This window comes from Genypterus blacodes, unplaced genomic scaffold, assembly GCF_046128005.1.
Source record: "Genypterus blacodes isolate CSIRO-AG114 ecotype Tasmania unplaced genomic scaffold, CSIRO-AGI_Gbla_v1 ptg000158l_1, whole genome shotgun sequence".
NCBI lineage: Eukaryota > Metazoa > Chordata > Actinopteri > Ophidiiformes > Ophidiidae > Genypterus > Genypterus blacodes.
The window spans coordinates 923,024-1,052,500 of NW_027466959.1; the positions used below are offsets into that span (position 1 = coordinate 923,024).

At 45.8% G+C, this 129,477-nt stretch overlaps 13 protein-coding genes and 4 long non-coding RNA genes across 17 annotated transcripts in view; 10 read left to right on the forward strand and 7 right to left on the reverse strand.

Moving 5' to 3' along the window:
- Positions 1–2,435: 2,435 nt before the first annotated feature.
- On the reverse strand, positions 2,436–3,219 carry LOC143013800 (uncharacterized). Its single transcript, XR_012965221.1, has 2 exons — positions 3,096–3,219; positions 2,436–2,534 (listed from the first exon to the last, which is right to left on the reverse strand). It is a non-coding gene; the product is annotated as an uncharacterized LOC143013800 (long non-coding RNA).
- Positions 3,220–4,210: 991 nt separating this feature from the next.
- LOC143013793 (E3 ubiquitin-protein ligase TRIM21-like) lies at positions 4,211–7,027 on the forward strand. The gene is made up of 2 exons (XM_076167471.1): positions 4,211–4,411; positions 5,029–7,027. The coding sequence occupies exon 2, from the start codon at positions 5,632–5,634 to the stop codon at positions 6,670–6,672; it is 1,041 nt and encodes a 346-aa protein (XP_076023586.1). The 5' UTR covers positions 4,211–4,411; positions 5,029–5,631; the 3' UTR covers positions 6,673–7,027.
- Positions 7,028–11,348: 4,321 nt separating this feature from the next.
- LOC143013781 (E3 ubiquitin-protein ligase TRIM21-like) lies at positions 11,349–14,177 on the forward strand. The gene is made up of 2 exons (XM_076167457.1): positions 11,349–11,549; positions 12,167–14,177. The coding sequence occupies exon 2, from the start codon at positions 12,176–12,178 to the stop codon at positions 13,817–13,819; it is 1,644 nt and encodes a 547-aa protein (XP_076023572.1). The 5' UTR covers positions 11,349–11,549; positions 12,167–12,175; the 3' UTR covers positions 13,820–14,177.
- A 2,048-nt stretch (positions 14,178–16,225) lies between these two features.
- LOC143013815 (E3 ubiquitin-protein ligase TRIM39-like) lies at positions 16,226–19,835 on the forward strand. The gene is made up of 2 exons (XM_076167504.1): positions 16,226–16,551; positions 17,168–19,835. Exon 2 carries the CDS (start codon positions 17,177–17,179, stop codon positions 18,797–18,799), a length of 1,623 nt encoding a protein of 540 aa, XP_076023619.1. The 5' UTR covers positions 16,226–16,551; positions 17,168–17,176; the 3' UTR covers positions 18,800–19,835.
- A 14,342-nt stretch (positions 19,836–34,177) lies between these two features.
- LOC143013743 (uncharacterized) lies at positions 34,178–34,394 on the reverse strand. The gene is made up of 2 exons (XR_012965212.1): positions 34,263–34,394; positions 34,178–34,209 (listed from the first exon to the last, which is right to left on the reverse strand). It is a non-coding gene; the product is annotated as an uncharacterized LOC143013743 (long non-coding RNA).
- Positions 34,395–40,618: 6,224 nt separating this feature from the next.
- On the forward strand, positions 40,619–42,582 carry LOC143013777 (E3 ubiquitin-protein ligase TRIM39-like). The gene has a single exon (XM_076167454.1). It carries the CDS (start codon positions 40,791–40,793, stop codon positions 42,243–42,245), a length of 1,455 nt encoding a protein of 484 aa, XP_076023569.1. The 5' UTR covers positions 40,619–40,790; the 3' UTR covers positions 42,246–42,582.
- A 1,367-nt stretch (positions 42,583–43,949) lies between these two features.
- On the reverse strand, positions 43,950–45,506 carry LOC143013789 (uncharacterized). The gene is made up of 2 exons (XR_012965218.1): positions 45,381–45,506; positions 43,950–44,819 (listed from the first exon to the last, which is right to left on the reverse strand). It is a non-coding gene; the product is annotated as an uncharacterized LOC143013789 (long non-coding RNA).
- Positions 45,507–46,554: 1,048 nt separating this feature from the next.
- On the forward strand, positions 46,555–49,318 carry LOC143013784 (E3 ubiquitin-protein ligase TRIM39-like). The gene is made up of 2 exons (XM_076167461.1): positions 46,555–46,695; positions 47,306–49,318. Exon 2 carries the CDS (start codon positions 47,315–47,317, stop codon positions 48,956–48,958), a length of 1,644 nt encoding a protein of 547 aa, XP_076023576.1. The 5' UTR covers positions 46,555–46,695; positions 47,306–47,314; the 3' UTR covers positions 48,959–49,318.
- Positions 49,319–50,257: 939 nt separating this feature from the next.
- Positions 50,258–53,073, forward strand: LOC143013794 (E3 ubiquitin-protein ligase TRIM39-like). Its single transcript, XM_076167472.1, has 2 exons — positions 50,258–50,347; positions 50,947–53,073. Exon 2 carries the CDS (start codon positions 50,956–50,958, stop codon positions 52,576–52,578), a length of 1,623 nt encoding a protein of 540 aa, XP_076023587.1. The 5' UTR covers positions 50,258–50,347; positions 50,947–50,955; the 3' UTR covers positions 52,579–53,073.
- A 649-nt stretch (positions 53,074–53,722) lies between these two features.
- Positions 53,723–60,745, reverse strand: LOC143013786 (mitochondrial 10-formyltetrahydrofolate dehydrogenase-like). The gene is made up of 16 exons (XM_076167463.1): positions 60,625–60,745; positions 60,436–60,527; positions 59,778–59,925; positions 59,543–59,662; positions 59,295–59,422; positions 58,752–58,902; positions 58,578–58,648; positions 58,358–58,463; positions 58,029–58,116; positions 57,788–57,881; positions 57,571–57,670; positions 57,334–57,432; positions 56,470–56,635; positions 55,878–55,983; positions 55,566–55,765; positions 53,723–55,136 (listed from the first exon to the last, which is right to left on the reverse strand). Exons 1-16 carry the CDS (start codon positions 60,712–60,714, stop codon positions 55,081–55,083), a joined length of 1,815 nt encoding a protein of 604 aa, XP_076023578.1. The 5' UTR covers positions 60,715–60,745; the 3' UTR covers positions 53,723–55,080.
- Positions 60,746–64,098: 3,353 nt separating this feature from the next.
- LOC143013791 (E3 ubiquitin-protein ligase TRIM21-like) lies at positions 64,099–66,923 on the forward strand. Its single transcript, XM_076167468.1, has 2 exons — positions 64,099–64,299; positions 64,917–66,923. The coding sequence occupies exon 2, from the start codon at positions 65,528–65,530 to the stop codon at positions 66,566–66,568; it is 1,041 nt and encodes a 346-aa protein (XP_076023583.1). The 5' UTR covers positions 64,099–64,299; positions 64,917–65,527; the 3' UTR covers positions 66,569–66,923.
- A 1,584-nt stretch (positions 66,924–68,507) lies between these two features.
- Positions 68,508–72,061, forward strand: LOC143013814 (E3 ubiquitin-protein ligase TRIM39-like). Its single transcript, XM_076167503.1, has 2 exons — positions 68,508–69,318; positions 69,935–72,061. Exon 2 carries the CDS (start codon positions 69,944–69,946, stop codon positions 71,564–71,566), a length of 1,623 nt encoding a protein of 540 aa, XP_076023618.1. The 5' UTR covers positions 68,508–69,318; positions 69,935–69,943; the 3' UTR covers positions 71,567–72,061.
- Positions 72,062–86,951: 14,890 nt separating this feature from the next.
- LOC143013712 (uncharacterized) lies at positions 86,952–87,168 on the reverse strand. The gene is made up of 2 exons (XR_012965210.1): positions 87,037–87,168; positions 86,952–86,983 (listed from the first exon to the last, which is right to left on the reverse strand). It is a non-coding gene; the product is annotated as an uncharacterized LOC143013712 (long non-coding RNA).
- Positions 87,169–97,958: 10,790 nt separating this feature from the next.
- Positions 97,959–100,715, forward strand: LOC143013787 (E3 ubiquitin-protein ligase TRIM21-like). Its single transcript, XM_076167464.1, has one exon. The coding sequence runs from the start codon at positions 97,959–97,961 to the stop codon at positions 99,525–99,527; it is 1,569 nt and encodes a 522-aa protein (XP_076023579.1). The 3' UTR covers positions 99,528–100,715.
- Positions 100,716–100,730: 15 nt separating this feature from the next.
- LOC143013785 (mitochondrial 10-formyltetrahydrofolate dehydrogenase-like) lies at positions 100,731–114,083 on the reverse strand. Its single transcript, XM_076167462.1, has 23 exons — positions 113,864–114,083; positions 112,424–112,568; positions 110,697–110,931; positions 109,861–110,026; positions 109,670–109,771; positions 108,639–108,728; positions 108,137–108,271; positions 107,918–108,043; positions 107,729–107,820; positions 106,628–106,775; positions 106,393–106,512; positions 106,145–106,272; positions 105,654–105,804; positions 105,480–105,550; positions 105,260–105,365; positions 104,977–105,064; positions 104,736–104,829; positions 104,519–104,618; positions 104,282–104,380; positions 103,426–103,591; positions 102,833–102,938; positions 102,533–102,732; positions 100,731–102,103 (listed from the first exon to the last, which is right to left on the reverse strand). Exons 1-23 carry the CDS (start codon positions 113,909–113,911, stop codon positions 102,048–102,050), a joined length of 2,772 nt encoding a protein of 923 aa, XP_076023577.1. The 5' UTR covers positions 113,912–114,083; the 3' UTR covers positions 100,731–102,047.
- A 1,926-nt stretch (positions 114,084–116,009) lies between these two features.
- On the reverse strand, positions 116,010–120,911 carry samm50l (sorting and assembly machinery component 50 homolog, like). Its single transcript, XM_076167465.1, has 15 exons — positions 120,751–120,911; positions 119,683–119,796; positions 119,476–119,577; positions 119,286–119,373; positions 119,083–119,189; positions 118,780–118,910; positions 118,552–118,639; positions 118,326–118,454; positions 118,167–118,238; positions 117,989–118,075; positions 117,736–117,806; positions 117,519–117,586; positions 117,241–117,387; positions 116,878–117,019; positions 116,010–116,783 (listed from the first exon to the last, which is right to left on the reverse strand). The coding sequence occupies exons 1-15, from the start codon at positions 120,769–120,771 to the stop codon at positions 116,738–116,740; spliced, it is 1,413 nt and encodes a 470-aa protein (XP_076023580.1). The 5' UTR covers positions 120,772–120,911; the 3' UTR covers positions 116,010–116,737.
- Positions 120,912–122,838: 1,927 nt separating this feature from the next.
- The window catches only part of scube1 (signal peptide, CUB domain, EGF-like 1), a 72,910-nt gene continuing 66,271 nt past the window's right edge, over positions 122,839–129,477 (forward strand). Inside the window, exons 1-2 of the mRNA XM_076167391.1 lie at positions 122,839–123,058; positions 125,331–125,453. Of these exons, the coding sequence (XP_076023506.1) occupies positions 122,971–123,058; positions 125,331–125,453 (211 nt within the window). The 5' untranslated portion in view covers positions 122,839–122,970. The remainder of the gene's footprint in view (positions 123,059–125,330; positions 125,454–129,477) is intronic.

Below are 129,477 nucleotides of genomic sequence, written 5' to 3' on the forward strand. Positions count from 1 at the left end.
TCCCGAAAGGTAAAACGAGGAAATATATCAAAGCATATGTAGCGCTTGGCTTCACTGTGACTACGGTGGGAGACGAGGAAACACCGGTGTGTTCTAGTGATGGGTCATGCGCACAAGCATCGGCTCTCTCTTTGTAGTGAATCAGAAGAGCCGGCTCGCAATCGAGTGAGAGCCGGCTCCCAGTTTTTTTCCATTCACTGCTTAGGTTTCACTTTCAGTGCTCAGTCCCAGCTCTGGTTACGACAGAGCTTTGTTATTATTGGCCAGCATGGCGACCAGCATGCGGCATTCACGTGAGAATTAATAAAAATAATAATAATAATAATAATAATAATGATAATAACTTAAGGATGTGTAAACAGAGAGGGGGGCGGGGCAGACACACCACTTGACTCTAGAGATGGGCGATACCGGGTATTTAGTATCGATCCGATACCAAGTAAATACAGGGCCAGTAGAAGTGTGAAGTGTGAAGTGTGTGTGTGTGTGTGTGTATGTGTGTGCGGGCCAGGCTGGGCGTACCTGCAAGTGACAGGGCAACATCAAAAGATGAGGAGGAAGGGGGAGCAAGGTGTGATGCTCCGCAAAGTGTGTGTGTGTGTGTGTCGAGGGGAGCGCGCTGAGTGGGCGGGCCAGGCTGAGCGTACCTGCATGCTTGAGCCAAGTGACAGGGCAACATCAAAAGATGAGGACTAATGCTGTTTGCTGGAGTTTGGTTCTGGTTTTGGTTCTGTTCTGTGGATTTGTTAGAAATCTTTTGTTCATTTGTCCAATACAAAAGTTTAATTGAGGACATTATTAATGTTAGCTTGAGTTTGGTTCTGTTCTGTGGATTTGTTTGAAGTTTATTGTTAATTTGTGCAATAAAAAAGTTTAATTGAAATAAACAAATGTAAGAGTGATTTTGTCACAGAATAAATGCACAGAATTAGGCAATTATAAGGTCTCTCATAAAAACACTGAAAGCAAAAGGCTTTTCAACACATAAACATTGATCTTTTTGCAAAGTTAAGGTAAGCTATAGGCTACAAAAGATCCTAAATAAAGAGCCGATCGGGAGTCGAAAGAGCCGGCTCTTCTTTGAGAGCCGAGTCAAAAGAGCCGGCTCTCGGAAAAGAGCCGAACTTCCCATCACTAGTGTGTTTACTGTGTCTGAAAATGTTGGCAGCGGACAGCATGAAGCCAAGTAAATGAAGGCGTCACTTAAACACATCACAGCCCAACCACGCTGATAAGCCGAGCCGAGTTTTTTCAGTGAAAAAGTGCCGGTGAAAGATAAACCCCTCACTCAAGTCACAGACAGGATCAGCTCTTTCACTCTAAAGCAGTATCCTCTCTTAGGGCAGAGGGCTGTGGGCGTTCTTCAAAGTACAGATCCCAGCTAAACATTGAGCAGGAGCTGAGAGTTGCAGTCTCATGCTTCAAACCCCGCTTCGAAAAGTTGTGCAGTGCAAAACATGTCTGGCTCATAGCTATTAATCCTGACTTGATCATATTGTTTAAAAAAAAATCAGCAGAATTTGTTTGATTCATTTTTGTTTTGTAAGTTAGAGTGTTTAATATGTTGAGCTCCTGAGGTCATGGTGCTGATCAATTTCATTTATTATTATTTATTTATTTTATTTAAGTTTATTTTTCACTATCAAATGGCTCAATTAGTTGGTTGAAAGATGTTTGGTATAGTTTAGTAAAATACTTTACACAAGGATTTGATTTTGTTGAAATTAAGGCAAATTGATGCACGTTAAATCTTTTCTGGTTCAAACTAAAAAAAAGAGGTTAGTAAAGTTATTCTTTGGTGTAAGTGGATTTATCTATTTCTTTTTTTAGTTTTCCTTAATGTTATAAGGATACAATGTTATGCAGAGGTGTACTTGTAACAATTTTATAGACAAATTATACTATTTATCGTCGTGACGGAGGGTGGGGGGTGCAAAATGTTTTCTTCTTCCTAGGGGGGCTCGACAGAAAACAATTGAGAAGCACTGCTTTAATCCATGCTGTTTCAATCACACATATAAGCACAGAGGGGAGTATCAAAGTGAAAAAGGCGGCACTGAGTTTTATTTGATGAAGGTACCATTAAGAGTGAATGAGAAAGGAGCAGGTTTCAGATGCTGGTCAGAATCAGATGGTAGAAAGGAAGCGTTGTGTCAAACGAGGCAGGAAGAAGCAGCGTTCACCTCAGGGTTGTGTGTTTGTAGCTGAGGCGGAAAGATACGCACACATCCCATCATGCATTTCCACACAGAACGCAGAGAGACTGCAGGCACGTTGTCCAGACTGTGGTCAAGGAGAGCACCAAAGCTTTCCTCTCACCTCCACACACATACACACATACACACACATACAGAGACACAAACACACAGAAAATTGGCTCTAAGCATTGCTGGAGTTGGATGTGTGAGCAAAGCAGGGAGACATGTCTCTTCCCACTGAGTTGTAGTCAGTCAGTTTGTTGGGAGGACCTCATGTGTCTCAGTACTCCACAGTCACTGCTTTGGTCTTGAGGTATTCCATGAGAGCGTCTTCTCCTGTGGACCACAACAGAACAGAACAACACAGATCAGTCAACTCATATAACCTGAGCAAAGTTACAGAGACAGAGAGGACAGAGAGGCAAATCAAAGACAGCTAGAGACCCAGTCAACCTTATTGTGAGTGTTTAATTCACTCCCACTGCAATATTAACTTCCATAATCACATACAGAGACGCTTGGTTAGAGAAACTGTCATTCTTAAAGCAGGTAGCTCCTCTGCTCACTTTCACTAGGACATACATATAGATATACAGTAATGTTGATTATGATGTTCAAATGATGTAGATGTAGACAACTCTAACTGTTGTAAGAATGAGAGTTCACAACTTAACCCTAACCAAAGAAATGGGCTACAAAAGGTTGGAAAGTGCCTCAAAATGCCTAAGATGGCACAAAAATCAGACTTTTCATTAATATGAGGAGGTTTTAAGTTTAAACAAGATTCAAGCTCCTAACATCCTTTAGCTCAGTTACGTTTTTGCTTTTCTAAGAAGCATCGTATTCATTATTTCATCCTCTTCCCCATCATTCATCCATTTTCACACCACTGCTCACTGAGATCGTTGCCGAAGCCCGACTGTTCAAAGCTCTCAAAAGGTGAAGCCAGGTCTGTATTGTTGTAGGTGTTGGTCCTCCACACCAGTGAACACTGTGGGCTCCATGAAGAAGCCTGCAGAGAGATGGGACCACTGTAGTTATCCCGATGTTAAACATGATTGTGTTAAAGCTTTAAGAATAAGGAGGAGAAAGACCAAACACATCATAATCCATCATACAACACAAATAATTTGATTGTATTTGGAATGCAAACTGTAAAAAAAATGAAATCTGATTCTGCAAACAAACTACATGTCAATAGAATATGTACCTAATAACACATATGTTTCATGATGATCAGAATGAGAGAGATAATACATTACCATCATTTTGGCAGATGCTTTTATCCAAAGCGACTTACATTACATTAGCAACCATTAGAGAGGGGGGAGCAATTGAGGATTTGGTGCCTTGCTCAGGGGCACCTCAGCAGGGACTCGAACCAGCCAACCTCCGGTTTCCAAGCAGAAGCTCTACCCACTGAGCTACTGCCTCCCCTACATAGTAAGACAAAACCTTGGGATATTACAGTAAATATCAAACATCCTCTGTTCCTCTCTCATTACCTCCAGTGATGTCTCTCTCTCTCTCTCTCTCTCTCTCTCTCTCTCTCTCTCTGTGTTCTCTGTGGTGGAATCGTCCTCCATCTGGACTTTAGATGCAATTAAGCTCTGTAGGAAAATGGCACGTGGCTTTGATCTCCATCTTTGTCACATATCTGATTTACTCATGTTCCCCTTCTCTCCATGTACCGATGCTTTGTGGTCAAAGTGTGATAGGAAGAAGAAGTCTGGTGTGAGAAGCAGCAGCCTAGAAACCTAGCTGGGGAGTTGAGACCAAGCCTAGAGATCTGAGCGTTCTTCATGTCTGACTGTTGTGTTATGTTTCCACCATATTGCTCTTCTCTTAACCCCCAGGTTGCTCTGTAAAGTCTCAGTTTATCATTTATGGCAAACTGTAGATAATCTAGTGAGAACGATCATTTCACAGACAAACAATCCAGAAACTTTGCATTGTGTGTAAGTCTGTAAAAAGGAAGAACCTTCCTCCAAACATGCTGGAGGAAGAGAAGCAGCAACAACAGCTACAGGAGGAGGAGGAGGAGGAGCAACAAAAGAGGAGGAAGCAGAAGCTGCAACGTCATATTCCTGAAACGAAAGTCAGTCAGTCAGAGTCCAGCAGTGCCTCGACTGAAGCAGAAGAGAAGCCAGAGGATCAGAAGTTTGTCCAAGTTTGTCTCTGCAGCGTCTCGGCAGCGTCTCAGCCAAACTCTGGTGAGTGCAGACAGAATCTTGTCAGTTTCAGCAGCAGCATGATGTCCAGGCTGAGCTGCTCTCACACGTCTCACTTCACTGCTTCAGTCTTAAAGGCTTGGCTCTGGTTCACACACGTTGGTGTTTGTAAACACACGGCAGTTTTTACCGTAAGAGCAAGAAAAGAGCGTCAGGAAGTGTGTGTTTAGCTGCGTCAGTGAGTCTCAGCACTGAGCCGCACCGACGGCAACAGGAAGTGAAGTGAGTGCAGCCTGTAGTCATGGTGACCTCATTAAAAGGGCAAAGTTCAGCTCCAGAGTGAAAAGGGAAACTTTAAAGTCCAACAGTCTGAATAGAACTAAAGGGAAAAAAGCTTCATGTCCTGATCAATACACAATCAATCCTCATGAAGCTGAGCCTGAAGCTGAGCCTGAAGTCTTTTCATGAGGTTTCCTTGAGCGGCCCCTCAGGACAAACCCCAGTCTGCTCATAATATTCATCAAGAACAAAGTCGTCTCTCCTGTTTCACTCTGACATGAACTTCAGGAGCTTTAAGACTTCCAGACTCTTCATCCTGCTCAACAATCAGTGTTTGTGTCTCCAGAGATGTTTTCACTCATGTTCTCGTCTGTTCTCAGTTTGTAGACATGTCTGCTGCCAGCTGTCTGCTGTCTGAAGATCAGTTCCTGTGCTCCATCTGTCTGGAGGTCTTCACTGATCCAGTCTCCACACCATGTGGACACAACTTCTGCAAAAGCTGCATCACTCAACACTGGGACAGTAACGTCCAGTGTGTATGTCCTCTGTGTAAAGAGATGTTCTGCACAAGACCTGAGCTGAAGGTCAACACGTTCATATCTCAGATGGCTGCTGAGTTCAGACAGTCAACTTAAAAGGAGAAGATCAGAGGAACCAGCTGCCAAACCAGGAGAAGTTCAGTGTGACTTCTGCACTGGAACCAAACTAAAGGCCATCAAGTCCTGCCTGAAGTGTGAGGCCTCCTACTGTGAGACTCATCTGGAGCCTCATCTGACAGTAGCACGCCTGAGATCACACCAGCTCATCCATCCTGTGGACAACCTGGAGGACAGGATGTGTAAGAAGCACAAGAAACCTCTGGAGCTCTTCTGCATGACCGACCGTCCTGTGTGTGCTCACTCTGTCCTGTTTTAGACCACAAGAACCATGAGTTTGTTCCTCTGGAAGAAGAATATGAAGGAAAGAAGTCTGAGCTGGAGAAGATGGTGGCTGAACTTCAGCAGAAGACCCAGCTGACACTACTGAAGATCCAGGAGATGAAACAGTCAGCAAAGCTCAGCAGGGAAGCTGCAGACAGAGAGAGAGCAGATGGAGATCAGGTCTTCATTGCTCTGAAGCAGCTTGTGGAGAAAATCCAGGCCGACTTCAAGAAGACCATGGAGGAGAAGCAGAGGAGCACAGAGAAACAGACTGAAGTCCTCATCAAGGAGCTGCAGCAGGAAGTCTCTGGGCAGAGAGAGAGAACTGCTGAGGTGAAAAAGCTCCTACTCTCTGAAGATCACCTACACCTCCTCCAGAGCTTCTCATCCATCAGCTCTACTCCTCCCACCAAGGACTGGACACAGGTCAGAGTCCATCAAAGGCCAGATGAGGGGAGTGTGGTGAAAGCTGTGGCTCAGCTGGAGGAGACCATCAGTAAGGAGGTGAAGAAGCTGCAGGAGAAGGTGGAGCTGTGGAGGATCCAGCAGTTTGCAGTGGACGTGACTCTGGATCCTGATACAGCTCATCCTAAGCTCATCCTGTCTGATGATGAGAAACAAGTTTACTGTGGTGATGTGAGGAAGAATCTCCTAGACAACCCAAGGAGATTTGAAAGATGGTGGACTGTTTTAGCAAAGCAGAGTTTCTCCTCTGGAAGATTTTACTTTGAGGTTCAGGTCAAAGGAAAGACAGCGTGGACTTTAGGAGTGACCAGAGAGACGAGCAAGAGGAAGGGAACCATCACACTGAGCCCTCAGGAAGGTTACTGGACTGTAGGGTTGTGGAATGTAGATGAGTACAATGCCTATGATTCCTCTCCTGTCCCTCTGAGTCTAAATTCAAAGCCAGAGAAGGTGGGCGTGTTTGTGGACTATGAGGAGGGTCTGGTCTCCTTCTATGATGTGGATGCTGCAGCTCTGATATTCTCCTTCACTGGCTGCTCCTTCACTCATAAGCTCCTCCTATTCTTCAATCCTGGGCGTAATCATGATGGTAGAAACTCCGCCCCTCTGATCATCTCAGCTGTCAGTCACTCTGCCTAACCTGCAGGAGTTTACATGAAACGTTTCTGTGGTTTAAGGGAACTAAAGTACAAAGGATCAGCTGATCTTCCCTCTTTACTTTGTCTTTTCTTCACATTCTGATGACATCATATTTGTTTCTGGTTGCTTCTTACTGCTGTAACACAACAATTTACTCACACTGATCTAAGAACTGTGATTACTGTTCATCAATAAATCAATCAGAAGCTTTTAGTAAAGTCTTTGCATGTAAGTGTGATCAATCAAAAGGTTTGATTGATCTCTGTAAATATCACAAATGTTGGGTTGTGGTTTATGAATGGTCTGAATTCTGTCTTTGATCTTTGGAACAAAAACAATAATAAAGTTGGGATGAGGTCATGTCAGCTGTTTTCATGTTTGGTATCAAATCTGAAAACATGTTAGACTTTCAGGTTTGAGTGCAGAGCTCTGTTCATGTAAGACTGTATCTGTAATCTAATAAACAAAACCAGAGCTTTCCAATCATGTTTAACCCTTTAATCCAGTGCTTCTCAAATAGGGGGGCGCGGTGAAATGCCAGGGGGTCGCCTGTGACCCCGGGGAACATGCACGGCGAAACTACCGTTTTGCTTTTTCATTGCCGTACCAGAATGAAGTGTAATTGCACAGCCGTTACCGTTAGGTGGAGCTTTCACACCTACATGTAGTTTGAGATTTACTCTCATTATTAGAGCATGCACAGGGAGTATTAGCTCTTCTGCTGTGGTTTGGGTTTTTTTGCACCGAGCATGCACACACACACACACCACGGAGCCGGAGCCAGCACAGGAGACACAATGGAAAAATACTAAACAGGGATGAAAAGAAAGGCAGAGAGAGACGGAGATAATGAGACAGACAAAAGTCTCCCGAAAGGTAAAACGAGGAAATATATCAAAGCATATGTAGCGCTTGGCTTCACTGTGACTACGGTGGGAGACGAGGAAACACCGGTGTGTTCTAGTGATGGGTCATGCGCACAAGCATCGGCTCTGGGAGCCGGCTCTTTGTAGTGAATCAGAAGAGCCGGCTCGCAATCGAGTGAGAGCCGGCTCCCAGTTTTTTTCCACTCGCTGCTTAGGTTTCACTTTCAGTGCTCAGTCCCAGCTCTGGTTACGACAGAGCTTTGTTATTATTGGCCAGCATGGCGACCAGCATGCGGCATTCACGTGAGAATTAATAAAAATAATAATAATAATAATAATGATAATAACTTAAGGATGTGTAAACAGAGAGGGGGGCGGGGCAGACACACCACTTGACTCTAGAGATGGGCGATACCGGGTATTTGGTATCGATCCGATACCAAGTAAATACAGGGCCAGTAGAAGTGTGAAGTGTGAAGTGTGTGTGTGTGTGTGTGTGTGTGTGTGTGTGTGTGCGGGCCAGGCTGGGCGTACCTGCAAGTGACAGGGCAACATCAAAAGATGAGGAGGAAGGGGGAGCAAGGTGTGATGCTCTGCAAAGTGTGTGTGTGTGTGTCGAGGGGAGCGCGCTGAGTGGGCGGGCCAGGCTGAGCGTACCTGCATGCTTGAGCCAAGTGACAGGGCAACATCAAAAGATGAGGACTAATGCTGTTTCCTGGAGTTTGGTTCTGGTTTTGGTTCTGTTCTGTGGATTTGTTAGAAATCTTTTGTTCATTTGTCCAATACAAAAGTTTAATTAAGGACATTATTAATGTTAGCGTGAGTTTGGTTCTGTTCTGTGGATTTGTTTGAAGTTTATTGTTAATTTGTGCAATAAAAAAGTTTAATTGAAATAAACAAATGTAAGAGTGATTTTGTCACAGAATAAATGCACAGAATTAGGCAATTATAAGGTCTCTCATAAAAACACTGAAAGCAAAAGGCTTCTCAACACATAAACATTGATCTTTTTGCAAAGTTAAGGTAAGCTATAGGCTACAAAAGATCCTAAATAAAGAGCCGATCGGGAGTCGAAAGAGCCGGCTCTTCTTTGGGAGCCGAGTCAAAAGAGCCGGCTCTCGGAAAAGAGCCGAACTTCCCATCACTAGTGTGTTCACTGTGTCTGAAAATGTTGGCAGCGGACAGCATGAAGCCAAGTAAATGAAGGCGTCACTTAAACACATCACAGCCCAACTACGCTGATAAGCCGAGCCGAGTTTTTTCAGTGAAAACGTGCCGGTGAAAGATAAACCCCTCCCTCAAGTCACAGACAGGATCAGCTCTTTCACTCTAAAGCAGTATCCACTCTTAGAGGGCTGTGGGCGTTCTTCAAAGTACAGATCCCAGCTAAACATTGAGCAGGAGCTGAGAGTTGCAGTCTCATGCTTCAAACCCCGCTTCGAAAAGTTGTGCAGTGCAAAACATGTCTGGCAGAGTTGTGTTATGTTTCCACCATATTGCTCTTCTCTTAACCCCCAGGTTGCTCTGTAAATTCTCAGTTTATTATTTAAACTGAGAATTTACAGCCAAACTCTGGTGAGTGCAGACAGAATCTTGTCAGTTTCAGCAGCAGCATGAGGTCCAGGCTGAGCTGCTCTCACACGTCTCACTTCACTGCTTCAGTCTTAAAGGCTTGGCTCTGGTTCACACACGTTGGTGTTTGTAAACACACGGCAGTTTTTACCGTCAGAGAAAGAAAAGAGCGTCAGGAAGTGTGTGTTTAGCTGCGTCAGTGAGTCTCAGCACTGAGCCGCACCCACGGCAACAGGAAGTGAAGTGAGTGCAGTCTGTAGTCATGGTGACCTCATTAAAAGGCAAAGTTCAGCTCCAGAGTGAAAAGGTTAACTTTAAAGTCAAACAGTCTGAATAGAACTAAAGGGACAAAAGCTTCATGTCCTGATCAATACACAATCAATCCTCATGAAGCTGAGCCTGAAGCTGAGCCTGAAGTCTTTTCATGACGTTTCCTTGAGCGCCCCCTCAGGAAAAACCCCAGTCTGCTCATAATATCCATCAAGAACAAAGTCGTCTCTCCTGTTTCACTCTGACATGAACTTCAGGAGCTTTAAGACTTCCAGACTCTTCATCCTGCTCAACAATCAGTGTTTGTGTCTCCAGAGATGTTTTCACTCATGTTCTCTTCTGTTCTCAGTTTGTAGACATGTCTGCTGCCTGCTGTCTGCTGTCTGAAGATCAGTTCCTGTGCTCCATCTGTCTGGAGGTCTTCACTGATCCAGTCTCCACACCATGTGGACACAACTTCTGCAAAAGCTGCATCACTCAACACTGGGACAGTAACGTCCTGTGTGTGTGTCCTCTGTGTAAGAAGCTTTATGACAGAAGACCTGAGCTAGAGGTGAACACGTTCATATCTCAGATGGCCGCTGAGTTCAGACAGTCGACTCCAAAGGAAGCCAGCAGAAGATCAGAGGAACCAGCTGCCAAACCAGGAGAAGTTCAGTGTGACTTCTGCACTGGAACCAGACCGACCAGATAATGAGACAGACAAAAGTCTCCCGAAAGGTAAAACGAGGAAATATATCAAAGCATATGTAGCGCTTGGCTTCACTGTGACTACGGTGGGAGACGAGGAAACACCGGTGTGTTCTAGTGATGGGTCATGCGCATCTTCCCCATCATTCATCCATTTTCACACCACTGCTCACTGAGATCGTTGCCGAAGCCCGACTGCTCAAAGCTCTCAAAAGGTGAAGCCAGGTCTGTATTGTTGTAGGTGTTGGTCCTCCACACCAGTGAACACTGTGGGCTCCATGAAGAAGCCTGCAGAGAGATGGGACCACTGTAGTTATCCTGATGTTAAACATGATTGTGTTAAAGCTTTAAGAATAAGGAGGAGAAAGACCAAACACATCATAATCCATCATACAACACAAATAATTTGATTGTATTTGGAATGCAAACTGTAAAAAAAATGAAATCTGATTCTGCAAACAAACTACATGTCAATAGAATATGTACCTAATAACACATATGTTTCATGATGATCAGAATGAGAGAGATAATACATTACCATCATTTTGGCAGATGCTTTTATCCAAAGCGACTTACATTACATTAGCAACCATTAGAGAGGGGGGAGCAATTGAGGATTTGGTGCCTTGCTCAGGGGCACCTCAGCAGGGACTCGAACCAGCCAACCTCCGGTTTCCAAGCAGAAGCTCTACCCACTGAGCTACTGCCTCCCCTACATAGTAAGACAAAACCTTGGGATATTACAGTAAATATCAAACATCCTCTGTTCCTCTCTCATTACCTCCAGTGATGTCTCTCTCTCTCTCTCTCTCTCTCTCTCTCTGTGTTCTCTGTGGTGGAATCGTCCTCCATCTGGACTTTAGATGCAATTAAGCTCTGTAGGAAAATGGCACGTGGCTTTGATCTCCATCTTTGTCACATATCTGATTTACTCATGTTCTCCTTCTCTCCATGTACCGATGCTTTGTGGTCAAAGTGTGATAGGAAGAAGAAGTCTGGTGTGAGAAGCAGCAGCCTAGAAACCTAGCTGGGGAGTTGAGACCAAGCCTAGAGATCTGAGCGTTCTTCATGTCTGACTGTTGTGTTATGTTTCCACCATATTGCTCTTCTCTTAACCCCCAGGTTGCTCTGTAAAGTCTCAGTTTATCATTTATGGCAAACTGTAGATAATCTAGTGAGAACGATCATTTCACAGACAAACAATCCAGAAACTTTGCATTGTGTGTAAGTCTGTAAAAAGGAAGAACCTTCCTCCAAACATGCTGGAGGAAGAGAAGCAGCAACAACAGCTACAGGAGGAGGAGGAGGAGGAGCAACAAAAGAGGAGGAAGCAGAAGCTGCAACGTCATATTCCTGAAACGAAAGTCAGTCAGTCAGAGTCCAGCAGTGCCTCGACTGAAGCAGAAGAGAAGCCAGAGGATCAGAAGTTTGTCCAAGTTTGTCTCTGCAGCGTCTCGGCAGCGTCTCAGCCAAACTCTGGTGAGTGCAGACAGAATCTTGTCAGTTTCAGCAGCAGCATGAGGTCCAGGCTGAGCTGCTCTCACACGTCTCACTTCACTGCTTCAGTCTTAAAGGCTTGGCTCTGGTTCACACACGTTGGTGTTTGTAAACACACGGCAGTTTTTACCGTAAGAGCAAGAAAAGAGCGTCAGGAAGTGTGTGTTTAGCTGCGTCAGTGAGTCTCAGCACTGAGCCGCACCGACGGCAACAGGAAGTGAAGTGAGTGCAGCCTGTAGTCATGGTGACCTCATTAAAAGGGCAAAGTTCAGCTCCAGAGTGAAAAGGGAAACTTTAAAGTCCAACAGTCTGAATAGAACTAAAGGGAAAAAAGCTTCATGTCCTGATCAATACACAATCAATCCTCATGAAGCTGAGCCTGAAGCTGAGCCTGAAGTCTTTTCATGAGGTTTCCTTGAGCGGCCCCTCAGGACAAACCCCAGTCTGCTCATAATATTCATCAAGAACAAAGTCGTCTCTCCTGTTTCACTCTGACATGAACTTCAGGAGCTTTAAGACTTCCAGACTCTTCATCCTGCTCAACAATCAGTGTTTGTGTCTCCAGAGATGTTTTCACTCATGTTCTCGTCTGTTCTCAGTTTGTAGACATGTCTGCTGCCAGCTGTCTGCTGTCTGAAGATCAGTTCCTGTGCTCCATCTGTCTGGAGGTCTTCACTGATCCAGTCTCCACACCATGTGGACACAACTTCTGCAAAAGCTGCATCACTCAACACTGGGACAGTAACGTCCAGTGTGTATGTCCTCTGTGTAAAGAGATGTTCTGCACAAGACCTGAGCTGAAGGTCAACACGTTCATATCTCAGATGGCTGCTGAGTTCAGACAGTCAACTCAAAAGGAAGCCCGCAGAAGATCAGAGGAACCAGCTGCCAAACCAGGAGAAGTTCAGTGTGACTTCTGCACTGGAACCAAACTAAAGGCCATCAAGTCCTGCCTGAAGTGTGAGGCCTCCTACTGTGAGACTCATCTGGAGCCTCATCTGACAGTAGCACGCCTGAGATCACACCAGCTCATCCATCCTGTGGACAACCTGGAGGACAGGATGTGTAAGAAGCACAAGAAACCTCTGGAGCTCTTCTGCATGACCGACCAGACCTGTGTGTGCTCACTCTGTCCTGTTTTAGACCACAAGAACCATGAGTTTGTTCCTCTGGAAGAAGAATATGAAGGAAAGAAGTCTGAGCTGGAGAAGATGGTGGCTGAACTTCAGCAGAAGACCCAGCTGACACTACTGAAGATCCAGGAGATGAAACAGTCAGCAAAGCTCAGCAGGGAAGCTGCAGACAGAGAGAGAGCAGATGGAGATCAGGTCTTCATTGCTCTGAAGCAGCTTGTGGAGAAAATCCAGGCCGACTTCAAGAAGACCATGGAGGAGAAGCAGAGGAGCACAGAGAAACAGACTGAAGTCCTCATCAAGGAGCTGCAGCAGGAAGTCTCTGGGCAGAGAGAGAGAACTGCTGAGGTGAAAAAGCTCCTACTCTCTGAAGATCACCTACACCTCCTCCAGAGCTTCTCATCCATCAGCTCTGCTACTCCCACAAAGGACTGGACACAGGTCATAGTCCATCAAAGGTCACATGAGGGGAGCCTGGTGAAAGCTGTGGCTCAGCTGGAGGAGACCATCAGTAAGGAGGTGAAGAAGCTGCTGAAGAAGGTGGAGCTGAGGAGGATCCAGCAGTTTGCAGTGGACGTGACTCTGGATCCTGATACAGCTTATCCTAAGCTCATCCTGTCTGATGATGAGAAACAAGTTTACTGTGGTGATGTGAGGAAGAATCTCCCGAACAAACCACAGAGATTTTATTCACGTGTTGGTGTTTTAGCAAAGCAGAGTTTCTCCTCTGGAAGATTTTACTTTGAGGTTCAGGTCAAAGGAAAGACAGCGTGGACTTTAGGAGTGACCAGAGAGACGAGCAAGAGGAAGGGATTCTTCACACGCAGCCCTCAGGAAGGTTACTGGGCTGTAGGGTTGTGGAATGTAGATGAGTACAATGCCTATGATTCCTCTCCTGTCCCTCTGAGTCTAAAGTCAAAGCCAGAGAAGGTGGGCGTGTTTGTGGACTATGAGGAGGGTCTGGTCTCCTTCTATGATGTGGATGCTGCAGCTCTGATCTTCTCCTTCACTGGCTGCTCCTTCACTCATAAGCTCCTCCTATTCTTCAATCCTGGGCGTAATCATGATGGTATAAACTCCGCCCCTCTGATCATCTCAGCTGTCAGTCACTCTGCCTAACCTGCAGGAGTTTACATGAAACGTTTCTGTGGTTTAAGGGAACTAAAGTACAAAGGATCAGCTGATCTTCCCTCTTTACTTTGTCTTTTCTTCACATTCTGATGACATCATATTTGTTTCTGGTTGCTTCTTACTGCTGTAACACAACAATTTACTCACACTGATCTAAGAACTGTGATTACTGTTCATCAATAAATCAATCAGAAGCTTTTAGTAAAGTCTTTGCATGTAAGTGTGATCAATCAAAAGGTTTGATTGATCTCTGTAAATATCACAAATGTTGGGTTGTGGTTTATGAATGGTCTGAATTCTGTCTTTGATCTTTGGAACAAAAACAATAATAAAGTTGGGATGAGGTCATGTCAGCTGTTTTCATGTTTGGTATCAAATCTGAAAACATGTTAGACTTTCAGGTTTGAGTGCAGAGCTCTGTTCATGTAAGACTGTATCTGTAATCTAATAAACAAAACCAGAGCTTTCCAATCATGTTTAACCCTTTAATCCAGTGCTTCTCAAATAGGGGGGCGCGGTGAAATGCCAGGGGGTCGCCTGTGACCCCGGGGAACATGCACGGCGAAACTACCGTTTTGCTTTTTCATTGCCGTACCAGAATGAAGTGTAATTGCACAGCCGTTACCGTTAGGTGGAGCTTTCACACCTACATGTAGTTTGAGATTTACTCTCATTATTAGAGCATGCACAGGGAGTATTAGCTCTTCTGCTGTGGTTTGGGTTTTTTTGCACCGAGCATGCACACACACACACACCACGGAGCCGGAGCCAGCACAGGAGACACAATGGAAAAATACTAAACAGGGATGAAAAGAAAGGCAGAGAGAGACGGAGATAATGAGACAGACAAAAGTCTCCCGAAAGGTAAAACGAGGAAATATATCAAAGCATATGTAGCGCTTGGCTTCACTGTGACTACGGTGGGAGACGAGGAAACACCGGTGTGTTCTAGTGATGGGTCATGCGCACAAGCATCGGCTCTGGGAGCCGGCTCTTTGTAGTGAATCAGAAGAGCCGGCTCGCAATCGAGTGAGAGCCGGCTCCCAGTTTTTTTCCACTCGCTGCTTAGGTTTCACTTTCAGTGCTCAGTCCCAGCTCTGGTTACGACAGAGCTTTGTTATTATTGGCCAGCATGGCGACCAGCATGCGGCATTCACGTGAGAATTAATAAAAATAATAATAATAATAATAATGATAATAACTTAAGGATGTGTAAACAGAGAGGGGGGCGGGGCAGACACACCACTTGACTCTAGAGATGGGCGATACCGGGTATTTGGTATCGATCCGATACCAAGTAAATACAGGGCCAGTAGAAGTGTGAAGTGTGAAGTGTGTGTGTGTGTGTGTGTGTGCGGGCCAGGCTGGGCGTACCTGCAAGTGACAGGGCAACATCAAAAGATGAGGAGGAAGGGGGAGCAAGGTGTGATGCTCTGCAAAGTGTGTGTGTGTGTGTCGAGGGGAGCGCGCTGAGTGGGCGGGCCAGGCTGAGCGTACCTGCATGCTTGAGCCAAGTGACAGGGCAACATCAAAAGATGAGGACTAATGCTGTTTCCTGGAGTTTGGTTCTGGTTTTGGTTCTGTTCTGTGGATTTGTTAGAAATCTTTTGTTCATTTGTCCAATACAAAAGTTTAATTAAGGACATTATTAATGTTAGCGTGAGTTTGGTTCTGTTCTGTGGATTTGTTTGAAGTTTATTGTTAATTTGTGCAATAAAAAAGTTTAATTGAAATAAACAAATGTAAGAGTGATTTTGTCACAGAATAAATGCACAGAATTAGGCAATTATAAGGTCTCTCATAAAAACACTGAAAGCAAAAGGCTTCTCAACACATAAACATTGATCTTTTTGCAAAGTTAAGGTAAGCTATAGGCTACAAAAGATCCTAAATAAAGAGCCGATCGGGAGTCGAAAGAGCCGGCTCTTCTTTGGGAGCCGAGTCAAAAGAGCCGGCTCTCGGAAAAGAGCCGAACTTCCCATCACTAGTGTGTTCACTGTGTCTGAAAAAGTTGGCAGCGGACAGCATGAAGCCAAGTAAATGAAGGCGTCACTTAAACACATCACAGCCCAACTACGCTGATAAGCCGAGCCGAGCTTTTTCAGTGAAAACGTGCCGGTGAAAGATAAACCCCTCCCTCAAGTCACAGACAGGATCAGCTCTTTCACTCTAAAGCAGTATCCACTCTTAGGGCAGAGGGCTGTGGGCGTTCTTCAAAGTACAGATCCCAGCTAAACATTGAGCAGGAGCTGAGAGTTGCAGTCTCATGCTTCAAACCCCGCTTCGAAAAGTTGTGCAGTGCAAAACATGTCTGGCAGAGTTGTGTTATGTTTCCACCATATTGCTCTTCTCTTAACCCCCAGGTTGCTCTGTAAATTCTCAGTTTATTATTTATGACAAACTGTAGATAATCTAGTTAGAACGATCATTTCACAGACAAACAATCCAGAAACTTTGCATCGTGTGTAAGTCTGTAAAAAGGAAGAACCTTCCTCCAAACCTGCTGGAGGAAGAGAAGCAGCAACAACAGCTGGAGGAGGAGGAGGAGGAGGAGCAACAAAAGAGGAGGAAGCAGAAGCTGCAACGTCATATTCCTGGAACGAAAGTCAGTCAGTCAGAGTCCAGCAGAGCCTCCACTGAAGCAGAAGAGAAGCCAGAGGATCAGAAGTTTGTCCAAGTTTGTCTCTGCAGCGTCTCTGCAGCGTCTCAGCCAAACTCTGGTGAGTGCAGACAGAATCTTGTCAGTTTCAGCAGCAGCATGAGGTCCAGGCTGAGCTGCTCTCACACGTCTCACTTCACTGCTTCAGTCTTAAAGGCTTGGCTCTGGTTCACACACGTTGGTGTTTGTAAACACACGGCAGTTTTTACCGTCAGAGAAAGAAAAGAGCGTCAGGAAGTGTGTGTTTAGCTGCGTCATTGATTCTCAGCACTGAGCCGCACCCACGGCAACAGGAAGTGAAGTGAGTGCAGCCTGTAGTCATGGTGACCTCATTAAAAGGCAAAGTTCAGCTCCAGAGTGAAAAGGTTAACTTTAAAGTCAAACAGTCTGAATAGAACTAAAGGGACAAAAGCTTCATGTCCTGATCAATACACAATCAATCCTCATGAAGCTGAGCCTGAAGCTGAGCCTGAAGTCTTTTCATGAGGTTTCCTTGAGCGCCCCCTCAGGACAAACCCCAGTCTGCTCATAATATCCATCAAGAACAAAGTCGTCTCTCCTGTTTCACTCTGACATGAACTTCAGGAGCTTTAAGACTTCCAGACTCTTCATCCTGCTCAACAATCAGTGTTTGTGTCTCCAGAGATGTTTTCACTCATGTTCTCTTCTGTTCTCAGTTTGTAGACATGTCTGCTGCCTGCTGTCTGCTGTCTGAAGATCAGTTCCTGTGCTCCATCTGTCTGGAGGTCTTCACTGATCCAGTCTCCACACCATGTGGACACAACTTCTGCAAAAGCTGCATCACTCAACACTGGGACAGTAACGTCCTGTGTGTGTGTCCTCTGTGTAAGAAGCTTTATGACGGAAGACCTGAGCTAGAGGTGAACACGTTCATATCTCAGATGGCCGCTGAGTTCAGACAGTCGACTCCAAAGGAAGCCAGCAGAAGATCAGAGGAACCAGCTGCCAAACCAGGAGAAGTTCAGTGTGACTTCTGCACTGGAACCAAACTAAAGGCCATCAAGTCCTGCCTGAAGTGTGAGGCCTCCTACTGTGAGACTCATCTGGAGCCTCATCTGACAGCAGCACGCCTGAGATCACACCAGCTGATCCTTCCTGTGGACAACCTGGAAGACAGGATGTGTAAGAAGCACAGGAAACCTCTGGAGCTCTTCTGCAAGACCGACCAGACCTGTGTGTGCCTCATCTGTCCTGTTTTAGACCACAAGAACCATGAGTTTGTTCCTCTGGAAGAAGAATATGAAGGAACGAAGTCTGAGCTGGAGAAGATGGTGGCTGAACTTCAGCAGAAGATCCAGCTGACACTACTGAAGATCCAGGAGATGAAACAGTCAGCAAAGCTCAGCAGGGAAGCTGCAGACAGAGAGAGAGCAGATGGAGATCAGGTCTTCACCAATCTGAAGCAGCTTGTGGAGAAAATCCAGGCCGACTTCAGGAAGACCATGGAGGAGAAGCAGAGGAGCACAGAGAAACAGACTGAAGACCTCATCAAGGAGCTGCAGCAGGAACTCTCTGAGCAGAGAGAGAGAGCTGCTGATGTGGAGAAGCTCCTACTCTCTGAAGATCACCTCCACCTCCTCCAGAGCTTCTTATCCATCAGCTCTACTCCTCCCACCAAGGACTGGACACAGGTCAGAGTCCATCAAAGGCCAGATGAGGGGAGTGTGGTGAAAGCTGTGGCTCAGCTGGAGGAGACCATCAGTAAGGAGGTGAAGAAGCTGCAGGAGAAGGTGGAGCTGTGGAGGATCCAGCAGTTTGCAGTGGACGTGACACTGGATCCTGATACAGCTCATCCTAAGCTCATCCTGTCTGATGATGAGAAACAAGTTTACTGTGGTGATGTGAGGAAGAATCTCCTAGACAACCCACAGAGATTTGAAAGATGGTGGACTGTTTTAGCAAAGCAGAGTTTCTCCTCTGGAAGATTTTACTTTGAGGTTCAGGTCAAAGGAAAGACAGCGTGGACTTTAGGAGTGACCAGAGAGACGAGCAAGAGGAAGGGAACCATCACACTGAGCCCTCAGGAAGGTTACTGGACTGTAAGGTTGTGGAATGTAGATAAGTACAAAGCTTATGTTGTCCCTCCTGTCCCTCTGAGTCTGGAGTCAAAGCCAGAGAAGGTGGGCGTGTTTGTGGACTATGAGGAGGGTCTGGTCTCCTTCTATGACGTGGATGCTGCAGCTCTGATCTTCTCCTTCACTGGCTGCTCCTTCACTAATAAGCTCCTCCCATTGTTCGGTCCGGAGCTGAATCATGATGGTACAAACTCCGCCCCTCTGATCATCTAAGCTGTCAGTCACTCTGCCTAACCTGCAGGAGTTTACATGAAACGTTTCTGTGGTTTAAGGGAACTAAAGTACAAAGGATCAGCTGATCTTCCCTCTTTACTTTGTCTTTTCTTCACATTCTGATGACATCATATTTGTTTCTGGTTGCTTCTTACTGCTGTAACACAACAATTTACTCACACTGATCTAAGAACTGTGATTACTGTTCATCAATAAATCAATCAGAAGCTTTGAGTAACGTCTTTGCATGTAAGTGTGATCAATCAAAAGGTTTGATTGTCCACAAACAATGTTTGGTTGTGGTTTATGAATGGACTGAATTCTGTCTTTGATCTTTGGAACAAAAACAATAATAAAGTTGGGATGAGGTCATGTCAGCTGTTTTCATGTTTGGTATCAAATCTGAAAACATGTTAGACTTTCAGGTTTGAGTGCAGAGCTCTGTTCATGTAAGACTGTATCTGTAATCTAATAAACAAAACCAGAGCTTTCCAATCATGTTTAACCCTTTAATCCATGCTGTTTCAATCACACATATAAGCACAGAGGGGAGTTTAAAAGTGTAAAATGCTGCACTGAGTTTTAGTTGTAGATGATTCTCAAGCCCTTTGCTGCTGACTACATAACAAAAGTGAAATAGTGGAAATGGTACAAGTAGGCGGGGCTAAAGAAGGCTACAGTAAATATCAAACATCCTCTGTTCCTCTCTCATTACCTCCAGTGATGTCTCTCTCTCTCTCTCTCTCTCTCTCTCTCTCTCTCTCTCTCTGTGTTCTCTGTGGTGGAATCGTCCTCCATCTGGACTTTAGATGCATTTAAGCTCTGTAGGAAAGCGGCACGTGGCTTTGATCTCCATCTCTGTCACATATCTGATTTACTCATGTTCTCCTTCTCTCCATGTACCGATGCTTTGTGGTCAAAGTGTGATAGGAATAAGAAGTCTGGTGTGAGAAGCAGCAGCCTAGAAACCTAGCTGGGGAGTTGAGACCAAGCCTAGAGATCTGAGCGTTCTTCATGTCTGACTGTTGTGTTATGTTTCCACCATATTGCTCTTCTCTTAACCCCCAGGTTGCTCTGTAAAGTCTCAGTTTATCATTTATGGCAAACTGTAGATAATCTAGTGAGAAGGATCATGTTGTGTGATTAAACAGCAGCATCATACAGTGAAAGTGAAATCAAAGTTTATTCAGCATTTAAAGACATTTATGGCTGACTGGTTGATCATTGAAGGGGCCGTTCACACTTTGTGCTCAGCGTGAGACAGAAAACACTTTGTGATGACACTTTTCACCATGGCACAATGAGTAGTGTGTGTGTGTGTGTGTGTGTGTGTGTGTTAGCCCTTACTGTGGTCAAATAGAAAACTCATTTCCTGTTTGTCCCTCTGCAATTTTACAATTTTTTTAAACAATTAAATAGATTGAATGTAAAAACAGCTACAGTCAAGCTGCTGCGTCTTCAACACACACACATATATTATAGTTTTATAACCTAGTGTTCCTCTGGCTGACAAGGACAAGAATATATCAAATAATATCTTCCTCTTTCATTTAAAAATATTTACAAATCAAGTAAAATTGCACAAAAGGGATGAGTCGGTTTATAAAGATGCAATGTAGGAACAGACAGAGACAGAAGGTAAACAATGAGCGTGCATGTGAGGGAGATACAAGAAGAGAACACACATCTGAACGCATTAAGACTTGTGTGTGTGTGTGTGTGACTCTCACTGCCAGTTTAGACGTCTCCAGTTTCAGATCCCTGTTCTAAGAGTCTACAGAGTTTGGTGGGTTCTTCGTTTCTTTAAAAGAGAATAGAGCAGAGAGAACTCCTTGATGGTGCATTCAAGGAAGCTCAGGCACCAGAGGAAAGAGGAAAGTACCCACATCACACTTGTAAGAGCAGGAATGGGGATTTGTTTTTGTTTGTTTCTTTTTCCTGAACCCCATCTCCCCATCATGATGACCAGTTCCTCTTAAACGGCCTCATGTCTCTATAAACTATCATCAAACAGCCAGATGTCTTTATAACAATACCATACTCGTGTTAACATTTCATTTTCTGTCCATGAAGCTGCAGCTTTCTCTAGTTTCTGATGAAGGTACCATTAAGAGTGAATGAGAAAGGAGCATGTTTCAGATGCTGGTCAGAATCAGATGGTAGAAAGGAAGCGTTGTGTCAAACGAGGCAGGAAGAAGCAGCGTTCACCTCAGGGTTGTGTGTTTGTAGCTGAGGCGGAAAGATACGCACACATCCCATCAAGCATTTCCACACAGAACGCAGAGAGACGGCAGGCACGTTGTCCAGACTGTGGTCAAGGAGAGCACCAAAGCTTTCCTCTCACCTCCACACACACACACATACAGAGACACAAACACACAGAAAATTGTCTCTAAGCATTGCTGGAGTTGGATGTGTGAGCAAAGCAGGGAGACATGTCTCTTCCCACTGAGTTGTAGTCAGTCAGTTTGTTGGGAGGACCTCATGTGTCTCAGTACTCTACAGTCACTGCTTTGGTCTTGAGGTATTCCATGAGAGCGTCTTCTCCTGTGGACCACAACAGAACAGAACAACACAGATCAGTCAACTCATATTACCTGAGCAAAGTTACAGAGACAGAGAGGACAGAGAGGCAAATCAAAGACAGCTAGAGACCCAGTCAACCTTATTGTGAGTGTTTAATTCACTCCCACTGCAATATTAATTTCCATAATCACATACAGAGAAGCTTTGTTAGAGAAACTGTCTTTCTTAAAGCAGGTAGCTCCTCTGCTCACTTTCACTAGGACATACATATAGATATACAGTAATGTTGATTATGATGTTCAAATGATGTAGATGTAGACAACTCTAACTGTTTTAAGAATGAGAGTCCACAACTTAACCCTAACCAAAGAAATGGGTTACAAAAGGTTGGAAAGTACCTAAAAATGCCAAAGATGGCACAAAAATCTGACTTTTCATGAATATAAGGAGGTTTTAAGTTTAAACAAGGTTCACGCTCCTAACATCCTTTAGCTCAGTTACGTTTTTTGCTTCTCTAAGAAGCATCGTATTCATTATTTCATCCTCTTCCCCATCATTCATCCATTTTCACACCACTGCTTGACGTGGCAATAGTACGTCAATAGTTTACTTCTAATCAGTCTTCAAGGTTCTGGCTAGTAAAAAACTTGACTTCAGCTATAGTCTAAGAGAAGTTGAGGAAACCAGTCTTCAGATCCAAGTAAAATGTTTATTCGCAGCAAGGTACAAATGAAACAAGTGAGAGGAAAACCCCGGGGTTGCTCTGAATTGTGTCTCTTCGTCTTCTCCTTATATACTATTCTGGACCTGGGTTTTCCATGCCCCAGGTCCTTCCCCTTTATCCTAAACTCTTAGGCATTTGCCACTATTATGATTACTCGTTTGATCTTAATCGTGTAAAGCAGTCTTGCAGACCCTAAAAACAGTAATGGCATCGCCTCCCTACCCCTTGGCCTTGATTCGCCTCTCTTGGGACTCTTCCTATTGGTTGGTCTGGGGCTGAATTTGTTAGTAATCTTCCCATTGCAGTGTTATGTGTGCCCACTGTGCTACACAACCTTGAGCTAGTCTCAGTGTTATGTGTGCCCACTGTGCTACACAACCTTGAGCTATCCGTCAGCACCCATTCATTTTCACACAACAGGTGCAGAGGGCATCTATGAGACATTCAGGCCGGGTATTCCCAACACATGTAGTTACAACTTCACCCTCTCAGTGCTACCCCACCTGTAGGTACATGCACTGTGCTCAGAGCAATCATTCTCAACATTCCCCCCTTTGGTCCTGAAAGGACCACCCAATGAATGATAAATGGGAAGTACCATCTGTAAACATACAAAGTGATAGTGATTAGTCTAAAATACATGCAATGTGACAGTAACTAGTCTAAAATACATACACAAAAGTGCGAATAATAAAGAAATCAAACACCCTCCGATTCTTCTAATTCCTGACAATGAGGTTCACTGCAGCAGATGACAACTCAGCTGCAAAACACAACCGACTGTCATCCCTTATCCTCCTGGACTAAATCCATGTGAGACTACGCAGTGATCGTCCTTGTCTGGCCTTCCAGCTGAATCTAGCGACATGGAGAGGGAAACATCCTTCCATTACATCTGGCCAAGGTAAAACCCTCTCCAGGTGGCCAGCCAGCATTCATTGTACACATTTCTCATAACAAAAATAAACCAGAAATATCATGAAAAAATAAACAGAAATAACATAAGTAACCGCAATGATATATTTGGGCAACATATAACAAAATGACACAACGATATATCTGGGTAACATAAATGCTCAATCGCTCTATGATTAGTGACCTACTGCTAACGATATATATATATATGCAGATATATACGGAGCTTTACCCATTCCAAAAAGCATCATCCCATATCTACTGTTGACCAGTTGACTCTGTGGGGTGTTCGGAAAGGAGTAATCCTTTCAGCGCGACTTGTGAGGAACACTTCCTCTTAGGATTTGTTTATAGAAGGATTTTCTCTTTGTTTTAACATAGTACAAAATTCTGGATCTGCCTTGGGGCAGCTATAATATGGGGTTCCTCCCAGCCTGTCCCTACTCCCTTCTCACCACAGGTCAACCTCCTATGACTTTCACGCCTGGGTTGTAGCTTAAACACATCCTGTAAGAAGATAATGCCCTTGATAAACAAGGCAAAACAACCCTGGCGACTATCAGTAGGACTGAGTCCTTTTAAAGTCTTATTATTATAACAATCTCGATCATACATTCATCTCTATCTCCGCCGTTGACTGTAAGTTTTTTATCTACTCCGTTGCCTTTTCTGCCTCTACGGCAACACAGAACTCCACCGCTCTCTGGATAAACTCCTCATTGTGCGGCATTAGCCCTTCTCCTTTTGCACATAGATGACGCATGGGGCCATGTGACCTAATGACCTCTGTCACCCTTTCACCTTTGAGGGATATTAAATGCAGCCACTGACGCATTTTGCGTGTCGTGTCAGACCAAATGATTCTGTGACCTCCGTCCAGAATGTTTGTCACAACTTTCTTGCTGTAGGCAGCCAGCAGATATCTGGTGTCGTTAGACCCTGGGTACACCGTAAAAGGGCTTCTGCTCTGATCTGGATACAGGTATTTCCACAAAAACAAGTAATATATCACAAATACATGGTACGTTAACTTCTGTACAAACAATTGTGGATGAACCGCTGTGATAGGCTGCCTCCGCTCATATCCGTTTAACACTCCAAACCCTTCATCCCAATATTGCATGTCACCCTGCTCCAATATCTGTTAAAACAGTTCGTGCTGGTACATTGCCCTGACATCTTTTTGTTTTTGCTCGATGCTGGGTAATGTTTCCCAGGATAGATGTGGTGTGACGGGATCTGATGCTGTTATCCATGGCGCATGCCATTCAGTCTTTGCATCAGTAAGGGTTGACACTGTTCCTACCAGGGTGTTAATTACCTTGGGTCCAGGGGCCAGGGATTCAATGTCTGTATGCTCGTTTATGAACTGGATTTTGGGAGTCAAAAAATCACCATAGTCCCATCCTCCTACAGTCCTTCCAGCTAAAACATTTTGGTCACGTAGCATTTTCCATTGCTCCCATCTGTTTATGTACATTACTTCGTGGGGTATATTATCGTCTTCTATTACCATGTCTTCCTCTTCTAATTGGTCATTGCCGAAAACGGCCTGCACAGCTTCATTCAGTATGTCTCGATCTGCCATTGGCTTTATGTTTGTCCATGTCTCCAATCTTGGCCCTGCTCCCGTGCCGGTGGTGGAACACCTCCCATCGTGCTTCCCCTCATTTGGACTTCCAGTCCACTGATAGCTGCTGCCTGACCTCGCAGCCGCCCTTGACAGAAGTGGATCAGTAAAGCATTGGCACGGCGCAGTTGTGATACTGTATACTGCATTAGGTCATTCTCGTCTTGCAGATGGTTCGCTTGTTCTTGTAATACATGACTCTGCGGTTCTATCTGCCTCAGACGCAGATTATCAGCTTCTAGTTGTCTAACTCTCTGACCTCGTCGGCGGTTGTACAAAGCTTTCCTGGTCACGTGCATCAATCTCCGCGCTCTTCCAGACAGGCCTGCTTGTAGCTGGGTGAAAACATCTTTACTCATACTCAAAATGTCCTCCCGGAGGTCACCTGGAGTGGTAAGCAGGCTAAGCGGGCGTGGCACAAACCTAGTTATGTGCCTGAGATCGTCAATCATGAAATCCGGTAGTTGAGGCGTGAAGTTGGGAAGTTGAGGCGTGAAGTCGGGAGGTTGAGGTGTGGCAGGCTGTTGTCGGACCTCGGGTGTTACCCTTGCGGTGCGTAGATTCTGGGTGGGTATCAGCGGGATGCCTCTGTTCGGTTGTCCTGGACTTGGTAGGGGGCCTCGATCGTCTGGGTCCTCAGGGCTCTCTGGGCTGAAGCGTTGTTCCGGTTCCATGATGGGCGATGACCATGGATTCGGAGGAAGTCCCATCGATGGTGATGGTGTCACTGGTGGGGACATCAGGAACTGGACTCTCCTGGGGTTCTCCAGCACCTGGATGGGAAAATCATGTCGCTCCTCCTGCCACGGACTCACTCCGTCTTGGCCTGGTTGCCTAAGTGAACTATATATATCTATCTCTGGGTGTGGTGTTCCTGTATATATTGGTGTGTTGTTTGGTCCAGTTGGGCTGTGGCTCTGCCCTGGGTCCATATCTGGAGGTGCCTGCTGGCTGGCAAAGAATGCCTCCGCCATTTTTGGGGCACCGTCTGTGATGAAAATATTTACAATTACTATGTACACCTTATATGATTATACACTGCTATATTTCTAAAACTACTTTATCTACTTTTCTACATACCGTTTGGGAGAGTGGATTGTGATTCACTTTAAGCGTAGCTTTTTTCATCGGGCACACCCCTTGTCATCAGTTCAGTGGGCTCATACCCTGTCATCAGATCAGTGGGCTCATACCCTGTCATGTGTATGTGTTCTACCTGATCGGCGTCTACCTGTATCTGGATTACTGGAAATTGTCCCGTTACTCCTTTAATCATGCGGAGGATTAGGACGCGCAGCATGGTATAACACACCCAATTATAACTAGTACTACCAGCACTATTCCTCCTAGTGCTATTCCAATTGTCTTTAGCCATTTCAGCCATCCCAATTTTCCCAGCCAATCCCAGAGGCCTTTCAACTGTGTATTCCAATTAGAATTTTGAACGTGTTCATGTCGCATGCGTTTCATTTCGGACAGGACCCGCGTCAAATTGCCTTTTGGTCCTGTATGTAACGGGATCAGGGTACAACATTCTTCTCCGATAATATCACAAACGCCTTGGTCTGCAGCCATTCTTGCTTCCAGGATAAATCTGTTCTGTAGGGTCATAATGGATGTAGCATGCAGTTGTTCTCTTATCAGACCTATCCCTACTATAGTGAAGTTGATAAATCTCTGTTGATTATACCATAGGTAATTCACCCATCGGCTATTCCGTGCTATGTACTGGGCATTGCTGATGGTTCCTACAAATGGAACTGACCCTACCGCTCGTCCACTTTTTACCCATTCTGATCCTGTAGCAGTGTGTTCTTCAGGGATCCCGTATGGGACTTGGTCCCAACTAATGTACACTTCATCTGTATTTTTCCAGTCCCAGCCATGCTCCTGACTGTTGTCCATATAGGTTTTGCCATTGGAGTTCTCGGTATTTCTCCTATTTCTGGGATGGTCCTGAGTGTCTTGTTGCGTTATTAAAGATAGCTGACCTGTTAACATTAATGGTGCACACATACCTGTCCAATTGGGTGGTAATTTAGACAATAGTGTAGCATTGTGCTCACATATCCAAAAGATATCTCCTAGTGGCTCTGTACCCTGTCCAAAATCTACCAGGCAGTACTGAGCTATGTAGGAGGAGTTCTGTTCGTAAGTTACACGACCTCCATTGGGTATCACCTGCTTACATTGAATGCGGGCTTTTGGCCTGGTGGTACATGACTTGGTGGTAGTTGTGGTGTTCCCTGTCTTTATTATCGGATACCATGTTTCCATGCCGCATTGTACCAGTCCTGCTGCATCTGTCATTGCCTCTGTTCTTGTATCAGCGACGTATTCTAGTTCTCTCCCTCTTACTATGCAGAAAGGAAAAATCAATCCATCTGGTTTGTGAACTACTGGGGGAATCACCGAGGTAACATCATATCCTGTATATTGGAGTCGGTGTGGGCAAATTTCATCATCTTTGCTCCATCCCCTCTTTTTCCCTGCCATATGCATTGCACACTGAGCGAAACACCTGCCCTCGTTAAAATATGGGCAGCTTCCTATTGTGCTTCCTGGCAGTATTTTGAACTGTGGAATTCTTTTTGCATTATAGCAGGCAATGCATTCCCGTTTCTCTTTCTTGGCTGCAGCCATTTCTTCCGCTGAGAATCTAAGCCATCTCTGAAACATGTTACTACTCCATTGTGTAGATCGTAGTTTTTCCAGATCCCTCTTGTGTCGTTTGTTTGCTAATTGTATTTTATCTCTTGCTTCCCCTATTGTCATTTCCTGTCCTGTTCCCTGATGTTGGCATGCGATGTTTGTGCATTTTACCTGAATGATCACCATCCCTTCTCCCCGGCATTCTGCGTTGAGCGGATAACCCAGCCATTCCTTCCCTACTGGTTCGGCTGTGGCATAGGCTATTGCTAACACATGTTCGTAGATGTCCGCTTTTATATACACTGTTGGTGTGACTACCCCTTTATCCACTATGCCCTTGTTAGTTGCTAACGTAATCATGGCCATGGCACATCCATCTAGTGGGTGCTGAGTGTTTGATTGGTGTGTGTTGGTTAATATAACTTCCCCCCTTGCTAACCCTCCCAAGGTTAGCACTATAAGGGCAAACCAACTAGTCTGAATCAGACCAATCGTGGCCCGGCGTTGACGGGTAGTCAGGAGTCTGTGGGCCCACCTCCCCTGTGGGTGAGGCGGGTAGCGGCGACCCGGCAGACGTCTGAATTCCTGATGGCCCTGCGCCCACATCAGGAGTGTCATCAGTACGTGACACAGCATGGTCCTCAACTGCTCTTTCACCGCTGCCTGTAGGCACTTCCCCTGCTGCAGGATCAGGCGACAACTGTCCATCAGTCGAGCCAGAACTACTAGTAGAACCGCTCGAACTACTTTGTTCACGGTGAGCCCGTAGTCTGGCCGACCGTCGCTGTGCGTGAGAGGAGCTTGAGTCACTTGAGCTACTATGGGCAGGGCTAGTGTTAGCGGGCGTGGTCTGGGGGCCGCGTTGCGCGTCCCCTTCAGCATGCTGCCGTGAGTCAGTGGTGCCTAATAGGCCAGGAAAGTGACCAGGCGGGTCAGGCGGTCGATGGCGGGTGCAGTGGTTGCGATGGAACCAAAACGGCTTACCTTCAACTTTCAAAGCAGTTGGCGTAGTGAGCACCACTTTAAAAGGCCCGTCTCTACGAGGCTCGTTCCACTGACGTCTAAAAACCCGTATATACACTTGGTCTCCCACCTGGATGTCACGGACATCAACTGGGATGTGTGTGTCGTCTTTGCTGTTGGCCTCTTTCACCTGTTGAAACACAAGCCTGTGAATTTGAGACAAAGCTCTTAGATAATCGCCCAGCTCTCGTTCCAGCTGCTGCAATGGGGGCCCCTCCGTCGGCCCTCTGTGTTGTGGAAGGGGCATCGGGCGACCTGTAAGCATTTCATGGGGTGTTAGATGTGTTAGTCGGTTAGTTTGGGAGCGCATGGCCATTAAAGCAATTGGTAAAGCATCCACCCACGTGAGCTTATGGTTGCTATCGGCAGCAATCTTAGCGATTTTAGTTTTCAAAACCCCATTTGCTCGTTCCACCGAGCCTTGTGATTGCGGATGGTAGACACAGCCAAATTTCTGTTTGATGCCCAATCTACTGAACATCTCTTTGATTACCCGCGAGATAAAATGTGGTCCACTATCTGATGAGATAGTGTCTGGTATTCCAAACCTGGGGAAAACCTCCATACACAAAAACTTAGCTACTACTCTATGGTCATTTCTAGCTGTCGCACAAGCTTCAACCCACCTACTAAACCGACACACAACCACCAATAGGTATCTTTTTCCCTGTACCCTGTCAATCATGTCCACAAAATCCATCATCAGGTGCTTAAACGGACCTTCAGGCACTGGAATATGTGCCAATGGATGAGTAAACATTTTTCTAACATTATACTTTGGACAATGTTGGCACATGGATAGTTCTCTGTCAATCATCGCAGCCATGTATGGTGACCACCATACAGCCTGCAACTTTCTCAACACTTGAACTCTGGAACAGTGGTCAGGTTCATGTACTGTTTTGATTGCAATTACCAATAACGATAAAGGCAACACAAAATGCCCATGGCTACTCCTCCATAACCCATTGTGTGGAGTGGCCGTTCGTATGGCCCCCCTTTGGATCCATAACCTTTGTTCTGCTTCAGAAACCCTGTTCTGCGCCTGTATCAATGAAGCCATGTTGGTTATGGGGGCACAATCCTGTTCAAACAGTATGGGCCCCTGAGTGGCCTGTCCCGTTGCCGCTTTTGCTGCAGCATCTGCATGATTATTGCCTCTAGCCACCGGTGAATCATTCAGCTGATGTGCTGCACATTTGACTATAGCCAATTGGGTAGGAAGCTGCATGGCCTGTATCAATTCTATCACTGCTTGCCCATGCGCCACCGGCGTGCCATCTGCACGAATAAATCCTCGTTGTTTCCAAATGCTGGCATTAATATGGCATACGCCATATCCATAGGCACTGTCTGTATAAATGGTGGCACGTTTGCCCGAAGCCAGTTTGCATGCTGCTGTTAAAGCTTTAATCTCTGCCAATTGTGCCGAACACGGTTGGTCGAGGTTCACTGATTGTATTTGGGTAAATGTGTCATCAAAATTGAGCTGAACTATGCCATAGCCAGCTTTTGTTCCTGTGTCTCCTCGTACACAAGATCCATCTACAAACAAAACTATGTCCGACGGAATCGGCTGGTTGTACAGGTTGTCGCGTACTTGCATAAAACTATCTGTTTCTTTAAGGCAGTCATGAGGCACCCCTTCAGTAGGCAAAACCATTCGTGTTGCTGGATTTACCGTGGTGCATCGCTGTATTGTTAGCTCTGACCCTGACAACAGGACCTCATAGCCTGTTCGTCTGGCCTGGGTTATTACAAAACGTGGGCCGGTAAGCATTGCATGCAGTTGGTGAGACGTATATAGTATTACAGGATGTCCCATGGTTAACACTGACGCCTTTTTGTAGGCAAATGCAGCCGCCGCTAATCCCTGGTAGCAGGGTGGCAGCCCTTCCTCTACCCTATCTAATTTGGTGCTATAGTACGCTATTGGTTGCTTACCGGTAGGAGACACCTGCATCAATACAGCACATGCATGTCCCTGTCTTTCAGCTACATACAGGTGAAACGGCTTGCGATAGTCGAGATTGGCTAAAACTGGGGCAGTCTGCATATCTTTCTTAAGGAGTTGAAACGCTCCTTCTGCTTCCTCAGTCCATTGGAGTTGCGCTGACTGTGGGGTTTGTCCAGCTGCTCGTATCAAAGCTCTTAATGGAGCTGTTTTAATGGCATAGTCACATATCCATGGTCTGCTATATCCTGTCATTCCCAGGAAAGATAACATCTGGCCTACTGTTTGAGGCTTAGGGGCTTGACTTATGGCCATCAGCTGGGAGGGGGCAATATGCCTTCCTTCTCCACTCAACTGTCTGCCCAAATATTCTACAGATGTTTGACAAAACTGTAGTTTACTTTTGCTCACTTTGTGTCCTCCTTCAGCTAAAACTGCTAGGACTGTGAGTGAATCTTTTTCACACTGTTCTTTGCTGCTAGAGCATATCAAAATGTCATCCACATACATTAAGGTGGTAGACTGTATGTCCAGATGGCTGAGATCATTCGCTAAAACTCGGTTAAATATTGACGGGGAGTGAACAAAACCCTGAGGGAGACGTGTATAAGTATACTGTTCCCCCTCATAGGTAAACGCAAATAGGAACTGCGACTGCGGATGAACTGGAACACTGAAGAAGGCGGAGCACAAATCAATCACTGTGTACCACTTTGTTCCTGGAGGTATGTTAGACAGTAAAGTATGTGGGTCTGGAACAACAGGTATTTCTTCTGCAACAACAGCATTAACTGCCCTTAAATCATGCACCAATCTATAGTCATTTCCATTTGGCTTTCGTATTGGAAAAATAGGTGTGTTGCATGCACTGTTAGTTTTCACTAAAACTCCTGCTTCTACCAGTCCTGAGATGATTACATTACATTACGATCATTTGGCAGACGCTTTTATCCAAAGCGACTTACATTACATTACCACCCTTCGCAGAGGGGGGAGCAATTGAGGGTTCGGGGCCTTGCTCAGGGGCACCTCGGCAGGGGCTTGAACCGGCAACCCTCCGGTTCCCAAGCGGAAGCACTACCCACTGAGCCACTGCCTCACTATGATGGGCCTTATTCCTGCAACAGCTTCTTGTTTTAAAGGATACTGTTTTTGCCTCGGTAACCTAACTTCTGGTTTTATGTGAACATATAGGGGCTCTGCTGATTTTACGAGACCTACATCTGTCTTGTGTGCTGACCATACTTGTGGCGGAACTTGCTCCAACAAAGCTTCATGCTCTTTTGCAACCATCATCTGTTTCCTATCATGTCTGGGTAACTGCACCTCTTCTGCTATGGCCTCGTCTGCTTTTGTTATGCTGATCTTGAGGAACTGCCCGTCAGAGGAAATGCAAATGGCTTTACAGTCTGTAGGTGTCCATTCCTGTACCAGTTGTGCCCTCTTCATCATTGGTCCTAAATCATGTGACTCAAAGTTTTCTGCTATCAGCAAGGTGATGTGTGGCGATGATCCCGGTACTTGGAACCATTCTTTTACCTCCTCCGTACCTATCACCTCAGCAGCTGCTCCTTGGGGTCCCACAATGATGGCATCATACTGGAGGACTGTCGTATGGTTATTCATTGCTTCAACCCAGCACGTCTCATAGTCATCGTGGTCTTGATCTCCGTCATATAGCATCGTACAATGTAGAGGAAGACTTGGCTCTCGTGCCTTCTCAAACTGATGGATTATCAACGGCTTCCATGTTTCCCATGCATGTGACAGAAACGCATCTGGTGAGGTTAGCCTGATCCAAAACACTCGTGCTTCTCTCCTTTGGCCTGTATTTTGTGGAGAGTCTTTCGTTGCCATTTGGGACATCATGGGGCTTGTGTGAGGGCTGACCTTATTCGGGACATCAAAGTATATGCCATCAGGTGAACACATTATTGTGGCATTTAAATGGCACAGTATATCACGCCCTAGTAAATTGATTGGTGTGTCTGCTGAATACAGCATAGGTGCACATATTACTTTATCTCCTATTTTCATTGGAACCGGTTCAGTCAGGGGTATTATTTGTGTTTTCCCAGAGAAACCAACTGTTCGTATTTTCGATGCCGAAAGGGGAAGTCCGGCTCCATCTCTGCCTATGCATGAGTATGTGGCACCTGTATCTACCATAAATTTATGCTGCCGATTTTGTATTATAACGTCTATGGTAGGTTCACTTTGTGGCTGTTGCGTGAGTACTGGTGTCATTACTTCCCCCTCATGTTTCTCTGGGCTCCCCTATTGCCACTGGGCTGCAGGTCCCATCCACAGGCCCTGATTTGATGCTCCAGGCCATGGGTTGGTAGGACAGTCTCTCTGTACGTGTCCTGTCACTCCACATCCCCAGCACTGCAGCTGTTGTCGACCTACCGGTGTTGGTGGACCATTTTGGGAGTATTGTGGCTGTTGCTGGTCGTGCAACGTCTGGTCAGGTCCTCGTTGATATCGTGCTGGCGGAGGTCCTCTCCATCTTCCACGCTGGGGTGGTCCTACATTCTGCATTGGCCTCCCTCTTCCGGGCGGCGGATAGTTGCCTTCTCCCCCCGGATTGAGGTGCACATGAATTGGAGGGGCCTGCTGCGTGGGTGCGTGGACAGGCTGTTGTCCTGTAGGATAACCTGCTGGGTTAGTGGGGAACACTTGCTGTCCTTGGGCAGGGGCCACTGCTGCTGTATACACCGGAGCTTGTGTCACCTGTACTTCCGTTTGTTTTTCTGTGGTCCCCTCAGGCTTGAATCCAGGAGCAGCCACCGTCACTGGCGCCTGGTTTTTCGCCTTTTCACGGTCCTTCTTTTGTTTCGTCAGTTCTCCTATCTGCAGCTGGGTTAGTTTACCAGCCAGCATTCTGTTCTGCTCCTCAGTAGCCCGTTTCTCATTTCTGTAGACATCCACGTAGTGTACGAGGTGTTCAGTGAACACAGGCCAGTCCAACTTCATCAGCCCAACAACTCCGTTCAGCTTATGTTGTATCTCCTTTGGCATGGCATTCTTTACATACAACTTAAACAGAGCTTTTGATGATTCATTTACATTCCATTCACTGCCTGTCTCTGTCTTCCATTTCCGTTGGAACTGATGCAGGAACTGTAGAGGGCTGTCTTCATCCTTCAAGCTTTCCCTTTCTAATTTTGAAGGATCCATTTTAGAAGGATATTTGTCTCTCAAGGTTTTCCTGTCCCCGAATAGCGTTAAAAGGGGTGTGGTCATAATTATGGCTCTTTGTCAGTCCTGCCACCCCTGCTTCTTCAAAGATCTCTCCAGACACATGTTGACCCGTGACCTTCATCAATAATGCTTTGATGTCTCCAGCAGCCAGTTTTATCCCACCCGTGTTGTCTTCAAATGCTGCTATCCATCTATCAGCTCCTTCTGTTAGTGCAGGAAGACGGTTTATTAATCCTGTGATGTCCATAAATCCCCATGGCACATATCTCTCTATGTTACCTGGTCCCTTTACCAGCAGTGGACCCATGACACGTTCGTGGTTCCCGTCATCATCTCTTGTTTCATCCTCTGATTGGCATTCTGCTGCAGGTGCTTTCCTGTTTGCCCTACTACGTGGACAGAGTGTTGTTCTCTTGGACCTTTTGCATGTATAGGGTCTTTTTCTTGTGGTCTGATTGCGCGTATAGGGTATTTTTCCGCTCCTCAGGTCCATTTCCCCTGTTCCAGTTGCTTCTTCCGATAACTCTATATCCACTGTAAACTGTTGTTCAGTTATTTCGCTTTCCTCTCTGTCATTATAATCATCAAAACAGTCTATGCGACGTGCTTCGTTGAGCTCACGTTCCTTGTCGAGCTCTTCCCGCAGAAATGATTCGTTTAACTCACGTGTCCTGTTCATCTCATTCACTACTTTTCGCTCCACCTCGTCCAGCAATTTCTGTAATCTTTCCGTCTCTTGTGCCGTAGCCCCTGCACATTTCATGTCTGGTGACCCCCAGGCTCTGTAGGGTGACTGTTCCCTTTGTGCCTGGCGCTTGTCTTGTTCTACCTCCACTTGTCCTGCCCTGCGTCTTTCCGCCTTCTTCGTCAGGCTTTTAGCCTCTCTGGCCACCTGCTGTTCCATACGGCTCCATTCTATTAACATGTCCCGATTGCTCCTGTCTAATTGTGGTTGTGGCCTGTCTCCTGCTTCCTGGATTTGCCTATAGGCTATCTCCTCTGGCAGACTACTCCTTCTAGTGGTCCTATGGTGTATCTCTTGGGGTGTCAGGTATGTTCCTGACTCTCTGTTCCTGGCTCCTCTTGAGGGTGCTCCTCCTATTGAGCTATCTCTTCCGAGTGGCAACTGCATCTCAGATGCAGCATGACTCATGCCACGCGGTATTGGCTCTGGATCTGGCTCTTTACTGGAGTTTATGCCTGCCCTCAGGTTGCTTGATCTCAACTCCTCACTGGACCCGGAGTCACTAGATTCTGAGTTCAGTGACATGTTGTCTTGCTCTTCTGTTTCTTCATTATACCTTAGTTCCCTTCCTTCCCTGGGGACCTTTCTTTTTCCGCCTAATTGTTTTCCTGATTTCATTGTTACCACTAATGTCCCTGTTACTTTACCATCTACTCCGCCAGTCATTAGTGGGTACTGTCCTGTGTGTTCTTTTCCATACGGGGGAGGAGGGGCTGATGCTTCCTGCATTAACATCTGTCTTTGTGTACCCTCCATTTTAAAGTACTGCAGAATGTCCTTCTGTTCCGCGTTCTTCAGTCTCTCCTTCTGATGTTTTTGGTCGTTTCTTTTATCTTTACGTCTTAGCTCCTCTTCCACATTGTCACAATTTTTTAGATCAAAGGTTCCCTGTACGGGCCACTTACTATGGCCTGCTGTGATCCTGTTCCATCTGCTCATACACTTTTGAATTTTCCTTTTCTGTGTAGGATGACGCAGCATGATAAGCTCAGCGGGTGTCAATTCTTCAGATTGTTTACTCAGCTTGACCCCCATGACCTTGCCCTCGGTCTGTTTACTTTATCTTAACTGCACTCCCTTCTTGTGCCAACTATCCTCCAGCTCTAGCCAATTCTGACTTCACTTTGCTCACCGATTTACCTCTGGGTATTTGTATGTATCCCTACATCACCTTCTATGATGATCTGCCCACTCTACTCTCTCTACTCTGAGTCCGGGGTATTTTGGTCGGTTATCATACAAAATGTCCTGTCCCAATATTATCTTTTGCCATTCAACAAATCCCCTATACTCTGGAAATGGGGAATCTCCTCTGTGTGTTGCGTCCACTGATATACAATCAATCCCACTTACACATGTTACAGTTCCCACGTTTTCTGTGTGTGACTCACTGTTTAGCAGTTGGGTGGGATCTACTCCTCCTTCCCACCACTCTCCGTCTCTCCACCTCTCTCTGTGGTGCTCGTTGCTGCCTACACACACAACTTCAGTGTCCCACAGAGCACTCAAATACTGTAAAGCGGGGTGAGGGGGTGTCTTCGTGAGACGATTACTCTTCCTCAGGTGTTGACATAAATCTTCATATGTTAAAACAAATGCCCACCACGGAGACAGGCTCGCAGCCCTTATTTTAAACCTATACGCGGAGTAACTTTTGCTAAATGGATCAATTTCTAGATTATTACTCATACACTCTTCTAAATATTAAACTACTTGCACACCGTATGCAAGATTGCTATCTAAGCTGACCTTCTAAGATCAGAACACAGCGACATTATTCACAATTCCAAACATGGCAACTTATTCAAACTTCATTTCCACTTCTATTTACATTAAAAATAACATTCATGCATAAATGTAGCGTATACTATTTATAGTTCTATCCACTTTTTCTTTCTCCACTACTCCTTCTTTCCTGTTTTCTATACATATATATATACAAGGCCTTTTAAAACAAAATGCTCTGGCTTCCTGCCAGTTACTACCCCTGGCTCTCTGCCAGTTATTTCCCTGGGCTCCCTGCCCGGTACTTCTTCTGGCTACCTGCCCGTTATTTCCCTGGGCTCCCTGCCCGGTACTCTTCTACATCTGAGTCGCCCCTGAGAGGGCACGGCGACGTTCTTCAGATTTTCTTTTTTCCCTGCTTGTGTCGCCCCAGAGAGGGCACGGCGACAGACGTCTTCCAAGCGGTACTTTTACCTTAAATAACTTATTCTCTTATCTGAGTCGCCCCTGAGAGGGCACGGCGACGTTCTTCAGATTTTCTTGCTTAGGTCGCCCCTGAGAGGGCACGGCGACATTGCTTATTTTCCCTTCTTGAGTCGCCCCTGAGAGGGCACGGCGACAGACGTCTTCAAGCGGTACTTTTACTCTTATCTCATACCATCCCTGTGGTATAGATTTTTTGCCTTAAATAACTTCACAACAATAAATGCTCTTCTACTTAAATTCCATTCACACTCATATTCATGCTCCTTCTTACTGATTCTTTTGAGAGTTTCTCTGCATATTTCACGAACGCATAGATCATTCCAGCCCCACAGACCAATGACAAACAAAGCCACATACAGATCAAACAATTAAATATCACTCTTTGACATTTATCCATCATCCCATCGAGGTTCTGTTTCGAAGCCACGTAGGCTCACCACTGGGGTTCCGCAAGGTTCGGTCTTGGGCCCTCTTCTTTTCTCCCTCTACACAACATCTCTTGGTTCGGTTATCCACTCCCATAACTTCTCCTACCACTGCTATGCTGATGACACCCAGCTGATTCTGTCGTTTCCTCCTTCTGACGCCCAAGTGGAGACGCGCATCGCTGCTTGCCTGGCAGACATCTCGGGGTGGATGTCGAAGCACCACCTGAAGCTCAACCTGGACAAGACTGAGATGGTGTTTCTCCCAGGGAAGGGCTGCCCGCACCGAGACCTGGCCATCACCATAGATGACTCCGTGGTGACGTCTACTCGGACCGCGAGGAATCTGGGTGTGACCCTGGACGACCAACTGTCGTTCGCGGCAAACATCGCTTCGGTGACGCGTTCCTGCAGATTCCTCCTCTACAACATCCGGAGGATCCGTCCCTTCCTCACCGACAAGGCAGCGCAGGTGCTGATCCAGGCTCTTGTCATCTCCCGCCTGGACTACTGCAACTCCCTCCTTGCTGGCGCCCCGGCTTCCGCCATCAGACCTCTGGAGCTCGTCCAGAAAGCTGCTGCTCGTCTGGTGTTCAACCTTCCCAAGTTCTCCCACACAACTTGCCTTCTCCGTTCTCTACACTGGCTCCCCGTAGCTGCTCGCATCCAGTTTAAAACTCTGGTGCTAGCCTACAGGGCAGTGAAAGGAACAGCTCCTTCATACCTCCAGGCTATGGTCAAGCCCTACACCCCCGGCCGACCACTTCGCTCTGCTGCCTCCAGGCGACTGGCTGCCCCGGCGCTCAGCGGCCCCTGCTTGCGATCGATGCGGTCACGGCTTTTCTCTGTTCTGGCACCTCAGTGGTGGAATGCTCTCCCGACTGATGTCAGGACAGCGGAGTCGCTACCCATCTTTCGCCGCAGGCTGAAGACCCATCTCTTCAAGAAACACTACCCGGATCCTCCCTCTTAGGACATCACCTACTCTGTCCTAGCTCTTCTGATGCTCTTGTTTTCTAATCTTTCATTTCTAATCTGTCCTTTTGTTCTTTGTTTTTTCTCATTCATCATAGTACCTAACTTATTGCACTTCTACTCTAGCTCTAGTTATGCTCTTAGCTGTTGGTTTAGGAAGGAAATGCGCTTACGATTTCTTGTGACCTGAAGTTCTTTTATCTACCTTTGTTGAACACACTTATTGTAAGTCGCTTTGGATAAAAGCGTCTGCTAAATGACCGTAATGTAATGTAATGTAATGTGTCAGAATCATTCATTCTTAATCTTGGATCTGACGACAGTTGTCAACTCTTATTTGTTAGTCAATACTTATCTTATTAATTCTAAATCTAGGTCTTTTTGGGAGAGGTGACAATACCTTGTGACCGTGGGATCAGACAAAGGCCAGGGACGCCACCCAATAAATTTGGAAAAAGAAAAAAGGAATTGTTTCTCACCTTTCTGGTGGATTTTGGGCCCTTGGGTTGGTCCCACCTCCTCTGACGACCCCACTGGTCCCTTGGCCACACCGTCCCTCCTGGCTAGCTCGCCAAATGACGTGGCAATAGTACGTCAATAGTTTACTTCTAATCAGTCTTCAAGGTTCTGGCTAGTAAAAAACTTGACTTCAGCTATAGTCTAAGAGAAGTTGAGGAAACCAGTCTTCAGATCCAAGTAAAATGTTTATTCGCAGCAAGGTACAAATGAAACAAGTGAGAGGAAAACCCCGGGGTTGCTCTGAATTGTGTCTCTTCGTCTTCTCCTTATATACTATTCTGGACCTGGGTTTTCCACGCCCCAGGTCCTTCCCCTTTATCCTAAACTCTTAGGCATTTGCCACTATTATGATTACTCGTTTGATCTTAATCGTGTAAAGCAGTCTTGCAGACCCTAAAAACAGTAATGGCATCGCCTCCCTACCCCTTGGCCTTGATTCGCCTCTCTTGGGACTCTTCCTATTGGTTGGTCTGGGGCTGAATTTGTTAGTAATCTTCCCATTGCAGTGTTATGTGTGCCCACTGTGCTACACAACCTTGAGCTAGTCTCAGTGTTATGTGTGCCCACTGTGCTACACAACCTTGAGCTATCCGTCAGCACCCATTCATTTTCACACAACAGGTGCAGAGGGCATCTATGAGACATTCAGGCCGGGTATTCCCAACACATGTAGTTACAACTTCACCCTCTCAGTGCTACCCCACCTGTAGGTACATGCACTGTGCTCAGAGCAATCATTCTCAACATGCTCACCGAGACCGTTGCCAAAGCCCGACTGCTCAAAGCTCTCAAAAGGTGAAGCCAGGTCTGTATTGTTGTAGGTGTTGGTCCTCCACACCAGTGAACACTGTGGGCTCCATGAAGAAGCCTGCAGAGAGATGGGACCACTGTAGTTATCCTGATGTTAAACATGATTGTGTTAAAGCTTTAAGAATGAGGAGGAGAAAGACCAAACACATCATAATCCATCATACAACACAAATAATTTGATTGTATTTGGAATGCAAACTGTAAAGAAAAATGAAATCTGATTCTGCAAATGAACTACATGTCGATAGAATATGTACCTAATAACACATATGTTTCATGATGATCAGAATGAGAGAGGTAATACATTACGATCATTTTGGCAGATGCTTTTATCCAAAGCGACTTACATTACATTAGCAACCATTTGAGAGGGGGGAGCAATTGGGATATCCTTGGGATATTACAGTAAATATCAAACATCCTCTGTTCCTCTCTCATTACCTCCAGTGATGTCTCTCTCTCTCTCTCTCTCTCTGTGTGTTCTCTGTGGTGGAATCGTCCTCCATCTGGACTTTAGATGCATTTAAGCTCTGTAGGAAAGCGGCACGTGGCTTTGATCTCCATCTCTGTCACATATCTGATTTACTCATGTTCTCATTCTCTCCATGTACCGATGCTTTGTGGTCAAAGTGTGATAGGAATAAGAAGTCTGGTGTGAGAAGCAGCAACAACAGCTACAGGAGGAGGAGGAGCAACAACAGCTACAGGAGGAGGAGGAGGAGGAGGAGCAACACGAGAGTAGGAAGCAGAAGCTGCAATGTCATATTCCTGAAACGAAAAGTCAGTCAGTCAGAGTCCAGCAGAGCCTCGACTGAAGCAGAAGAGAAGCCAGAGGATCAGAAGTTTGTCCAAGTTTGTCTCTGCAGCGTCTCTGCAGCGTCTCAGCCAAACTCAGGTGAGTGCAGACAGAATCTTGTCAGTTTCAGCAGCAGCATGAGGTCCAGGCTGAGCTGCTCTCACACGTCTCACTTCACTGCTTCAGTCTTAAAGGCTTGGCTCTGGTTCACACACGTTGGTGTTTGTAAACACACGGCAGTTTTTACCGTCAGAGCAAGAAAAGAGCGTCAGGAAGTGTGTGTTTAGCTGCGTCAGTGAGTCTCAGCACTGAGCTGCACCCACGGCAACAGGAAGTGAAGTGAGTGCAGTCTGTAGTCATGGTGACCTCATTAAGAGGCAAAGTTCAGCTCCAGAGTGAAAAGGGAAACTTTAAAGTCAAACAGTCTGAATAGAACTAAAGAGACAAAAGCTTCATGTCCTAATCAATACACAATCAATCCTCATGAAGCTGAGCCTGAAGTCTTTTCATGACGTTTCCTTGAGCGGCCCCTCAGGACAAACCCCAGTCTGCTCATAATATCCATCAAGAACAAAGTCGTCTCTCCTGTTTCACTCTGACATGAACTTCAGGAGCTTTAAGACATCCAGACTCTTCATCCTGCTCAACAATCAGTGTTTGTGTCTCCAGAGATGTTTTCACTCATGTTCTTGTCTGTTCTCATCTTGTAGACATGTCTGCTGCCAGCTGTCTGCTGTCTGAAGATCAGTTCCTGTGCTCCATCTGTCTGGAGGTCTTCACTGATCCAGTCTCCACACCATGTGGACACAACTTCTGCAAATGCTGCATCACTCAACACTGGGACAGTAACGTCCTGAGTGTGTGTGTCCTCTGTGTAACAAGATGTTCTGCAAAAGACCTGAGCTGAAGGTCAACACTTTCATATCTCAGATGGCCGCTGAGTTCAGACAGTCGACTCAAAAGGAAGCCAGCAGAAGATCAGAGGAACCAGCTGCTAAACCAGGAGAAGTTCAGTGTGACGTCTGCACTGGAACCAAACTAAAGGCCATCAAGTCCTGCCTGAAGTGTGAGGCCTCCTACTGTGAGACTCATCTGGAGCCTCATCTGACAGCAGCACGCCTGAGGTCACACCAGCTGATCCATCCTGTGGACAACCTGGAGGACAGGATGTGTAAGAAGCACAATGAAACTCTGAAGCTCTTCTGCAGGACCGACCAGACCTGTGTGTGCTCACTCTGTCCTGTTTTAGACCACAAGAACCATGAGTTTGTTCCTCTGGAAGAAGAATATGAAGGAAAGAAGACGGAGCTGGAGAAGATGGTGGCTGAACTTCAGCAGAAGATCCAGCTGACACTACTGAAGATCCAGGAGATGAAACAGTCAGCAAAGCTCAGCAGGGAAGCTGCAGACAGAGAGAGAGCAGATGGAGATCAGGTCTTCATCGCTCTGAAGCAGCTTGTGAAGAAAATCCAGGCCGACTTTAGGAAGACCATGGCGGAGAAGCAGAGGAGCACAGAGACACAGACTGAAGACCTCATCAAGGAGCTGCAGCAGGAAGTCTCTGGGCAGAGAGAGAGAACTGCTGATGTGGAGAAGCTCCTACTCTCTGAAGATCACCTCCACCTCCTCCAGAGCTTCTCATCCATCAGCTCTGCTCCTCCCACCAAGGACTGGACACAGGTCAGAGTCCAGCAAAGGTCACATGAGGGGAGTGTGGTGAAAGCTGTGGCTCAGCTGGAGGAGACCATCAGTAAGGAGGTGAAGAAGCTGCAGGAGAAGGTGGAGCTGAGGAGGATCCAGCAGTTTGCAGTGGACGTGACACTGGATCCTGATACAGCTAATCCTATACTCATCCTGTCTGATGATGAGAAACAAGTTCACCGTGGTGATGTGAGGAAGAATCTCCCAGACAACCCACAGAGATTTGATCCATGTATTGGTGTTTTAGCAAAGCAGAGTTTCTCCTCTGGAAGATTTTACTTTGAGGTTCAGGTCAAAGGAAAGACAGCATGGACTTTAGGAGTGACCAGAGAGACGAGCAACAGGAAGGGAGTCTTCACACTGAGCCCTCAGGAAGGTTACTGGACTGTAGGGTTGAGGAAAGTAGATAAGTACAAAGCTTATGATGACTCTCTTGTCCCTCTGAGTCTGGAGTCAAAGCCAGAGAAGGTGGCCGTGTTTGTGGACTATGAGGAGGGTCTGGTCTCCTTCTGTGATGTGGATGCTGCAGCTCTGATCTTCTCCTTCACTGGCTGCTCCTTCACTCATAAGCTCCTCCCATACTTTAATCCGGGGTATCATCATGATGGTATGAACTCCTCCCCTCTGATCATCTGAGCTGTCAGTCACTCTGCCTAACCTGCAGAAGTTTACATGAAACGTTTCTGTGGTTTAAGGGAACTAAAGTACAAAGGATCAGCTGATCTTCCCTCTTTACTTTGTCTTTTCTTCACATTCTGATGACATCATATTTGTTTCTGGTTGCTTCTTACTGCTGTAACACAACAATTTACTCACACTGATCTAAGAATTGTGATTACTGTTCATCAATAAATCAATCAGAAGCTTTTAGTAAAGTCTTGTCATGTAAGTGTGATCAATGAAAAGGTTTGTTTGATCCTGTAAATATCACAAATGTTGGGTTGTGGTTTATGAATGGACTGAATTCTGTCTTTGATCTTTGTACCAAAAACAATAATAAAGTTGGGATGAGGTCATGTCAGCTGTTTTCATGTTTGGTATCAAATCTGAAAACATGTTTGACTTTCAGGTTTTAGTGCAGAGCTCTGTTCATGTAAGACTGTATCTGTAATCTAATAAACAAAACCAGAGCTTTCCAATCATGTTTAACCCTTTAATCCATGCTGTTTCAATCACACATATAAGCACAGAGGGGAGTTTAAAAGTGTCAAATGCTGCACTGAGTTTTAGTTGTAGATGATTCTCAAGCCCTTTGCTGCTGACTACATAACAAAAGTGAAATAGTGGAAATGGTACAAGTAGGCGGGGCTAAAGAAGGCTACAATAAATATCAAACATCCTCTGTTCCTCTCTCATTACCTCCAGTGATCTCTCTCTCTCTCTCCCTCTCTCTCTCTCTCTCTGTGTTCTCTGTGGTGGAGTCGTCCTCCATCTGGACTTTAGATGCATTTAAGCTCTGTAGGAAAGCGGCATGTGGCTTTGATCTCCATCTCTGTCACATATCTGATTTACTCATGTTCTCCTTCTCTCCATGTACCGATGCTTTGTGGTCAAAGTGTGATAGGAATAAGAAGTCTGGTGTGAGAAGCAGCAGCCTAGAAACCTAGCTGGGGAGTTGAGACCAAGCCTAGAGATCTGAGCGTTCTTCATGTCTGACTGTTGTGTTATGTTTCCACCTTATTGCTCTTCTCCTAACCCCCTGGTTGCTCTGTAAAGTCTCAGTTTATTATTTATGGCAAACTGTAGATAATCTAGTGAGAAGGATCATGTTGTGTGATTAAACAGCAGCATCATACAGTGAAAGGGAAATCAAAGTTTATTCAGCATTTAAAGACATTTATGGCTGACTGGTTGATCATTGAAGGGGCCGTTCACACTTTGTGCGTTAGACAAAAAACACTTTGTGATGATACCTTTCACCATGGCACAATGAGTAGTGTGTGTGTGTGTGTGTGTGTGTGTGTGTGGGGGGGGGGGGGGGGGGGGGGGGGGGGGTGTTAGCCCTTACTGTGGTCAAATAGAAAACTCATTTCCTGTTTGTCCCTCTGCAATTTTACCATACCTTTTTAAAAAATTTAGTAGATTGAATGTAAAAACAGCTACAGTCAAGCTGCTCAGCTTCAACACACACACATATATTACAGTGTTATAACCTACTGTTCCTCTGGCTGACAAGGACAAGAATATATCAAATAATATCTTCCTCTTTCATTTAAAAATATTTACAAATCAAGTAAAATTGCACAAAAGGGATGAGTCGGTTTATAAAGATGCAATGTAGGAACAGACAGAGACAGAAGGTAAACAATCAGCGTGCATGTGAGGGAGACACAAGAAGAGAACACACATCTGAACGCATTAAGACTTGTGTGTGTGTGTGTGTGACTCTCACTGCCAGTTTAGACGTCTCCAGTTTCAGATCCCAGTTCTAAGAGTCTACAGAGTTTGGTGGGTTCATCGTTTCTTTAAAAGAGAATAGAGCACAGAGAAAACTCCTTGATGGTGCATTCAAGGAAGCTCAGGCACCAGAGGAAAGTACGCACATCACACTTGTAAGAGCAGGAATGGGGATTTGTTTTTGTTTGTTTCTTTTTCCTGAACCCCATCTCCCCATCATGATGACCAGTTCCTCTTAAACGGCCTCATGTCTCTATAAACTATCATCAAACAGCCAGATGTCTTTATAACAATACCATACTCGTGTTTACATTTCATTTTCTGTCCATGAAGCTGCAGCTTTCTCTAGTTTCTGATGAAGGTACCATTAAGAGTGAATGAGAAAGGAGCATGTTTCAGATGCTGGTCAGAATCAGATGGTAGAAAGGAAACGTTGTGTCAAACGAGGCAGGAAGAAGCAGCGTTCACCTCAGGGTTGTGTGTTTGTAGCTGAGGCGGAAAGATACGCACACATCCCATCATGCATTTCCACACAGAATGCAGAGAGACGGCAGGCACGTTGTCCAGACTGTGGTCAAGGAGAGCACCAAAGCTTTCCTCTCACCTCCACACACACACACACACACATACAGAGACACAAACACACAGAAAATTGGCTCTAAGCATTGCTGGAGTTGGATGTGTGAGCAAAGCAGGGAGACATGTCTCTTCCCACTGAGTTGTAGTCAGTCACTTTGTTGTGAGGACCTCATGTGTCTCAGTACTCCACAGTCACTGCTTTGGTCTTGAGGTATTCCATGAGAGCGTCTTCTCCTGTGGACCACAACAGAACAGAACAACACAGATCAGTCAACTCCTACAAACTGCGCAAAGTTACAGAGACAGAGAGGACAGAGAGGCAAATCAAAGACAGCTAGAGACCCAGTCAACCTTATAGTGAGTGTTTAATTCACTCCCACTGCAATATTAACTTCCATAATCACATACAGAGACCCTTGGTTAGAGAAACTGTCATTCTTAAAGCAGGTAGCTCCTCTGCTCACTTTCACTAGGACATACATATAGATATACAGTAATGTTGATTATGATGTTCAAATGATGTAGATGTAGACAACTCTAACTGTTGTAAGAATGAGAGTTCACAACTTAACCCTAACCAAAGAAATGGGCTACAAAAGGTTGGAAAGTGCCTCAAAATGCCAAAGATGGCACACAAATCAGACTTTTCATTAATATGAGGAGGTTTTAAGTTTAAACAAGATTCAAACTCCTAACATCCTTTAGCTCAGTTACGTTTTTGCTTTTCTAAGAAGCATCGTATTCATTATTTCATCCTCTTCCCCATCATTCATCCATTTTCACACCACTGCTCACTGAGATTGTTGCCGAAGCCCGACTGCTCAAAGCTCTCAAAAGGTGAAGCCAGGTCTGTATTGTTGTAGGTGTTGGTCCTCCACACCAGTGAACACTGTGGGCTCCATGAAGAAGCCTGCAGAGAGATGGGACCACTGTAGTTATCCTGATGTTAAAAATGATTGTGTTAAAGCTTTAAGAATAAGGAGGAGAAAGACCAAACACATCATAATCCATCATACAACACAAATAATTTGATTGTATTTGGAATGCAAACTGTAAAAAAAATGAAATCTGATTCTGCAAATGAACTACATGTCAATAGAATATGTATCTAATAACACATATGTTTCATGATGATCAGAATGAGAGAGATAATACATTACCATCATTTTGGCAGATGCTTTTATCCAAAGCGACTTACATTACATTACTAACCATTAGAGAGGGGGGAGCAATTGAGGATTCAGCGCCTTGCTCAGGGGCACCTCTGCAGGGACTCGAACCAGCCAACCTCCGGTTTCCAAGCCCAAGCTCTACCCACTGAGCTGCTGCTTCCCTTACATATTAAGACAAAACCTTGGGATATTACAGTAAATATCAAACATCCTCTGTTCCTCTCTCATTACCTCCAGTGATGTCTCTCTCTCTCGCTCTCTCTGTGTTCTCTGTGGTGGAATCGTCCTCCATCTGGACTTTAGATGCATTTAAGCTCTGTAGGAAAGCGGCACGTGTCTTTGATCTCCATCTCTGTCACATATCTGATTTACTCATGTTCTCCTTCTCTCCATGTACCGATGCTTTGTGGTCAAAATGTGATAGGAATAAGAAGTCTGGTGTGAGAAGCAGCAGCCTAGAAACCTAGCTGGAGAGTTGAGACCAAGCCTAGAGATCTGAGCGTTCTTCATGTCTGACTGTTGTGTTATGTTTCCACCTTATTGCTCTTCTCTTAACCCCAGGTTGCTCTGTAAAGTCTCAGTTTATCATTTATGGATAATCTAGTGAGAACGATCATTTCACAGACAAACAATCCAAAAACTTTGCATCATGTGTAAGTCTGTAAAAAGGAAGAACCTTCCTCCAAACCTGCTGGAGGAAGAGAAGCAGCAACAACAGCTACAGGAGGAGGAGGAGCAACAACAGCTACAGGAGGAGGAGGAGGAGGAGGAGCAACAAAAGAGGAGGAAGCAGAAGCTGCAACGTCATATTCCTGAAACGAAAGTCAGTCAGTCAGAGTCCAGCAGTGCCTCCACTGAAGCACAAGAGAAGCCAGAGGATCAGAAGTTTGTCCAAGTTTGTCTCTGCAGCGTCTCTGCAGCGTCTCAGCCAAACTCTGGTGAGTGCAGACAGAATCTTGTCAGTTTCAGCAGCAGCATGAGGTCCAGGCTGAGCTGCTCTCACACGTCTCACTTCACTGCTTCAGTCTTAAAGGCTTGGCTCTGGTTCACACACGTTGGTGTTTGTAAACACACGGCAGTTTTTACCGTCAGAGCAAGAAAACAGCGTCAGGAAGTGTGTGTTTAGCTGCGTCAGTGAGTCTCAGCACTGAGCCGCACAGACGGCAACAGGAAGTGAAGTGAGTGCAGTCTGTATTTATGGTGACCTCATTAAAAGTTCAGCTCCAGAGTGAAAAGGGAAACTTTAAAGTCAAACAGTCTGAATAGAACTAAAGAGACAATAGCTTCATGTCCAGATCAATACACAATCAATCCTCATGAAACTGAGCCTGAAGCTGAGCCTGAAGTCTTTTCATGACGTTTCCTTGAGCGCCCCCTCAGGACAAACCCCAGTCTGCTCATAATATCCATCAAGAACAAAGTCGTCTCTCCTGTTTCACTCTGACATGAACTTCAGGAGCTTTAAGACTTCCAGACTCTTCATCCTGCTCAACAATCAGTGTTTGTGTCTCCAGAGATGTTTTCACTCATGTTCTCTTCTGTTCTCAGTTTGTAGACATGTCTGCTGCCAGCTGTCTGCTGTCTGAAGATCAGTTCATGTGCTCCATCTGTCTGGAGGTCTTCACTGATCCAGTCTCCACAACATGTGGACACAACTTCTGCAAAAGGTGCATCACTAAACACTGGGACAGTAACGTCCTGTGTGTGTGTCCTCTGTGTAAGAAGCTTTATGACAGAAGACCTGAGCTAGAGGTGAACACGTTCATATCTCAGATGGCCGCTGTGTTCAGACAGTCGACTCCAAAGGAAGCCAGCAGAAGATCAGAGGAACCAGCTGCCAAACCAGGAGAAGTTCAGTGTGACTTCTGCACTGGAACCAAACTAAAGGCCATCAAGTCCTGCCTGAAGTGTGAGGCCTCCTACTGTGAGACTCATCTGGAGCCTCATCTGACAGCAGCACGCCTGAGATCACACCAGCTGATCCATCCTGTGGACAACCTGGAGGACAGGATGTGTAAGAAGCACAAGAAACCTCTGGAGCTCTTCTGCAAGACCGACCAGACCTGTGTGTGCCTCATCTGTCCTGTTTTAGACCACAAGAACCATGAGTTTGTTCCTCTGGAAGAAGGATATGAAGGAACGAAGTCTGAGCTGGAGAAGATGGTGGCTGAACTTCAGCAGAAGATCCAGCTGACACTACTGAAGATCCAGGAGATGAAACAGTCAGCAAAGCTCAGCAGGGAAGCTGCAGGCAAGGAGAGAGCAGATGGAGATCAGGTCTTCATTGCTCTGAAGCAGCTTGTAGAGAAAATCCAGGCCAACTTCAGGAAGACCGTGGAGGAGAAGCAGAGGAGCACAGAGAAACAGACTGAAGGCATCATCAAGGAGCTGCAGCAGGAACTCTCTGGGCAGAGAGAGAGAGCTGCTGATGTGGAGAAGCTCCTACTCTCTGAAGATCACCTCCACCTCCTCCAGAGCTTCTCATCCATCAGCTCTGCTCCTCCCACCAAGGACTGGACACAGGTCAGTGTCCATCAAAGGTCACATGAGGGGAGTGTGGTGAAAGCTGTGGCTCAGCTGGAGGAGACCATCAGTAAGGAGGTGAAGAAGATGCTGAAGAAGGTGGAGCTGAGGAGGATCCAGCAGTTTGCAGTGGACGTGACTCTGGATCCTGATACAGCTCATCCTAAACTCATCCTGTCTAATGATGACAAAAAAGTTTACTGTGGTAATGTGAGGAAGAAGCTCCTAGACAACCCACAGAGATTTAATAGATATGGTGGTGTTTTAGCAAAGCAGAGTTTCTCCTCTGGAAGATTTTACTTTGAGGTTCAGGTCAAAGGAAAGACAGCGTGGACTTTAGGAATGACCAGAGAGACGAGCAAGAGGAAGGGAGACTTCACGCTGAGCCCTCAGGAAGGTTACTGGACTGTAAGGTTGTGTAATGTAGATGGGTACAAAGCTTATGATGACTCTCCTGTCCCCTTGAGTCTAAAGTCAAAGCCAGAGAAGGTGGGCGTGTTTGTGGACTATGAGGAGGGTCTGGTCTCCTTCTATGACGTGGATGCTGCAGCTCTGATCTTCTCCTTCACTGGCTGCTCCTTCACTCATAAGCTCCTCCCATTTTTCGATTCTGGGCTCTCTTTATTTTGGAGTTGCTCCGCCCCTCTGATCATCTCAGCTGTCAGTCACTCTGCCTAACCTGCAGAAGTTTACATGAAACGTTTCTGTGGTTTAAGGGAACTAAAGTACAAAGGATCAGCTGATCTTCCCTCTTTACTTTGTCTTTTCTTCACATTCTGATGACATCATATTTGTTTCTGGTTGCTTCTTACTGCTGTAACACAACAATTTACTCACACTGATCTAAGAACTGTGATTACTGTTCATCAATAAATCAATCAGAAGCTTTTAGTAAAGTCTTTGCATGTAAGTGTGATCAATCAAAAGGTTTGATTGATCTCTGTAAATATCACAAATGTTGGGTTGTGGTTTATGAATGGACTGAATTCTGTCTTTGATCTTTGGAACAAAAACAATAATAAAGTTGGGATGAGGTCATGTCAGCTGTTTTCATGTTTGGTATCAAATCTGAAAACATGTTTGACTTTCAGGTTTTAGTGCAGAGCTCTGTTCATGTAAGACTGTATCTGTAATCTAATAAACAAAACCAGAGCTTTCCAATCATGTTTAACCCTTTAATCCATGCTGTTTCAATCACACATATAAGCACAGAGGGGAGTTTAAAAGTGTAAAATGCTGCACTGAGTTTTAATTGTAGATGATTCTCAAGCCCTTTGCTGCTGACTACATAACAAAAGTGAAATAGTGGAAATGGTACAAGTAGGCGGGGCTAAAGAAGGCCACAGTAAATATCAAACATTCCTCTGTTCCTCTCTCATTACCTCCAGTGATGTCTCTCTCGCTCTCTCTCTGTTCTCTGTGGTGGAATCGTCCTCCATCTGGACTTTAGATGCATTTAAGCTCTGTAGGAAAGCGGCACGTGGCTCTGATCCCCATCTCTGTCACATATCTGATTTACTCATGTTCTCCTTCTCTCCATGTACCGATGCTTTGTGGTCAAAGTGTGATAGGAATTAGAAGTCTGGTGTGAGAAGCAGCAGCCTAGAAACCTAGCTGGGGAGTTGAGACCAAGCCTAGAGATCTGAGCGTTCTTCATGTCTGACTGTTGTGTTATGTTTCCACCATATTGCTCTTCTCTTAACCCCCAGGTTGCTCTGTAAGGTCTCAGTTTATCATTTATGGCAAACTGTAGATAATCTAGTGAGAACGATCATTTCACAGACAAACAATCCAGAAACTTTGCATCATGTGTAAGTCTAAAAAGGAAGAACCTTCCTCCAAACCTGCTGGAGGAAGAGAAGCAGCAACAACAGCTACAGGAGGAAGAGGAGGAGGAGAAACAACAAAAGAGGAGGAAGCAGAAGCTGCAACGTCATATTCCTGAAACGAAAGTCAGTCAGTCAGAGTCCAGCAGTGCCTCCACTGAAGCACAAGAGAAGCCAGAGGATCAGAAGTTTGTCCAAGTTTGTCTCTGCAGCGTCTCTGCAGCGTCTCAGCCAAACTCTGGTGAGTGCAGACAGAATCTTGTCAGTTTCAGCAGCAGCATGAGGTCCAGGCTGAGCTGCTCTCACACGGCTCACTTCACTGCTTCAGTCTTAAAGGCTTGGCTCTGGTTCACACACGGTGTTTGTAAACACACGGCAGTTTTTACCGTCAGAGCAAGAAAAGAGCGTCAGGAAGTGTGTGTTTAGCTGCGTCATTGATTCTCACCACTGAGCCGCACCCACAGCAAAAGGAAGTGAAGTGAGTGCAGTCTGTAGTCATGGTGACCTCATTAAAAGGCAAAGTTCAACTCCAACTTTAAAGTCAAACAGTCTGAATAGAACTAAAGGGACAAAAGCTTCATGTCCAGATCAATACACAATCAATCCTCATGAAGCTGAGCCTAAAGCTGAGCCTGAAGTCTTTTCATGACGTTTCCTTGAGCGCCCCCTCAGGACAAACCCCAGTCTGCTCATAATATCCATCAAGAACAAAGTCGTCTCTCCTGTTTCACTCTGACATGAACTTCAGGAGCTTTAAGACTTCCAGACTCTTCATCCTGCTCAACAATCAGTGTTTGTGTCTCCAGAGATGTTTTCACTCATGTTCTCCTCTGTTCTCAGTTTGTAGACATGTCTGCTGCCAGCTGTCTGCTGTCTGAAGATCAGTTCCTGTGCTCCATCTGTCTGGAGGTCTTCACTGATCCAGTCTCCACACCATGTGGACACAACTTCTGCAAAAGGTGCATCACTAAACACTGGGACAGTAACGTCCAGTGTGTGTGTCCTCTGTGTCAGAAGCTTTATGACAGAAGACCTGAGCTAGAGGTGAACACGTTCATATCTCAGATGGCCGCTGAGTTCAGACAGTCGACTCAAAAGGAAGCCAGCAGAAGATCAGAGGAACCAGCTGCCAAACCAGGAGAAGTTCAGTGTGATGTCTGTACTGGAACCAAACTAAAGGCCATCAAGTCCTGTCTGAAGTGTGAGGCCTCCTACTGTGAGACTCATCTGGAGCCTCATCTGACAGCAGCACGCCTGAGATCACACCAGCTGATCCTTCCTGTGGACAACCTGGAAGACAGGATGTGTAAGAAGCACAGGAAACCTCTGGAGCTCTTCTGCAAGACCGACCAGACCTGTGTATGCTCACTCTGTCCTGCTTTAGACCACAAGAACCATGAGTTTGTTCTTCTGGAAGAAGGATATGAAGGAAAGAAGTCTGAGCTGGAGAAGATGGTGGCTGAACTTCAGCAGAAGATCCAGCTGACACTACTGAAGATCCAGGAGATGAAACAGTCAGCAAAGCTCAGCAGGGAAGCTGCAGACAGAGAGAGAGCAGATGGAGATCAGGTCTTCACCAATCTGAAGCAGCTTGTGGAGAAAATCCAGGCCGACTTCAGGAAGACCATGGAGGAGAAGCAGAGGAGCACAGAGAAACAGACTGAAGGCATCATCAAGGAGCTGCAGCAGGAACTCTCTGGGCAGAGAGAGAGATCTGCTGATGTGGAGAAACTCCTACTCTCTGAAGATCACCTCCACCTCCTCCAGAGCTTCTCATCCATCAGCTCTTCTCCTCCCACCAAGGACTGGACACAGGTCAGAGTCCATCAAAGGTCACATGAGGGGAGTGTGGTGAAAGCTGTGGCTCAGCTGGAGGAGACCATCAGTAAGGAGGTGAAGAAAAGGCAGGAGAAGGTGGAGCTGAGGAGGATCCAGCAGTTTGCAGTGAACGTGACACTGGATCCTGATACAGCTCATCCTCAACTCATCCTGTCTGAAGATGAGAAACAAGTTTACTGTGGTGATGTGAGGAAGAAGCTCCAAGACAAACCACAGAGATTTGAAAGATGGTGGACTGTTTTAGCAAAGCAGAGTTTCTCCTCTGGAAGATTTTACTTTGAGGTTCAGGTCAAAGGAAAGACAGCGTGGACTTTAGGAGTGACCAGAGAGACGAGCGAGAGGAAGGGAGGCATCACACTGAGCCCTCAGGAAGGTTACTGGACTGTAAGGTTGTGGGATGTAGATAAGTACAAAGCTTATGATGACTCTCCTGTCCCTCTGAGTCTAAAGTCAAAGCCAGAGAAGGTGGGCGTGTTTGTGGACTATGAGGAGGGTCTGGTCTCCTTCTATGACGTGGATGCTGCAGCTCTGATCTTCTCCTTCACTGGCTGCTCCTTCACTCATAAGCTCCTCCCATTGGTCAATCCGGAGCTGAATCATGATGGTACAAACTCCGCCCCTCTGATCATCTGAGCTGTCAGTCACTCTGCCTAACCTGCAGGAGTTTACATGAAACGTTTCTGTGGTTTAAGGGAACTAGAGTACAAAGGATCAGCTGATCTTCCCTCTTTACTTTGTCTTTTCTTCACATTCTGATGACATCATATTTGTTTCTGGTTGCTTCTTACTGCTGTAACACAACAATTTACTCACACTGATCTAAGAACTGTGATTACTGTTCATCAATCAATCAATGAGAAGCTTTTAGTAAAGTCTTTGCATGTAAGTGTGATCAATTGATTGATCTCTGTAAATATCCCAAATGTTGGGTTGTGGTTTATGAATGGACTGAATTCTGTCTTTGATCTTTGTACCAAAAACAATAATAAAGTTGGGATGAGGTCATGTCAGCTGTTTTCATGTTTGGTATCAAATCTGAAAACATGTTTGACTTTCAGGTTTGAGTGCAGAGCTCTGTTCATGTAAGACTGTATCTGTAATCTAATAAACAAAACCAGAGCTTTCCAATCATGTTTAACCCTTTAATCCATGCTGTTTCAATCACACATATAAGCACAGAGGGGAGTTTAAAAGTGTCAAATGCTGCACTGAGTTTTAGTTGTAGATGATTCTCAAGCCCTTTGCTGCTGACTACATAACAAAAGTGAAATAGTGGAAATGGTACAAGTAGGCGGGGCTAAAGAAGGCTACAGTAAATATCAAACATCCTCTGTTCCTCTCTCATTACCTCCAGTGATGTCTCTCTCTCTCTCTCTCTCTCTGTGTTCTCTGTGTTGGAATCGTCCTCCATCTGGACTTTAGATGCATTTAAACTCTGTAGGAAAGCGGCACGTGGCTTTGATCTCCATCTCTGTCACATATCTGATTTACTCATGTTCTCCTTCTCTCCATGTATCGATGCTTTGTGGTCAAAGTGTGATAGGAATAAGAAGTCTGGTGTGAGAAACAGCAGCCTAGAAACCTAGCTGGGGAGTTGAGACCAAGCCTAGAGATCTGAGCGTTCTTCATGTCTGACTGTTGTGTTATGTTTCCACCTTATTGCTCTTCTCTTAACCCCCAGGTTGCTCTGTAAAGTCTCAGTTTATCATTTATGGCAAACTGTAGATAATCTAGTGAGAAGGATCATGTTGTGTGATTAAACAGCAGCATCATACAGTGAAAGTGAAATCAAAGTTTATTCAGCATTTAAAGACATTTATGGCTGACTGGTTGATCATTGAAGGGGCCGTTCACACTTTGTGCATGAGACAAAAAACACTTTGTGATGATACCTTTCACCATGGCACAATGAGCAGTGTGTGTGTGTGTGTGTATGTGTAAGCCCTTACTGTGGTCAAATAGAAAACTCATTTCCTGTTTGTCCCTCTGCAATTTTACAAAACCTTTTTAAACAATTTAGTAGATTGAATGTAAAAACAGCTACAGTCAAGCTGCTGCGTCTTCAACACACACACATATATTATAGTGTTATAACTTAGTGTTCCTCTGGCTGACAAGGACAAGAATATATCAAATAATATCTTCCTCTTTCATTTAAAAATATTTACAAATCAAGTTAAATTGCACAAAAGGGATGAGTCGGTTTATAAAGATGCAATGTAAGACGGACAGAGACAGAAGGTAAACAATCAGCGTGCATCTGAGGGAGATACAAGAAGAGAACACACATCTGAACGCATTAAGACGTGTGTGTGTGTGTGTGTGTGTGTGTGTGTGTGTGTGTGTGTGTGTGTGTGTGTGTGTGTGTGTGTCTCTCACTGCCAGTTTAGACGTCTCCAGTTTCAGATCCCCGTTCTAAGAGTCTACAGAGTTTGGTGGGTTCATCGTTTCTTTAAAAGAGAATAGAGCAGAGAGAACTCCTTGATGGTGCATTCAAGGAAGCTCAGACACCAGAGGAAAGTACGCACATCACACTTGTAAGAGCAGGAATGGGGATTTGTTTTTGTTTGTTTCTTTTTCCTGAACCCCGTCTCCCCATCATGATGACCAGTTGCTCTTAAACGGCCTCATGTCTCTATAAACTATCATCAAAAAGCCAGATGTCTTTATAACAATACCATACTCGTGTTTACATTTCATTTTCTGTCCATGAAGCTGCAGCTTTCTCTAGTTTCTGATGAAGGTACCATTAAGAGTGAATGAGAAAGGAGCAGGTTTCAGATGCTGGTCAGAATCAGATGGTAGAAAGGAAGCGTTGTGTCAAACGAGGCAGGAAGAAGCAGCGTTCACCTCAGGGTTGTGTGTTTGTAGCTGAGGCGGAAAGATACGCACACATCCCATCATGCATTTCCACACAGAACGCAGAGAGACGGCAGGCACGTTGTCCAGACTGTGGTCAAGGAGAGCACCAAAGCTTTCCTCTCACCTCCACACACACACACACATACAGAGACACAAACACACAGAAAATTGGCTCTAAGCATTGCTGGAGTTGGATGTGTGAGCAAAGCAGGGAGACATGTCTCTTCCCACTGAGTTGTAGTCAGTCAGTTTGTTGGGAGGACCTCATGTGTCTCAGTACTCCACAGTCACTGCTTTGGTCTTGAGGTATTCCATGAGAGCGTCTTCTCCTGTGGACCACAACAGAACAGAACAACACAGATCAGTCAACTCATATAACCTGAGCAAAGTTACAGAGACAGAGAGGCATTAGAGAAACTGATTCTTAAAGCTGGGAGCTCCTCTGCTCACTTTTACTCAGACAGACTGTACATATAGATATACAGTAATGATGTTTAAATGAGAAGAAGCCAACTCCAACTAATGTTACAACTTAACCCTTACCAAAGAAATGACCTACAAAAGGTTGGAAAGTGCCTCAAAGTGCCAAAGATCACACAAAAACCTGACTTTTCATGAATATTTCATGAGGTTTTAGGTTTAAACAAAGTTCAAGCTCCTAACACCCTTTAGATCAGTGAAGTCATTTGCTCTTCTAAGACGCATCGTATTCCTTTCCTCATCTCCAAACATTCATCCATTCTCACACCACTGCTCACCGAGATCTTTGCCGAAGCCCGACTGCTTAAAGCCTCCAAAAGGTGAAGCCACGTCTGTCTTGTTGTAGGTGTTGACGAACACCGTTCCAGCCTGCAGCTGCTCGCTCACGTACATGGCCTTGTTGATGTCGCGGGTGAAGACGCCTGAGGCCAGGCCGTACTCCGTGTCGTTGGCTCTCTGCAGCACGCCGTCCACATCGCTGCAGGGGGGAGTGTGGTTAGGTATCTGATCGCAGCAATGACAGACAGACAGACAGACAGACAGACAGACAGACAGACAGACAGGCAGGCAGACGCCCCATGTGGACTCACCCTTCTTTGAATTTGGACACCACCATGATGGGGCCGAAGGACTCCTCTTTGGCTAGGAACATGTGGTCCTCCACACCAGTGAACACTGTGGGCTCCATGAAGAAGCCTGCAGAGAGAAGGGACCACTGCGGTTATGCTGATATTGATAATGATTGTGTTAAAGCTTGAAGAATTAGAGACCAAACACATTATTAATCCACATACATGGAATATAATGGACCAACTGACACAAATAAATAATATGATATATGGAATGCTGCATTTAGATGGATAACTAAACTTATACCAAAGCATCTCTAGGTCAATCTAAATTGATCTGTCACTTCTTGTCCATCCTCATTAAAAAAAAAAAAAAAATTGAAATCCCCAAATTGTTCTAGTATTTACTTTTCCAAACATTTCCAGGCCTCATGCTTTCATTTTCAACCTTCAGGATTTCAATAACTATAAAAACCCTGGAACCTCTAGACAAAACTGTAGCAATTAAAACTTCTCTTTCAATTACATCAACAATATAAAATAAAAATGCAGAGGAAGACAACGGCCCAGAGTGTTTCCTGAAGCTGTATCTGTCCGTCTCCATGTTCTGTACCTGGCCTATCCACCTGCTTCCCTCCATACACCAGCGTGGCTCCTTCCTTCAGTCCGATGTCGCAGTACTCCAGCAGTTTATCCAGGTGGGCTTTGTGGTTCTGTGGCCCGTGGTCTGTGGAGCGATCCAGAGGATCACCGATCTTCATCTTCTTAATCTCCTCCACCTAGCAGAGGGTAAATGAAGACGGAGCATCAAATCAGTGTTAAGCTATAATCCTCAATCAGGCCTTTTGTGTCTCTTGCCAAAAGCAGAAAGCAGCTGAGAGAGAGGATCAGACTCTCATGAGGGGACACACTGATGAGCTCCATCACAGGTGGCAGACATTTCTTTCCTACTTCCCAGATCTACAGGCTATGCCACACTAATGACTGGAAACTTAAACAACAAATAGCGTCTGAATCACAGGCGGGGCCAGGATGGGGGTGTGTGAATGCGGGGGTGTGTGACTGCTGGGCTGGGGGGTGTGTCAGGTCTTCAGATGTTTGTTTCCCTCCTTTCTCCCTCCCCGTGTCTTCCCCCCCCCCCTTTTCCTTTTGCTTTGTTTCTCCCACCACAGCCTGTGATGATGTCATCCTGTAAAAACTGCACCTGCGAGACACCGATGTCATCTTAAACTCTGCGACCGCACTACTGTGTCACGTCTACATGAGGCTTTCTGCTGTCGCCTTGTTTGTCTCCCTGTTGTCTGAATGAACTGAGCGATCACACAGCCTGTTTCTCCTTATACATGGTGTCCAGGTGTGTATCACCTTCCACAGGTCCCAGTCAGTATGTCTTGCCCTCTCTGTCTCATTTCTCCCCTCTATTTGCTGTCCCATGGAGGGGAACATGGTGGTTGTGCAGGCGTTGCAGCTCACTCACCACTCTGGTGATGTACTCATCATGAATGGACTCCTCCACAAACAGCCGACCTGCAGCGATGCAGTTCTCTCCTTTGTTGAAGTAGACGGAGCTCATGCCCTGAGCGGCACCACAGACACAAACACATCATCAGATCAAGGATCATAGCTTATGATGGGCACGTAACCTGGCAACCTAATCATCGTTTATGTTCCCTGCCAGAATCAAATATGAACTCCATGCTTCTTTCTCTCTTACCATGCGTACAGCCTTGTCCATGTCACAGTCACTGAAGATGATGAGGGGCGACTTTCCTCCCAGCTCCAGAGAAACCTTCTTCAGGTTACTAAGCGCACAGCTGCAACCAGAAATCAGAGGAACACAGTGTGAAGATGTGGTGACAACATCTGTTCCTCCAGGTTGGATCCAGGAACCTTCTGATCCCCCTGAACCTCCAGAGCCGTGCCTCCCTTACCTCTTCATGATCTGTTTGCCGATGGGTGTGGAGCCGGTGAAGCCCAGCTTGCGGACGTCTGGGTGGTCTGACAAACGCTGGCCCACCATGCCACCTAGAGGAGAGGAAGCCATACAGAAACAGCTGGTTTTACATCTGTCACATTCCCCTTTGTACCGTTTCTTTCTGTCTTTCCCTGACCTGAACATGTTTTCAATCAATGTAAGCAGTTAAGAAGGAACCAAGGATCCAACATCTTTACCTGAGCCTGGCAGAATGTTGACGACTCCTTTCGGAATGCCAGCTTTCACAGAAAGCTCAGCAAACTTCAGTGCCGTCAGTGGAGTGACCTGTTCACATAGAAAACACACTCAGTACTCATCATCAACATTAGAAGAGCTGAAAGAGTTTTACATCAGTGTTCACATGTTCTTGGCCCACATCCATATTGTGTCCAATCAGTATTAAAAAAGACGAAGTGTGTGTGTGTGTGTGTGTGTGTGTGTGTGTGTGTGTGTGTGTGTGTGTGTGTGTGTGTGTGTGTGTGTGTGTGTGTGTGTGTGTGTGTGTGTGTGTGTGTGTGTGTCTCACCTGTGCAGGTTTAAGAACCAGTGTGTTTCCAGCAGCGAGGCAGGCAGCACTTTTCCATGCCAGCATCATGAGGGGATAGTTCCATGGGATAACTATGGCACACACACTGACACAGACAAACACATTATTAAAGTTTAATGTAATAGATGTGTGTACTGTATGTTAAGTGTTCATACTGGAGCTTAATGTGGAAGTCATTTAGTAAACTCAGAGCTTTTACCCCAGAGGTTCTTTCTTAGTGAAGGTCAGATTGCGGTTGGGCCGGGCCTGGTTGATGGGTATCGTCTTACCCTGCAGGAAACAACGGGCTGTGTGTTATAATCTATGCTTAAGAGGCATGTGTAGCTGTGTGTGTGTATGAGCCGCATGTGAGACTTGTCGTATGTTCACCGACCTGGATTTTGTCGCACCAGCCAGCAAAGTAGCGGAACGTCTGGATGGACATGCCTACGTGGGTCTTCAGGGCCAACGTGTACACGGCTCCAGAGTCGATGGATTCAATGGTGGCCAACTCCTCCTGGTGTTCCTCCATCAGGTCTGCAAGCCTGGAAGGAAGGAGGACAGAGAGAAACACAGACAGACAGACAGACAGACAGACAGACAGACAGACAGACAGACAGACAGACAGACAGACAGACAGACAGAACTCAGTAATGATGAAACAAAAAATGAATCAATAGAATTTGAAGGCAATGACATAATAATCATTGCATCTTCATCATCAGGGACTATGTTCATGAATTGGACAGTTGTGGATAAGAAATACTGCTCAAAGATAAGTATTAATCTTAATAAAACCGCTTTTTTTGTCTCCAAAGCATGTAATGTATAACAAAAGAAAAAAAAATACAAAGTACATTTAAAAGACTGAAGGAAGAAGTTGCACCATGATTGTGTAACGTAACTCCACTGTAGACCACTAGGGGGTGCTACTCACTTGTATAGCAGACTTCCTCTGTCTCTGGGGTTCATCCTGCCCCAGGGACCGTTATCAAAAGCTTCTTTGGCTGCCGCTACTGCCCGGTCCACATCGCCCACAGAGGCGTACGACACGTTACAGATCACCTGAGTGAAGGAGAGACAAGAGGAGACAAGAGGAGACATGAGGAGGGAAGATCATCATGGGACACAAGCGATGCCTTGTGCCATCGTGTATCCAGATGTGTGTGAGCTCTTGGCACTCACCGATCCATCAGTAGGATTGATGGTGTTGTAGGTTTTGCCGTTTTCTGCATCTTCAAACCTGCCGTTGAGGAAACACTGGTGTGGCATTCTCAGGGTCATGTTGTTCACTTCTATAGTTGCCTGAGGGGAAAACATCATACCATTCCAAGATTAAGGGATTTATGTGAAGTGAAGAAACAAATACAACAGAAATATTGTAGTATGGAGATGTTAAAGGTTCTTTGTTTGGACTCACATAGTCTATAACCATCTCCTTCTCCTGGTCTTCTCCTCTCAGCTTGCGCACAAACATCTGGACGAAATCTTGGAAGGTGGTGGCCATGTAGACATCCTCATTCTGCAGCTGGACCTCAGAACACTTCAGCTTCAGCTCCTCCACCAGCCTGCACAGAGACGGACACAGATGCTTTGGTATCCCTCCATTCACAAGCTCCTCTTCTCTGATCTCTGGACACGGGGTGAAGAGCTTTGGAGCCAACATGAATGGGATCCAGAGATATGTAGTCATGATCCAGACCCTACTCAGGTCTCAGATCAGGTCTTGGTTCAGTGGACCTAAACTTAATGACTTATAATTGTGTGATCTTGTTCCCCAGGTTGGAATGTTTGCTCTGGTTGCCCATGGTCATGCCACCCACGTCACCACTCAGATGACTGGGGCGGGGTCATGTGCTACTACTGGGACATTACAGGTCACTGTAGTAGCACATGGGGATCAACTGTCAGAGCTGGCCCCTGTCCTGGACGGCTCACGACACCCTGCCCTCTTAACACACACCCCACAAACACATACACACACACACACACACACACACACACACACACACACACACACACACACACACACACTACTCTGTAAAGCCCCTCTAAAGGCTTCATGTTGGCTCCCTCACCTGACCACATCCATGGAGGCAGCTCCGGACTTGAAGAAGTCGGTGGTGTCTTCAATTGCAGCGACATTGCTGAGGATTCCTTTCCAGATGATCTGTAAGAAGAAAGTAAGGTACAATCAGCAAAGCTATGTAAGAGCCCTGTGGTCTTCTGATCAACTGGCTTCTTCACTACCGATGCCAATTACTTACCCTGATCTCCTCGGCCACCTTCTTCTCCTCATCAGTTAGCTCCACACTGGAGCTTTCCCCAGAGGAGATTAACTTGGATGCAGCGATCATCTTCCCATCTTCAAACTGCAGGTTCTTCACTTGGAGCTAAAGAACAAACATAGGAGGAAAGACTCTTAGGTTAAAGAGCAATAACATGAACCTGCAGTCATTAGAGCCAGCAGATGTGTGAGCACTGCTTCACCTCTACTTGTATTTGATGTAGTGCAACACATAACAGGAAGACTCACAGCTTTGCAATCGAAGAAAGGCAGAGAGAGACGGAGATAATGAGACGGACAAAAGTCTCCCGAAAGGTAAGACGAGGAAATATATCAAAGCATATGTAGCGCCTGGCTTCACTGTGACTACGGTGGGAGACGAGGAAAGACCGGTGTGTTTACTGTGTCTGAAAATATTGGCAGTGGACAGCATGAAGCCAAATAAATGAAGGCGTCACTTAAACACATCACAGCCCAACCACGCTGAGAAGCCGAGCCGAGTTTTTTCAGTGAAATGTGCCGGTGAAAGATAAACCCCTCCCTCAAGTCACAGACAGGATCAGCTCTTTCACTCTAAAGCAGTATCCACTCTTAGGGCAGAGGGCTGTGGGCGTTCTTCAAAGTACAGATCCCAGCTAAACATTGATCAGGAGCTGAGAGTTGCAGTCTCATGCTTCAAACCCCGCTTCGAAAAGTTGTGCAGTGCAAAACATGTCTGGCTCATAGCCATTAATCCTGACTTGATCATTTTGTTTTTACAAAAATCAGCACAATTTGTTTGATTCATTTTTGTTTTGTAAGTTAGAGTGTTTAATATGTTGAGCTCCTGAGGTCATGGTGCTGATCAATTTCATTTATTATTATTTATTTATTTTATTTAAGTTTATTTTTCACTATCAAATGGCTCAATTAGTTGGTTGAAAGATGTTTGGTATAGTTTAGTAAAATACTTTACACAAGGATTTGATTTTGTTGAAATTAAGGCAAATTGATGCACGTTAAATCTTTTCTGGTTCAAACTAAAAAAACGAGTTTAGTAAAGTTATTCTTTGTTGTAAGCGGATCTATCTATTTCTTTTTTTAGTTTTCCTTAATGTTATAAGGATACAATGTTATGCAGAGGTGTACTTGTAACAATTTTATAGACAAATTATACTATTTATCGTCGTGACGGAGGGTGGGGGGTGCAAAATGTTTTCTTCTTCCTAGGGGGGCTCGACAGAAAACAATTGAGAAGCACTGCTTTAATCCATGCTGTTTCAATCACACATATAAGCACAGAGGGGAGTGTCAAAGTGAAAAAGGCGGCACTGAGTTTTATTTGATGAAGGTACCATTAAGAGTGAATGAGAAAGGAGCAGGTTTCAGATGCTGGTCAGAATCAGATGGTAGAAAGGAAGCGTTGTGTCAAACGAGGCAGGAAGAAGCAGCGTTCACCTCAGGGTTGTGTGTTTGTTGCTGAGGCGGAAAGATACGCACACATCCCATCATGCATTTCCACACAGAACGCAGAGAGACGGCAGGCACGTTGTCCAGACTGTGGTCAAGGAGAGCACCAAAGCTTTCCTCTCACCTCCACACACACACACACACACATACAGAGACACAAACACACAGAAAATTGGCTCTAAGCATTGCTGGAGTTGGATGTGTGAGCAAAGCAGGGAGACACGTCTCTTCCCATTGAGTTGTAGTCAGTCAGTTTGTTGGGAGGACCTCATGTGTCTCAGTACTCCACAGTCACTGCTTTGGTCTTGAGGTATTCCATGAGAGCGTCTTCTCCTGTGGACCACAACAGAACAGAACAACACAGATCAGTCAACTCATATAACCTGAGCAAAGTTACAGAGACAGAGAGGACAGAGAGGCAAATCAAAGACAGCTAGAGACCCAGTCAACCTTATTGTGAGTGTTTAATTCACTCCCACTGCAATATTAACTTCCATAATCACATACAGAGACGCTTGGTTAGAGAAACTGTCATTCTTAAAGCAGGTAGCTCCTCTGCTCACTTTCACTAGGACATACATATAGATATACAGTAATGTTGATTATGATGTTCAAATGATGTAGATGTAGACAACTCTAACTGTTGTAAGAATGAGAGTTCACAACTTAACCCTAACCAAAGAAATGGGCTACAAAAGGTTGGAAAGTGCCTCAAAATGCCTAAGATGGCACAAAAATCAGACTTTTCATTAATATGAGGAGGTTTTAAGTTTAAACAAGATTCAAGCTCCTAACATCCTTTAGCTCAGTTACGTTTTTGCTTTTCTAAGAAGCATCGTATTCATTATTTCATCCTCTTCCCCATCATTCATCCATTTTCACACCACTGCTCACTGAGATCGTTGCCGAAGCCCGACTGTTCAAAGCTCTCAAAAGGTGAAGCCAGGTCTGTATTGTTGTAGGTGTTGGTCCTCCACACCAGTGAACACTGTGGGCTCCATGAAGAAGCCTGCAGAGAGATGGGACCACTGTAGTTATCCCGATGTTAAACATGATTGTGTTAAAGCTTTAAGAATAAGGAGGAGAAAGACCAAACACATCATAATCCATCATACAACACAAATAATTTGATTGTATTTGGAATGCAAACTGTAAAAAAAATGAAATCTGATTCTGCAAACAAACTACATGTCAATAGAATATGTACCTAATAACACATATGTTTCATGATGATCAGAATGAGAGAGATAATACATTACCATCATTTTGGCAGATGCTTTTATCCAAAGCGACTTACATTACATTAGCAACCATTAGAGAGGGGGGAGCAATTGAGGATTTGGTGCCTTGCTCAGGGGCACCTCAGCAGGGACTCGAACCAGCCAACCTCCGGTTTCCAAGCAGAAGCTCTACCCACTGAGCTACTGCCTCCCCTACATAGTACGACAAAACCTTGGGATATTACAGTAAATATCAAACATCCTCTGTTCCTCTCTCATTACCTCCAGTGATGTCTCTCTCTCTCTCTCTCTCTCTCTCTCTCTCTCTCTGTGTTCTCTGTGGTGGAGTCGTCCTCCATCTGGACTTTAGATGCAATTAAGCTCTGTAGGAAAATGGCACGTGGCTTTGATCTCCATCTTTGTCACATATCTGATTTACTCATGTTCTCCTTCTCTCCATGTACCGATGCTTTGTGGTCAAAGTGTGATAGGAAGAAGAAGTCTGGTGTGAGAAGCAGCAGCCTAGAAACCTAGCTGGGGAGTTGAGACCAAGCCTAGAGATCTGAGCGTTCTTCATGTCTGACTGTTGTGTTATGTTTCCACCATATTGCTCTTCTCTTAACCCCCAGGTTGCTCTGTAAAGTCTCAGTTTATCATTTATGGCAAACTGTAGATAATCTAGTGAGAACGATCATTTCACAGACAAACAATCCAGAAACTTTGCATTGTGTGTAAGTCTGTAAAAAGGAAGAACCTTCCTCCAAACATGCTGGAGGAAGAGAAGCAGCAACAACAGCTACAGGAGGAGGAGGAGGAGGAGCAACAAAAGAGGAGGAAGCAGAAGCTGCAACGTCATATTCCTGAAACGAAAGTCAGTCAGTCAGAGTCCAGCAGTGCCTCGACTGAAGCAGAAGAGAAGCCAGAGGATCAGAAGTTTGTCCAAGTTTGTCTCTGCAGCGTCTCGGCAGCGTCTCAGCCAAACTCTGGTGAGTGCAGACAGAATCTTGTCAGTTTCAGCAGCAGCATGATGTCCAGGCTGAGCTGCTCTCACACGTCTCACTTCACTGCTTCAGTCTTAAAGGCTTGGCTCTGGTTCACACACGTTGGTGTTTGTAAACACACGGCAGTTTTTACCGTAAGAGCAAGAAAAGAGCGTCAGGAAGTGTGTGTTTAGCTGCGTCAGTGAGTCTCAGCACTGAGCCGCACCGACGGCAACAGGAAGTGAAGTGAGTGCAGCCTGTAGTCATGGTGACCTCATTAAAAGGGCAAAGTTCAGCTTCAGAGTGAAAAGGGAAACTTTAAAGTCCAACAGTCTGAATAGAACTAAAGGGAAAAAAGCTTCATGTCCTGATCAATACACAATCAATCCTCATGAAGCTGAGCCTGAAGCTGAGCCTGAAGTCTTTTCATGAGGTTTCCTTGAGCGGCCCCTCAGGACAAACCCCAGTCTGCTCATAATATCCATCAAGAACAAAGTCGTCTCTCCTGTTTCACTCTGACATGAACTTCAGGAGCTTTAAGACTTCCAGACTCTTCATCCTGCTCAACAATCAGTGTTTGTGTCTCCAGAGATGTTTTCACTCATGTTCTCGTCTGTTCTCAGTTTGTAGACATGTCTGCTGCCAGCTGTCTGCTGTCTGAAGATCAGTTCCTGTGCTCCATCTGTCTGGAGGTCTTCACTGATCCAGGCTCCACACCATGTGGACACAACTTCTGCAAAAGCTGCATCACTCAACACTGGGACAGTAACGTCCAGTGTGTATGTCCTCTGTGTAAAGAGATGTTCTGCACAAGACCTGAGCTGAAGGTCAACACGTTCATATCTCAGATGGCTGCTGAGTTCAGACAGTCAACTCAAAAGGAAGCCCGCAGAAGATCAGAGGAACCAGCTGCCAAACCAGGAGAAGTTCAGTGTGACTTCTGCACTGGAACCAAACTAAAGGCCATCAAGTCCTGCCTGAAGTGTGAGGCCTCCTACTGTGAGACTCATCTGGAGCCTCATCTGACAGTAGCACGCCTGAGATCACACCAGCTCATCCATCCTGTGGACAACCTGGAGGACAGGATGTGTAAGAAGCACAAGAAACCTCTGGAGCTCTTCTGCATGACCGACCGTCCTGTGTGTGCTCACTCTGTCCTGTTTTAGACCACAAGAACCATGAGTTTGTTCCTCTGGAAGAAGAATATGAAGGAAAGAAGTCTGAGCTGGAGAAGATGGTGGCTGAACTTCAGCAGAAGACCCAGCTGACACTACTGAAGATCCAGGAGATGAAACAGTCAGCAAAGCTCAGCAGGGAAGCTGCAGACAGAGAGAGAGCAGATGGAGATCAGGTCTTCATTGCTCTGAAGCAGCTTGTGGAGAAAATCCAGGCCGACTTCAAGAAGACCATGGAGGAGAAGCAGAGGAGCACAGAGAAACAGACTGAAGTCCTCATCAAGGAGCTGCAGCAGGAAGTCTCTGGGCAGAGAGAGAGAACTGCTGAGGTGAAAAAGCTCCTACTCTCTGAAGATCACCTACACCTCCTCCAGAGCTTCTCATCCATCAGCTCTACTCCTCCCACCAAGGACTGGACACAGGTCAGAGTCCATCAAAGGCCAGATGAGGGGAGTGTGGTGAAAGCTGTGGCTCAGCTGGAGGAGACCATCAGTAAGGAGGTGAAGAAGCTGCAGGAGAAGGTGGAGCTGTGGAGGATCCAGCAGTTTGCAGTGGACGTGACTCTGGATCCTGATACAGCTCATCCTAAGCTCATCCTGTCTGATGATGAGAAACAAGTTTACTGTGGTGATGTGAGGAAGAATCTCCTAGACAACCCAAGGAGATTTGAAAGATGGTGGACTGTTTTAGCAAAGCAGAGTTTCTCCTCTGGAAGATTTTACTTTGAGGTTCAGGTCAAAGGAAAGACAGCGTGGACTTTAGGAGTGACCAGAGAGACGAGCAAGAGGAAGGGAACCATCACACTGAGCCCTCAGGAAGGTTACTGGACTGTAGGGTTGTGGAATGTAGATGAGTACAATGCCTATGATTCCTCTCCTGTCCCTCTGAGTCTAAATTCAAAGCCAGAGAAGGTGGGCGTGTTTGTGGACTATGAGGAGGGTCTGGTCTCCTTCTATGATGTGGATGCTGCAGCTCTGATATTCTCCTTCACTGGCTGCTCCTTCACTCATAAGCTCCTCCTATTCTTCAATCCTGGGCGTAATCATGATGGTAGAAACTCCGCCCCTCTGATCATCTCAGCTGTCAGTCACTCTGCCTAACCTGCAGGAGTTTACATGAAACGTTTCTGTGGTTTAAGGGAACTAAAGTACAAAGGATCAGCTGATCTTCCCTCTTTACTTTGTCTTTTCTTCACATTCTGATGACATCATATTTGTTTCTGGTTGCTTCTTACTGCTGTAACACAACAATTTACTCACACTGATCTAAGAACTGTGATTACTGTTCATCAATAAATCAATCAGAAGCTTTTAGTAAAGTCTTTGCATGTAAGTGTGATCAATCAAAAGGTTTGATTGATCTCTGTAAATATCACAAATGTTGGGTTGTGGTTTATGAATGGTCTGAATTCTGTCTTTGATCTTTGGAACAAAAACAATAATAAAGTTGGGATGAGGTCATGTCAGCTGTTTTCATGTTTGGTATCAAATCTGAAAACATGTTAGACTTTCAGGTTTGAGTGCAGAGCTCTGTTCATGTAAGACTGTATCTGTAATCTAATAAACAAAACCAGAGCTTTCCAATCATGTTTAACCCTTTAATCCAGTGCTTCTCAAATAGGGGGGCGCGGTGAAATGCCAGGGGGTCGCCTGTGACCCCGGGGAACATGCACGGCGAAACTACCGTTTTGCTTTTTCATTGCCGTACCAGAATGAAGTGTAATTGCACAGCCGTTACCTTTAGGTGGAGCTTTCACACCTACATGTAGTTTGAGATTTACTCTCATTATTAGAGCATGCACAGGGAGTATTAGCTCTTCTGCTGTGGTTTGGGTTTTTTTGCACCGAGCATGCACACACACACACACCACGGAGCCGGAGCCAGCACAGGAGACACAATGGAAAAATACTAAACAGGGATGAAAAGAAAGGCAGAGAGAGACGGAGATAATGAGACAGACAAAAGTCTCCCGAAAGGTAAAACGAGGAAATATATCAAAGCATATGTAGCGCTTGGCTTCACTGTGACTACGGTGGGAGACGAGGAAACACCGGTGTGTTCTAGTGATGGGTCATGCGCACAAGCATCGGCTCTGGGAGCCGGCTCTTTGTAGTGAATCAGAAGAGCCGGCTCGCAATCGAGTGAGAGCCGGCTCCCAGTTTTTTTCCACTCGCTGCTTAGGTTTCACTTTCAGTGCTCAGTCCCAGCTCTGGTTACGACAGAGCTTTGTTATTATTGGCCAGCATGGCGACCAGCATGCGGCATTCACGTGAGAATTAATAAAAATAATAATAATAATAATAATGATAATAACTTAAGGATGTGTAAACAGAGAGGGGGGCGGGGCAGACACACCACTTGACTCTAGAGATGGGCGATACCGGGTATTTGGTATCGATCCGATACCAAGTAAATACAGGGCCAGTAGAAGTGTGAAGTGTGAAGTGTGTGTGTGTGTGTGTGTGTGTGTGTGTGTGTGTGTGTGCGGGCCAGGCTGGGCGTACCTGCAAGTGACAGGGCAACATCAAAAGATGAGGAGGAAGGGGGAGCAAGGTGTGATGCTCTGCAAAGTGTGTGTGTGTGTGTCGAGGGGAGCGCGCTGAGTGGGCGGGCCAGGCTGAGCGTACCTGCATGCTTGAGCCAAGTGACAGGGCAACATCAAAAGATGAGGACTAATGCTGTTTCCTGGAGTTTGGTTCTGGTTTTGGTTCTGTTCTGTGGATTTGTTAGAAATCTTTTGTTCATTTGTCCAATACAAAAGTTTAATTAAGGACATTATTAATGTTAGCGTGAGTTTGGTTCTGTTCTGTGGATTTGTTTGAAGTTTATTGTTAATTTGTGCAATAAAAAAGTTTAATTGAAATAAACAAATGTAAGAGTGATTTTGTCACAGAATAAATGCACAGAATTAGGCAATTATAAGGTCTCTCATAAAAACACTGAAAGCAAAAGGCTTCTCAACACATAAACATTGATCTTTTTGCAAAGTTAAGGTAAGCTATAGGCTACAAAAGATCCTAAATAAAGAGCCGATCGGGAGTCGAAAGAGCCGGCTCTTCTTTGGGAGCCGAGTCAAAAGAGCCGGCTCTCGGAAAAGAGCCGAACTTCCCATCACTAGTGTGTTCACTGTGTCTGAAAAAGTTGGCAGCGGACAGCATGAAGCCAAGTAAATGAAGGCGTCACTTAAACACATCACAGCCCAACTACGCTGATAAGCCGAGCCGAGTTTTTTCAGTGAAAACGTGCCGGTGAAAGATAAACCCCTCCCTCAAGTCACAGACAGGATCAGCTCTTTCACTCTAAAGCAGTATCCACTCTTAGGGCAGAGGGCTGTGGGCGTTCTTCAAAGTACAGATCCCAGCTAAACATTGAGCAGGAGCTGAGAGTTGCAGTCTCATGCTTCAAACCCCGCTTCGAAAAGTTGTGCAGTGCAAAACATGTCTGGCAGAGTTGTGTAATGTTTCCACCATATTGCTCTTCTCTTAACCCCCAGGTTGCTCTGTAAATTCTCAGTTTATTATTTATGACAAACTGTAGATAATCTAGTTAGAACGATCATTTCACAGACAAACAATCCAGAAACTTTGCATCGTGTGTAAGTCTGTAAAAAGGAAGAACCTTCCTCCAAACCTGCTGGAGGAAGAGAAGCAGCAACAACAGCTGGAGGAGGAGGAGGAGGAGGAGCAACAAAAGAGGAGGAAGCAGAAGCTGCAACGTCATATTCCTGGAACGAAAGTCAGTCAGTCAGAGTCCAGCAGAGCCTCCACTGAAGCAGAAGAGAAGCCAGAGGATCAGAAGTTTGTCCAAGTTTGTCTCTGCAGCGTCTCTGCAGCGTCTCAGCCAAACTCTGGTGAGTGCAGACAGAATCTTGTCAGTTTCAGCAGCAGCATGAGGTCCAGGCTGAGCTGCTCTCACACGTCTCACTTCACTGCTTCAGTCTTAAAGGCTTGGCTCTGGTTCACACACGTTGGTGTTTGTAAACACACGGCAGTTTTTACCGTCAGAGAAAGAAAAGAGCGTCAGGAAGTGTGTGTTTAGCTGCGTCATTGATTCTCAGCACTGAGCCGCACCCACGGCAACAGGAAGTGAAGTGAGTGCAGCCTGTAGTCATGGTGACCTCATTAAAAGGCAAAGTTCAGCTCCAGAGTGAAAAGGTTAACTTTAAAGTCAAACAGTCTGAATAGAACTAAAGGGACAAAAGCTTCATGTCCTGATCAATACACAATCAATCCTCATGAAGCTGAGCCTGAAGCTGAGCCTGAAGTCTTTTCATGACGTTTCCTTGAGCGCCCCCTCAGGACAAACCCCAGTCTGCTCATAATATCCATCAAGAACAAAGTCGTCTCTCCTGTTTCACTCTGACATGAACTTCAGGAGCTTTAAGACTTCCAGACTCTTCATCCTGCTCAACAATCAGTGTTTGTGTCTCCAGAGATGTTTTCACTCATGTTCTCTTCTGTTCTCAGTTTGTAGACATGTCTGCTGCCTGCTGTCTGCTGTCTGAAGATCAGTTCCTGTGCTCCATCTGTCTGGAGGTCTTCACTGATCCAGTCTCCACACCATGTGGACACAACTTCTGCAAAAGCTGCATCACTCAACACTGGGACAGTAATGTCCTGTGTGTGTGTCCTCTGTGTAAGAAGCTTTATGACGGAAGACCTGAGCTAGAGGTGAACACGTTCATATCTCAGATGGCCGCTGAGTTCAGACAGTCGACTCCAAAGGAAGCCAGCAGAAGATCAGAGGAACCAGCTGCCAAACCAGGAGAAGTTCAGTGTGACTTCTGCACTGGAACCAAACTAAAGGCCATCAAGTCCTGCCTGAAGTGTGAGGCCTCCTACTGTGAGACTCATCTGGAGCCTCATCTGACAGCAGCACGCCTGAGATCACACCAGCTGATCCTTCCTGTGGACAACCTGGAAGACAGGATGTGTAAGAAGCACAGGAAACCTCTGGAGCTCTTCTGCAAGACCGACCAGACCTGTGTGTGCCTCATCTGTCCTGTTTTAGACCACAAGAACCATGAGTTTGTTCCTCTGGAAGAAGAATATGAAGGAACGAAGTCTGAGCTGGAGAAGATGGTGGCTGAACTTCAGCAGAAGATCCAGCTGACACTACTGAAGATCCAGGAGATGAAACAGTCAGCAAAGCTCAGCAGGGAAGCTGCAGACAGAGAGAGAGCAGATGGAGATCAGGTCTTCACCAATCTGAAGCAGCTTGTGGAGAAAATCCAGGCCGACTTCAGGAAGACCATGGAGGAGAAGCAGAGGAGCACAGAGAAACAGACTGAAGACCTCATCAAGGAGCTGCAGCAGGAACTCTCTGAGCAGAGAGAGAGAGCTGCTGATGTGGAGAAGCTCCTACTCTCTGAAGATCACCTCCACCTCCTCCAGAGCTTCTCATCCATCAGCTCTACTCCTCCCACCAAGGACTGGACACAGGTCAGAGTCCATCAAAGGCCAGATGAGGGGAGTGTGGTGAAAGCTGTGGTTCAGCTGGAGGAGACCATCAGTAAGGAGGTGAAGAAGCTGCAGGAGAAGGTGGAGCTGTGGAGGATCCAGCAGTTTGCAGTGGACGTGACACTGGATCCTGATACAGCTCATCCTAAGCTCATCCTGTCTGATGATGAGAAACAAGTTTACTGTGGTGATGTGAGGAAGAATCTCCTAGACAACCCACAGAGATTTGAAAGATGGTGGACTGTTTTAGCAAAGCAGAGTTTCTCCTCTGGAAGATTTTACTTCGAGGTTCAGGTCAAAGGAAAGACAGCGTGGACTTTAGGAGTGACCAGAGAGACGAGCAAGAGGAAGGGAACCATCACACTGAGCCCTCAGGAAGGTTACTGGACTGTAAGGTTGTGGAATGTAGATAAGTACAAAGCTTATGTTGTCCCTCCTGTCCCTCTGAGTCTGGAGTCAAAGCCAGAGAAGGTGGGCGTGTTTGTGGACTATGAGGAGGGTCTGGTCTCCTTCTATGACGTGGATGCTGCAGCTCTGATCTTCTCCTTCACTGGCTGCTCCTTCACTAATAAGCTCCTCCCATTGTTCGGTCCGGAGCTGAATCATGATGGTACAAACTCCGCCCCTCTGATCATCTAAGCTGTCAGTCACTCTGCCTAACCTGCAGGAGTTTACATGAAACGTTTCTGTGGTTTAAGGGAACTAAAGTACAAAGGATCAGCTGATCTTCCCTCTTTACTTTGTCTTTTCTTCACATTCTGATGACATCATATTTGTTTCTGGTTGCTTCTTACTGCTGTAACACAACAATTTACTCACACTGATCTAAGAAGTGTGATTACTGTTCATCAATAAATCAATCAGAAGCTTTGAGTAACGTCTTTGCATGTAAGTGTGATCAATCAAAAGGTTTGATTGTCCACAAACAATGTTTGGTTGTGGTTTATGAATGGACTGAATTCTGTCTTTGATCTTTGGAACAAAAACAATAATAAATTTGGGATGAGGTCATGTCAGCTGTTTTCATGCTTGGTATCAAATCTGAAAACATGTTTGACTTTCAGGTTTGAGTGCAGAGCTCTGTTCATGTAAGACTGTATCTGTAATCTAATAAACAAAACCAGAGCTTTCCAATCATGTTTAACCCTTTAATCCATGCTGTTTCAATCACACATATAAGCACAGAGGGGAGTTTAAAAGTGTAAAATGCTGCACTGAGTTTTAGTTGTAGATGATTCTCAAGCCCTTTGCTGCTGACTACATAACAAAAGTGAAATAGTGGAAATGGTACAAGTAGGCGGGGCTAAAGAAGGCTACAGTAAATATCAAACATCCTCTGTTCCTCTCTCATTACCTCCAGTGATGTCTCTCTCTCTCTCTCTCTCTCTCTCTCTCTCTCTCTCTCTCTCTCTCTGTGTTCTCTGTGGTGGAATCGTCCTCCATCTGGACTTTAGATGCATTTAAGCTCTGTAGGAAAGCGGCACGTGGCTTTGATCTCCATCTCTGTCACATATCTGATTTACTCATGTTCTCCTTCTCTCCATGTACCGATGCTTTGTGGTCAAAGTGTGATAGGAATAAGAAGTCTGGTGTGAGAAGCAGCAGCCTAGAAACCTAGCTGGGGAGTTGAGACCAAGCCTAGAGATCTGAGCGTTCTTCATGTCTGACTGTTGTGTTATGTTTCCACCATATTGCTCTTCTCTTAACCCCCTGGTTGCTCTGTAAAGTCTCAGTTTATCATTTATGGCAAACTGTAGATAATCTAGTGAGAAGGATCATGTTGTGTGATTAAACAGCAGCATCATACAGTGAAAGTGAAATCAAAGTTTATTCAGCATTTAAAGACATTTATGGCTGACTGGTTGATCATTGAAGGGGCCGTTCACACTTTGTGCTCAGCGTGAGACAGAAAACACTTTGTGATGACACTTTTCACCATGGCACAATGAGTAGTGTGTGTGTGTGTGTGTGTGTGTGTGTGTTAGCCCTTACTGTGGTCAAATAGAAAACTCATTTCCTGTTTGTCCCTCTGCAATTTTACAATTTTTTTAAACAATTAAATAGATTGAATGTAAAAACAGCTACAGTCAAGCTGCTGCGTCTTCAACACACACACATATATTATAGTTTTATAACCTAGTGTTCCTCTGGCTGACAAGGACAAGAATATATCAAATAATATCTTCCTCTTTCATTTAAAAATATTTACAAATCAAGTAAAATTGCACAAAAGGGATGAGTCGGTTTATAAAGATGCAATGTAGGAACAGACAGAGACAGAAGGTAAACAATGAGCGTGCATGTGAGGGAGATACAAGAAGAGAACACACATCTGAACGCATTAAGACTTGTGTGTGTGTGTGTGTGACTCTCACTGCCAGTTTAGACGTCTCCAGTTTCAGATCCCTGTTCTAAGAGTCTACAGAGTTTGGTGGGTTCTTCGTTTCTTTAAAAGAGAATAGAGCAGAGAGAACTCCTTGATGGTGCATTCAAGGAAGCTCAGGCACCAGAGGAAAGAGGAAAGTACCCACATCACACTTGTAAGAGCAGGAATGGGGATTTGTTTTTGTTTGTTTCTTTTTCCTGAACCCCATCTCCCCATCATGATGACCAGTTCCTCTTAAACGGCCTCATGTCTCTATAAACTATCATCAAACAGCCAGATGTCTTTATAACAATACCATACTCGTGTTTACATTTCATTTTCTGTCCATGAAGCTGCAGCTTTCTCTAGTTTCTGATGAAGGTACCATTAAGAGTGAATGAGAAAGGAGCATGTTTCAGATGCTGGTCAGAATCAGATGGTAGAAAGGAAGCGTTGTGTCAAACGAGGCAGGAAGAAGCAGCGTTCACCTCAGGGTTGTGTGTTTGTAGCTGAGGCGGAAAGATACGCACACATCCCATCAAGCATTTCCACACAGAACGCAGAGAGACGGCAGGCACGTTGTCCAGACTGTGGTCAAGGAGAGCACCAAAGCTTTCCTCTCACCTCCACACACACACACATACAGAGACACAAACACACAGAAAATTGTCTCTAAGCATTGCTGGAGTTGGATGTGTGAGCAAAGCAGGGAGACATGTCTCTTCCCACTGAGTTGTAGTCAGTCAGTTTGTTGGGAGGACCTCATGTGTCTCAGTACTCTACAGTCACTGCTTTGGTCTTGAGGTATTCCATGAGAGCGTCTTCTCCTGTGGACCACAACAGAACAGAACAACACAGATCAGTCAACTCATATTACCTGAGCAAAGTTACAGAGACAGAGAGGACAGAGAGGCAAATCAAAGACAGCTAGAGACCCAGTCAACCTTATTGTGAGTGTTTAATTCACTCCCACTGCAATATTAATTTCCATAATCACATACAGAGAAGCTTTGTTAGAGAAACTGTCTTTCTTAAAGCAGGTAGCTCCTCTGCTCACTTTCACTAGGACATACATATAGATATACAGTAATGTTGATTATGATGTTCAAATGATGTAGATGTAGACAACTCTAACTGTTTTAAGAATGAGAGTTCACAACTTAACCCTAACCAAAGAAATGGGTTACAAAAGGTTGGAAAGTACCTAAAAATGCCAAAGATGGCACAAAAATCTGACTTTTCATGAATATAAGGAGGTTTTAAGTTTAAACAAGGTTCACGCTCCTAACATCCTTTAGCTCAGTTACGTTTTTTGCTTCTCTAAGAAGCATCGTATTCATTATTTCATCCTCTTCCCCATCATTCATCCATTTTCACACCACTGCTTGACGTGGCAATAGTACGTCAATAGTTTACTTCTAATCAGTCTTCAAGGTTCTGGCTAGTAAAAAACTTGACTTCAGCTATAGTCTAAGAGAAGTTGAGGAAACCAGTCTTCAGATCCAAGTAAAATGTTTATTCGCAGCAAGGTACAAATGAAACAAGTGAGAGGAAAACCCCGGGGTTGCTCTGAATTGTGTCTCTTCGTCTTCTCCTTATATACTATTCTGGACCTGGGTTTTCCACGCCCCAGGTCCTTCCCCTTTATCCTAAACTCTTAGGCATTTGCCACTATTATGATTACTCGTTTGATCTTAATCGTGTAAAGCAGTCTTGCAGACCCTAAAAACAGTAATGGCATCGCCTCCCTACCCCTTGGCCTTGATTCGCCTCTCTTGGGACTCTTCCTATTGGTTGGTCTGGGGCTGAATTTGTTAGTAATCTTCCCATTGCAGTGTTATGTGTGCCCACTGTGCTACACAACCTTGAGCTAGTCTCAGTGTTATGTGTGCCCACTGTGCTACACAACCTTGAGCTATCCGTCAGCACCCATTCATTTTCACACAACAGGTGCAGAGGGCATCTATGAGACATTCAGGCCGGGTATTCCCAACACATGTAGTTACAACTTCACCCTCTCAGTGCTACCCCACCTGTAGGTACATGCACTGTGCTCAGAGCAATCATTCTCAACATTCCCCCCTTTGGTCCTGAAAGGACCACCCAATGAATGATAAATGGGAAGTACCATCTGTAAACATACAAAGTGATAGTGATTAGTCTAAAATACATGCAATGTGACAGTAACTAGTCTAAAATACATACACAAAAGTGCGAATAATAAAGAAATCAAACACCCTCCGATTCTTCTAATTCCTGACAATGAGGTTCACTGCAGCAGATGACAACTCAGCTGCAAAACACAACCGACTGTCATCCCTTATCCTCCTGGACTAAATCCATGTGAGACTACGCAGTGATCGTCCTTGTCTGGCCTTCCAGCTGAATCTAGCGACATGGAGAGGGAAACATCCTTCCATTACATCTGGCCAAGGTAAAACCCTCTCCAGGTGGCCAGCCAGCATTCATTGTACACATTTCTCATAACAAAAATAAACCAGAAATATCATGAAAAAATAAACAGAAATAACATAAGTAACCGCAATGATATATTTGGGCAACATATAACAAAATGACACAACGATATATCTGGGTAACATAAATGCTCAATCGCTCTATGATTAGTGACCTACTGCTAACGATATATATATATATGCAGATATATACGGAGCTTTACCCATTCCAAAAAGCATCATCCCATATCTACTGTTGACCAGTTGACTCTGTGGGGTGTTCGGAAAGGAGTAATCCTTTCAGCGCGACTTGTGAGGAACACTTCCTCTTAGGATTTGTTTATAGAAGGATTTTCTCTTTGTTTTAACATAGTACAAAATTCTGGATCTGCCTTGGGGCAGCTATAATATGGGGTTCCTCCCAGCCTGTCCCTACTCCCTTCTCACCACAGGTCAACCTCCTATGACTTTCACGCCTGGGTTGTAGCTTAAACACATCCTGTAAGAAGATAATGCCCTTGATAAACAAGGCAAAACAACCCTGGCGACTATCAGTAGGACTGAGTCCTTTTAAAGTCTTATTATTATAACAATCTCGATCATACATTCATCTCTATCTCCGCCGTTGACTGTAAGTTTTTTATCTACTCCGTTGCCTTTTCTGCCTCTACGGCAACACAGAACTCCACCGCTCTCTGGATAAACTCCTCATTGTGCGGCATTAGCCCTTCTCCTTTTGCACATAGATGACGCATGGGGCCATGTGACCTAATGACCTCTGTCACCCTTTCACCTTTGAGGGATATTAAATGCAGCCACTGACGCATTTTGCGTGTCGTGTCAGACCAAATGATTCTGTGACCTCCGTCCAGAATGTTTGTCACAACTTTCTTGCTGTAGGCAGCCAGCAGATATCTGGTGTCGTTAGACCCTGGGTACACCGTAAAAGGGCTTCTGCTCTGATCTGGATACAGGTATTTCCACAAAAACAAGTAATATATCACAAATACATGGTACGTTAACTTCTGTACAAACAATTGTGGATGAACCGCTGTGATAGGCTGCCTCCGCTCATATCCGTTTAACACTCCAAACCCTTCATCCCAATATTGCATGTCACCCTGCTCCAATATCTGTTAAAACAGTTCGTGCTGGTACATTGCCCTGACATCTTTTTGTTTTTGCTCGATGCTGGGTAATGTTTCCCAGGATAGATGTGGTGTGACGGGATCTGATGCTGTTATCCATGGCGCATGCCATTCAGTCTTTGCATCAGTAAGGGTTGACACTGTTCCTACCAGGGTGTTAATTACCTTGGGTCCAGGGGCCAGGGATTCAATGTCTGTATGCTCGTTTATGAACTGGATTTTGGGAGTCAAAAAATCACCATAGTCCCATCCTCCTACAGTCCTTCCAGCTAAAACATTTTGGTCACGTAGCATTTTCCATTGCTCCCATCTGTTTATGTACATTACTTCGTGGGGTATATTATAGTTTTCTATTACCATGTCTTCCTCTTCTAATTGGTCATTGCCGAAAACGGCCTGCACAGCTTCATTCAGTATGTCTCGATCTGCCATTGGCTTTATGTTTGTCCATGTCTCCAATCTTGGCCCTGCTCCCGTGCCGGTGGTGGAACACCTCCCATCGTGCTTCCCCTCATTTGGACTTCCAGTCCACTGATAGCTGCTGCCTGACCTCGCAGCCGCCCTTGACAGAAGTGGATCAGTAAAGCATTGGCACGGCGCAGTTGTGATACTGTATACTGCATTAGGTCATTCTCGTCTTGCAGATGGTTCGCTTGTTCTTGTAATACATGACTCTGCGGTTCTATCTGCCTCAGACGCAGATTATCAGCTTCTAGTTGTCTAACTCTCTGACCTCGTCGGCGGTTGTACAAAGCTTTCCTGGTCACGTGCATCAATCTCCGCGCTCTTCCAGACAGGCCTGCTTGTAGCTGGGTGAAAACATCTTTACTCATACTCAAAATGTCCTCCCGGATGTCACCTGGAGTGGTAAGCAGGCTAAGCGGGCGTGGCACAAACCTAGTTATGTGCCTGAGATCGTCAATCATGAAATCCGGTAGTTGAGGCGTGAAGTTGGGAAGTTGAGGCGTGAAGTCGGGAGGTTGAGGTGTGGCAGGCTGTTGTCGGACCTCGGGTGTTACCCTTGCGGTGCGTAGATTCTGGGTGGGTATCAGCGGGATGCCTCTGTTCGGTTGTCCTGGACTTGGTAGGGGGCCTCGATCGTCTGGGTCCTCAGGGCTCTCTGGGCTGAAGCGTTGTTCCGGTTCCATGATGGGCGATGACCATGGATTCGGAGGAAGTCCCATCGATGGTGATGGTGTCACTGGTGGGGACATCAGGAACTGGACTCTCCTGGGGTTCTCCAGCACCTGGATGGGAAAATCATGTCGCTCCTCCTGCCACGGACTCACTCCGTCTTGGCCTGGTTGCCTAAGTGAACTATATATATCTATCTCTGGGTGTGGTGTTCCTGTATATATTGGTGTGTTGTTTGGTCCAGTTGGGCTGTGGCTCTGCCCTGGGTCCATATCTGGAGGTGCCTGCTGGCTGGCAAAGAATGCCTCCGCCATTTTTGGGGCACCGTCTGTGATGAAAATATTTACAATTACTATGTACACCTTATATGATTATACACTGCTATATTTCTAAAACTACTTTATCTACTTTTCTACATACCGTTTGGGAGAGTGGATTGTGATTCACTTTAAGCGTAGCTTTTTTCATCGGGCACACCCCTTGTCATCAGTTCAGTGGGCTCATACCCTGTCATCAGATCAGTGGGCTCATACCCTGTCATGTGTATGTGTTCTACCTGATCGGCGTCTACCTGTATCTGGATTACTGGAAATTGTCCCGTTACTCCTTTAATCATGCGGAGGATTAGGACGCGCAGCAATGGTATAACACACCCAATTATAACTAGTACTACCAGCACTATTCCTCCTAGTGCTATTCCAATTGTCTTTAGCCATTTCAGCCATCCCAATTTTCCCAGCCAATCCCAGAGGCCTTTCAACTGTGTATTCCAATTAGAATTTTGAACGTGTTCATGTCGCATGCGTTTCATTTCGGACAGGACCCGCGTCAAATTGCCTTTTGGTCCTGTATGTAACGGGATCAGGGTACAACATTCTTCTCCGATAATATCACAAACGCCTTGGTCTGCAGCCATTCTTGCTTCCAGGATAAATCTGTTCTGTAGGGTCATAATGGATGTAGCATGCAGTTGTTCTCTTATCAGACCTATCCCTACTATAGTGAAGTTGATAAATCTCTGTTGATTATACCATAGGTAATTCACCCATCGGCTATTCCGTGCTATGTACTGGGCATTGCTGATGGTTCCTACAAATGGAACTGACCCTACCGCTCGTCCACTTTTTACCCATTCTGATCCTGTAGCAGTGTGTTCTTCAGGGATCCCGTATGGGACTTGGTCCCAACTAATGTACACTTCATCTGTATTTTTCCAGTCCCAGCCATGCTCCTGACTGTTGTCCATATAGGTTTTGCCATTGGAGTTCTCGGTATTTCTCCTATTTCTGGGATGGTCCTGAGTGTCTTGTTGCGTTATTAAAGATAGCTGACCTGTTAACATTAATGGTGCACACATACCTGTCCAATTGGGTGGTAATTTAGACAATAGTGTAGCATTGTGCTCACATATCCAAAAGATATCTCCTAGTGGCTCTGTACCCTGTCCAAAATCTACCAGGCAGTACTGAGCTATGTAGGAGGAGTTCTGTTCGTAAGTTACACGACCTCCATTGGGTATCACCTGCTTACATTGAATGCGGGCTTTTGGCCTGGTGGTACATGACTTGGTGGTAGTTGTGGTGTTCCCTGTCTTTATTATCGGATACCATGTTTCCATGCCGCATTGTACCAGTCCTGCTGCATCTGTCATTGCCTCTGTTCTTGTATCAGCGACGTATTCTAGTTCTCTCCCTCTTACTATGCAGAAAGGAAAAATCAATCCATCTGGTTTGTGAACTACTGGGGGAATCACCGAGGTAACATCATATCCTGTATATTGGAGTCGGTGTGGGCAAATTTCATCATCTTTGCTCCATCCCCTCTTTTTCCCTGCCATATGCATTGCACACTGAGCGAAACACCTGCCCTCGTTAAAATATGGGCAGCTTCCTATTGTGCTTCCTGGCAGTATTTTGAACTGTGGAATTCTTTTTGCATTATAGCAGGCAATGCATTCCCGTTTCTCTTTCTTGGCTGCAGCCATTTCTTCCGCTGAGAATCTAAGCCATCTCTGAAACATGTTACTACTCCATTGTGTAGATCGTAGTTTTTCCAGATCCCTCTTGTGTCGTTTGTTTGCTAATTGTATTTTATCTCTTGCTTCCCCTATTGTCATTTCCTGTCCTGTTCCCTGATGTTGGCATGCGATGTTTGTGCATTTTACCTGAATGATCACCATCCCTTCTCCCCGGCATTCTGCGTTGAGCGGATAACCCAGCCATTCCTTCCCTACTGGTTCGGCTGTGGCATAGGCTATTGCTAACACATGTTCGTAGATGTCCGCTTTTATATACACTGTTGGTGTGACTACCCCTTTATCCACTATGCCCTTGTTAGTTGCTAACGTAATCATGGCCATGGCACATCCATCTAGTGGGTGCTGAGTGTTTGATTGGTGTGTGTTGGTTAATATAACTTCCCCCCTTGCTAACCCTCCCAAGGTTAGCACTATAAGGGCAAACCAACTAGTCTGAATCAGACCAATCGTGGCCCGGCGTTGACGGGTAGTCAGGAGTCTGTGGGCCCACCTCCCCTGTGGGTGAGGCGGGTAGCGGCGACCCGGCAGACGTCTGAATTCCTGATGGCCCTGCGCCCACATCAGGAGTGTCATCAGTACGTGACACAGCATGGTCCTCAACTGCTCTTTCACCGCTGCCTGTAGGCACTTCCCCTGCTGCAGGATCAGGCGACAACTGTCCATCAGTCGAGCCAGAACTACTAGTAGAACCGCTCGAACTACTTTGTTCACGGTGAGCCCGTAGTCTGGCCGACCGTCGCTGTGCGTGAGAGGAGCTTGAGTCACTTGAGCTACTATGGGCAGGGCTAGTGTTAGCGGGCGTGGTCTGGGGGCCGCGTTGCGCGTCCCCTTCAGCATGCTGCCGTGAGTCAGTGGTGCCTAATAGGCCAGGAAAGTGACCAGGCGGGTCAGGCGGTCGATGGCGGGTGCAGTGGTTGCGATGGAACCAAAACGGCTTACCTTCAACTTTCAAAGCAGTTGGCGTAGTGAGCACCACTTTAAAAGGCCCGTCTCTACGAGGCTCGTTCCACTGACGTCTAAAAACCCGTATATACACTTGGTCTCCCACCTGGATGTCACGGACATCAACTGGGATGTGTGTGTCGTCTTTGCTGTTGGCCTCTTTCACCTGTTGAAACACAAGCCTGTGAATTTGAGACAAAGCTCTTAGATAATCGCCCAGCTCTCGTTCCAGCTGCTGCAATGGGGGCCCCTCCGTCGGCCCTCTGTGTTGTGGAAGGGGCATCGGGCGACCTGTAAGCATTTCATGGGGTGTTAGATGTGTTAGTCGGTTAGTTTGGGAGCGCATGGCCATTAAAGCAATTGGTAAAGCATCCACCCACGTGAGCTTATGGTTGCTATCGGCAGCAATCTTAGCGATTTTAGTTTTCAAAACCCCATTTGCTCGTTCCACCGAGCCTTGTGATTGCGGATGGTAGACACAGCCAAATTTCTGTTTGATGCCCAATCTACTGAACATCTCTTTGATTACCCGCGAGATAAAATGTGGTCCACTATCTGATGAGATAGTGTCTGGTATTCCAAACCTGGGGAAAACCTCCATACACAAAAACTTAGCTACTACTCTATGGTCATTTCTAGCTGTCGCACAAGCTTCAACCCACCTACTAAACCGACACACAACCACCAATAGGTATCTTTTTCCCTGTACCCTGTCAATCATGTCCACAAAATCCATCATCAGGTGCTTAAACGGACCTTCAGGCACTGGAATATGTGCCAATGGATGAGTAAACATTTTTCTAACATTATACTTTGGACAATGTTGGCACATGGATAGTTCTCTGTCAATCATCGCAGCCATGTATGGTGACCACCATACAGCCTGCAACTTTCTCAACACTTGAACTCTGGAACAGTGGTCAGGTTCATGTACTGTTTTGATTGCAATTACCAATAACGATAAAGGCAACACAAAATGCCCATGGCTACTCCTCCATAACCCATTGTGTGGAGTGGCCGTTCGTATGGCCCCCCTTTGGATCCATAACCTTTGTTCTGCTTCAGAAACCCTGTTCTGCGCCTGTATCAATGAAGCCATGTTGGTTATGGGGGCACAATCCTGTTCAAACAGTATGGGCCCCTGAGTGGCCTGTCCCGTTGCCGCTTTTGCTGCAGCATCTGCATGATTATTGCCTCTAGCCACCGGTGAATCATTCAGCTGATGTGCTGCACATTTGACTATAGCCAATTGGGTAGGAAGCTGCATGGCCTGTATCAATTCTATCACTGCTTGCCCATGCGCCACCGGCGTGCCATCTGCACGAATAAATCCTCGTTGTTTCCAAATGCTGGCATTAATATGGCATACGCCATATCCATAGGCACTGTCTGTATAAATGGTGGCACGTTTGCCCGAAGCCAGTTTGCATGCTGCTGTTAAAGCTTTAATCTCTGCCAATTGTGCCGAACACGGTTGGTCGAGGTTCACTGATTGTATTTGGGTAAATGTGTCATCAAAATTGAGCTGAACTATGCCATAGCCAGCTTTTGTTCCTGTGTCTCCTCGTACACAAGATCCATCTACAAACAAAACTATGTCCGACGGAATCGGCTGGTTGTACAGGTTGTCGCGTACTTGCATAAAACTATCTGTTTCTTTAAGGCAGTCATGAGGCACCCCTTCAGTAGGCAAAACCATTCGTGTTGCTGGATTTACCGTGGTGCATCGCTGTATTGTTAGCTCTGACCCTGACAACAGGACCTCATAGCCTGTTCGTCTGGCCTGGGTTATTACAAAACGTGGGCCGGTAAGCATTGCATGCAGTTGGTGAGACGTATATAGTATTACAGGATGTCCCATGGTTAACACTGACGCCTTTTTGTAGGCAAATGCAGCCGCCGCTAATCCCTGGTAGCAGGGTGGCAGCCCTTCCTCTACCCTATCTAATTTGGTGCTATAGTACGCTATTGGTTGCTTACCGGTAGGAGACACCTGCATCAATACAGCACATGCATGTCCCTGTCTTTCAGCTACATACAGGTGAAACGGCTTGCGATAGTCGAGATTGGCTAAAACTGGGGCAGTCTGCATATCTTTCTTAAGGAGTTGAAACGCTCCTTCTGCTTCCTCAGTCCATTGGAGTTGCGCTGACTGTGGGGTTTGTCCAGCTGCTCGTATCAAAGCTCTTAATGGAGCTGTTTTAATGGCATAGTCACATATCCATGGTCTGCTATATCCTGTCATTCCCAGGAAAGATAACATCTGGCCTACTGTTTGAGGCTTAGGGGCTTGACTTATGGCCATCAGCTGGGAGGGGGCAATATGCCTTCCTTCTCCACTCAACTGTCTGCCCAAATATTCTACAGATGTTTGACAAAACTGTAGTTTACTTTTGCTCACTTTGTGTCCTCCTTCAGCTAAAACTGCTAGGACTGTGAGTGAATCTTTTTCACACTGTTCTTTGCTGCTAGAGCATATCAAAATGTCATCCACATACATTAAGGTGGTAGACTGTATGTCCAGATGGCTGAGATCATTCGCTAAAACTCGGTTAAATATTGACGGGGAGTGAACAAAACCCTGAGGGAGACGTGTATAAGTATACTGTTCCCCCTCATAGGTAAACGCAAATAGGAACTGCGACTGCGGATGAACTGGAACACTGAAGAAGGCGGAGCACAAATCAATCACTGTGTACCACTTTGTTCCTGGAGGTATGTTAGACAGTAAAGTATGTGGGTCTGGAACAACAGGTATTTCTTCTGCAACAACAGCATTAACTGCCCTTAAATCATGCACCAATCTATAGTCATTTCCATTTGGCTTTCGTATTGGAAAAATAGGTGTGTTGCATGCACTGTTAGTTTTCACTAAAACTCCTGCTTCTACCAGTCCTGAGATGATTACATTACATTACGATCATTTGGCAGACGCTTTTATCCAAAGCGACTTACATTACATTACCACCCTTCGCAGAGGGGGGAGCAATTGAGGGTTCTGTGCCTTGCTCAGGGGCACCTCGGCAGGGGCTTGAACCGGCAACCCTCCGGTTCCCAAGCGGAAGCACTACACACTGAGCCACTGCCTCACTGTGATGGGCCTTATTCCTGCAACAGCTTCTTGTTTTAAAGGATACTGTTTTTGCCTCGGTAACCTAACTTCTGGTTTTATGTGAACATATAGGGGCTCTGCTGATTTTACGAGACCTACATCTGTCTTGTGTGCTGACCATACTTGTGGCGGAACTTGCTCCAACAAAGCTTCATGCTCTTTTGCAACCATCATCTGTTTCCTATCATGTCTGGGTAACTGCACCTCTTCTGCTATGGCCTCGTCTGCTTTTGTTATGCTGATCTTGAGGAACTGCCCGTCAGAGGAAATGCAAATGGCTTTACAGTCTGTAGGTGTCCATTCCTGTACCAGTTGTGCCCTCTTCATCATTGGTCCTAAATCATGTGACTCAAAGTTTTCTGCTATCAGCAAGGTGATGTGTGGCGATGATCCCGGTACTTGGAACCATTCTTTTACCTCCTCCGTACCTATCACCTCAGCAGCTGCTCCTTGGGGTCCCACAATGATGGCATCATACTGGAGGACTGTCGTATGGTTATTCATTGCTTCAACCCAGCACGTCTCATAGTCATCGTGGTCTTGATCTCCGTCATATAGCATCGTACAATGTAGAGGAAGACTTGGCTCTCGTGCCTTCTCAAACTGATGGATTATCAACGGCTTCCATGTTTCCCATGCATGTGACAGAAACGCATCTGGTGAGGTTAGCCTGATCCAAAACACTCGTGCTTCTCTCCTTTGGCCTGTATTTTGTGGAGAGTCTTTCGTTGCCATTTGGGACATCATGGGGCTTGTGTGAGGGCTGACCTTATTCGGGACATCAAAGTATATGCCATCAGGTGAACACATTATTGTGGCATTTAAATGGCACAGTATATCACGCCCTAGTAAATTGATTGGTGTGTCTGCTGAATACAGCATAGGTGCACATATTACTTTATCTCCTATTTTCATTGGAACCGGTTCAGTCAGGGGTATTATTTGTGTTTTCCCAGAGAAACCAACTGTTCGTATTTTCGATGCCGAAAGGGGAAGTCCGGCTCCATCTCTGCCTATGCATGAGTATGTGGCACCTGTATCTACCATAAATTTATGCTGCCGATTTTGTATTATAACGTCTATGGTAGGTTCACTTTGTGGCTGTTGCGTGAGTACTGGTGTCATTACTTCCCCCTCATGTTTCTCTGGGCTCCCCTATTGCCACTGGGCTGCAGGTCCCATCCACAGGCCCTGATTTGATGCTCCAGGCCATGGGTTGGTAGGACAGTCTCTCTGTACGTGTCCTGTCACTCCACATCCCCAGCACTGCAGCTGTTGTCGACCTACCGGTGTTGGTGGACCATTTTGGGAGTATTGTGGCTGTTGCTGGTCGTGCAACGTCTGGTCAGGTCCTCGTTGATATCGTGCTGGCGGAGGTCCTCTCCATCTTCCACGCTGGGGTGGTCCTACATTCTGCATTGGCCTCCCTCTTCCGGGCGGCGGATAGTTGCCTTCTCCCCCCGGATTGAGGTGCACATGAATTGGAGGGGCCTGCTGCGTGGGTGCGTGGACAGGCTGTTGTCCTGTAGGATAACCTGCTGGGTTAGTGGGGAACACTTGCTGTCCTTGGGCAGGGGCCACTGCTGCTGTATACACCGGAGCTTGTGTCACCTGTACTTCCGTTTGTTTTTCTGTGGTCCCCTCAGGCTTGAATCCAGGAGCAGCCACCGTCACTGGCGCCTGGTTTTTCGCCTTTTCACGGTCCTTCTTTTGTTTCGTCAGTTCTCCTATCTGCAGCTGGGTTAGTTTACCAGCCAGCATTCTGTTCTGCTCCTCAGTAGCCCGTTTCTCATTTCTGTAGACATCCACGTAGTGTACGAGGTGTTCAGTGAACACAGGCCAGTCCAACTTCATCAGCCCAACAACTCCGTTCAGCTTATGTTGTATCTCCTTTGGCATGGCATTCTTTACATACAACTTAAACAGAGCTTTTGATGATTCATTTACATTCCATTCACTGCCTGTCTCTGTCTTCCATTTCCGTTGGAACTGATGCAGGAACTGTAGAGGGCTGTCTTCATCCTTCAAGCTTTCCCTTTCTAATTTTGAAGGATCCATTTTAGAAGGATATTTGTCTCTCAAGGTTTTCCTGTCCCCGAATAGCGTTAAAAGGGGTGTGGTCATAATTATGGCTCTTTGTCAGTCCTGCCACCCCTGCTTCTTCAAAGATCTCTCCAGACACATGTTGACCCGTGACCTTCATCAATAATGCTTTGATGTCTCCAGCAGCCAGTTTTATCCCACCCGTGTTGTCTTCAAATGCTGCTATCCATCTATCAGCTCCTTCTGTTAGTGCAGGAAGACGGTTTATTAATCCTGTGATGTCCATAAATCCCCATGGCACATATCTCTCTATGTTACCTGGTCCCTTTACCAGCAGTGGACCCATGACACGTTCGTGGTTCCCGTCATCATCTCTTGTTTCATCCTCTGATTGGCATTCTGCTGCAGGTGCTTTCCTGTTTGCCCTACTACGTGGACAGAGTGTTGTTCTCTTGGACCTTTTGCATGTATAGGGTCTTTTTCTTGTGGTCTGATTGCGCGTATAGGGTATTTTTCCGCTCCTCAGGTCCATTTCCCCTGTTCCAGTTGCTTCTTCCGATAACTCTATATCCACTGTAAACTGTTGTTCAGTTATTTCGCTTTCCTCTCTGTCATTATAATCATCAAAACAGTCTATGCGACGTGCTTCGTTGAGCTCACGTTCCTTGTCGAGCTCTTCCCGCAGAAATGATTCGTTTAACTCACGTGTCCTGTTCATCTCATTCACTACTTTTCGCTCCACCTCGTCCAGCAATTTCTGTAATCTTTCCGTCTCTTGTGCCGTAGCCCCTGCACATTTCATGTCTGGTGACCCCCAGGCTCTGTAGGGTGACTGTTCCCTTTGTGCCTGGCGCTTGTCTTGTTCTACCTCCACTTGTCCTGCCCTGCGTCTTTCCGCCTTCTTCGTCAGGCTTTTAGCCTCTCTGGCCACCTGCTGTTCCATACGGCTCCATTCTATTAACATGTCCCGATTGCTCCTGTCTAATTGTGGTTGTGGCCTGTCTCCTGCTTCCTGGATTTGCCTATAGGCTATCTCCTCTGGCAGACTACTCCTTCTAGTGGTCCTATGGTGTATCTCTTGGGGTGTCAGGTATGTTCCTGACTCTCTGTTCCTGGCTCCTCTTGAGGGTGCTCCTCCTATTGAGCTATCTCTTCCGAGTGGCAACTGCATCTCAGATGCAGCATGACTCATGCCACGCGGTATTGGCTCTGGATCTGGCTCTTTACTGGAGTTTATGCCTGCCCTCAGGTTGCTTGATCTCAACTCCTCACTGGACCCGGAGTCACTAGATTCTGAGTTCAGTGACATGTTGTCTTGCTCTTCTGTTTCTTCATTATACCTTAGTTCCCTTCCTTCCCTGGGGACCTTTCTTTTTCCGCCTAATTGTTTTCCTGATTTCATTGTTACCACTAATGTCCCTGTTACTTTACCATCTACTCCGCCAGTCATTAGTGGGTACTGTCCTGTGTGTTCTTTTCCATACGGGGGAGGAGGGGCTGATGCTTCCTGCATTAACATCTGTCTTTGTGTACCCTCCATTTTAAAGTACTGCAGAATGTCCTTCTGTTCCGCGTTCTTCAGTCTCTCCTTCTGATGTTTTTGGTCGTTTCTTTTATCTTTACGTCTTAGCTCCTCTTCCACATTGTCACAATTTTTTAGATCAAAGGTTCCCTGTACGGGCCACTTACTATGGCCTGCTGTGATCCTGTTCCATCTGCTCATACACTTTTGAATTTTCCTTTTCTGTGTAGGATGACGCAGCATGATAAGCTCAGCGGGTGTCAATTCTTCAGATTGTTTACTCAGCTTGACCCCCATGACCTTGCCCTCGGTCTGTTTACTTTATCTTAACTGCACTCCCTTCTTGTGCCAACTATCCTCCAGCTCTAGCCAATTCTGACTTCACTTTGCTCACCGATTTACCTCTGGGTATTTGTATGTATCCCTACATCACCTTCTATGATGATCTGCCCACTCTACTCTCTCTACTCTGAGTCCGGGGTATTTTGGTCGGTTATCATACAAAATGTCCTGTCCCAATATTATCTTTTGCCATTCAACAAATCCCCTATACTCTGGAAATGGGGAATCTCCTCTGTGTGTTGCGTCCACTGATATACAATCAATCCCACTTACACATGTTACAGTTCCCACGTTTTCTGTGTGTGACTCACTGTTTAGCAGTTGGGTGGGATCTACTCCTCCTTCCCACCACTCTCCGTCTCTCCACCTCTCTCTGTGGTGCTCGTTGCTGCCTACACACACAACTTCAGTGTCCCACAGAGCACTCAAATACTGTAAAGCGGGGTGAGGGGGTGTCTTCGTGAGACGATTACTCTTCCTCAGGTGTTGACATAAATCTTCATATGTTAAAACAAATGCCCACCACGGAGACAGGCTCGCAGCCCTTATTTTAAACCTATACGCGGAGTAACTTTTGCTAAATGGATCAATTTCTAGATTATTACTCATACACTCTTCTAAATATTAAACTACTTGCACACCGTATGCAAGATTGCTATCTAAGCTGACCTTCTAAGATCAGAACACAGCGACATTATTCACAATTCCAAACATGGCAACTTATTCAAACTTCATTTCCACTTCTATTTACATTAAAAATAACATTCATGCATAAATGTAGCGTATACTATTTATAGTTCTATCCACTTTTTCTTTCTCCACTACTCCTTCTTTCCTGTTTTCTATACATATATATATACAAGGCCTTTTAAAACAAAATGCTCTGGCTTCCTGCCAGTTACTACCCCTGGCTCTCTGCCAGTTATTTCCCTGGGCTCCCTGCCCGGTACTTCTTCTGGCTACCTGCCCGTTATTTCCCTGGGCTCCCTGCCCGGTACTCTTCTACATCTGAGTCGCCCCTGAGAGGGCACGGCGACGTTCTTCAGATTTTCTTTTTTCCCTGCTTGTGTCGCCCCAGAGAGGGCACGGCGACAGACGTCTTCCAAGCGGTACTTTTACCTTAAATAACTTATTCTCTTATCTGAGTCGCCCCTGAGAGGGCACGGCGACGTTCTTCAGATTTTCTTGCTTAGGTCGCCCCTGAGAGGGCACGGCGACATTGCTTATTTTCCCTTCTTGAGTCGCCCCTGAGAGGGCACGGCGACAGACGTCTTCAAGCGGTACTTTTACTCTTATCTCATACCATCCCTGTGGTATAGATTTTTTGCCTTAAATAACTTCACAACAATAAATGCTCTTCTACTTAAATTCCATTCACACTCATATTCATGCTCCTTCTTACTGATTCTTTTGAGAGTTTCTCTGCATATTTCACGAACGCATAGATCATTCCAGCCCCACAGACCAATGACAAACAAAGCCACATACAGATCAAACAATTAAATATCACTCTTTGACATTTATCCATCATCCCATCGAGGTTCTGTTTCGAAGCCACGTAGGCTCACCACTGGGGTTCCGCAAGGTTCGGTCTTGGGCCCTCTTCTTTTCTCCCTCTACACAACATCTCTTGGTTCGGTTATCCACTCCCATAACTTCTCCTACCACTGCTATGCTGATGACACCCAGCTGATTCTGTCGTTTCCTCCTTCTGACGCCCAAGTGGAGACGCGCATCGCTGCTTGCCTGGCAGACATCTCGGGGTGGATGTCGAAGCACCACCTGAAGCTCAACCTGGACAAGACTGAGATGGTGTTTCTCCCAGGGAAGGGCTGCCCGCACCGAGACCTGGCCATCACCATAGATGACTCCGTGGTGACGTCTACTCGGACCGCGAGGAATCTGGGTGTGACCCTGGACGACCAACTGTCGTTCGCGGCAAACATCGCTTCGGTGACGCGTTCCTGCAGATTCCTCCTCTACAACATCCGGAGGATCCGTCCCTTCCTCACCGACAAGGCAGCGCAGGTGCTGATCCAGGCTCTTGTCATCTCCCGCCTGGACTACTGCAACTCCCTCCTTGCTGGCGCCCCGGCTTCCGCCATCAGACCTCTGGAGCTCGTCCAGAAAGCTGCTGCTCGTCTGGTGTTCAACCTTCCCAAGTTCTCCCACACAACTTGCCTTCTCCGTTCTCTACACTGGCTCCCCGTAGCTGCTCGCATCCAGTTTAAAACTCTGGTGCTAGCCTACAGGGCAGTGAAAGGAACAGCTCCTTCATACCTCCAGGCTATGGTCAAGCCCTACACCCCCGGCCGACCACTTCGCTCTGCTGCCTCCAGGCGACTGGCTGCCCCGGCGCTCAGCGGCCCCTGCTTGCGATCGATGCGGTCACGGCTTTTCTCTGTTCTGGCACCTCAGTGGTGGAATGCTCTCCCGACTGATGTCAGGACAGCGGAGTCGCTACCCATCTTTCGCCGCAGGCTGAAGACCCATCTCTTCAAGAAACACTACCCGGATCCTCCCTCTTAGGACATCACCTACTCTGTCCTAGCTCTTCTGATGCTCTTGTTTTCTAATCTTTCATTTCTAATCTGTCCTTTTGTTCTTTGTTTTTTCTCATTCATCATAGTACCTAACTTATTGCACTTCTACTCTAGCTCTAGTTATGCTCTTAGCTGTTGGTTTAGGAAGGAAATGCGCTTACGATTTCTTGTGACCTGAAGTTCTTTTATCTACCTTTGTTGAACACACTTATTGTAAGTCGCTTTGGATAAAAGCGTCTGCTAAATGACCGTAATGTAATGTAATGTAATGTGTCAGAATCATTCATTCTTAATCTTGGATCTGACGACAGTTGTCAACTCTTATTTGTTAGTCAATACTTATCTTATTAATTCTAAATCTAGGTCTTTTTGGGAGAGGTGACAATACCTTGTGACCGTGGGATCAGACAAAGGCCAGGGACGCCACCCAATAAATTTGGAAAAAGAAAAAAGGAATTGTTTCTCACCTTTCTGGTGGATTTTGGGCCCTTGGGTTGGTCCCACCTCCTCTGACGACCCCACTGGTCCCTTGGCCACACCGTCCCTCCTGGCTAGCTCGCCAAATGACGTGGCAATAGTACGTCAATAGTTTACTTCTAATCAGTCTTCAAGGTTCTGGCTAGTAAAAAACTTGACTTCAGCTATAGTCTAAGAGAAGTTGAGGAAACCAGTCTTCAGATCCAAGTAAAATGTTTATTCGCAGCAAGGTACAAATGAAACAAGTGAGAGGAAAACCCCGGGGTTGCTCTGAATTGTGTCTCTTCGTCTTCTCCTTATATACTATTCTGGACCTGGGTTTTCCACGCCCCAGGTCCTTCCCCTTTATCCTAAACTCTTAGGCATTTGCCACTATTATGATTACTCGTTTGATCTTAATCGTGTAAAGCAGTCTTGCAGACCCTAAAAACAGTAATGGCATCGCCTCCCTACCCCTTGGCCTTGATTCGCCTCTCTTGGGACTCTTCCTATTGGTTGGTCTGGGGCTGAATTTGTTAGTAATCTTCCCATTGCAGTGTTATGTGTGCCCACTGTGCTACACAACCTTGAGCTAGTCTCAGTGTTATGTGTGCCCACTGTGCTACACAACCTTGAGCTATCCGTCAGCACCCATTCATTTTCACACAACAGGTGCAGAGGGCATCTATGAGACATTCAGGCCGGGTATTCCCAACACATGTAGTTACAACTTCACCCTCTCAGTGCTACCCCACCTGTAGGTACATGCACTGTGCTCAGAGCAATCATTCTCAACATGCTCACCGAGACCGTTGCCAAAGCCCGACTGCTCAAAGCTCTCAAAAGGTGAAGCCAGGTCTGTATTGTTGTAGGTGTTGGTCCTCCACACCAGTGAACACTGTGGGCTCCATGAAGAAGCCTGCAGAGAGATGGGACCACTGTAGTTATCCTGATGTTAAACATGATTGTGTTAAAGCTTTAAGAATGAGGAGGAGAAAGACCAAACACATCATAATCCATCATACAACACAAATAATTTGATTGTATTTGGAATGCAAACTGTAAAGAAAAATGAAATCTGATTCTGCAAATGAACTACATGTCGATAGAATATGTACCTAATAACACATATGTTTCATGATGATCAGAATGAGAGAGGTAATACATTACGATCATTTTGGCAGATGCTTTTATCCAAAGCGACTTACATTACATTAGCAACCATTTGAGAGGGGGGAGCAATTGGGATATCCTTGGGATATTACAGTAAATATCAAACATCCTCTGTTCCTCTCTCATTACCTCCAGTGATGTCTCTCTCTCTCTCTCTCTCTCTGTGTGTTCTCTGTGGTGGAATCGTCCTCCATCTGGACTTTAGATGCATTTAAGCTCTGTAGGAAAGCGGCACGTGGCTTTGATCTCCATCTCTGTCACATATCTGATTTACTCATGTTCTCATTCTCTCCATGTACCGATGCTTTGTGGTCAAAGTGTGATAGGAATAAGAAGTCTGGTGTGAGAAGCAGCAACAACAGCTACAGGAGGAGGAGGAGCAACAACAGCTACAGGAGGAGGAGGAGGAGGAGGAGCAACACGAGAGTAGGAAGCAGAAGCTGCAATGTCATATTCCTGAAACGAAAAGTCAGTCAGTCAGAGTCCAGCAGAGCCTCGACTGAAGCAGAAGAGAAGCCAGAGGATCAGAAGTTTGTCCAAGTTTGTCTCTGCAGCGTCTCTGCAGCGTCTCAGCCAAACTCAGGTGAGTGCAGACAGAATCTTGTCAGTTTCAGCAGCAGCATGAGGTCCAGGCTGAGCTGCTCTCACACGTCTCACTTCACTGCTTCAGTCTTAAAGGCTTGGCTCTGGTTCACACACGTTGGTGTTTGTAAACACACGGCAGTTTTTACCGTCAGAGCAAGAAAAGAGCGTCAGGAAGTGTGTGTTTAGCTGCGTCAGTGAGTCTCAGCACTGAGCTGCACCCACGGCAACAGGAAGTGAAGTGAGTGCAGTCTGTAGTCATGGTGACCTCATTAAGAGGCAAAGTTCAGCTCCAGAGTGAAAAGGGAAACTTTAAAGTCAAACAGTCTGAATAGAACTAAAGAGACAAAAGCTTCATGTCCTAATCAATACACAATCAATCCTCATGAAGCTGAGCCTGAAGTCTTTTCATGACGTTTCCTTGAGCGGCCCCTCAGGACAAACCCCAGTCTGCTCATAATATCCATCAAGAACAAAGTCGTCTCTCCTGTTTCACTCTGACATGAACTTCAGGAGCTTTAAGACATCCAGACTCTTCATCCTGCTCAACAATCAGTGTTTGTGTCTCCAGAGATGTTTTCACTCATTTTCTTGTCTGTTCTCATCTTGTAGACATGTCTGCTGCCAGCTGTCTGCTGTCTGAAGATCAGTTCCTGTGCTCCATCTGTCTGGAGGTCTTCACTGATCCAGTCTCCACACCATGTGGACACAACTTCTGCAAATGCTGCATCACTCAACACTGGGACAGTAACGTCCTGAGTGTGTGTGTCCTCTGTGTAACAAGATGTTCTGCAAAAGACCTGAGCTGAAGGTCAACACTTTCATATCTCAGATGGCCGCTGAGTTCAGACAGTCGACTCAAAAGGAAGCCAGCAGAAGATCAGAGGAACCAGCTGCTAAACCAGGAGAAGTTCAGTGTGACGTCTGCACTGGAACCAAACTAAAGGCCATCAAGTCCTGCCTGAAGTGTGAGGCCTCCTACTGTGAGACTCATCTGGAGCCTCATCTGACAGCAGCACGCCTGAGGTCACACCAGCTGATCCATCCTGTGGACAACCTGGAGGACAGGATGTGTAAGAAGCACAATGAAACTCTGAAGCTCTTCTGCAGGACCGACCAGACCTGTGTGTGCTCACTCTGTCCTGTTTTAGACCACAAGAACCATGAGTTTGTTCCTCTGGAAGAAGAATATGAAGGAAAGAAGACGGAGCTGGAGAAGATGGTGGCTGAACTTCAGCAGAAGATCCAGCTGACACTACTGAAGATCCAGGAGATGAAACAGTCAGCAAAGCTCAGCAGGGAAGCTGCAGACAGAGAGAGAGCAGATGGAGATCAGGTCTTCATCGCTCTGAAGCAGCTTGTGGAGAAAATCCAGGCCGACTTTAGGAAGACCATGGCGGAGAAGCAGAGGAGCACAGAGACACAGACTGAAGACCTCATCAAGGAGCTGCAGCAGGAAGTCTCTGGGCAGAGAGAGAGAACTGCTGATGTGGAGAAGCTCCTACTCTCTGAAGATCACCTCCACCTCCTCCAGAGCTTCTCATCCATCAGCTCTGCTCCTCCCACCAAGGACTGGACACAGGTCAGAGTCCAGCAAAGGTCACATGAGGGGAGTGTGGTGAAAGCTGTGGCTCAGCTGGAGGAGACCATCAGTAAGGAGGTGAAGAAGCTGCAGGAGAAGGTGGAGCTGAGGAGGATCCAGCAGTTTGCAGTGGACGTGACACTGGATCCTGATACAGCTAATCCTATACTCATCCTGTCTGATGATGAGAAACAAGTTCACCGTGGTGATGTGAGGAAGAATCTCCCAGACAACCCACAGAGATTTGATCCATGTATTGGTGTTTTAGCAAAGCAGAGTTTCTCCTCTGGAAGATTTTACTTTGAGGTTCAGGTCAAAGGAAAGACAGCATGGACTTTAGGAGTGACCAGAGAGACGAGCAACAGGAAGGGAGTCTTCACACTGAGCCCTCAGGAAGGTTACTGGACTGTAGGGTTGAGGAAAGTAGATAAGTACAAAGCTTATGATGACTCTCTTGTCCCTCTGAGTCTGGAGTCAAAGCCAGAGAAGGTGGCCGTGTTTGTGGACTATGAGGAGGGTCTGGTCTCCTTCTGTGATGTGGATGCTGCAGCTCTGATCTTCTCCTTCACTGGCTGCTCCTTCACTCATAAGCTCCTCCCATACTTTAATCCGGGGTATCATCATGATGGTATGAACTCCTCCCCTCTGATCATCTGAGCTGTCAGTCACTCTGCCTAACCTGCAGAAGTTTACATGAAACGTTTCTGTGGTTTAAGGGAACTAAAGTACAAAGGATCAGCTGATCTTCCCTCTTTACTTTGTCTTTTCTTCACATTCTGATGACATCATATTTGTTTCTGGTTGCTTCTTACTGCTGTAACACAACAATTTACTCACACTGATCTAAGAATTGTGATTACTGTTCATCAATAAATCAATCAGAAGCTTTTAGTAAAGTCTTGTCATGTAAGTGTGATCAATGAAAAGGTTTGTTTGATCCTGTAAATATCACAAATGTTGGGTTGTGGTTTATGAATGGACTGAATTCTGTCTTTGATCTTTGTATCAAAAACAATAATAAAGTTGGGATGAGGTCATGTCAGCTGTTTTCATGTTTGGTATCAAATCTGAAAACATGTTTGACTTTCAGGTTTGAGTGCAGAGCTCTGTTCATGTAAGACTGTATCTGTAATCTAATAAACAAAACCAGAGCTTTCCAATCATGTTTAACCCTTTAATCCATGCTGTTTCAATCACACATATAAGCACAGAGGGGAGTTTAAAAGTGTCAAATGCTGCACTGAGTTTTAGTTGTAGATGATTCTCAAGCCCTTTGCTGCCGACTACATAACAAAAGTGAAATAGTGGAAATGGTACAAGTAGGCGGGGCTAAAGAAGGCTACAATAAATATCAAACATCCTCTGTTCCTCTCTCATTACCTCCAGTGATCTCTCTCTCTCTCTCCCTCTCTCTCTCTCTCTCTGTGTTCTCTGTGGTGGAGTCGTCCTCCATCTGGACTTTAGATGCATTTAAGCTCTGTAGGAAAGCGGCATGTGGCTTTGATCTCCATCTCTGTCACATATCTGATTTACTCATGTTCTCCTTCTCTCCATGTACCGATGCTTTGTGGTCAAAGTGTGATAGGAATAAGAAGTCTGGTGTGAGAAGCAGCAGCCTAGAAACCTAGCTGGGGAGTTGAGACCAAGCCTAGAGATCTGAGCGTTCTTCATGTCTGACTGTTGTGTTATGTTTCCACCTTATTGCTCTTCTCCTAACCCCCTGGTTGCTCTGTAAAGTCTCAGTTTATTATTTATGGCAAACTGTAGATAATCTAGTGAGAAGGATCATGTTGTGTGATTAAACAGCAGCATCATACAGTGAAAGGGAAATCAAAGTTTATTCAGCATTTAAAGACATTTATGGCTGACTGGTTGATCATTGAAGGGGCCGTTCACACTTTGTGCGTGAGACAAAAAACACTTTGTGATGATACCTTTCACCATGGCACAATGAGTAGTGTGTGTGTGTGTGTGTGTGTGTGTGTGGGGGGGGGGGGGGGGGGGGGGGGGGGGTGTTAGCCCTTACTGTGGTCAAATAGAAAACTCATTTCCTGTTTGTCCCTCTGCAATTTTACCATACCTTTTTAAAAAATTTAGTAGATTGAATGTAAAAACAGCTACAGTCAAGCTGCTCAGCTTCAACACACACACATATATTACAGTGTTATAACCTACTGTTCCTCTGGCTGACAAGGACAAGAATATATCAAATAATATCTTCCTCTTTCATTTAAAAATATTTACAAATCAAGTAAAATTGCACAAAAGGGATGAGTCGGTTTATAAAGATGCAATGTAGGAACAGACAGAGACAGAAGGTAAACAATCAGCGTGCATGTGAGGGAGACACAAGAAGAGAACACACATCTGAACGCATTAAGACTTGTGTGTGTGTGTGTGTGACTCTCACTGCCAGTTTAGACGTCTCCAGTTTCAGATCCCTGTTCTAAGAGTCTACAGAGTTTGGTGGGTTCATCGTTTCTTTAAAAGAGAATAGAGCACAGAGAAAACTCCTTGATGGTGCATTCAAGGAAGCTCAGGCACCAGAGGAAAGTACGCACATCACACTTGTAAGAGCAGGAATGGGGATTTGTTTTTGTTTGTTTCTTTTTCCTGAACCCCATCTCCCCATCATGATGACCAGTTCCTCTTAAACGGCCTCATGTCTCTATAAACTATCATCAAACAGCCAGATGTCTTTATAACAATACCATACTCGTGTTTACATTTCATTTTCTGTCCATGAAGCTGCAGCTTTCTCTAGTTTCTGATGAAGGTACCATTAAGAGTGAATGAGAAAGGAGCATGTTTCAGATGCTGGTCAGAATCAGATGGTAGAAAGGAAACGTTGTGTCAAACGAGGCAGGAAGAAGCAGCGTTCACCTCAGGGTTGTGTGTTTGTAGCTGAGGCGGAAAGATACGCACACATCCCATCATGCATTTCCACACAGAATGCAGAGAGACAGCAGGCACGTTGTCCAGACTGTGGTCAAGGAGAGCACCAAAGCTTTCCTCTCACCTCCACACACACACACACACACACATACAGAGACACAAACACACAGAAAATTGTCTCTAAGCATTGCTGGAGTTGGATGTGTGAGCAAAGCAGGGAGACATGTCTCTTCCCACTGAGTTGTAGTCAGTCAGTTTGTTGTGAGGACCTCATGTGTCTCAGTACTCCACAGTCACTGCTTTGGTCTTGAGGTATTCCATGAGAGCGTCTTCTCCTGTGGACCACAACAGAACAGAACAACACAGATCAGTCAACTCATATAACCTGAGCAAAGTTACAGAGACAGAGAGGACAGAGAGGCAAATCAAAGACAGCTAGAGACCCAGTCAACCTTATTGTGAGTGTTTAATTCACTCCTACTGCAATATTAGTTTCCATAATCACATACAGAGACGCTTGGTTAGAGAAACTGTCATTCTTAAAGCAGGTAGCTCCTCTGCTCACTTTCACTAGGACATACATATAGATATACAGTAATGTTGATTATGATGTTGAAATGATGTAGATGTAGACAACTCTAACTGTTGTAAGAATGAGAGTTCACAACTTAACCCTAACCAAAGAAATGGTTAGGGTAGACATGTCTGCTGCCAGCTGTCTGCTGTCTGAAGATCAGTTCCTGTGCTCCATCTGTCTGGAGGTCTTCACTGATCCAGTCTCCACACCATGTGGACACAACTTCTGCAAAAGCTGCATCACTCAACACTGGGACAGTAACATCCAGTGTGTGTGTCCTCTGTGTAACGAGATGTTCTGCACAAGACCTGAGCTGAAGGTCAACACGTTCATATCTCAGATGGCCGCTGAGTTCAGACGGTCAACTCAAAAGGAAGCCAGCAGAAGATCAGAGGAACCAGCTGCCAAACCAGAAGAAGTTCAGTGTGACGTCTGCACTGGAACCAAACTAAAGGCCATCAAGTCCTGCCTGAAGTGTGAGGCCTCTTACTGTAAGACTCATCTGGAGCCTCATCTGACAGCAGCACGCCTGAGATCACACCAGCTGATCCATCCTGTGGACAACCTGGAGGACACGATGTGTAAGAAGCACAATGAAACTCTGAAGCTTTTCTGCAGGACCGACCAGACCTGTGTGTGCTCACTCTGTCCTGTTTTAGACCACAAGAACCATGAGTTTGTTCCTCTGGAAGAAGAATATGAAGGAAAGAAGACAGAGCTGGAGAAGATGGTGGCTGAACTTCAGCAGATGATCCAGCTGACACTACTGAAGATCCAGGAGATGAAACAGTCAGCAAAGCTCAGCAGGGAAGCTGCAGACAGAGAGAGAGCAGATGGAGATCAGGTCTTCACCGCTCTGAAGCAGCTTGTGGAGAAAATCCAGGCCGACTTCAGGAAGACCATGGAGGAGAAGCAGAGGAGCACAGAGAAACAGACTGAAGACCTAATCAAGGAGCTGCAGCAGGAAGTCTATGGGCAGAGAGAGAGAACTGCTGAGGTGGAGAAGCTCCTACTCTCTGAAGATCACCTACACCTCCTCCAGAGCTTCTCATCCATCAGCTCTGCTACTCCCACAAAGGATTGGACACAGGTCAGAGTCCAGCAAAGGTCACATGAGGGGAGCCTGGTGAAAGCTGTGGCTCAGCTGGAGGAGACCATCAGTAAGGAGGTGAAGAAGCTGCAGGAGAAGGTGGAGCTGAGGAGGATCCAGCAGTTTGCAGTGGACGTGACACTGGATCCTGATACAGCTAATCCTATACTCATCCTGTCTGATGATGAGAAACAAGTTTACCGTGGTGATGTGAGGAAGAATCTCCCAGACAACCCACAGAGATTTGATCCAGGTGTTAATGTTTTAGCAAAGCAGAGTTTCTGCTCTGGAAGATTTTACTTCGAGGTTCAGGTCAAAGGAAAGACAGCATGGACTTTAGGAGTGACCAGAGAGACGAGCAACAGGAGGGGAACCCTCACACTGAGCCCTCAGGAAGGTTACTGGACTGTAGGGTTGAGGAAAGTAGATAAGTACAAAGCTTATGATGGCTCTCCTGTCCCTCTGAGTCTGGAGTCAAAGCCAGAGAAGGTGGCCGTGTTTGTGGACTATGAGGAGGGTCTGGTCTCCTTCTATGACGTGGATGCTGCAGCTCTGATCTTCTCCTTCACTGGCTGCTCCTTCACTCATAAGCTCCTCCCATAATTTAATCCTGGGCATCATCAAGGTGATATAAACTCTGCCCCTCTGATCATCTCAGCTGTCAGTCACTCTGCCTAACCCGCAGAAGTTTACATGAAACGTTTCTGTGGTTTAAGGGAACTAAAGTACAAAGGATCAGCTGATCTTCCCTCTTTACTTTGTCTTTTCTTCACATTCTGATGACATCATATTTGTTTCTGGTTGCTTCTTACTGCTGTAACACAACAATTTACTCACACTGATCTAAGAACTGTGATTACTGTTCATCAATCAATCAATCAGAAGCTTTGAGTAAAGTCTTTGCATGTAAGTGTGATCAATCAAAAGGTTTGATTGATCTCTGTAAATATCCCAAATGTTGGGTTGTGGTTTATGAATGGACTGAATTCTGTCTTTGATCTTTGGAACAAAAACAATAATAAAGTTGGGATGAGGTCATGTCAGCTGTTTTCATGTTTGGTATCAAATCTGGAAACATGTTTGACTTTCAGGTTTTAGTGCAGAGCTCTGTTCATGTAAGACTGTATCTGTAATCTAATAAACAAAACCAGAGCTTTCCAATCATGTTTAACCCTTTAATCCATGCTGTTTCAATCACACATATAAGCACAGAGGGGAGTTTAAAAGTGTAAAATGCTGCACTGAGTTTTAGTTGTAGATGATTCTCAAGCCCTTTGCTGCTGACTACATAACAAAAGTGAAATAGTGGAAATGGTACAAGTAGGCGGGGCTAAAGAAGGCTACAGTAAATATCAAACATCCTCTGTTCCTCTCTCATTACCTCCAGTGATGTCTCTCTCTCTCTCTCTCTGTGTTCTCTGTGGTGGAATCGTCCTCCATCTGGACTTTAGATGCATTTAAGCTCTGTAGGAAAGCGGCACGTGGCTTTGATCTCCATCTCTGTCACATATCTGATTTACTCATGTTCTCCTTCTCTCCATGTACCGATGCTTTGTGGTCAAAGTGTGATAGGAATAAGAAGTCTGGTGTGAGAAGCAGCAGCCTAGAAACCTAGCTGGGGAGTTGAGACCAAGCCTAGAGATCTGAGCGTTCTTCATGTCTGACTGTTGTGTTATGTTTCCACCTTATTGCTCTTCTCTTAACCCCCAGGTTGCTCTGTAAAGTCTCAGTTTATCATTTATGGCAAACTGTAGATAATCTAGTGAGAAGGATCATGTTGTGTGATTAAACAGCAGCATCATACAGTGAAAGTGAAATCAAAGTTTATTCAGCATTTAAAGACATTTATGGCTGACTGGTTGATCATTGAAGGGGCCGTTTACACTTTGTGCTCAGCGTGAGACAGAAAACACTTTGTGATGACACTTTTCACCATGGCACAATGAGTAGTGTGTGTGTGTGTGTGTGTGTGTGTGTGTGTTAGCCCTTACTGTGGTCAAATAGAAAACTCATTTCCTGTTTGTCCCTCTGCAATTTTACAAAACCTTTTTAAACAATTTATTAGATTGAATGTCAAAACAGCTACAGTCAAGCTGCTGCGTCTTCAACACACACACATATATTATAGTTTTATAACCTAGTGTTCCTCTGGCTGACAAGGACAAGAATATATCAAATAATATCTTCCTCTTTCATTTAAAAATATTTACAAATCAAGTAAAATTGCACAAAAGGGATGAGTCGGTTTATAAAGATGCAATGTAGGAACAGACAGAAGGTAAACAATCAGCGTGCATGTGAGGGAGATACAAGAAGAGAACACACATCTGAACGCATTAAGACTTGTGTGTGTGTGTGTGTGACTCTCACTGCCAGTTTAGACGTCTCCAGTTTCAGATCCCCGTTCTAAGAGTCTACAGAGTTTGGTGGGTTCATCGTTTCTTTAAAAGAGAATAGAGCAGAGAGAACTCCTTGATGGTGCATTCAAGGAAGCTCAGGCACCAGAGGAAAGAGGAAAGTACCCACATCACACTTGTAAGAGCAGGAATGGGGATTTGTTTTTGTTTGTTTCTTTTTCCTGAACCCCATCTCCCCATCATGATGACCAGTTCCTCTTAAACGGCCTCATGTCTCTATAAACTATCATCAAACAGCCAGATGTCTTTATAACAATACCATACTCGTGTTTACATTTCATTTTCTGTCCATGAAGCTGCAGCTTTCTCTAGTTTCTGATGAAGGTACCATTAAGAGTGAATGAGAAAGGAGCATGTTTCAGATGCTGGTCAGAATCAGATGGTAGAAAGGAAGCGTTGTGTCAAACGAGGCAGGAAGAAGCAGCGTTCACCTCAGGGTTGTGTGTTTGTAGCTGAGGCGGAAAGATACGCACACATCCCATCATGCATTTCCACACAGAACGCAGAGAGACGGCAGGCACGTTGTCCAGACTGTGGTCAAGGAGAGCACCAAAGCTTTCCTCTCACCTCCACACACACACACACACAAACACACAGAAAATTGTCTCTAAGCATTGCTGGAGTTGGATGTGTGAGCAAAGCAGGGAGACATGTCTCTTCCCACTGAGTTGTAGTCAGTCAGTTTGTTGGGAGGACCTCATGTGTCTCAGTACTCCACAGTCACTGCTTTGGTCTTGAGGTATTCCATGAGAGCGTCTTCTCCTGTGGACCACAACAGAACAGAACAACACAGATCAGTCAACTCATATAACCTGAGCAAAGTTACAGAGACAGAGAGGCATTAGAGAAACTGATTCTTAAAGCTGGGAGCTCCTCTGCTCACTTTTACTCAGACAGACTGTACATATAGATATACAGTAATGATGTTTAAATGAGAAGAAGCCAACTCCAACTAATGTCACAACTTAACCCTTACCAAAGAAATGACCTGCAAAAGGTTGGAAAGTGCCTCAAAGTGCCAAAGATCACACAAAAACCTGACTTTTCATGAATATTTCATGAGGTTTTAGGTTTAAACAAAGTTCAAGCTCCTAACACCCTTTAGATCAGTGAAGTCATTTGCTCTTCTAAGACGCATCGTATTCCTTTCCTCATCTCCAAACATTCATCCATTCTCACACCACTGCTCACCGAGATCTTTGCCGAAGCCCGACTGCTTAAAGCCTCCAAAAGGTGAAGCCACGTCTGTCTTGTTGTAGGTGTTGACGAACACCGTTCCAGCCTGCAGCTGCTCGCTCACGTACATGGCCTTGTTGATGTCGCGGGTGAAGACGCCTGAGGCCAGGCCGTACTCCGTGTCGTTGGCTCTCTGCAGCACGCCGTCCACATCGCTGCAGGGGGGAGTGTGGTTAGGTATCTGATCGCAGCACTGACAGACAGACAGACAGACAGACAGACAGACAGACAGACAGACGCTCCATGTGGACTCACCCTTCTTTGAATTTGGACACCACCATGATGGGGCCGAAGGACTCCTCTTTGGCTAGGAACATGTGGTCCTCCACACCAGTGAACACTGTGGGCTCCATGAAGAAGCCTGCAGAGAGAAGGGACCACTGCAGTTATGCTGATATTGATAATGATTGTGTTAAAGCTTGAAGAATTAGAGACCAAACACATTATTAATCCACATACATGGAATATAATGGACCAACTGACACAAATAAATAATATGATATATGGAATGCAGCATTTAGATGGATAACTAAACTTATACCAAAGCATCTCTAGGTCAATCTAAATTGATCTGTCACTTCTTGTCCATCCTCATTAAAAAAAAAAAAAAAAATTGAAATCCCCAAATTGTTCTAGTATTTACTTTTCCAAACATTTCCAGGCCTCATGCTTTCATTTTCAACCTTCAGGATTTCAATAACTATAGAAACCCTGGAACCTCTAGGCAAAACTGTAGCAATTAAAACTTCTCTTTCAATTACATCAACAATATAAAGTAAAAATGCAGAGGAAGACAACGGCCCAGAGTGTTTCCTGAAGCTGTATCTGTCCGTCTCCATGTTCTGTACCTGGCCTATCCACCTGCTTCCCTCCATACACCAGCGTGGCTCCTTCCTTCAGTCCGATGTCGCAGTACTCCAGCAGTTTATCCAGGTGGGCTTTGTGGTTCTGTGGCCCGTGGTCTGTGGAGCGATCCAGAGGATCACCGATCTTCATCTTCTTAATCTCCTCCACCTAGCAGAGGGTAAATGAAGACGGAGAATCAAATCAGTGTTAAGCTATAATCCTCAATCAGGCCTTTTGTGTCTCTTGCCAAAAGCAGAAAGCAGCTGAGAGAGAGGATCAGACTCTCATGAGGGGACACACTGATGAGCTCCATCACAGGTGGCAGACATTTCTTTCCTACTTCCCAGATCTACAGGCTATGCCACACTAATGACTGGAAACTTAAACAACAAATAGCGTCTGAATCACAGGCGGGGCCAGGATGGGGGTGTGTGAATGCGGGGGTGTGTGACTGCTGGGCTGGGGGGTGTGTCGGGTCTTCAGATGTTTGTTTCCCTCCTTTCTCCCTCCCCGTGTCTTCCCCCCCCCTTTTCCTTTGTTTCTCCCACCACAGCCTGTGATGATGTCATCCTGTAAAAACTGCACCTGCGAGACACCGATGTCATCTTAAACTCTGCGACCGCACTACTGTGTCACGTCTACATGAGGCTTTCTGCTGTCGCCTTGTTTGTCTCCCTGTTGTCTGAATGAACTGAGCGATCACACAGCCTGTTTCTCCTTATACATGGTGTCCAGGTGTGTATCACCTTCCACAGGTCCCAGTCAGTATGTCTTGCCCTCTCTGTCTCATTTCTCCCCTCTATTTGCTGTCCCATGGAGGGGAACATGGTGGTTGTGCAGGCGTTGCAGCTCACTCACCACTCTGGTGATGTACTCATCATGAATGGACTCCTCCACAAACAGCCGACCTGCAGCGATGCAGTTCTCTCCTTTGTTGAAGTAGACGGAGCTCATGCCCTGAGCGGCACCACAGACACAAACACATCATCAGATCAAGGATCATAGCTTATGATGGGCACGTAACCTGGCAACCTAATCATCGTTTATGTTCCCTGCCAGAATCAAATATGAACTCCATGCTTCTTTCTCTCTCACCATGCGTACAGCCTTGTCCATGTCACAGTCACTGAAGATGATGAGGGGCGACTTCCCTCCCAGCTCCAGAGAAACCTTCTTCAGGTTACTGAGCGCACAGCTGCAACCAGAAATCAGAGGAACACAGTGTGAAGATGTGGTGACAACATCTGTTCCTCCAGGTTGGATCCAGGAACCTTCTGATCCCCCTGAACCTCCAGAGCCGTGCCTCCCTTACCTCTTCATGATCTGTTTGCCGATGGGTGTGGAGCCGGTGAAGCCCAGCTTGCGGACGTCTGGGTGGTCTGACAAACGCTGGCCCACCATGCCACCTAGAGGAGAGGAAGCCATACAGAAACAGCTGGTTTTACATCTGTCACATTCCCCTTTGTACCGTTTCTTTCTGTCTTTCCCTGACCTGAACATGTTTTCAATCAATGTAAGCAGTTAAGAAGGAACCAAGGATCCAACATCTTTACCTGAGCCTGGCAGAATGTTGACGACTCCTTTCGGAATGCCAGCTTTCACAGAAAGCTCAGCAAACTTCAGTGCCGTCAGTGGAGTGACCTGTTCACATAGAAAACACACTCAGTACTCATCATCATCATCAACATTAGAAGAGCTGAAGGAGTAACACATCAGTGTTCACATGTTCTTGGCCCACATCCATATTGTGTCCAATCAGTATTAAAAAAGACGAAGTGTGTGTGTGTGTGTGTGTGTGTGTGTGTGTGTGTGTGTGTGTGTGTGTGTGGAACTCACCTGTGCAGGTTTAAGAACCAGTGTGTTTCCAGCAGCGAGGCAGGCAGCACTTTTCCATGCCAGCATCATGAGGGGATAGTTCCATGGGATAACTATGGCACACACACTGACACAGACAAACACATTATTAAAGTTTAATGTAATAGATGTGTGTACTGTATGTTAAGTGTTCATACTGGAGCTTAATGTGGAAGTCATTTAGTAAACTCAGAGCTTTTACCCCAGAGGTTCTTTCTTAGTGAAGGTCAGGTTGCGGTTGGGCCGGGCCTGGTTGATGGGTATCGTCTTACCCTGCAGGAAACAACGGGCTGTGTGTTATAGTCTATGCTTAAGAGGCATGTGTAGCTGTGTGTGCGTATGAGCCGCATGTGAGACTTGTCGTATGTTCACCGACCTGGATTTTGTCGCACCAGCCAGCAAAGTAGCGGAACGTCTGGATGGACATGCCTACGTGGGTCTTCAGGGCCAACGTGTACACGGCTCCAGAGTCGATGGATTCAATGGTGGCCAACTCCTCCTGGTGTTCCTCCATCAGGTCTGCAAGCCTGGAAGGAAGGAGGACAGAGAGAAACACAGACAGACAGACAGACAGAACTCAGTAATGATGAAACAAAAAATGAATCAATAGAATTTGCAGGCAATGACATAATAATCATTGCATCTTCATCATCAGGGACTATGTTCATGAATTGGACAGTTGTGGATAAGAAATACTGCTCAAAGATAAGTATTAATCTTAATAAAACCGCTTTTTTTGTCTCCAAAGCATGTAATGTATAACAAAAGACAAAAAAATACAAAGTACATTGAAAAGACTGAAGGAAGAAGTTGCACCATGATTGTGTAACGTAACTCCACTGTAGACCACTAGGGGGTGCTACTCACTTGTATAGCAGACTACCTCTGTCTCTGGGGTTCATCCTGCCCCAGGGACCGTTATCAAAAGCTTCTTTGGCTGCTGCTACTGCCCGGTCCACATCGCCCACAGAGGCGTACGACACGTTACAGATCACCTGAGTAAAGGAGAGAGAAGAGGAGACAAGAGGAGACATGAGGAGGGAAGATCATCATGGGACACAAGCGATGCATTGTGCCATCGTGTATCCAGATGTGTGTGAGCTCATGGCACTCACCGATCCATCAGTAGGATTGATGGTGTTGTAGGTTTTTCCGTTTTCTGCATCTTCAAACCTGCCGTTGAGGAAACACTGGTGTGGCATTCTCAGGGTCATGTTGTTCACTTCTCTAGTTGCCTGAGGGGAAAACATCATACCATTCCAAGATTAAGGGATTTATGTGAAGTGAAGAAACAAATACAACAGAAATATTGTAGTATGGATATGTTAAAGGTTATTTGTTTGGTCTCACATAGTCTATAACCATCTCCTCCTCCTGGTCTTCTCCTCTCAGCTTGCGCACAAACATCTGGATGAAATCTTGGAAGGTGGTGGCCATGTAGACATCCTCATTCTGCAGCTGGACCTCAGAACACTTCAGCTTCAGCTCCTCCACCAGCCTGCACAGAGACCGACACAGATGCTTTGGTATCCCTCAATTCACAAGCTCCTCTTCTCTGATCTCTGGACACGGGGTGAAGAGCTTTGGAGCCAACATGAATGGGATCCAGAGATATGTAGTCATGATCCAGACCCTACTCAGGTCTCAGATCAGGTCTTGGTTCAGTGGACCTAAACTTAATGACTTATAATTGTGTGATCTTGTTCCCCAGGTTGGAATGTTTGCTCTGGTTCCCCATGGTCATGCCACCCAGGTCACCACTCAGATGACTGGGGCGGGGTCATGTGCTACTACTGGGACATTACAGGTCACTGTAGTAGCACATGGGGATCAACTGTCAGAGCTGGCCCCTGTCCTGGACGGCTCACGACACCCTGCCCTCTTAACACACACACACACACACTCTTAAAACACACACACACTCTCTTAAAACTCTCACACACTTTCTTCACACACACACACTTTCTTCACACACACACACTTTCTTCACACACACACACTTTCTTCACACACACACTTTCTTCACACACACACTTTCTTCACACACACACACACACTTTCTACACACACACACACTTTCTACACACACACACACTTTCTACACACACACACTTTCTACACACACACACTTTCCACACACACACACACTTTCCACACACACACACACACACACACACACACACACACACACACACACACACACACACACACACACACACACACACACACACACACACACACACACACACACACACACACACACACACACACACACACACACACACACACACACACACACACACACACACACACACACACACACACACACACACACACACACACACACACACACACACACACACACACACACACACACACACACACACACACACACACACACACACAAAACTCTGTAAAGCCCCTCTAAAGGCTTCATGTTGGCTCCCTCACCTGACCACATCCATGGAGGCAGCTCCGGACTTGAAGAAATCGGTGGTGTCTTCAATTGCAGTGACATTGCTGAGGATTCCTTTCCAGATGATCTGTAAGAAGACAGTAAGGTACAATCAGCAAAGCTATGTAAGAGCCCTGTGGTCTTCTGGTCAACTGGCTTCTTCACTACCGATGCCAATTACTTACCCTGATCTCCTCGGCCACCTTCTTCTCCTCATCAGTCAGCTCCACACTGGAGCTTTCCCCAGAGGAGAAGAACTTGGATGCAGCGATCATCTTCCCATCTTCAAACTGCAGGTTCTTCACTTGGAGCTAAAGAACAAACATAGGAGGAAAGACTCTTAGGTTAAAGAGCAATAACATGAACCTGCAGTCATTAGAGCAACACATAACAGGAAGACTCACAGCTTTGCCATCTGTCCCGTACAGGACGAGGCCATTCTTGGTGACCAGGCCAGGTTGGGACGCCCCCTCCATCTCCAGAGGCTGACCAGCTGGGGCCGAACCTCCCAGCATGGACGAGCCGTACAGGGTCACAGGCTGAGGCAGGCAGACAGAGTTTAGACACACACACACACACACACACACACACACACACACACAAATCAGGTGTTTAAAGGCTAAAGGATGAGTCTTTCTTGGATAGGATTTGAATGCAATGTGTATCTTCAATATTTTCTTTAATGACTACAGAAACATAACAATGCAGTTATGGTATTAAACAGTTTGTAGATTAATTAAGAAATGAAAAGGCAAACTTAAGCTGATTGCTGTGTAAATGCTACAATAATAGCAGCATTAGTTTCAATATCTAACATATAAAACCTCTCCTAAACCTTCTAACCTCAGATATACTCTAATGTTGCTTCAATGTGTTTCCTTTGCTTTTGCTTTCCAGGAAACCCACCTGACCGTTGATGAGAGTCCATGCACCCGGGACTTTATCATGGCCACGGATCCAGTTGTGGATGGCCTCAGCTGGTTGAGCAAGGTTGACCTGAGGGACAGAAAGACCTGCGGGGTCAGAATCGCCTACATTTCTGAGAATGAAAGCGAAGCCCAACAGCTGGCTTCCAGTAGCAGAGCAACACGTGGCAGAGGGACTCGGGGAAAAATAACCCTCTGTACTAAGAATAGGACAGGTTTGCAGTAATGTGGCTCCACGGGCCAAATCATAAAGCAGACAGCTCTTAGAATCAGAACCACCTTCCTGTTTCTCCCTGTAAGACAAGGAACATCAATCTGACTGAGAGAGCTTAATGGGAAATAATTTAATTAAGAAAGAAAACAAACAAACACACAAGTCCCATTAAGTTTGATTGATGTGAGCTGGAATGGAATGCAGAGAAAGGTAAGAAAGAAAGAAAGAAAGAAATGAAGAAAGAAAGAAAGAAAGAAAGATCTGTGCATAATCACAGTTGAATCCTGCATGTAAATGTTCTGTTCACACTTTGGCGAACAAAGGCCTGGCTGACGACCTGAATCTCCAGTCCTGCAAGTATGAGAGGGACACGTTCACACCCCAGCTCAACAAAAGCCCCCATCACACCTGTGAGGACCCCTGTTCTGCCCACACAGACCCCCCACTGATCATAGGTGAAGACCCTGTGAGCCGGCTCTTCTTCCAGAGACAGAACACCAGGAAAGCACATTCACACCTTTCTGTCTTAAGGCCTGACCAACTTCAGCACAGCTCTTCAACAGATCTCTGGAGCTGTGTAGAGTTCCCTCCTGCTTCAAACCCTCCATCATCCCAGTCCCCAAGAAACTTCTCTATTTCCCGTCTTGTCTATTTATTATCTGTAGATATGTACATACTTACAAGTCAACAACTGCCGAAAACAAATTCCCAGTCTGTGAGAGCATACTTGGTTGTCTGATTGTGATTCTAAAGCACTTGTAAGTCAGATCACACACACATCTTGGCTGCTGTCTCACCTTGGCATTGGATTTCTTCTGAATGCCTTCATATGTGGCTCCTTCCTCAGACTGAGTGACCCGAGGAGCCTTCCCATCAGCGATGAGCTGCACCGACTCCACCTACACAGAGAGACACAGACCGGGCCAGTGTGAGAGTGGTTTAACCCTATGCTGACAGATGCCTGATGGGATTAAAGGATGAGTCCTACCATGGCTTTGATGCCCTCTGGGAAGAGGAAGCGGTTGTAGATGGAGTCCACCGTGTCGTTGGGCTCGACGGCGCATTCTCTCTGCAGGAGGATCGGCCCGGTGTCCAGACCATCATCGGCCCAGAACACTGTGAAGCCAGCTTTGTTGTCACCGTGGATCAGGGTCCTGATACACACACACACACACACACACACACACAGTGAAACAAGCTGTGTACTGTGGGGAAGCATCAGGTTGTTGCTTGTTGCTTTTATAGTTTGGCAAAGTTTTCTTCTTCATCAGTATGAGTTGAGGTTTGATGTTGTGTAAGGAGTTCGTCACGGGTTTTTGTGGTTGTGGTTCAGTTCTCCATTGTGAGTAACACAACGTAGAGAGGTAACGCCACGTTTGGTCCATTTCCTGTCTCTGTGACCTTGTGATGCTGGTATAAAGCTTGGGTCCTCCCCTCTCTGCCTACCTGGACCACCTTACCACCTCTAACCAGGGCGTAGTGGAGAAGTCAACCCACTGATCAGCTTTACTACGTGTTATTTTCCTTGTCCCAAATGATCCTTCTTGGTTGTAGATACTCTGACCATCTTGCCCGACTCTGACTCCGCCCCTTCACCCCATTGTCGTCAGAATTACTGAAACCAACCAAGAGTTATCTTCCCTTCCCACATGCCATTCATTTGCTAACGAGCAGAGAGATAAGAGAGGAGGAGAACAGAGGTGTAAGAACCTGAAGAGCTGGTTCAGACCTCCACCCGGGTGACAAATGGCATTAAAGCTACAGCGCTCGACAAAATATCTGAGCATACAACTCGTGTACTATCACATCCCATCTCCCACTCACCAGTTGATGGCGGAGGCTCCTCTGTGCAGGGGCAGGATGGAGGGGTGATAGATGATGGAGCCGTGCTTGGGGTCGTCTATGATGTTCATGGGGATGAACTGAGAGCAGAAGGGCATGACGTTGAGCTCGGCGCCCACCGCCTTGTAGGCGTCCACCACCTCTGGGATGGGCTTCCCCTTGACGCGCCACCGGGGGAACTTGAACACCGGCGTCCCGTCCTTCTCTGCTGCCACCGCTGAAGGAGATGGAGGGAGGGAGGGAGGAGAGGCATTAACGGCGAAGCTTCAAACATTTACAAGGAACCGCAGCAGGTGCACAAACTAATTGGCACGCTGATGTGATATCAAGAAAGCCTCCTTTAAACAGCTTGTGACCTTACAGGAGAAATACAAACAGGGAAACGTTAGTTGGAGGGACTTCAGACAGAGGGACACTCCAGACCCAACTAGACCTTACTGGCTGCAGCTGCATGTGGCTGATAAACGTCACGTAGGAAAGTTGGCAGCGTTGCAGCAGATAAACCAGGGGGCAGAGACGAGCCTCCACTCCACCGGCTCTCTGTGGGCGAGTCCAGCACCATGGCAACGTCAACGCAAGCTGATTCATGAGTTGTATTGCGCAATGTGGGCCAATCTGCTGTGTGGTTCATAGTGAACAGAGGGGTCAGACAGAAAAGGGCAGCGTGGGGTTTAATCTCTCTTAGTATCATACTGTTACCGGTGTTTGGAGTGTTCTGAACCTAACTACAGTGAGTTTGATTGACTCCTCTGTGAGTGACCCACACACACACACACACTCAAGGACTTCCAGGTCATGAGGGGGTCACAGGTCACGTCTGTGATCAGAACCCCAGCACTAAACCCTGTAATCTCCACATTGCTGCGTTCAGGTTCCAGGCTCTGATCCTGTAATTACACGTTTCCCGTATCTAAACAGAGAATTAAAACATAAATTCTCATCTTGACAATACAGCTATTGACTCAGGATCGAATAATTAGAATTTAAATGATCACCATTTCCCTAATTAACTTCATAGTGTGAGAAAGGCAGGTAAAGTTATTGTGAAGATTAAAACTTATGGGATGTTGACGAGGTCATTGTAGTCGACGTGAAATCATTTTGAGTGTAAAAGGGTCAGAGGATTGTGACTAAGACAAGGAGAAGGGGAACAGGTTTCCTCAGGTCCTTTCGGTTTTGGAATGAATACGTTCAGCTCACATCTCGTCTGACCTGACAAAGATTTCCGGCCTGACTCAAGCTGTAATCACAAAGCAGGCAGCATCCAGATAGCAGAATGCTGTAAACAGACAGTAAAGTCTGGGTTTATGACTTCAGGTTGGACAAGATCCACAGTGGAAACTGTTACATTCTGTTATCTGTGGGCCTGATGGTGATAGTAGAACGACTCACTCCAATTCTAGCTTTTGCAGGTAAAATCAGAGGACCACTGGGCCTCGGCCTGGAATGCTGAGCTGATGATGATGCGTCCTATGCTGATTGCATCATACAAGAGAGGGAGGGGGGGCGATCCTAGACTTGTTTACATCACAGCTGCAGCCATCTGCTACACAATGGAGCCACTATCCCACAACTAATGCATGATAAAAGGCCTGGTTTTGTGCCAGAGTCAACACATGGGGGAGGCCTCTGCAGTCCCAGAGACACACAAGCAGGGTGACACAGAACCAGCAGAGATGAAGCGTTAGTATGAAGTAGAATCCACTCACCCAGGGGGTCGGCCTTGCCATCCTTGTCTGGCACGGTGAACACGCCCACCACCTTGTGCCCCTGCTTCCTCAGGTTGCTGTAAACCTCTTGACCAAACAGACTCTGGCCGATGATAGCCAGCTTCAGCTTATTCTGGTAATAATTCTGTAGGATAAACAAAACAGATTGGTGTCCAATACTCATTCATTCATTCGTTATATTATAAGCCCATTTGCTGTTCTGGCCCGAGGAGCCAGTTGGGGGGCCCCCCTACACTGCACAGGGTCATGTAGGGCTGGAGTCCATTCCAGCATTCATAGCTCCAGGGGCACACACAGGAAAATTGATGGCCATGCTCCATCTCCTGTTACATAAGCGTCATGACTCTGGACTGTGGGAGGAAACCTAGTAGGCTTCCTTAAGATGTCTCCTTCTTCACTCCCCCTCTGTCCTTACCTATATTCCTCCTACCTGACAGGGTTAGAGGAAAGAAATGGGACTCAGTCATGCCTTTCGCAGTGCGAGCGGACACAGGGATGTTTAGGGGACAAGTCAGAGCTCCCCCACTTGGTCCCACAGCTGAGGAGTGGAGGAGGCATCTTTTTGTTCTGCTTCTCAAGAGGAGAGGGAGGAAAGATGAGAAGGAGACATTTTTGGAGATTCTGACGCATCTTTGTCAGCTGACAGCTTTAGACACACAGCAGCTGTACAGTACATGTCCCACCAGGGAACACACCACAGTTAGGGAACCGAGGGACTACAGGAAGCTCAGACACTCACAGAGAGTAAAGTGGATCACAGCATGATGAGCTCTCTCCTTCTATTTCCATCTTACATAGAGTTATATACATTATTTTATCAGCTCATATTAACATGTGCATACCAGAGCTGCTTCACTGTAACGGCACACGTGGGAGGGTTCAGGTGTCGGTTGACTGAAATAAAGGCACATGTGAGCCTCATGAGGCCCGGGGTCCGGCCCAGGCTCAGGGTCCGGCTCAGTCTGTGGGCTTCAGCATGTTTGATGCCACGCTCACAGATCGAAAAGATCCGAAACTCCAAAACGGCAGGACGGCCTGTCTTTTGGGTCAAATCTCACTCAAACAGCCAAAATAACAGAGACATCAACTTTCTCCCAGCTTCCTTGTACCCGTGCAGGTTAACAAACCCTCTCCCAGATATTATACAGTGATGTACAGTACAGGGAGACACTCAGTGTGCTCGGAGGCGCTTGCTGTAACGTGGCGCACTAGCAAAGCTCCCACTGTTTGATACAACACACATACACTGATTCATGACACAGATCCTGGACCTTTAAAGCGGGACGCACCGACGCTGCTGTGTAACGTAACCGCGGCTTCACACACCTTCAGTCAGCGTCTGTTTATTTGTCTGCATTGACTGTAAATCAACAATCGGACTCAGGATCGTGCAGAAGCAGCGGAGGCGGCTCTACTCACAGATGTGGTGGAGAATCGTCTCAATGCTTGGTTCGCCGTCCACAGCATGATGGCGGTGTTTGATCACACAAATGAATGCAACTGGACGCTGCACAAACAAATATCCTCCTGTGCGTGTGTGTGCGCGTGTGTCTCCCTGGTCACACACGCCGAACGTGAACGTGAGCTTGTGTGAGTGGCGACAGAGGCGGAGGGAGCTGAAGTACCCACAGGCGGCTTATACCGGCAGAGGGCGCGCCGCCGTGACGCTATGCGTGCGCGATCACGCTGGTTATATCATGCAGCCAGCAGCAGAGGGCGCGCCGCCGTGACGCTCTACGTGCGCGTTCACCTCGTGCGTGGACTCGCTGAAGCTCGCGAGGCTATTGGCTGTCGGGCGCCGCGTGTGAATGATTGCTGCCCTTTTCTAGTTGTTATTTTTTGACCATTTTGTACAATTGAGAAAGGAATGTATGCAAGATAATAATAATAATAATAATAATAATAATAATAATAATAATAATAATAATAATAATAATAATAATAACGATTTAATTTGTAAACACAAAACGTTAAATGTTAAATGTTAACAAGATATTCAAATCATCCGTACTTGTTTAATAGAAAGGGATGGCACCATTAAAACACACACTTGTCATCCCCATATCCTGCTCCTGTCAGGTTTGCTGTCCTCAGTGTTGCTGCTGCAGGGCTCGACAAATACTGTTCAGATCTCCATGAAAACATTGTTTAATCCGCCATTGGCGTGTTGCAAAATTAACCTGTCTGTATCTGATTTGGTTAATACCAACAAGTAAAGGCCAGGTGGTTTATAATTACGATCCATTTATTCACCATAAATCATAATCTGGGAGCACAAAGTTCCACCTAAATTGTCCTCTGCACCAGAATTAAACTAGTAAGTTAAATTAAATTAACTAACACTTAAACTAACATCTTAACAGTGCTCGTCCTGTGGCTTTGTAGGCAGACGGCACCTGCTGTACACCTGTGATACACCCACACACACACACGCACACACACACACACACACACACACACACACACACACACACACACACACACACTGAGCTCTGATCAAACACAGATCTTGCGTCATCCACCATCAACTGCCCTGCACAGGATCCCACGGGGCAAAGGTCCAAATGGTCAATTCAGAAACCAGATACAGCTTCAATCAAAGTCCATATCGTCAACACTAAGATGTTAATATAACACCAGCAGAGTGCACACACTGCCAATCACTCCTCCAGACCGTCACTATGACATTAGTTTGAGTCCTCTGTAATGTAAACACGGATATAACTAAACACAGTTGACTCCAGGTATGGTGCAAATGAAATAGTAAACTTAAGGTAAGCATCCAAAGCTTTAATAAATCGTACAATAGGCCCAATACAGTGCAGTCCTATTGGTGAGTCTCTCCCCTGGAGCAGCAGTGCATGCAGGTGAGTTCATGGCGCCCTCTGTTGACAGGACTCTGCACCTACAGCCAGCAAAGGTTATGTTGTGATGACACCACAGGTAAGTGCAGGGTTTTAGATGACATCAGGGTTGCTAGTTTAAGATGAACTTGTAGGGAAAGTTTTTACAGGATGACATCATGCCAACTTTCAGGCAGCTTTGGTAGGCATCATGGGCTGTGGTGAGAGAAAGGAAAGAAAAAGGGCGGAGATACAGGGGAGAAATCCCACCCAGAGACCCCGCACCCCAGCAGTCATACAACCCCACATTCAAACACACCCATCTTGGCCCACCTGAGTCCAAGAATGTGGGAGGGAACAAGTGGTTGTTCCAGACTGGACCTAGGGGAGATGTACTTTGAAATTTTAAGTGTTTCCTAAATTGGCACCAAATATTTTATGTCATTGAGTAGAGTAGACGTGCTGGTTTAATAATGAATTTCATAAAGAACTCTACAGGGACTCCATGGGGGCCTGGAGCTTTATCAGATTGCATCGCTCTGATTGAGGCGTGGAACTCTGCAGGAGAAAGTAAAGAACCAGAGGTGTTTGAGTCGCTTAGCGATTGATACGAGCAGTCCAAATGAGTTTCTTCCACAAGGTGTCGGGTCTCACTCAGACAGGAGAATGCTGGAGTTTGCTTCTTTAATGTAGCGTACAGAAACCACACGTGACCCAGCGAGCAGAGGAGCAGCTGTGATTTAATTGTGTACAGAATAGAACAGCTTCACGAACATCAAAAAGAGGACTAAGCGTACAGGTGGCGGGCGTGGCTCAGGGGTTTGCACCTCTGGGAGATAACACAAACGCACCGCACAACTCTTTACATCAGACACTTCAACAAACCAAAAGGGTGGAATCCCTCTGAACACTTCATAATTCTTTAGGTTCGTCATGATTCATGGCTCACTGATACGGCAATCACAAAACAGAAACGCATAAGGTGAGAAGAGTGCTTTGTGTGGTTTTTAAATCTCTCTTAAATAAAAAGGATGTGTGTGTTGAGCTCCTGGAGGAGAAGGAGCAGTCCTGGAAGGCAAACAGGGAATACGCCAAAGAATCTCTAAACATTCCACTTCCGTCTTTTTTTTTTTACCACAGAATGAAGTGAGACAAATCAGTGGTGGGTTACTTTTCCACAGACAAGGCGCCGGTGGTGCTGGAGCCACTGGAGACAAACCCCTGAAGAAGCTGAGCAAATCGGTACGAAGGCTGCCGGGGCCGGCGTCGGCACCTTGTGGGAGGAGAAGTTCTGTCTGGTTCTTATCAAAAGGATGGAGGGGTGAGGGATCAGGCACAGGACACATGCTAGTGTTACACTCAAAAAGTACAGGTGAAGAATGACTCCACTTCCACTCTCTCTTCGTGGCCCCGCCCCTGCCGGAGGACCCAGGGCGGCGGGTCGACTCGGCTACAGGAAGCGGATTCCTGCTCCGAACTGGACACCGTCGCATATCCTAAGAGAGAGAGAGGACGGAAGTAGACGTCTGATTCTGCATCTTAGCCTTGATCCCAGTTCAGTCACAGAGTGTAAGAGTGCGGCGCTCCTACCTGTCTCCACTCTGCACACCCATGGGAACACAATAGTTGAGCTCCAGCCGGGCGATGTTCCCAAGGCGCAGGACAATCCCTGCTCCGTACGACCAGCGGATACACTCGGCTAGCTTCTGAAGGTGGGCGTGGGGACCCTCACCTACACACACACACACACACACACAGGGTTACCAATGGAGCCCTGATGTAACACAAAGTCTTCCCTTTACAAGTCTTAGTAGCGCCACCATTGTAGACTCTTTCCTAGTTGTGTTGTCATGTGAGGACTCGGATCTCTACAGTGTTGGATCGCCTCTCTGATGTCTCATTCCTACTCTACAGTGCAGCAGGTTGATCTAGTCACATGTTCAGGCCACCCACCATAGTTGAGGTTGCAGAGGTTGCCGGCGTTGAGGAAGAAGTGCGTTCTGAAGAGGTCCCCTATGCCGCCTTTGCCTGGTCTAAATGGTAGAGGGGTGTAGAGGTGCAGGCCGCCCGCCCAGTACGCCTCGCCACCAAGATAGTCACCTGACACACACACACACACAAGACTGGAGGTCAGGAACAAGGACAGGACAGCTCGGCACACAGCCTCTGTTCTCTGTGGAGAGCAGGTGAGTGACCTATGACCCTTTTTTTATTTAATGGCAGCAGCAGACCTTCACTCTGTGGTCCGATGCTGTACATCCCAAAGCCTCGTACACTGGTGGGGCCGCCAAGGTAGAATCTGGACAAGATGAGGAAGAGTCACACCTTCACCCCAGACTCATGTTGTACACTCATGATGTCATTAACAGCTGTGACAGGTTAGAGAGGTTCTAATCGTGTCTCCCACTACCTTGCCCGGTCTTCTAGTCTTGGACACATTTGACTCACCTGTCAGCGATGCAGGAGGGTTGTCCTCCAATGGGGTACAGAGCTCCGCCCCACAGAGACGCAGACAAGACCTGAGACAAGACAACACAACGTTCTCCTTATAGACACTAAACATAAACCTCTGTATTAACCATCATGCTCTCAGCTCTGTGTGTGTCGCTCCTACTACTTCCACTAGGCTACTTTAGGAACAACACGCGTCTCGGTAGTGTTTACATGCTGCAGTCAGCATCTAACGTGTTTTCTCTCTCACCGAGTCCCAGAAGAGTCGTCTGTTCAGCTGCAACTCAAAATCCTCTTTCAAGAAGCTGACGTCTCCTCCTGTGTAGCCAGCAAGCTCCTACAGGTACACACACACACACACACACTGCTATCAGAAACATATGGTTTAGAAACAGGGCAAGACAGACGGAATAGACAGACAGACGTACCTGGTTGACCCTGAATAAGGCACCTCTGCTGGGGAAGATGGCGGAATTCCTAGAGTCGACAGAGACAGTATGCTGGAAACAAAACAAACAGTCAGTCAGTCAGTTCAGCCGCAGAAGACAGGATCAGGATCTATGTGATCAGAGCTCTGTCTGCTGTACCGTGAGGGCCGACTTCAGCGAGTGTCCGCTCTCCTCGCGCACGGCGAAGGAGGCGCTGCGAGCCAAGCAGCCCAGCTCTCTCCACACACCCTCCCACTTCAGTGTGTGGTTGGTCTTCCACAGCGGAAACTGCAAGGAGAGGAAGAGGAATGTTTATGTCTAACATTCAACAATAACAACAACTACTAACAGGGCTAATGTACTTCAATTGCACACACACTCTTACGTTAAGTTCTGCAGACACGCCTCTATCTGTTTCCTTTAAGGAGCTCCATGGGAACTGGCCAGTGACTTTGTACATGTTGAGGCTGAGGCTGAAACAAAGGGGAGGGAGATCTGACTGAGAAAAGCCTTAAAGTACGTTCACTTAAATACATACATCATGTGTCAGACAATAATAATAGAAGTTAAAAAGGATCCTAATGTTTTGGACTGCTAAGGTTTCTGCTCATACTTGCGTTCAAAGTATCCGGGCTGAGGCTTGAAGAAGGAGAGACCGTAGGAAGTCTCCTTCGTCCCGTAGGAGAACTGGAAGGTGAGCTTCTCCGCCCGACCAAACATGTTGGGCAGCTTCAGACCGAGCACCTGGGAGGATCACACACACACACACACACACACATACATGAACCGTCTCCATGTATCTGAGATAGAGGATGTTTGCTTAAGACAAACATGCGAGTCTGACATGTTGGACACACTTGAGTCTATCAGGTCCAGTTTGCTTCAACCTAGGTTTCCTGATGTGTAGCTCTCTCACCATGCTTCCTTCATTGTTGCCGACCATGGTGTTGTAGCTTCCCGTCAGCCTCTTCACCTCCGTCACCTCAAAGGTCACGTTGAGGCCGTTGGGCAAAGCGTCGGCACCTGAGGAGGAACACAGAGAGTCAGAGTGAAGTCTGCGTATCATCATCTGAATCTCCTCTCTGTTTTCATTTTGTAAAGCGTCGTGAATCATTTTACCATCTGAAGTATCGATGAGCACGTCCACGTCTTTAAAGATCCCCAGGCGGAGGAGCCTCTGTCTGGCAACGTGAGCTCTTCTCATGACCTGCAGACAGACAACAGATGAGGAGCTCGTCACTATGACAACCTACAGCCATGTCAGAGCAGCGAGAGGTGTCGTTGTTGTTTATGCGTCATAGTTTCATACGTCGATGAGGTTTTTGGAGTGGAAAACGTCGGAGATCTCATAGCCGAGAAGATCCTCTTTAGTTCTGCCCAGACCCTGGATGTTGACGTGCTGGACGACCACCTGTGAAGAAAAGACGTTTGAACCGACTCAACACTCTGGTCTGTGTTCTTTAAAACACAAATAGATCAACAATGAAACACTGAGTTCAACATGAGACACACTGACATCTTTGTTCTCCAGGATCTCCTGCTTGGTCTCCTGCTCCGGCTCCGGCGTCTCAACCAAGTCGTCGGGGTTGAGGCCTAAATCGCGCCCGTGCATTGGGAGAGGATCCAGACTCTGCCACAGAGGAGAGGACAGAGTTTGATCAGGTAGGATAGGACGGACAGCAAGAGTCTCTCAGGAGAACGACCGTGATTCTACCTGGAACATCTCACCTTCTCTCTCTCTCTCTCTCTCTACACAAGTCAAAATAACGACATCATCACTCATCAAAGTTCATTAGGCCGCTTGTTATCGGTCTTTTTAGATGGAAACTGTTAATATTCCATACTGATTAGAGTGTGTGTGAGTGTGTGAGGCTCTTTAGGTTGACATGGCTGTTATCAGGGAAGAGGACTCCCGTTTAACAGCACAGACTCCAGACTGGAGTCAGAACATGTTGCTCAACACCACTGACTTATGAGTTCACTTTGACCTTTGACCCTTTGACATAAAAAGATTTGACCTTTCCCCAAACCCAACCATGATTGAACACACACACACACACACACACACATATATATATATATATATATACATACACACACAACTATATTTGAAGTCATTTCTTTGTATATTTGGAGAGAAAAATTAGATAAAGTCAATCTATAGAAAATTATTAAATATAAATGTCGTGGCTTTAACTCCTTCAGTACTGTGACGTAGTGTTCGACCGTTTGTAGAGTAGGAGTGAAATGAGGGGACAGATACATGTTGTTACATTTGTCTCCATGTAGCTGAACGCTACACGCTAAGATGTAGCGTTCATGTAAAGGCCATGCAGTCGCTACATTAACGCTACAAAGGCTCATTAACAAATATCACAACTGAACACAACAATCTCTACTCCATCCCTGATTTGTTGCTCGTAATTTTCCAGATGTGTGTTTCAGGACACGGAGTACAAATGTGTGTGTGTGTGTGTGTGTGTGTGTGGGTGTGGGTGTGCGTGTGTGTGTGTGAATGGGCAGGGAGGTCATGGCAGAGAAAGCCCCTGTAAAAGTCCAGTGTCAAGGTGAACAGGAGCGTTACCTTAGCATGGACAGACCCCATGGCAGCTACCCGCTCCGGAGGGCCTCTTCAGTCTGTTTCGTAACTCTGCACAAGCGACAAATGTGACAAATGGCAGCGACTAGTCTCTCCAGCACCAACACTCCTTCAAGGGAGACGCCATGACAGTTGCCGAGGTCTCGTGTTGCCTCCAAGTACCGCTCGGTATGTCACCTTTTTCACATCTAAGGTCATTTCCTTTTCACTTTCCCGGGTGACAGATAAACGTGAAATGAAAAGGAATATATGTTATTATTATATTTATAATGTAATAGTGCTACTGAACGTAAGGTTTGAATCCGGCGGATGTAACCGTTCCACATTGCGTCTCGGCATTATTGGACGTTAAATGCTGCAGTGGCATCAATCCAGTTAATTAATACTAATAACAGCAGAAAGGAAACATGTATGGCATAATACATAAACAATTTCGTCCTATATTTGTCTGATATCAACCTGTCCCAATTTGAGGAAAAAGCAAATTTCGATGGCAAGTGAAGGCAGCACGAAACCTTCTTTCTCTAATTGGCTAGAAACGAGGAAGTGTGACTTTAGTGGGCAGGGCCTGATTACGCTCCTCAGACAAAGGTTGACCACTGTACAGCAGAGGGCGCTGTTTCTGTTCTTTTCTTCAGTTCATTGAAGAATACAAATCAGTTAGAAGTAACTGTGGACTGTTATGATGTCTGCTGACCCATACGTGGCGCTGTAGGCCATAAACACGTTCACAACGCTGACAGTGGAATTACAGTTGTACATGGCCATGAAAGAAAGTTAATGGAACTTTATGGGAATTGGCAAAATGTATCGATCAGGTTTGAGCAAAGTCCTTCACTGCCCTGTCAGTCAAATATAAACCTTCATATCTGTGACTACATGTAAATTAAGGGCATCTATGAAAGCACTGTGCTCACTGATTCATGCTTAAAATGATTGAAACTGTCCAATGCACCTTAGGGAGACCTTTTTATTCTTATTACTTTTTTTAATGTATTTGCAACGCCGTAAAAGGATATTCTGTATGTGCATCTACATTATATATGTTTATTTATAAATGAATTTGGACCTAATTAGATCGATTCATAGTCTGTTATGGGACCACTGTGCCAGATTTGACACAATACCACCTTAAAAATGACCTAATCTGCCTTTGGATCCAGATCAGCAGCTACATTTAACAGCTTCTACCCTTTAGGCCTCGCCCCAACCTTTCACCACGTTTAGTTAGAATCAATCCATTAATTCATCAGAAATCCTGATTTAAAAGAAAATCTGTCCATTCATTCCCAATCCCTGTCCTCAGGTACCACAATATTCCATACTTGCCATCTCCTTCTTTTTCTATATCTCCTTCTCTTCCCTCGCCTGATTGTCGACCCAGGAGCCAGGATCAAGAAACTTCAGTAAAATAAGAAATAAAGGGAACGCTGTGATGTTAAAGTTTAGTAACGAAAAACCCAAGCAGCTGGCAGATCAATGTGGTGAACAACAATGATCCTGCAACATCTCCCCATGAAGAAGAGCAGGACATCAAATAAAAGCCCTGAAAAGATTTGACCAAAGACAACCTCCAAATATTGATTCAATCATTTACATAATCAATGACGTGGGACAACAATGGGCCCATTCCAATTATATTTAATTCAGATAAAGGTGCAACAAGGAGAAGGACGGTGTGTGTGTGTGTGTGTGTGTGTGTGTGTGTGTGTGTGTGTGATCTTAATGGAATGGAAATAAAGTGAATCCCAAATTGGATTGTATGATTGATTGATTGATTGATTGATTGATTGATTCTACCTTTATTCTTTATTTGGAGCCCTTGAAACGAAAGAAAAGCTTTAGAGACTCTTGATTTGGAACACCGGCTGAGTCTCTCTCTCTCTCTCTCTCTCTCTCTCTCTCTCTCTCTCTGTCTCTCTCTCTCCTAAACAAGCCAATCAGAGGGCTCGGTGCGCCTCCGCTCGGTCTCGCTCGTTCCTCTCTCTCTCTCTCTCTCCACCGGCACGCCACCAAAGCGGTCCTCCTCCTCCTCCTCCTCCTCCTCCTCCTCCTCTCATATCAGGGACACACATACACACACACTCACACTCACACACACGCACTCACACACACACATACACACACATATACACACACGCACACACACACACGCCGTCCAAACCCCCAGGAAAGCCCTGCTGAATCCTCACACCGTCTGTCAGCATGGGGAGCGCTTGTTTTTCCCGGGACGTTTGTTTGTTTATCCTCCTCATAAATACTTGCGGGGTGATGGGGAATGTCGGACTCGCAGGTAAGAGCTCCCCTTTCCTCTCCGTCTTGCTCTGGTCTAAACCATGAAACGCACTTTTTTGGGGGGCAAATGTGATGTTTGAATCCCGCGGCGAGGAGCGCGGAGGGTGGCTTTAAAGTGTAAAGCTTCTTGTAATGATCAAATGTAATGAATGACCTCACGATCGCGTACACGGGAGTCACACGCACAGTTGGAAGTTGCTATGGTGATGTGATTGACTTTATATGCATCGCCGGGATCTGAAGCAACATCACCGATGCGTAAAGTTCCGATTGCGCACGGAAAGTTCCGTTTTTCCATCAAAACGAGCGGATTTCTGGTTGATTTATTACAAGGAACTCGCGGTAGAATTGCACTTCTTCATCGCCAATTTAGTAAATAAATGCTCCGTCGTTTGTTACCCTGACGGACTTCTGTTTCCTGCGCCTATTGGTCCATTTCAGTCTGAACTCGCGTCTCAGGCTGCAGGTCAAAGGTTCATTTGTTACATTTAGCAGTATTTTACATTTAATCTGCTTTAAAAAAGTGATGAAGAGTGATCGAAGGTGGATTCATATTCAGGTGGCAGCGTCTTGTCTCAGGGGTTAGAGCCAGAGAAGTGTGTGTGTGTGTGTGTGTGTGTGTGTGTGTGTGTGTGTGTGTGTGTGTGTGTGTGTGTGTGTGTGTGTGTGTGTGTGTGTGTGTGGAGGAGGCATGGAGGGCCCCTCAGAGTCCCAGGAGGACGGAGCAGGGGCCACATATCGAGCAGGCAGCAGCAGCAGCAGCAGCAGCCACCGCCGCCGCCGCCGCCGCCGCAGCAGCAGCAGCACATTGTTCAGCCTCCCTGTGCTCTGAATGGATGAGGAGTCAATATTGAGACAGTGAGCCAACAGGCCCATCTTTGTCAAAGTGCTCAACGCCTCTGAAGCTCCAGCAACACATCAAACATCTAAGACTTTAACTTCCACTCACTTTTCCTTCTCCCTCTCCGCTCCGACTCCAATAAAAAAAAGAGAAAAAAAAAAATCTGTTGACTTTATTCACAGGGGAAATATTTATTGTAAATTTTGTCTCATCGTTTATTTATTGGCTTTCTATGGCCGAGCCGGGCGCTTTGCCAGGCGGAGAGCAGGCAGGACTGAACCACAGGCTGCTTCCATCCGGGGTTGCCTAACATACACACGGGCTATTTATACTCAGAGAGGAGCTGAGGAGGAGGAAGAGGAGGAAGAGGAGGGAGAAGCTGTGTGCTGTGGCAAACGTTTGGTGAATGATGGATCTGACAGGAAACCAAACCATGTCTCTCTCTCTCTCTCTCTCTCTCTCTCTCGCTCTCTCTCTCTCTCTCTCTCTCTCTCTCTCTCCCCCCCCCCCCCCCCCCCCCCTCCTGTGTGGCGTGTGTCTGTTTATGTATGAGCTCTCTGTAATGAATTGGCCCCCTGCCCTGGGTTTCAGCCCCAGATGTGACTGGCTTCTCTATCAATAATCTGATCAATTAGTGAGCCGCTGCTCCTCCTGCTCTCTGGCCGGACCTCAGATGTCCTGCTGATGTTCCTCTTTTCAGACACAGCGCCGTCTCTTCAATTTGTATTTCACACAATTTGGCAACGGCGTCCTTTGATGTGTTTAAAAACCAGATCCAGGCACAAACTTAATGAATTAATGAGCACAAATGGCAGCGAGCGTAAACGGCCAGCAGCTCTACGGCCAAACAAGGGAGAGATGGATGTCCGTGCCCTTGAAATGTGGGGATGTCATCATGAAATAATGGAGAAATCAAGGAAAGTCAGGGTCAAGAGACGTGGTGGTTACTGTAAGATCATAGAGCTGTGTGTGTGTGTGTGTGTGTGTGTGTGTGTGTGTGTGTGTGTGTGTGTGTGTGTGTGTGTGCTCTTTGTAACTTTGGTTTTCAAGTTCCCCTAATTCGCTGATCTTCATTTCAAGCCGTAGTGAGGGAAAGTGATGCATTCTGGCTCCTTAAGCAGCCAAAATGCAGCTCAAAGCAGAAGTGGGACCCAGATCTCACAAGTGGGACCCAGATCAAGTCCCAAGTGAAGACTCCAGAGTCCTGAACAAGTCTTAATGCACTCTATATCAAATGTTATGGCAGGGTTAGGGTTAGTACAGCAAATTCACATTAATGCTGGTTTAAATGTCTTTATTACTCCAGAAAACAAATACAAATGACTTTAAAATGTAACCTCATCGCTTAAAACCATGAAGGGATGAGATGGAAGTCCCTGCAGCGTTGGTAAGAAGTCTGATCACGTGTCGATGTTCCACATGTGTGCAGATGCAGACGAGTGCTCCGAAGGCTCCGACGACTGCCACATCGACGCCCTCTGCCAGAACACGCCAAAGTCCTTCAAGTGCATCTGCAAGCCAGGCTACAAGGGAGACGGCAAGCAGTGCGAGGGTGAGTCTCCCTTTGACCTCCAACGCACCCTGCACACTCACACACTTCTCTCCTTTCCCTTTCCCGCTTGTCTTCCTCACTCTACTCATTTCTTCACTGTCCTCTTCCTCCATATTCACTCCTTGCCGGTCCGAGCTCATCATATTGAAGTTTCAGCGTAGGAAACAGCTGTCAATCATCAAGTAAATACCTATCGCACATAAAACACCTTGATTTTCTAATTTCCAATTGCTGATTTAAATCCCTGACTACACTGAAACATTGATTAGTGTGTGTGTGTGTGAGGTGTGGGAGTGTGTGTAGTAGAAGAGAGGAGCAGAGGGAGACAGCAGGTGTGAGATCCAGGCCCCTGATGTGCTCTCCTCAGTGTGAATGGCGGTGATGTAGACGTTTCCAAACACGCTCCATCATCCCCATTAACCCCCCCCAGGTTCTCTCTGATTAATGTGGATGAAGTGCAGTGGGCAGAGGGAAGGTGTCGGGCTGCCAGAGGCCACACAGGTGCACACACACTTCCTGTCTCCTGTCTGGCTTTATAGCAATTATGCCAAAATATAATATATTGGCATTTCCAAAAGCTTCATTATTGAGACACAGAATTAGGAAAACGTTTTTATGATGAACCTTTATCTCAGTGTCTTATCTCTCTTGCTGTTTGTGTGTTTGTGTGTGTTGTTCCAGCGTTGTCGTACCTTTTATGCTGATAGCCCCAAATCTAGTCTTGTAGGTTGATTCAGTCTCTTTGTCCATGCAAACCTTTGTTGTGTCTTTATCCCCTTCTGATGCCGCCTCCTGGTCTTGGTTGGTCCATGTGTGATGTGGTTAGTTGCATGTTAGTGAATAAAGACCCCCCCCCTCCCCCCTTAACTTAAGATCAGGAGTCAAGCTGACTCTCCATCATCTAGTAGCTCTCTGTAATGAGAGAAATGTCTCCTCACAGTTTATGGATGTGTGTTTGTCAGCAGTCACATATCAAAGACTTCCTGAAGGTCACAGTCCAGACTTGTTTCTCTGTTTCTCTGTTTACTATTCTTGTGTGGTGCTGTTGCTTTCAGTCTAGTGCAGCTGTAACATCCTGTCCCTCTGATTCACTTTAAGAAAGTCTCCACACTAAATGCACCGCATCACCCCCAACCCAGAGATGACATCATGTCCTAAATAAGCACTAATTCACGCTGCCTACTGCCATTATAGTTTGGGAAATTGCTTGTGATTGGCTTTTTTATATTTAAGTGTTTCCATTTTACAATTGTTCAGTCTGGAGTACCAACACACACACACACACACACACACACACACACACACACACACACACACACACACACACACACAAATGCATCTATGGGTCAGAATACAAACAAGATACAAGATTTCCCAACAAAACTTACAATTAGCTTTCAGGTGTTGCGTACATTTCCATCATTTCCATATCCATGTGTGGTTCCCAAAGTTGGACACAGTCCTTCTGTGGTTAAGTCCAAAGTCCAGAGGTTCAGTCTGTCTCCTTGTTTATGTAAAGTCTTTTATATATAGACCAAGCCCACAGACTTTGGCATTTAAAGGGACTGAACCTGTCTGAAGAACATTTTATAAAATCCTTTCAGAAGAGTTGGATCTTTGGACAGTTAAGTACCTTTCTCTTCCAAACACTTAGTACAAACATCTGGAATATTAGCAGATCCATGATGAAGTTTGAGTCCTGCACGCTCTCATTAACCTCTCATATTGAAGTAGTTTTAGCTTTGTATTTATTGTCAGCGCTTCTAAACAAACATCATTGCAATCTTCCTGTAGATCCATTTTCCAGGCATCCAGCTGATGTCGTGTTGATTCAGTTCTATATAGTAGGTTGTAATATTTGGAGTGGTGCCCGTCGCCTTTTAAGTGTTCATTCCTCAGGTTTCCATGGGACTTATCTCTTTATTCTTACAGTGTATAGAAGATGTGATCACTATCGCATAGCAGGTACGAGCTGTATGACCGATGATGGAGGAGGCAGTGGCTCAGTGGGTAGTGCTTCCGCTTGGGAACCGGAGGATCGCCGAGGTGCCCCTGAGCAAGGCACTGAACCCTCAATTGCTCCCCTCTCTGCGAAGGGTGGTAATGTAATGTAAGTCGCTTTGGATAAAAGCGTCTGCCAAATGATCGTAATATAATAATATAATAATATGATGTAACACTTCCAGAGTACTTGGGGCTTTGTTAGAAGGACGCGGTCTGATACCCTCCCTGTTTGCTCAGCTGCATTTGCATAAACACACACACACATTTAATCTGCAGTGCTTAAAAATGCCAAAGAATCACATCAAAATAAACAAAAGCACACAGGAAGTCATGATAGATTCACTCAGTACGTTTACATGCAGCCAGTACAACTATTACTGCGAACGGCTTTGATGACGTCACCTCACTGAGTCCAGCATCTGAGTCTGTGTGTGTGTGTGAGTGTGTGTGAGCCGTACCCTGCATCGATTGAGCCTGAGCGTCAACTGCATCTTCATTACATCACCGTGTAATGTGTGTGTGTGTGTGTGTGTGTGTGTGTGTGTGTGTGTGCTCCTCCTTGGCCTCCTGCTTGTACGCTGACGTTTATTGAGCTGCCTGTTTATGAGGCAGCGGGCCATGACAGGAGCATCAAATGAAGACGGATGGTAGATGGCAGTTGACCTTTGATCCCGGTGATTAGATATGGTCGTTGTAATTGGCCGGCTGGGTTTTCCATCAACAGGCATTATAGGGCGGTCTGTCGGCCAGAGCCATTAGCGGCTCTGCTGTTCCTGGAAGCACCTGGAGCAGAGCAGAGCTTCTGTGCTCCTTTCCTCCAACACTCAGCCTTCAATGTGCCGCTACACCCACTTTAGTTAGTTTAAACCCTTCAATGTCAATCTTGCTGTACATTTTCAGTATCTATGTACTGTTGTAGCTGTTTTTCCATCTAGGTTTCCCTGCAGTTCCTTTTCTCTGAGCTTCCTGTCCCTGTATTTGTCAGTGTGCTGTCACAGGTGGTAACAGCTCAGAAGTTATGTATAATAAATGAGACAATTCATAACAGGAGCACATCAGGAGTGAGATGCCCGCAGCAGTGAACCTCTAACAGGGAACACACACCAGGACAGCCATTATCAGTTATGTTTGATAGTGAGCTTCAGGGTTGAGTGTAAGCTGGCGTCACTTTGCCCTGATCCTGCTGTAACATCAACATGTAGATCGCCAAGTTGCTGTTGTGTATGACCCTTTACACCGCCATCTTCAGTCCGACTACACAGCTGAGCTCCTCATCTCCTGAGCGCCGTGCCACCATGAACGGTACATTCTGCGTCCATTGATTAGTTCAGTTAAGGGAGTTCATGTCATTAAAGCATCACAGAATTCTCTTTGGTCACTCACAGGTTATGTTATGTTGCTGCTAAAGTCAATCACAAATGTCGCCAAGCTGCTCAAACTTACATAAAACAACATCAGTGACCAAGTTTCAATGGAATTTCCTTGTAAATCTGTATGTTTTGTGAAATAGCTGTAGTACCACTTTAACAACGTCCTTGAACAAAGCTTTTGACGGTTCTCTGTGAAACATTCCATGTCTGCTAGTCCTTTCCCTGGAAAATCCTCTGCTGCACTGTAAGTGATCTATTTAATGTTTCCAGTTTGTTTGGAAGAAACAAAGGGAAAAACTGGAGATTATTATGAACAGAGATCACCAATTTAATCTGAACAGGCAGAGAATCTAACCTACATCAGTATTCTGCTTCTCCTCTCTTGAATCTTTACATCTGTCAGCATCTTATCTTATCTTATCTTATCTTATCTGTTCTGTTCTGTTCTGTTCTGTTCTGTAGTGATCAAACTGTGGCAGCTTAGCAATATAGAAGTGAACACAGCAGTGAGGACTGAGCATGAAAGAAAGGCTCAGTCGGCTGCTTTCTTAAACATCATAAATATAAGATTCCTTACTGCTTCAGTTGAATGAAGCTGGTTGAAGGAGCTTGGGCATGAACATGACCAAACACAAGGCGAGATCTCTCCC

What these genes read in the sequence shown, in the direction of transcription:
- LOC143013793 (XM_076167471.1), top strand. Translation starts at nt 5,632, where the DNA reads ATGGTGGCTGAACTTCAGCAGAAGACCCAGCTGACACTACTGAAGATC.
- LOC143013781 (XM_076167457.1), top strand. Translation starts at nt 12,176, where the DNA reads ATGTCTGCTGCCAGCTGTCTGCTGTCTGAAGATCAGTTCCTGTGCTCC.
- LOC143013815 (XM_076167504.1), top strand. Translation starts at nt 17,177, where the DNA reads ATGTCTGCTGCCTGCTGTCTGCTGTCTGAAGATCAGTTCCTGTGCTCC.
- LOC143013777 (XM_076167454.1), top strand. Translation starts at nt 40,791, where the DNA reads ATGTTCTGCAAAAGACCTGAGCTGAAGGTCAACACTTTCATATCTCAG.
- LOC143013784 (XM_076167461.1), top strand. Translation starts at nt 47,315, where the DNA reads ATGTCTGCTGCCAGCTGTCTGCTGTCTGAAGATCAGTTCATGTGCTCC.
- LOC143013794 (XM_076167472.1), top strand. Translation starts at nt 50,956, where the DNA reads ATGTCTGCTGCCAGCTGTCTGCTGTCTGAAGATCAGTTCCTGTGCTCC.
- LOC143013786 (XM_076167463.1), bottom strand. Translation starts at nt 60,714, where the DNA reads ATGATCGCTGCATCCAAGTTAATCTCCTCTGGGGAAAGCTCCAGTGTG. An exon ending in TGGTTCTTAAACCTGCACAG is followed by an intron (nt 58,117 to 58,357) that starts GTGAGACACACA and finishes CTATGTGAACAG; the next exon opens with GTCACTCCACTGACGGCACT. An exon ending in TGGACAAGGCTGTACGCATG is followed by an intron (nt 57,433 to 57,570) that starts GTAAGAGAGAAA and finishes GGTGCCGCTCAG; the next exon opens with GGCATGAGCTCCGTCTACTT.
- LOC143013791 (XM_076167468.1), top strand. Translation starts at nt 65,528, where the DNA reads ATGGTGGCTGAACTTCAGCAGAAGACCCAGCTGACACTACTGAAGATC.
- LOC143013814 (XM_076167503.1), top strand. Translation starts at nt 69,944, where the DNA reads ATGTCTGCTGCCTGCTGTCTGCTGTCTGAAGATCAGTTCCTGTGCTCC.
- LOC143013787 (XM_076167464.1), top strand. Translation starts at nt 97,959, where the DNA reads ATGTCTGCTGCCAGCTGTCTGCTGTCTGAAGATCAGTTCCTGTGCTCC.
- LOC143013785 (XM_076167462.1), bottom strand. Translation starts at nt 113,911, where the DNA reads ATGCTGTGGACGGCGAACCAAGCATTGAGACGATTCTCCACCACATCT. An exon ending in GACGATTCTCCACCACATCT is followed by an intron (nt 112,569 to 113,863) that starts GTGAGTAGAGCC and finishes TTTATCCTACAG; the next exon opens with AATTATTACCAGAATAAGCT. An exon ending in GAAGCAGGTGGATAGGCCAG is followed by an intron (nt 102,939 to 103,425) that starts GTACAGAACATG and finishes TTCTCTCTGCAG; the next exon opens with GCTTCTTCATGGAGCCCACA.
- samm50l (XM_076167465.1), bottom strand. Translation starts at nt 120,771, where the DNA reads ATGGGGTCTGTCCATGCTAAG. An exon ending in GCAACAATGAAGGAAGCATG is followed by an intron (nt 118,911 to 119,082) that starts GTGAGAGAGCTA and finishes TGATCCTCCCAG; the next exon opens with GTGCTCGGTCTGAAGCTGCC. An exon ending in CCCGGATACTTTGAACGCAA is followed by an intron (nt 118,640 to 118,779) that starts GTATGAGCAGAA and finishes CCTTTGTTTCAG; the next exon opens with CCTCAGCCTCAACATGTACA.